The 144,179-nt window shown below is 34.8% G+C and overlaps 4 protein-coding genes and 2 pseudogenes across 5 annotated transcripts; all 6 read right to left on the bottom strand.

The window, feature by feature from the left end:
- Window positions 1-37,102: 37,102 nt before the first annotated feature.
- On the bottom strand, window positions 37,103-39,803 carry LOC120177534 (annotated as a pseudogene).
- Window positions 39,804-42,645: 2,842 nt separating this feature from the next.
- On the bottom strand, window positions 42,646-47,142 carry LOC120177554 (annotated as a pseudogene).
- Window positions 47,143-57,551: 10,409 nt separating this feature from the next.
- LOC120177535 (CHD3-type chromatin-remodeling factor PICKLE-like) lies at window positions 57,552-75,510 on the bottom strand. Its single transcript, XM_039183650.1, has 10 exons — window positions 75,472-75,510; window positions 67,689-67,884; window positions 67,323-67,473; window positions 67,121-67,227; window positions 66,907-66,981; window positions 66,435-66,496; window positions 66,246-66,322; window positions 65,881-66,011; window positions 58,122-58,495; window positions 57,552-57,640 (listed from the first exon to the last, which is right to left on the bottom strand). Exons 4-9 carry the CDS (start codon window positions 67,123-67,125, stop codon window positions 58,141-58,143), a joined length of 705 nt encoding a protein of 234 aa, XP_039039581.1. The 5' UTR covers window positions 67,126-67,227; window positions 67,323-67,473; window positions 67,689-67,884; window positions 75,472-75,510; the 3' UTR covers window positions 57,552-57,640; window positions 58,122-58,140.
- On the bottom strand, window positions 72,948-87,581 carry LOC120177536 (CHD3-type chromatin-remodeling factor PICKLE-like). Of its 2 annotated transcripts, XR_005521426.1 has the most exons (10): window positions 87,467-87,581; window positions 84,324-84,473; window positions 83,693-83,833; window positions 83,439-83,592; window positions 83,208-83,369; window positions 82,630-82,876; window positions 82,435-82,530; window positions 82,204-82,340; window positions 81,909-82,125; window positions 81,731-81,832 (listed from the first exon to the last, which is right to left on the bottom strand). XR_005521426.1 is itself a non-coding variant. In XM_039183651.1 (7 exons), exons 2-5 carry the CDS (start codon window positions 84,468-84,470, stop codon window positions 83,347-83,349), a joined length of 465 nt encoding a protein of 154 aa, XP_039039582.1. In that variant the 5' UTR covers window positions 84,471-84,473; window positions 87,467-87,575; the 3' UTR covers window positions 72,948-72,959; window positions 82,872-82,876; window positions 83,208-83,346. The 2 variants fall into 2 exon arrangements, 1 of the variants encoding a protein (XP_039039582.1); XM_039183651.1 differs by lacking the exons at window positions 81,731-81,832; window positions 81,909-82,125; window positions 82,204-82,340; window positions 82,435-82,530 and adding an exon at window positions 72,948-72,959 and having other exon boundaries at window positions 82,872-82,876; window positions 87,467-87,575.
- LOC120177553 (CHD3-type chromatin-remodeling factor PICKLE-like) lies at window positions 75,505-77,607 on the bottom strand. The gene is made up of 6 exons (XM_039183663.1): window positions 77,505-77,607; window positions 77,367-77,418; window positions 76,737-76,803; window positions 76,530-76,652; window positions 75,643-75,752; window positions 75,505-75,550 (listed from the first exon to the last, which is right to left on the bottom strand). Exons 3-6 carry the CDS (start codon window positions 76,770-76,772, stop codon window positions 75,505-75,507), a joined length of 315 nt encoding a protein of 104 aa, XP_039039594.1. The 5' UTR covers window positions 76,773-76,803; window positions 77,367-77,418; window positions 77,505-77,607.
- A 7,021-nt stretch (window positions 87,582-94,602) lies between the features above and the next one.
- LOC120177551 lies at window positions 94,603-108,851 on the bottom strand. Its single transcript, XM_039183662.1, has 6 exons — window positions 108,669-108,851; window positions 108,465-108,514; window positions 108,245-108,374; window positions 107,910-107,951; window positions 107,755-107,835; window positions 94,603-94,893 (listed from the first exon to the last, which is right to left on the bottom strand). Exons 1-6 carry the CDS (start codon window positions 108,813-108,815, stop codon window positions 94,603-94,605), a joined length of 741 nt encoding a protein of 246 aa, XP_039039593.1. The 5' UTR covers window positions 108,816-108,851.
- Window positions 108,852-144,179: the final 35,328 nt, after the last annotated feature.

The raw sequence follows: 144,179 nt of genomic DNA, 5'->3' as shown, positions 1-144,179 counted from the left end.
AACCTCTTTTTCATTTCCTTTCTTAACTTCTATGCCACCTGAAGATATTCATTTTTTTCATTTTTATGTTATTTATATAATAATTATTATTATTAATATATATTATTTAATATTACAAAACCCAAAATGGAGGCCCAATTACAAATGGTGGCCCAAATCCAGAAGCCCAATAGAAACCCTGAACCTGATTAGGGTTTCCCTCTTCTCCCAGCCGCCTCAGCTTGCCACCGTTGGATCTTGCCATATCCAACGGTCCATATGGCGCCAGACTAAACCCTAGGGTTATGATACCCTAGGGACTACACCAGCTGCCGCCGCTCCACGTTGCTCCAGCCGCTGCCACGCCCCAACCGAAGGCTCCAGAAGCTCCAACGCCAGCCATCCACGCTATGGCTATGGGGTGAGTCACCACTGGGAGTCCGGTGACTCACCGAAGGGTATTCTTTTACCCGGTCCGATGGCCACACCGGTGATGGCTATAAAGCCATCACCCCATCTGCGAAAAAAGACAGAGAACAACGAAGAGAGACCAGTAAAAACAGAGAACAAAAACAAAGAACAATAACCCATAATCCGCAGTAAACCAAAACAGAGACAAAAAGAAAGGAAAGAAGCTTACCGAGGAAGCCACCGGACCTCTTCAAACTTCACCAAAACCTTCGAAAACCGAAGGTATTTCTTTAGATTTGCTCCGATCGGGAGCTATTTAGGAGAAAAGAGCACCGGAACCGTCCTTAGGACGGTCCGATCTACCTAATGATGTAAAAATAAAATTTTTCGGCCACCGGATGCGGTGGCCAGCGGTGAGGGTCACGACGGCAGACGGTTGCCGTCCGGTGACCGGCTTCCCTCCGGTGAGGGAAGCTAGAGAGAAGGGAGAGCGTTTTCATTCTCTCTCAGTTAGAGAGAGAATGAAAAATGGAGAATGAGAGAGCTGGCCCGAAGGGCCAACCGTTTCTGGCTTTAAATAGCCCTTCCCAAACGACGTCGTTTCGGGGAGGGCTATTTGTGTAATTATTAATAGTTAAATCCTTTCCGCAATCATCCTAGTTTATAAACTTTCCATTTTAGTCACTAAATCGAGTTTATAATCCTTTTAATTCGGTTCTTTAATTTCAATTTTATTTATTTTAGTCCTTTATATTAAAATAATATATATAGGGTAAATAACAGATTTAGTCCTATAATTTTAATAATTAATATTTTATTCTGAATAGTATGTTTTAATTTATTTTATTCTAATATCCGAATTTTATATAGTTTTATTTTAGTCACTAAATTAATAGATAAGAAAATAACATGTTTAATCCCTATAATTTTGATTAATATTGAATTAGGTTTTTAATTTTAATTTAATATAATTTAGTCAATAATTTTAAGTATTTTTATTTATTTTATTGCTTTTAAATATATAGTTCTAATTGTATTTTTATTATTTTAATTTTACTTGTTTATATATTTAAATATTTTTTATTATTATGTAGTCATTAATATATATATATATATATATATAATAAATAAATATTTATTTATTTTTTTTAAATAAATTATTTTTAACATTTATTTTCAATATCGAAGAAAAGGGCAGTCTTAATACAACTGGATGTCCTATTCTGGTATTTTAAAATTAAATATTATAAAAAAATTATTTAATTTTATTCAAATTAATATTTATTAATATCAAAGAAAAGAGCTGTCTTAAGGCACCTAGAAGTCCTTTTCCGATATTTTTAAATATTTTTTATAATTTTGAAATAATAGGATTATAAATTAAATATATTTTGAATTTTTAATAATAGAGACAATTTATAATTAAAAAGTACCAATTTTGGGCGTTGTAGGGGTGCTAATCATTCCCTAAACGTAACCGACCACGAATCCCTTTTTATTATTAAAAAGAACAAATTTTTGGTTATAAACGCAGATCAGTTCATTTTTTAATTGATGTTTTCTTAAAACTCTTTTAAAAAATAATTTTTAGGTATTCGACCTACCTGACCCAAAAGGCCGATGGCGACTCCCAAATTATTTTCAAAAACCATTTATTCACATCAATTTTTCCGCCAAATAAATATTTCGTGCCCGGCGAAAACCGGTTAGTACAGCTTGGCGACTCCGCTGGGGATCGGTCAAACTTTTAAAATCAATTACAAATTGTCTCTATTAATTATAAATTAAAATTTATATATTTAATTTATGATTTTTCCTTTTCAAATTTGTTTATATATTTATTATTTTCATAGTATGTATATATTTTCTTATTAATATTTCATTTTTATTTGCAAGTATTTTATTTCATTATTTATTTTTCTGTCAGAGGTTTGAACATTTCTCCTCACACACAACACTTGCATTGCATAACATAAAGCTCTATAATTGAGTTGTCCTTTTTAAGTGGGAGTGAAAGCGACGTCTTCGTGAGAATTTATTCTCCGTGTCAGACCTAGCAAGTAACTTTCGGGGTTCATATGCTCTATGTCTTCATGAGAATTTATTCTCCGTGTCAGGCATAGAGAAATGTATCCCCTCGAATTGAACTCGATCCATTTTAGTCTGTGATGGACTAGGATTGAGGGTTAGCAACCCAATGGGGCACTAACAAGGACAATTCGGTTACCTTTATTCTTAGATCTGAAACCTTACATATAATAAACCCTAGAAACTCTTCCGATCTGAAGTCATGCCGACATTTTGTCCAAAATAGGTGTACACACAGGAGAAATGAATTCTAATTTTCCTGTTAATTTATTTTTTTACTGATTAAATTACATGTATATTTAAATTATTTAAATTATGAAAAAGCATGTTTAAATAATAATATTTAGGTAAATGTTATTATTAAATTTCTTTATTATGTAAACTAATTCATTTCTTTTTGTGTGTTCTTTATCTTTTCTGTTTGCATAGCATCATACAGGATAAAAAGGAATTGATCCTCGTGTTAATTGTCTCATTGGAAAGCCTTCATCCATGGATAAAAAGTGTTCAAATCAAATAATTCTAAACTCAGAAGTAAGACAGTGGGCTGAGGACTTACAAAGACAAGAAGGAGACAGTTTGCAGGATGATTATGTATCTGACTTGGCCAGTTATGCTCCAGTTTCGCTAAAAAGAAATGATATGCAAGATTTGCGAAGCATTTGGGAAAGTTGGGATTCAAACAAAAAATTGCAGTTTTATCAGACTTACGGAGACATCCCATATTTGCTCTATGTCGAAGTTGATGATGAATTACTCAGAGCCCTAATTCAATTCTGGAATCCAGGGTACCATTGCTTCACTCTCAATAAAGAGGACTTGGTCCCTACTATTGAAGAGTACACAACTTTGTTACATATCGAAGGGGCTTTGGAGAATCGAATCTATTCAAAGTCAATTAAAACTCAACCCTTTCGAGTTAAATTAGCAAAGATTGCCGGTGTACGAGAAGAATGGGTGGCATCCCGTACAAAACAAAAAGGCGAAAGCGAAGGCATTGCTTGGACCAACATTAAAGAACTTATTCAGAGCCATCCAGATATTAAAGTACGATTCGATTTATTTGCTCTGGGTATGTATGGTATGGTCATCTTCCCAAAAGTATTGGGATATGTTGAAGCTGCAGTGGTAGATTTGTTTGAACAGCTACCGAAAAAGATTAATCCTGCTTCTGCAATTCTAGCAGAGACCTTCAGATCGTTAAATGCTTGTAGAAAGCTAGGAGGTGGACGATTCTCAGGGTGTACCCAGTTGTTATATGTTTGGGTCCGTAGTCATTTCTGGAGGACAGAAAAGATTTCATACCGACGCTTTAATACGGATTACTCACCATTAAAAGAATTTCTGGAGCAGGAATGGTCGAAAGAAATTAAGAAAGATATGTGGATTAATGCCTTTCGAAATCTGCAAAGCAATGACTTTGTTTGGCGAGCCCCATGGCAAATCCAAAGGGAATTCTTTTACAAATGTGGAGATTACAATTGGATAATGCTACTCGGATTATGGGGAGGAATTGGATATGCACCACTTCTGGTCATAAGACAGTATGAAGGTCATCAATTTGTACCTGTCACCGCTGGATTACATTTATCTGAGTTCGCATTCCACAGCAAAAATTATAAAAGAAATATCATGGAAGCCGTTACAGCTTGGAAAACAACTTTTTGTATCCGAGCTAAAGCAGCAAAAGAAATGCTAACTCCTGATTATGAGGAATGGAGATATTTCAGGAAAAATGAAAATATTCCTCTACCAGAACAAAATGAGGATATCTCTATGGAAGATCGCATTAAGGTGGTTCCATCAGAGATTGAAATCCTGAGAGTTGAGTTTGAAGCAGAAAAAGAAGGATGGTCAAGAGAATTAGAGCAAATGAGACGAGATAAAGCTATGTTGGGTGTTGATATTGACTTTCATTCATCACAATGTGCAATGTTGAGAGAAAACAAAGAAAAAATTGATGGTGAATTTAGAACATTAAAGAAAAATTACCAAGAGTTATATAAATCCCGGAAAGCATCAGGACCAAGCCAATCAATGGTACAGATGACCAGAGAGTTGAACATCGAGAAAAGTCGAGTTGAAGATCTGAAAGGAAAAAATAGTCATCTACTCAAAAGCCTTGAGAAAGGAAAGCAAAAAATGGAAGATTTTGAGGTCGACAGAAGAGAGCGAATTATAAAACACATGGCTGAACACCGCGAGATCATGAATGAAATGCAAAGAGAAAGAGATCGAGCCAAAGATTTAGAAGAAATGAAGAATGACATCTTTGATAAATTTGAAGGTGAGAAAAATATCATGTTCAAGGGATTTGAATCTGAAATGAACCAGCTGATTGCTGAACTTGAAGTCAGGGGCCAAAAGATTGAAGAGTTCAATATTGAAAAAGAAAAATGGGAGTTGGAAAGAAAGAATTTCAACACCAAAATTGAGGTAGAGCAAGAAGTGGCTAGCAATTGGATGCAAAGATGCAGAAACAAGAATGTTCAAATCCAGAAGATTAATCAAAGAACGCAAGAAGCACGAACAAAACTTGAAGAAGATCTGGATCAGTCTAGAAACAAAAACTCAGAGTTTAACGCTTATATTTTGCAACTTGAAGAATCATTATTTCAAGAAAAGGTTTGTCTAGGACCTAATGATCTCAAATGATCTCAAAGAAGTAATGAGGAAAGTGCTTCACTGCGAAGACGCATTAGAGATCTTGAAAAAATTCTGCACAATTGTCAAGTCAGAATCACTGAGTTAGAGCAAACTCTTGAAGGAACGAATGAACAATGGCAAAAGTCAACTGATTTCTATGTTGAAAGAAGTGAAGAAAGAAGTAATATGGTGTTCGAGGCCATGGTACAAATGAGCAAAGTTGCTAGATATGTTGGGGAACTAGCTGTTGAAGCCAAAATAATTGAGCATCACGTTGATCCAGTTTCTAAGTGCGGAAAGAAGGTGTCATGGTTAATGAAAGAAATTATAGAGCTTAATAGGAAAGCTACGCCTTATCTGTAGTTAAGAACTATTATAAAGAAACTTTTGTATGCCGATGAAAGTTGTTCTATGACAGTTAACTTTTTGGGATCAATACCTTTTTGCATACATGCATTTTGCATACATTCATTATTCATTTCATGATTTTATTTATGTATAATTTTTATTATTAAGATAAAATTCATTAATTAAAATTTGGAAAAAATAATATCAAAAGATTTTTCAATCGCAATTATTCTGGCCAAAAGAGAAATACAACATCACTACGGTACTAGACAAGCTACTAAGAGAATTATGGAGGATAAATACAACGTATTGAGGAACAGCATAATAAAGAACAAGCAGAAATGAGAATGAAGCTGGAAAAAATTGAAGACAGTATTGCAAATTCACAAGACATCATGATGCAGAAAATAGAGGACATGTTTAAAAGACATGCTATCATTGGAAAAATGCATGAAAATCCTGTATCTTTCGACCAAGAACCTATGTATCCTCTAGGTTTTCCACCAGAACCAATTTATCATTCTGGTACTACACCTATACAAATCAATGCTCGTACATCAGCATTTCAAGAAGCCAAACCACATGAAAATAGACAAGTGGATCCTGCATCTTCAAGCAAAAATCCACTTATATCAGATGTGAAAATAGGGGATTTTAATACTGAGCATTTAATCCCAGATTTGAATGAGCTGAATGAGAAAGAAAAAGTAAATGAAGAACTGACCAGACAGATCAAGAGCTTACAAGAACGAATGAAATCCGTGGAAATAACTGAATCATTTTATGGGTTTGACGCTAGTGAGTTGAGTTTGGTTCCAGACCAAATCCTCCCCATCAAGTTCAAAGCTCCCGAATTTGATAAATATGATGGTACTACATGCCCTTCATCCCACATTACTATGTTTTGTCGCAGAATGGCAGGATATGTGAAAGACGAGAAATTGTTAATTCACTGCTTTCAGGATAGTTTGACAGGACCAGCTTTAAAATGGTATACTCAATTGACCAAAGCCAACATTAGATCCTGGAAAGATCTGGCTAAAGCATTCTTAGAGCAGTACCACCACGTAACAGACATGGTCCCTGATAGATGGACTCTCCAAAATTTGGAGAAAAAGAATAATGAAACATTCAGACAGTATGCCCAGAGATGGCGTGACACAGCAGCCCAAGTTCAACCACCTTTGTCAGAAAAAGAGGCCACAGTAATATTTGTCCATATATTGAAAGCTCCTTATTTAAATCATCTAATGGGGAATGCAACCAGAAATTTTGCAGATTTGGTCATTTCTGGAGAACTCATTGAAAATGTCTTGAAAAGTGGCAAAATTGAATCAAATGAGGGGTATAGTTCCAAAAGACCTATGTACCGAAAAAAAGAGAATGAAGTCAACAATGCAAATTCTTACATCAAGGATTCATCGAAAAGTGTTACAATAACCCAGCCAAAGGTTAAGAAAGAGGAAACAAACACTAATCGAGTAGAGACCAGAGGATCTCAAAAAGAAAATGAAAAGTTGTCTTTTACACCTTTACCAGTACCATATGCTGAGATCTATGATTCACTGTTAAAAGCAGATGTCATACGGCCCTATCCTTTGGTTCCCATGCAACCACCATTCCCTCCTTGGTATGATACAAAGGCACACTGTGTTTACCATGAAGGAATTACGGGTCATTCTATTGAAAACTGTTTGGCATTCAAAAGGGTGGTTCAAAATTTGATCAACACTGGAAAGTTGGAATTCAATACACCATCTGCATCAAATCATCCATTGCCAAATCATGGAGATAAAAACGTGAATGCAATTCAGGAAGAGAACAGAAAGAAAGTAAAAACTGAAATTTCTGAAATTAAATCTCCTTTTGTTTGGGTATTCCAACAACTCTCTTTAGCCGGTATAATTCCACAACAATTCAGGCCAAAGCAGAATGAAGGCAAGAATTATTGTGAATATCATCAAGAGAAGGGGCATAAAATTCAACTATGTCCTAAGTTTAGGGATTTGGTGCAAAAATTGATGAACAACAGAGAAATAGAAATCTTTGAAGAAGAACCAAGGAAAAAAGAAGATGATGTTTGCTCATCAGAGGATTCTAAACCTAGTCAAAGAATAAATGATCCTGTGATCATTAATGTGAAATCATATACGGTGATTCCTGCACCAATAAAGCCGAAAGTAGTTATCACCACTCCTCTACCATTTCCATACAAAGATACCCGCAGGGTACCTTGGAATTATACTACCAATGTTTCAATGGTAGGAGGATCTGTTTCTCTAGAAAAAATAGAAGAGAAAATATAGAGTTTGGGTACAACATCGACGTCTGAAGCAGTAAGCGAAGTCGGATTCTTTACAAGAAGTGGGAGATGTTACTCTCCCGAAACATCCAATGCTTCAGAACAAGTGAAAGCAAAAGGAAAAGCCATGGCAATACCTCAGAAGGTATTTGATGATGAATCCCCTCCAGCATTCAATGAGCCTGTGACAGAAAAACAAGCCCAAGAATTTTTGAAATTCCTGAAACATAGTGAGTATAGTGTGGTTGAACAACTACACAAACAACAAGCGAGAATTTCTATTCTTGATCTATTGATGAATTCAGAAGCACATAGAAATGCTTTGATGAAAATGCTCAATCAAACATTTATCCCTAAGGATATATCCCTCAATAAACTTGACAGAATTGTGGGACATATAGCCGCTGACAATTACATAACGTTCACGGATGATGAAATACCGGAAGGCGGAATGGGGTCAGTAAAAGCTTTGAACATCACGACACATTGTCATGGTCATGTGTTGCCAGGAGTATTGATTGACAATGGATCCGCTCTCAACTTGATGCCTCTAGTCACACTTCAAAGAATGCCTGTGGATCAATCACACATGAAGAGTTATCAGAATGTAGTGCGAGCATTTGATGGTACTCAAAAAGAGGTGCTTGGGAAAATGGAAATACCGTTGTTAATTGGACCAGTCGTGTACAATATTGACTTTGTGGTGATGGACATCCACCCTACATATAATTGTTTATTAGGGAGGCCATGGATTCATTCAGCAGGAGCCGTTCCTTCTTCATTACATCAGAAATTGAAATTTGTTGTTGATGGACAACTAATATGCGTAGGAGCTGAAGAAGAAATCATTGCGTCTATAACAAGTGATGTTCCAAATATTGAAACCAATGATGATGCACTTGAATGCTCTTTCTGAGCCCTTGAATTTGTCAATGCAACCTTTATTGCAGAAGGAAGCAAAATTCCATATCCCAGATTATCTGATTGCACCAAGATGACGGTACGACAAACTTTAGGCATCGGAGCTAAAGCTGGGAAAGGTTTAGGAAAGAGTCTTCAAGGGATTTCGGTTCTTATAAATATACAGATGAAGAAAGATCGTTTTGGGCTTGGATTTAAGCCCAATTTTCAGCAAAAGAACAAAGAGATGAAAAGAAGATGTGAAGACAGAAAGGCAAGGTTGAAAGGGAAAGAAATCCTTTGGGAACACATGTTTTTCCCACAGTTGAAGACCACATTCAGATCAGGGGGAACAATTAATGTAGAACAGTAGCTTGTTGAAGCCTTTAAAGAAGAAAAGTTGACGAAAGATCAAAACATAGTTGAAGAAGCTATGAATGGATAATTTATCAACATGATCATGAATGACAACAAGACTGGCAAATACTTGGATAGGATTCACCCATGTTTTCCTGGAGAAACACTCAACAATTGGACCACTGAATATCTTCCTATAGTTTTTAATATTAACGCAGAGTAATATTCAGAACTAATCTTTATGTTTAGCTCAAAAATATGAAAACTTTTTGTTATCTTGTAAAGGAAATTATGTTAAATATAAGAAATTTTCTTTAAAATTTTCAGATGGCAATCATTCTTTACATTTTCTTACATTTTTTTATTTTATTTCATAAATTTACTATATTCTTTCGGAAATATGTCCGACTTAAATTTGCAGGTGTCACCATGTTAATAGCATGTTTATTCCTAAATTTAATCAAGAGATTAATTTAGAGCAACCCATATGTCTGGAAGAAATCAATTGGTGTGAGGATGAACTGGAATGTGATGTGCCTACTGAACTATTAAGATTGGTAGAAAAAGAAAACAAAACAAATTCTACCCCATAAAGAAGATATTGAGAATGTGAATTTGGGAACAGATAAAGAAATGAAAGAGGTGAAAATTGGTACTACTCTGACAATCCAGATAAAACAAGAATTGATAAATCTCCTTCAAGAGTTCAAAGATATCTTTGCCTGGTCTTATCAAGATATGCCTGGTTTAAGCACAGATATAGTGATACACAAGCTTCCAATCAATCCAGAATATAAACCGGTCCAACAAAAGCTCAGACGAATGAGGCCAGAAATGTTGTTGCAGATCAAAGAGGAAGTGATGAAACAGATCAATGCAGGTTTCCTACAGGCAGCTAAATACCCAGAATGGGTAGCCAACATTGTTCCCGTACCGAAGAAAAATGGAAAAGTTCGAATGTGTGTGGATTACAGAGATCTCAACAAAGCTAGTCCGAAAGATAGCTTTCCATTACCCCACATAGACACATTGGTGGATAATACTGCAGGACACGCATGGTTTTCTTTTATGGATGGTTTTTCAGGATATAATAAGATAAAAATGAATCCTGAAGACATGGAAAAAACAACATTTGTAACCATGTGGGGCACATTCTGCTACAAAGTGATGCCATTTGGATTGAAAAATGCAGGGGCAACGTATCAAAGAGCCATGGTAACTTTGTTTCATGACATGATGCACAAAGAGATTGAAGTATACGTGGATGACATGATTGCCAAATCCCGAACTGAAGAAGAACATATTCAAAACCTGAGAAAGCTTTTCCAGAGATTGAGGAAGTATCAATTAAAGCTCAACCCCGCAAAATGCACTTTTGGGGTAACTTCCGGGAAACTTTTGGGATTTGTGGTCAGCAAAAAAGGAATTGAGATTGATCCAGATAAAGTAAAAGCAATTCAAAATCTCCCACCACCCAATACAAAAAAAGAAGTTCGAGGCTTTTTGGGAAGATTAAATTATATATCTCGGTTCATTTCTCAATTAACTGACAAATGTGATCCAGTGTTCAAATTACTTCGAAAGAACAATCCTGAAGTCTGGAATGAAGAATGTCAAGAAACTTTGGATATTATTAAGAAATACTTATCCAATGCCCCCATTTTAGTATCACCAATGCCTGATAGACCGTTAATTCTCTACTTGACGGTCTTCGAAAATTCGATGGGATGTGTACTAGGACAGCATGATGAATCTGGAAAGAAAGAAAAAGCTATTTATTATCTGAGTAAAAAATTTACTGATTATGAAATTCGATATCCACCAATACAAAAATTATGTTGTGCCTTGGTGTGGACTACTCGAAGACTCAGACAATATATGTTATACCATACTACTTGGTTGATATCCAAACTTGATCCTTTAAAATTCTTAATGGAATCACCAGCTTTGACAGGCAGAATGGCTAGATGGCAAATGTTATTATCTGAATTTGATATTGTATATATCAACCAAAAAGCGATAAAAGGAAGTGTCATAGCTGATTTTCGGGCCAGTCGTGTATCAAATGATTATCAGCCTTTGAGTTTCAATTTTCCCGATGAAGATTTGTTGTGCATATCCATGAATGAAGAAGTCAGAACAAATGATGCATCTGTATTTTGGAAGTTTTACTTTGATGGAGCATCCAATGCTTTGGGATGAGGAATCAGGGCAGTGTTAATTTCTCCAGAAAATGTTTATTATCCCTTTACAAGTAGACTGGAGTTCTTTTGCACCAATAACATGGCGGAATATGAAGCTTGTGTCATGGGATTGAAAGCAGCTATAGAAAGAAAAATCAAATGTCTCAAAATATATGGAGATTCATCGTTAGTGGTGTATCAATTGCGAGGAGAATGGGAAACAAAAGATCCCAAATTGTTGGAATATCGAAATTTTACCCTTGAATTAGTGAAAGAATTTGAGAGAGTTACCTTCAATTATCTCCCTCGAGAAGAAAATCAAATGGCAGATGATTTGGCTACATTAGCTGCTATGTTTCAGGCAACTAAGAAAGTTGATATGATGCCAATCAAAATGCAAGTATATGAAATTCCTGCACATTGTTATAGTGTGGAAGAAGAGGTAGATGGTAAACCATGGTATCATGATATTCTGCAATATATCAAAAATCAAAGTTATCCACCAAATGCATCGAAAATTGATAAAAGAACCTTGAGAAGAATGGCTGCTGGATATTTTCTTGATGGAGAGATTATGTATAGAAGAAGCAATGATCAAATGCTATTGAGATGTTTAAATACCAGCGAAGCTAGAAGCATCATTGAAGAAGTACACAGTGGAATATGTGGAACACATGCAAATGGTCTTTCCATGGCCAGAAAAATAATGAGATATGGATACTATTGGGCTACCATGCACACAGATTGCATTGATTATGCAAGGAAATGTCATAAATGCCAGATATATACAGACAAGATTCATGTACCCCCACCTTTACATGTAATGACAGCACCCTGGCCATTTTCTATGTGGGGAATAGACGCCATTGGTGCAATCACACCAAAAGCATCGAATGGACATTGTTTCATCCTTGTGGCAATTGATTATTTTACCAAATGGGTTGAAGCTGCTTCATATGCCAATATTAAGAGGTCCACAGTCTGCAAATTCATAAAGAAAGAGATAGTTTGCCGGTATGGCCTACCAGAAAGGATCATTACAGATAATGCTCTGAACCTGAACAACAAAATGATGACCGAACTTTGTGCACAGTTTAAGATCAAATATGCAAACTCAGTGGCATATCGTCCAAAGATGAATGGGGCAGTTGAAGCAGCAAATAAGAACATCAAGAGAATCATTACAAAGACCACTGAAACTTACAAGATTGGCACGAGAAGTTACCTTTTGCTTTATATGCATACCGAACTACTGTTCGAACATCTACTGGGGCAACACCGTTTCTTTAGTCTACGGGATGGAAGCAGTCTTACCAATTGAAGTTGAGATTCCATCGCTTTGAATATTGAGAGAAATAAAATTGGATGAATCTGAATGGATCCAAGCTAGATTTGATCAATTGAACCTTATTGAGGAGAAAAGATTGAAAGCTATTTGCCATGGACAGATGTATCAGAGACGGATGATGAAGTCTCATGACAAAAAGTACATCCAAGAGAATTCCAAGAGGGTGATCTAGTACTAAAAAAGATTTTGCCTATACATAAAGATTTCCGTGGGAAATTGCCTAATTGGGAAGGACCATACGTTGTGAAAAAGGCCTTTTCCGGATGAGCGTGATCTTGGCAGAAATGGATGGAAAAATTCTGAGAAATCCAATAAACTCAGATTCTATCAAGAAATTATGCTTGAAGAAAAAAAAAAAGAAAAAAAAGAGAAAAGAAAAAAAAAGAAAAAGAAGAAAAAGGGGGGTCAAGGTGAAAACCCGCAAAGGGCATCTTGTAACCAAAGGAAGGATTTGAGTTGAAAACCTGAAAAGGCGGCTCAAATGCAGGTTGATATTAGGCATCTGGCAATTGAACCCTCTTAAGATTTTGACAGTTTGGGAGAAACTTCACATCTACAAGCATTTTGACAACGTTTGAGATCTTCCAGACAAAGCTTACATCATTTCTCTAAATTGTGTCAACTTGATTAATTTAGAATACTTATGCTAATAATTTGTTGAGACATTTGAATTTTTATCATTCTTATGCTTGCCATAACTTTGAATACAATTCTATCTATTCAAGTTCAATTTATTTGAGATTTATTTATTTCGAAAATTCAATTTATTCTTCTATGAATTAACATAATTTTGAAATAAGTTAAGATTTCTGAATATCACTTTATGTTAATACTTTTAAATACATGGAATACAAGTAAGCAAATCATCACCATCTTAAAGCCATGAACAAAGGTTGTTATGCTAGATACACCGACAACAAGGTCGAATTCGACAAATCTACTCATCAATTGCTCCAATCGATCATCATTCAGTTCTTGCACATCTGCTTTGAAAAGTAGCCAAGACAGTAAAAGGCAACTTCTGCATCAATGGAACCAAGATAAGATTATTGTGTATGGTTTTTAGAGAAACCTAGAAGCATTTCCACCTCATCAGATCCAAGTGGAGCAACTTTATTCTTCCAACCCATAATATTCCATTTTCAGCACTCATCAAGAACATACTTCTGGACACGCGAATATGGCTCTTTGTCATAAGCTTCAAGAGCCTTACAGATCCTTTTTGTCAATTTGGCACTTCCTGTACATGTTTATAAACAGTTCAACTTTGTTCTTGGATTCCAAGAAGGCCATCATTCTTTGTCAATGGAAAAGCATCAGCACATGGGGAGGAAGAATAGAGAAAATCTGTTCTTAATTGGCAGAATTATGAATATAGCCCTTTTCAGTGTAGTAGCATGAAAATGCTTCGAATCTACAAATTATGGCTTTACAATAGTACTGTGATATCCCAGTCCAAACATTAACTGGAACAAATGCCATGTGCTCATAGCATCTTCTAGAAGTGTTCTTTGAGTTATCTGATCTGATTTGGTAAAATCATCATTGAATTTGGAAGAGGAATGTGCTCATATCTGATCTGGTTTGGTAAAACCAGTTATTGAATTTGGAAGAGGAATGTGCTAGTAGCATCTTCTGGAAGTGTTCTTTGAGTTATCTAATCTGGTTTGGTAAAACCAATCATTGAATTTGAAAGATAAATGTGCTCATAGCATCTTCTGGAAGTGTTCTTTGAGTTATCTGATCTGGTTTGGTAAAACCAGTTATTGAATTTGGAAGAGGAATGTGCTAGTAGTATCTTCTAGAAGTGTTCTTTGAGTTATCCGATCTGGTTTGATATGAAACCACAGAACCAATCATTAAATTTGAAAGATGAATTTGCTCATAGTAGAAATAAGGAGACCCAATAGCATCTTCTGGAAGTGTTCTTTGAATTCTCTGATTTGGTTTGATATAAAACCCAGAAACAATCATTGGAATTAAAAGATGAATTGCATGATCGTCTTCATTAAGAAGTTTCTTTTCAAGCTTCTTTTGCTTATTCCTTTCCCAAAAATCATAGCCCAGGTTTCGCCTTTTCTTGTAATTGGGATCATTGCATAATGGCTTCCCATCTTTTACCGGAAGAAATGTGTCAGTAACCTTAGCCATTTGAGCAGCACATATAAAATTTGTCAATTTTGCAATTGATGAATCTGGACCACATCTCTCCATGGCTATTGAAGCTTCATCCTCTGAGAATCCCATTTTTGTCAAGTATAACAGTTTATTCTCATCATCAGAATCAGAATTCAAGATTTCTCGGTATTAAAAGAACTATCGATATCTGTGAAATCATCTTGAAAGATCACTTCATAATCAGATGAGTTGTTATCGGAATTAACATGTTGCATGAATGCAAGCTTTTCAAGAGCCTATACTATTGAGTTTTATTCTCAAGAGGTTTTATGACATTATATCTACATCTACATTTGTCAAAGATGATAGATTCTCTGATTTGAAGAAGAAAGATTTATTGGGTTTCTACAACTGAAGAAATATTCAGTTCACCAATCTGAAGTCAAATAACTTAACAATCATGCATCATATTTAGGCATTTGCAAAAATAGGTGCATTTTCATTCATTCTCATCCATGTTGAATTTTGACAGGAATTTCAAAGATTTTAGCAAAGATTTAAATCCATCACTTGATGGATCAGCTTTTCCAGAGAAAGTTCATAATGAGAAGAACTCATCTGAAGAAGGAAGAATAAGTTCATAATGAGAAGAATTTGTTTAACCTTTTGTTTGAATTCATCATGTGATGGATTAAAATTTCCAGGTAGAGTTCATAATGAGAAGAACTCATTACTTGAAGGAGGAAGAAGAAATTCATAATGAGAAGAATTTGTTCAACCTTATGCTCAAATCCATCACTTGATGGATCAACTTTTCCAGAAGAAGTTCATAATAAGAAGAACTCATCTGAAGAAGGAAGAAGAAGTTCATAATGAGAAGAGCTTGTTCAACCTTTTGCTCAAATCCATCACTTGATGGATCAGCTTTTCCAGAAGAAGTTCATAATAAGAAGAACTCATCTGAAGAAGGAAGAAGAAGTTCATAATGAGAAGAGCTTGTTCAACCTTTTGCTCCCATCACTTGATGGATCAGCTTTTCCAGAAGAAGTTCATAATAAGAAGAACTCATCTGAAGAAGGAAAAAGAAGTTCATAATGAGAAGAGCTTGTTCAACCTTTTGCTCAAATCCATCACTTGATGGATCAGCTTTTCCAGAGAAGTTCATAATAAGAAGAACTCATCTAAAGAAGGAATAAGAAGTTCATAATGAGAAGAGCTTGTTCAACCTTTTGCTCAAATCCATCACTCGATGGATCAGCTTTTCCAGAGAAAGTTCATAATGAGAAGAACTCATCTGAAGAAGGAAGAAGAAGTTCATAATGAGAAGAACTCATCTGAAGAAGAGAAAGTTCATAATGAGAAGAACTCATCTGAAGAAGGAAGAAGAAGTTCATAATGAGAAGAACTCATCTGAAGAAGAGAAAGTTCATAATGAGAAGAACTCATCTGAAGAAGGAAGAAGAAGTTCATAATGAGAAGAACTCATCTGAAGAAGAGCTTATTCAACCTTTTGAATGACTCTATCATAGAAGGAAAGAGGTCAACATCATCCCCAGTGGAAAGATCATAATAAGAAGAACTCATCTGAAGAAAGAGAAGAATTTATTCAACATCTCCATATTAATCAAGTGAAGTCAAATGAAAAAAAAACTTATTATCTTTTCGTCTTTGCTCTATTCTTATTAAGAATAAGCAAAGAGGGGCAGCTGAAGATATTCATTTTTTTCATTTTTATGTTATTTATATAATAATTATTATTATTATAATTATAATAATAATTATTATTAATATATATTATTTAATATTACAAAACCCAAAATGGAGGCCCAATTACAAATGGTGGCCCAAATCCAGAAGCCCAATGGAAACCCTAAACCAGATTAGGGTTTCCCTCTTCTCCCACAGATGGCGCCAGACTAAACCCTAGGTTATGATACCCTTAGGGACTACACCAGCTGCTGCCGCTCCACGTTGCTCTCCAGCCGCTGCCACGCCCCAACCGAAGGCTCCAGAAGCTCCAACGCCAGTCTCCACGCTATGGCTATGGGGTGAGTCACCACTGGGAGTCCGGTGACTCACCGAAGGGTATTCTTTTACCCGGTCCGATGGCCATACCAGTGATGGCTCTGCGAACAAAGACAGATAACAACGAAGAGAGACCAGCAAAAACAAAGAACAATAACCCACAATCCGCAGTAAACCAAAACAGAGACAAAAAGAAGGAAAGAAGCTTACCGAGGAAGCCACCGGACCTCTTCAAACTTCACCAAACCTTCGAAAACCGAAGGTATTTCTTAGATTTGCTCCGATCGGGAGCTATTTAGGAGAAAAGAGCACCGGAACCGTCCTTAGGACGGTCCGATCTACCTAATGATGTAAAAATAAAATTTTCCGGCCACCGGATGCGGTGGCCAGCGGTGAGGGTCACGGCGGCAGACGGTTGCCGTCCGGTGACTGGCTTCCCTCCGGTGATGGAAGCTAGAGAGAAGGGAGAGCGTTTTCATTCTCTCTCAGTTAGAGAGAGAATGAAAAATGGAGAATGAGAGAGCTGGCCCGAAGGGCCAGCCGTTTCTGGCTTTAAATAGCCATTCCCGAACGACGTCGTTTCGGGGAGGGCTATTTGTGCAATTATTAATAGTTAAATCCTTTCCGCAGTCATCCTAGTTTATAAACTTTCCATTTTAGTCACTAAATAGAGTTTATAATCCTTTTAATTCGGTTCTTTAATTTCAATTTTATTTATTTTAGTCCTTTATATTAAAATAATATATATAGGGTAAATAACTGATTTAGTCATATAATTTTAATAATTAATATTTTAATCTGAATAGTATGTTTTAATTTATTTTATTCTAATATCCGAATTTTATATAGTTTTATTTTAGTCACTAAATTAATAGATAAGAAAATAGCATCTTTAATCCCTATAATTTTGATTATATTGAATTAGGTTTTTAATTTTAATTTAATATAATTTAGTCAATAATTTTAAGTATTTTTATTTATTTTATTGCTTTTAAATATATAGTTCTAATTGTATTTTTATTATTTTAATTTTACTTGTTTATATATTTAAATCTTTTTTATTATTATGTAGTCATTAATATATATAATAAATAAATATTTATTTATTTTTAAATAAATTATTTTTAACATTTATTTTTCAATATCGAAGAAAAGGGCAGTCTTAATACACTGGATGTCCTATTCTGGTATTTTAAAATTAAATATTATAAAAATTATTATTTAATTTTATTCAAATTAATATTTATTAATATCAAAGAAAAGAGCTGTCTTAAGCACCTAGAAGTCCTTTTCCGATTTTTTTAAATATTTTTTTAATAATTTGAAATAATAGGATTATAAATTAAATATATTTTGAATTTTTAATAATAGACAATTTATAATTAAAAAGTACCAATTTTGGGCGTTGTAGGGGTGCTAATCCTTCCCTAAACGTAACCGACCACGAATCCCTTTTTTATAAAAAGAACGAATTTTTGGTTATAAACGCAGATCAGTTCATTTTTTTTAATTGATGATTTCTTAAAACTCTTTTTAAAAAAATAATAATTTTTAGGTATTCGACCTACCTGACCCAAAAGGCCGATGGCGACTCCCAAATTATTTTCAAAAACCATTTATTCACATCAATTTTTCCGCCAAATAAATATTTCGTGCCCGGGAGAAAACCGGTTACGACACCACCTTTTAAATTATATTTTCTTTCTATCCTACCCTAACCAATTCTTCATCCAACACTACATTACACCAAGTGTAATACACCAAAAATTTGGCTAGTGACCAATAAAAAAATTAAAATTTTAGTAGCTAAAGTGTAAACTTGGGAAAAGTTTAAGGACTAAAGTGGTAAATTTCTCAAAAAAAATATTTATCTCATAAATGAATAGTTTACCCTCAAGAATTTTTTTGTGTTACTTGGATTTTTTGTACGGAGTTAATTTCTCAAAAAAAATATTTCTCATAAATGAATAGTTTACCCTCAAGAATGAATTTTTTGTGTTACTTGGATTTTTTGTACGGAGTTTGTATTAAAAGTATAAAGCGATAAAGTTTGAGAAAATTCGAATAATTGGAGATTTTTAAGATATTTTGAAGGATGATAAGGCAATGTTATCAATGTCATTTCCATGCCTTAAATTGGGGATTTAATATGGAAAATGGATTTAAATTGATTTTCCATGTTTTTATGAACTGTCGGATGAAAAATGATGAAATCGTAATTTGGGAAATTTCAAGGCAAAATTGGAAGATATTAATTTGTTGGTTCATCTTTCACTTTGGATGAACAAGTGATTATAAGGGAAAAATGATCATTTTGGAATTAAAATGAATTTTTTAATTTATTTTTATTAAATATAGGACAAATGAATTATATATTTTTTGTAGAATTTTCAAGACATCTTCAACAAATTATCTCTATTGTCATGAGCTATACAAAAGTAAGAGAAAATTATTCTTTTCAATTTTCAAGCCAATTTAGTAGGACTTCAGATGAAATCGTGAGATAAAAAGCTATTATACATGAATTATTTATCATTTGATACCATTTGTTCATGCTTTTCATGATTGAAAACCTTTTGAAATTTTCATTGCTCTATCGATCAACTGAAAATGTGCCAAGAGGGGGAGAATTAGCCAGTTGAAAATTTTGGGTATGGAGAGAAAGGATAGGAAAAATTAAAAGTTGGGTAAACAAGAAAACCTCTACAAGATAAGTGTTTACAATTTAAGCTAACGAAAACACTATATTTACAATAGAAAAGGAAAAAAGATTGAAATAGCTTTTCACTTGATGTTGATTGCTTGGATAGATGTTGTAACCTTCTTCAAGTTTCCTCAACTTTTTTTATAAGTTAGGGATATGTTGGAGCCGTTGGAGACTTAATTCCTACAAAAATAAAACTGCCCAGACCAAGGAGTATCAGTACTTGAGCTTGGAGTATCAATATTTCCCTAATAACGTTTAAATAAAACTAGATGTTTCATATCATTGGGCCTCAAAAGTATCGGTACTAAGGTCATGTTATCGATACTCCTTTGAGTATCAGTACCAAAAAAGCATACTAAAATCTGAACACCTTTAAAATAAGGACAATATTTGTACTACCTTATGAGTATCGATACTTCTCTTGCTCTTGGTAACGATACTACTAGAACAATATCAGTATTGTCATGTGGTATCGATACAAGCATCGTATCGATAGCTTTGATAAAAAAAATTGTTCTTGTTTCAAATTCTTGTTTATTGGAATTTGAATTATTTTTGAAAGCTTTGAATAAATTCAAAAGTCCAAAATATTTTTCCCTTAATTTGTTATATCAAAATAGGTTCACCATTTGAAAAATGGCATTGACAATTTCCCCTTAATAAAAAGAAAGTATCTTGGAAAATATTTAAGCTCCCATTTTTCATTCTGAAATGAATTTTTCAAACATATCTCTCCCCCTTTGTTATATAAAAAATAATTCAAACTTTTTAAGATCAAATCAACAATAGAGAGTAAGTACATTTTATCATAAAATCATTTGAAAAATCAAAAAACTATCCCTCAAAAAATATTCTTAAAAAAATAACTTTAAAATCTTAACACTTAAAAACTATTGAATTTCAAATAAACAAAACATGTTAGTAACATATGAAATTCAATAAATCCAAGTTAAGTCTACTTTATGCAATATTAACATGAGACGTTAAAGTTCAAATGCATAAAGTTTTCTAAAAATGTTAAGCATTCAAAAAATTTGATATCAATTTAGAGAGATATCATTTTCAATAAAAATTACATGCATAAACATTTAAATTTAAGGTCAAAAGTAAAATTTTTGTAAAAACAAACATTAAAAGAAAATTGACCAAAAATCATTATGACGAATTAAAAATTTAATAAAAATCATTAAACTTTAAAATGTTCACTGATAACTCTTTAAGAAAGTTATTTTAGTATCTTTTTACCTAGGTTGAGCTTGAACTTAAGCATTTTAGGAGCATTTTTATATATTTTTTTATCATTTGCATCAAGAGACAAAGTTGGTAATTTTTGGCTTAATTTTTATGTTTTATGTTGGAATTGGGTATGCTGATGCTAGGGGCATTGCTTGAAGCTGTAGGTGATGTTGTGTTGCGATTTTGTGTTGGATTGCTGAGTGGTTTTTTTAGCATTCGATGACTCATAGGTGAAGAATGGAGAACCTTCTAGAAGGTACAAATGGAAGAGGGTAGTTGTAAAGGCTCCAGTATCACTGAATTATGGCAAAAAACCATTGGTTGAAGGTTCATTCCTTTAACCTATAAATAAGAGGGTTCCTTTCACCACTGAATCATAAATTTTTTAGATCTACTTCATTTTTTCCATATCTTTTAGCCACGTTGGTAGCCTAATCCATTCGTCGAGTAGTGCAGTAGCAATAACGGAGTAGTCGTAGGCAGTGGTGGCCGATTGGGTTCAACTTAGCTTTTATATTTTAAACTTGAGAAAGGGAAAATTGTCATTGTGAATGTTGAATGTTTAAATACTATTTTATTGGATATCAAACATAAAGTGTTCGATTAAATGCTTGAATGATAGTTTTTTTTTGTTGAACTATTTTTATGATTGTGGTTTTAATATGATGTTGATTAGAGATAATGACATTTTATGCATGTGATTTTAGATTATTTTAGAGATCAAATTAATTAAGATTGCATGCTAGCTTTGTTACAACATAGGTGATTACGAGAGTAACACATCTGTATAGAGATATAAGATACCATGTATGCTTTGTTAATGAGCTTATACAATTTTTAATGAGAGTTAGAAATTAATAGGTTGTGAATTAATCATTGCATGACAATTATAAGCATAGTGTTATAGAGCGATTATTATGATAGCAACATAATATGACAACATCTTAGATCCATCGATTTGACTGCTTTATTGTTTACTGCAGCATTCCCTCACTTTCATTATCTTAATTTATTTATTTATGCTATTTGTTCCTTAGTTTACCAAAGCAACTTTGGGATTTGATACTCCTAGTTCTTTTGAGCTACCACTTTATTACTTGTTTGACAGTGTAAGCTTGCACTCTACTATAGCATTTACACAACACCAAGTTTTTGGTGTCGTTGCTGGGGATCATCATTTTTACATAAGATTTATTATTATACTTATTATTTCTTTGTTAAGGTACTTTTCTCTACTAGTTTGGTCAGTTTATTCCCCGAAGTGACAACAAGTTATAGCCATTCAATTCAGAGATAAAACGAACATTTCAAATACATCGAAGAGAAGCTACCAAAAATCAAGCATTTATGGCTAGACAAGAGAAAAAGGCTCTGTCTCCGCTACAACATGAAGATGATAATGAATTGTCAGCTGGCAATGGAGCTGGGTCGCAGTAATTCAACAATATGTATGATCGCAACTGACCCATCCGAGAACTTGTAGTACCAACCCTTGACAATCTATATCCGGGGATAATGAGACCAATAATACATGTTGCATACTTTAAGCTGAAACCAATCATGTTCCAGATGATGGAATCAATAAGGCAATATGGTGTGTAAATTACTGAAGATCTATGAGCACACCTTAAAGCATTTATGGAAGTCTGTGATTCATTTGTGCAATAAGGTGTTCCTGAAGAGGCATTAACGCTAAAGTTTTTTCCTTAATCTTTGCAAAAAAAAACTAGAGCTTGGTTTGCGTCATTGCCTCCTGGTGCCATCGCATCTTAGAATGAGCTAGCGCAAAAGTTCTTGCTCCAATTTAATCCATCTAACATGAATACCAAACTCCAAAATGACCTTACCTCATTCAAGTAGTGGGAAGACAAAAGCTTGTATGAGGCATGAGAAAGACTTAAGGATTTGCTGCGAAAATATCCGATGCACGGATTTCCGCATTGGACTCAAATGGAAATATTTTACAATGGGTTGAACATACACACCTGTATGCTGGTGGATGCTTCAACAAACGGAGCTTTGTTGGACAAGACATATAATGGAGCTTACGATATTCTAGAGAGGATATCAAAAAATGATTGCCAATATCCAAATACGAGAATCATGTTTGACAGACGCAATGTTGTAGCAGTGGACACTGACAAATTTAACTTTATGGTTTCTCAAATTTCAGCATTGACGAATATGGTGAAGAAGTTGCAAAATGCAAGGAAAGTTTATGTGGCAAAAGTTACAACTAGCATCTCTTGTGTTTGTTGTGGCAATAATCACACTTTTGAAGAGTACCCTCAAACCTCGAATCCATATTCTATGTGAGAAATTACAATCGAAATGACAACTATGGCAATACCTACAATGCCAACTTTCGGTACCATCCTAACCTGTCTTGGAGGTGTCAACACACCTTTTCGTCCTACTAGAATTCAAACTCCTAAAGATAGGATAGAATTTTGCTAGGATTCAAAAAATAGGATAGAGTTCTACTATGATTTAAACTCCTAAAGATAGGATCCACAAGCACTATAAATAGCCATTGTAACTCACTATTGTAAGATACGATTTATACACAAAACATAGAGGAAAGCACGGGAAGATACAAAGGCAAAGCTATTGTAAAGGATTCGAAAAGGAAATAAAAGGTAGCATTTTCTTTTTTCTTTCTTTTGCATGTGCACGTTATTTTTTTGAGATTTGGTTCGAATAACCCAAAACGTGGGTTGCGCCGATGACCAAAATGGGTGGGGTTTCGAAGTTTCGAACCTAGATCTACCCCGAGGCTTATTTTTAAAAACCGGTTTGATTTTCGGTTCAATGAGGGAAAGAGCTTTTTAAAAATCTATATTAGTCCCTTTATTTATTATATGGATATTTTATTTTTATTTTTATTATTCATTATTATTATTATCTGTATATATATATTAAATTATTTTCATTTGATTTTTTACTATATTTTATTATATTATTATATATATATTTCTTTAAATTTACTTATAAGTCTAATATTACTATATATATATTAAATTATCTTTATCTAGTCGTATATATTTTTATACTTTTAATAGTTTATTTATATACATTATTAAATATATATTTCTTAATTATTTTATTTGATTATTTCTTATTTATGTAATATATCTTATAACTTTATATATTTATATTATTTTTATTATTTTCGTTTTTTTTATTCATTATTTATTATTATTTTTTTTTTTTAAAACCTTGTGTCTTTATCATTATCATTATTAAACATTATATTATATACTACTAACCTAGAGGGCCCATTTTTTGTCTTATTTCTTACTAGAGCCCCCCATTTTCGGTGAATTGGGAGGGTAGCTTTTCTATTTTTGGTGTACATAGCTTATTTATTTATTAATACTTTGATATATATTATTTTTCCTTTTTTCAAATATTACTATATATAATTATTACTTTACTATTTTTTCTTATCTTACTTACTTATTTTATTTATTTTATTTTTCCCTTGTATCTTATTTGTTTTCTTTACCTTGTTTATCTAACACATTTCTCGATTTTTTTTCAAATCAATCAAGGGTAAGTAATTAGGATCGAAACTTTACCTTTTAATTTAACTTGTTATTTTCTTAATTAAGACAACTGGAAATTACGTAGTACCGAAAGGGCGGTTCAGGGTGCTAATCCTTCCTTGACCGTAACCGACTCCCGAACCCGACATATTTCTGGTAAGACGCATATCAGGTAAGAAATAGGGTATCCGATCAACCCATTTATTTTTAAATAAATGATCGGTGGCGACTCCAATCCACATTTTTCAAGTCGAAGCCCAATTCCGGGGCCCAACCGAAAGACGGTTGCGACAGCTTGGCGACTCTGCTGGGGACCGTAAGTGAGTCAGGCTAAGGTAATTTCCAGTTGTTTTTTAATGAAAAGGGTAAGTTTAAATTTTAAGGTAACATTTCGATCCTTATTGCTTACTTTTGATTTATTTTCGAAGTAAATAGTTGTACTGACCGTTTTTAATGATTTCAGCCCTTAAATATTTTTCATCTAAATGCTCTATACCCGAGCTCTGAACCCTATTTAAGTGGGGGTGAAAGCGACGCCTTCGTGTGAATTTATTCTCCGTATGGGCTTAGCAAGTAACCTTCAGGATTCATATACCTTATGCCTTCGTGTGATTTATTCTCCGTATGGGCATAAGGGAATGTTTCCTCTCGAGTTTAACTTAGTCCACACAAGCCTGTGATGGGTTTAGGACTAAGGGTCTGGCAAGCCCAAGGGGCACCAGCAAGGAGAACTCGGGTACCATTTTTTAGCACCTAAACCGGGAGACATGGAGAATTAGAGCCCACCCCAAAACCTCATTCCAAACCCTAGGCTGCTTTGTTTCCTGCTTTAGTTTCTGTTCAAAGCATGCGAACTAGACAAATATGCGGTTAGGATTTGTTTGAAAGTAGCATGCGGGATAGAGATCATGTCCGGGTAGGAATAATAAGCATGTGGGGTAGATATCATGTGGGGTAGGACTTTCTTTTTATGATCGTTTTTTATTATTTTTTCACCTCACTAACTCTTTTCATCTTTCTTTTATTTATTTTATTTTATTTTCATCACTTGCATCATAAAAGAGGTCATTGATCCACTAAAACGTGTTTGTTAAAATTCGAATAATCTGAATCCATGGACAAAGGTGTTGTAATACAAGAGATTAAAAACCCCGAGGTATGACTATGGTCCGAGAAGACTCAGAAGAAAAAGGGAGACAGTCTTCAAGGAAGCTATGTGTCAGAGCTGGTAGCTACGCCTATATCAGCCTAAAACAGAATAATGTGCAAAGAACTTCGAGACATCTGAGATAGTTGGAAGAATGATCGGAAACAGAAGTTCAACTAACGGTACGGTGACATTACACTTTTACTTCACGTTAGGATTGATGAGCCCTTGATTAGAGCCATGGTCCAATTCTGGAACCCGGGATACAGTTGTTTCACTTTTAACCAGGAGGACATGGTACCTACCATCGAGGAGTATACTACAATATTGCACTGTGAAAGCATTAAACTGGAGCGAGCCTACATCAAACATATCAAGAGTGAGCCTTTCAAGAACGGGCTGGCTAAGATTGCAGGAGTTGATGAAAAATGGGTGACTGACCGACTCCGAAACAAAGGTAACGGGCAAGGAATTGAGTGGATCCACATAAGGGAACTAATGAAGGACCACCCTAATGAATGGAAGACTATAGACCTTTTTGCACTAGGTCTGGATGGCTTGATTATCTTTCCAAAGGTTTTGGGATGCATTGACGCAGCCGTGGTGGAATTGTTTGAGCAACTTCCGAAACGAGTCAACCCAGCACCGACCATCTCAGCCGAGACCTTTTGGTCTCTCAACCATCACCAAAGAGCTGGCGGAGGTAGATTCATTGGATGTGTTCAGTTCCTTCAAGTTTGGATTCACATCCACTTCTGGAAGACTAATGGGGTTGCCTACTGTAGATTTAGCACTACGTATTCACCTTTGAGAGAGTTCATCACCATGACATGACATGAAGGCGCTTTAAAGAGAAATGGATGAAAGTCTTCACTCATCTTAGGACCGGGATATTACCTGGAGAGCCCCCTGGTTGTTCCTCAGTGATGTTCTTTTCAAGTGTGGGAATTCTGACACTATGACCCTATTTGGACTTTGAGGTGCAGTTGGGTATGCTCCATTGTTGGCACTTAGACAGTATGGGGCACATCAGTTTGTCCCAACAACATATGGATTATCTATATCAGAGTTTATGTATCACAGTGACAGTTATAAGAAGATGATCAAAGAAGCAGTCGAGTCATGGAAGAAAGTATCTCGGATGGATGTCTAGAAGATTTAGTCCGAACATACCTTTTATTGTTTTTATATCTCTTACAAGATAAAACATTTTTGTCTGAATAAGGATTATTTATAATAATTGACACTTTTCTGGATCAATGCCTCGAACATTTCATGCATTCTTGCATTTTGCATTTTGCCTTTTTGCATTTTTATCTACAATTTAAGCATTTTCACAAACATGAAATTAAGTCATGAATGACTCGATGAAGCGAATTTAACCCACATGGAAGCAAGATTGTAACATTAAAGAGCCTAATTAGCTGATGATAGGACAAAGCCGGCCATGATGATCTAAGAAAAGAATCCTCGTATCCTAAGGACTACGATATTGAAGCTGTTAGCTGTTACCACATAAGAAGCCCCAAACATTCCTCTTAGAACTATAAGGCATTGAAGCGCAAGATCCAAAACCTGATGGATTCAGGGGCATAAAAAGCCGAAGAAGGGGACATGACATATACCATTTGCACTTAGAGGATTGTTTGTTTGAACACGTCTCTGATCTTTCATGTTGCTTAATCTATTAAACGATTGAATTTATGCTACTTTCTAAGGTGGAGCAAATGAACGAGTTTTAATCTTTAGTTCTCGAATATTAAATGAATTAAGGATTCTTTAATTCTTCAAGAATTATAGATTTTTGACATATGACAAGATTAGACATTTCTTATCCTGTCTCAAACCCAGAATAAATACCTTGATTCTTTGCCCAAAATAACTCATGGTCATTACCAAAAAGACCAAATTTTGACATTACCTCCCTTTGAAATCTTGAACATTGCCTTTATCTTTTTGATACACCCATACTTTTCTTTGAGTCAATAGATCACACCACTGCCTTTTTAGACTCAAAATTGACATTTTAACCCAAGCATTGAGTTGTTCATCTGAACATGAGCTTTATTCTAAAGACACAACTTGGGGCATCTTGCGGGGAGCTTGAACATTGAGACATCTGGGGAAAAAAGAAGAATTCATCCGAAATAATTCTATCACGCGTTAATTACACTATTTTCATGTGAATAGAATTAATCCTGAAAATCTATCCCCCTGGGGATACCTTTTCTGTGAGGACTTCCATGTATGAAATGATGAACGGCTTTCTTTCTTTATCCCTTCACAACAGGAGAAAATATATATCCCTTGTGTCCCCTTTTGAGCCTATAGTATTTTTCTTCTGATTCAACCCTAACCAAGGATCACCCTCCACACTGGGGGGCAATGTGGAAGAAATCTGCTCACATGAGTGAAGACATCAATCCAAAGGAGTTACCAAAGGTGAACCAGATGCCAAGTGCAAATATTTAATCAGAATAAAAAGGGCAAAAAGAAAAAAAAAAGCAAAAAAAAAGCAAAAAAAGAACAAAAAGAAAAAAGAAAAAGGGACAAAAAACACATTCAAAGATTCCCTAAAGACAAATAGCACATCAAGCTTCAAACTACGAGATTGATCAAGCACAATCATTCCCGAATCACTTCACTCGAAGATCATAGAGCATCAAGAGAAAGAGACATTTTGAGCAAGACAAGATTAAAGGCATCAAAATGAATTGATCCTTGGTTCAACACCCTGAAACACTTGTTTGGGCCTATTTATCCTTTTCTTTCATAACCATAAACCCTGGCCTACATTACGTGCCTTCAAAGTCCTTTCTAATCATACATGGATTTCTAAACAGGAGAGATTATCTTCAGATTTCATCCCGCCCATCAGGATTAATCTTTGTTTGCATAAAACAATGTAATTAATGTATGATAGAGAAAAATAACAAAGGGGTGTTCAAGACGTAAATCCTGAATAACGTCTTGAAACCAAAGGAGTGTTCGAGTTGAAAACCTGAAAAGGCGGCTCGAATATAAAAATTGTGCAACTGAGGCGATCACACAAATTCCTCGATAAGGCATCACACAATCCGAGTGTGACCATAAAAGCTGGGAGTCGGAGAACACTTCTAGTAGATGAGCATGCAAGCTACCCCATCAAACCTTTGAGCATCAAATGTCAAACTATTTAGCATCAAATGAACAAAAATGCCAAACCTTTGACCAAACACAATAACCTGAGACTTTTTATCCTTTCTTTGCTTGACCATTTCCCAAAAATAGCTTTGATCTTGGCACATGTCAAATAGCTATAATTTATTGAAGGATTAACATTGTAATTAATTCTTGATATCCGATGAACTCTAGTTTATGATTTGTCTCAATTGTAAAACCGTGAAAGTGAAAATATTTTCAAAACTTTGGATCAAACATCTTTCAAAACTCTTTTAATTGATATTTTCAGAACTTTGAAAATAAAAGAGAAAGAAAAACATTTTTTTCAAACAAGACAGTCTCTCTAGAGTGGATCTTGGTAAATGACATGTGACTCTTAGACATAAAGCTCGTGCTCAGAATCAATGATGAAGCAAGAAATGAGGAACATTTGGGGCATCTTTGAAGATTCAACATCAAATATTGGGGCATTTTTGATATTGGGGCATCTTTGGGGATTCAACATCCTAATACGAATTATCAGACCTTTTCAGGAGATAAAATATAACCAATTCATGTTACATGCATCTTATGCATACATTTTAGAGCATCATATCTATCATTTCTTTCCACGTACATAATTTTTACAGCTTTAGAGTCAAGTTCGACTTCAAGACGAAGGATACTCGATTCAAAAGCACCTTTACAGATTGATGTCGGTTGTTTAGCTCAGCAGTAAGAAGCTACACTTCAACCAACTCGACAGATAGAAAGATCGACATTCATTTTCAGATTCGACATTTCCAATATAAATTCTGTCTCGCTTGAGACAGTGTCATTTAATGCAGATGATTATCTCATTTGAGATTGCTTTTTTAAAACAGACTTTGTCTCACTTGGGACTGTTTTACTCGAAAGAAGATTTATTTCACTCATGATTGTTTTTCTTAAAACAAGATTTGTCTCTCTTGAGACAGTTTCTCTTGAAACATAAACATTGAAAACATTTCCCTTGAAATAAATTTCGTCTCTCTTGAGATAGTTTCCCTTGGAACTAAGTTTTATCTCTCTTAAGACAGTTTCTCTTGAAACAATTTTCGTCTATCTTGAGACAGTTTCCCTTGAAACAAAACCTTTGAATTTATTTCCCCTAAAACAAATTTTTTCTTCCTTGAGACAGTTACTCTTGAAACACAAAATCTTCAAATTTATTTCCCTTAAAACATAATTCTGTTTCCCTTGAGACCGTTTCTCATGAAATAACAGATATCTTTGAGATCGTTTCCCTTGAAATGAATTCTATCTCTTTCAAGACAACTTCTTTTGAAGCATCATCTAAACCGTTACACTCAGCTCAGGCACATACTTGAGATGGTCGAGAAGCATTTCTCAAATCAAAAATAGAATGTGCACATCAGATTTGAACATTTGAAGAATTCAAGATCAGGGATCAAAATTTGAAGATTCAAGAATCAAGATTCCAGACAGGCAACTGGAGATCGAGATTTCTCTCCAGAGCCCCAAGATAACATATGTTGCATATGCATTTTAGGCACACCTAAGAGCATTGCATCCATAGCATCACATATATGCATAACTTTTTCAGGTTTTAGCTAGAGTCAATTTCAACTTCGCGGCGAAGGATATTGAACTCAAAGCGACACGATTTGCTCGAGAGTGGATTTTAACTTCACGACGAAGGATATCTAGCTCGAAGCCAAACTTCACAATAAAGGGGTCTCCACAGTTTCAACTTCACGGTGAAGGGAATTGTGTCCACCCACAACATACAATACTTGGATTTCAACTTCACGACGAAGGATATTCAAGTCAAGGCTCAACTTCACAACGAAGGGGCCATCTGCGATTTCAACTCCACGAAGGAGGATATCGTGGCACTCGAGGCAACACAAGTTCAACTTCACAACGAAGGGACAACTGGTTGACAACAAACAACTTCTCAATTTCAGAGCCAATTTCAACTTCACAACGAAGGATATTGGACTCCAGACAACGCAAGTTCAACTTCACGACGAAGGGACCGCTGCCTGTCAACAATAACTTCTCAATTTCAGAGCCAATTTCAACTTCACAATGAAGGATATTGGACTTCAGACAATGCAAGTTCAACTTCACGACGAAGGGACCGCTGCCTGTCAACAACTTCTCAATTTTAGAACCAATTTCAACTTCACAATGAAGGATATTGGACTTCAGACAATGCAAGTTCAACTTCACGACGAAGGGACCGCTGCTTGTCAACAACAACTTCTCAATTTCAGAGCCAATTTCAACTTCACAACGAAGGATATTGGACTTCAGACAACGCAAGTTCAACTTCACGACGAAGGGACCGCTGCTTGTCAATAACAACTTCCCAATCGTAGAGCCAATTTCAACTTCACAACGAAGGATATTGGACTCCAGACAATGCAAGTTCAACTTCACGACGAAGGGACCGCTACTTGTCAACAACAACTTCCCAATCTCAGAGCCAATTTCAACTTCACAACGAAGGATATTGGACTCCAGACAACGCAAGTTCAACTTCACGACGAAGGGACCGCTGCTTGTCAACAAAATTTCATTCAGATTCAATTTCAACTTCACGGCGGAGGATATTGGACTCTGAACAATGCTACTTACTTGGATTTCAACTTCACGACGAAGGATATCCAATTTCAGGCTCAACTTCAAGACGAAGGGAATCGTGCACACAAGCATCATCCATCTTTAGATTGGATTTCAACTTCACGGCGAAGGATATCCAACTCAAAAAGGGAGTATATGTCAACAAGACCTTCGAGTTCGACTACGCTCAGCCAAGGCACATCATTTACAGCATAACTCAATGCTAGAAGGGTTATCTGCCATCAAAATTGTCGAGTTCGATTCCATTCAGCTCGATGACACATCAATCGCACTACTTTCCGGTTGCAGTCGATGTTTTCAATTCGAGAAGAGGACCTGGGTTAACCGTGCCTTAGTGACAAGCAACCATTTTCAAACAAAAGCTATATGTCAATGAAGATTTCTGAGTTCGATTCCGATCCAAGGTCTTTAAACCGAGAAGAAGATCGAAGGGCAACGAGAAGCCACGTTCTGATTCAAATTCCGAACTACGGCTTCAATTTCATATCATTCCAAGATGAACTCGGCTTCACGACGGAGGAGTCATCCGTAACTCAATTCGACAGGGAGTTATTGAAACATCAGAGTCAATTTTCAACTCCACCGAACGAAAAGTGTGTCTTTTAATCTTTGCCCTATCCCCGTTACACGACTATGGGCAAAGAGGGGCAGCTGTCAACACACCTTTTCGTCCTACTAGAATTCAAACTCCTAAAGATAAGATAGAATTTCGCTAGGATTCAAAAAATAGGATAGAGTTCTACTATGATTTAAACTCCTAAAGATAGGATCCCCCAGCACTATAAATAGCCATTGTAACTCACTATTGTAAGACACGATTTATACACAAAATATAGAGGAAAGCACGGGAAGATACAAAGGCAAAGCTATTGTAAAGGATTCGAAAAGGAAATAAAAGGTAGCATTTTCTTTTTTCTTTCTTTTGCATGTGCACGTTATTTTTTTGAGATTTGGTTCGAATAACCCAAAACGTGGGTTGCGCCGATGACCAAAATGGGTGGGGTTTCGAAGTTTCGAACCTAGATCTACCCCGAGGCTTATTTTTAAAAACCGGTTTGATTTTCGGTTAAAGGAGGGAAAGAGCTTTTTAAAAATCTATATTAGTCCCTTATTTATTATATGGATATTTATTCATTTATTTTTATTATTCATGTTATTATTATTATATGTATATATATATATTAAATTATTTTCATTTGATTTTTTACTATATTTTATTATTATTATTATATATATATTTCTTTAATATTTTACTTATAAGTCTAATATTACTATATATATATTAAATTATTTATCTAGTCGTATATATTTTTATACTTTTAATAGTTTATTTATATACATATTATTAAATATATATTCTTAATTATTTTTATTTGATTATTCTTTATTTATGTATATATCTTATAACTTTATATATTTATATTATTTTTTATTATTTTTGTTTTTTTTTATTCATTATTATTATATTTTTTTTTAAAAAAAACCTTGTGTCTTTATCATTATCATTATTAAACATATATATATACTACTAACCTAGAGGGCCCATTTTTTGTCTTATTTCTTACTAGAGCCCCCATTTTCGGTGAATTGGGAGGGTAGCTTTTCTATTTTTAAGTATTTGGTGTACATATATAGCTTATTTATTTATTAATACTTTGATATATATATATTTATATTTTTTCCTTTTTTCAAATATATATAATTATTACTTACTATTTTTTCTTATCTTACTTATTATTTTATTTTCCCTTGTATCTTATTGTTTTCTTTACCTTGTTTATCTAATACATTTCTCGATTTTTTTTTCAAATCAATCAAGGGTAAGTAATTAGGATCGAAACTTTACCTTTTAATTTAACTTGTTATTTTTCTTAATTAAGACAACTGGAAATTACGTAGTACCGAAAGGGCGGTTCAAGGGTGCTAATCCTTCCTTGACCGTAACCGACTCCCGAACCCGACATATTTCTGGTAAGACGCAGATCAGGTAAAAAATAGGGTATCCGATCAACCCATTTATTTTTAAATAAATGATCGGTGGCGACTCCAATCCACATTTTTCAAGTCGAAGCCCAATTCCGGGGCCCAACCGAAAGACGGTTGCGACAGGAGGAACCAAAATGTTTCCAATCCACAATAGAAACATTATCAATAACCACAGTAGTACAACCAACATGCAATGCCACAACCTCAAGTACAACATCATGCTAGACAACAACAACAAAGGAAAAACTATCAAGGACAATCTTCAACACCACCTTCCATTCTATCATCACTCAAATCCTTACTAAAAGAATACATGGCAAGCCAATCAGCTTCATTAAGGGCTTTAGAGACTCAAGTGGGCCAAATGGCGAATGCTTTGAGCAATCGAATGCAAAGGACCCTGCCTAACGATACTGAAAATCCCAAGCAGCATGGAAAAGAGCATTACTAGGATATTATCACTCGAAGTGGAATTCATATCGAAAAACCTATTGAAGAGACCAAGAAGAATGATAAAAGGGCCAAGTATGATAAGGGAGAAAGCAAAGAGTTTGATCATGAGATGCCTATTGAGAATGCCACAGCAAGACAAACAAGATAGTGCAGTAATCCTAAACCATTGTCGGTAGTAATCCTAAACCAATGTCGCAGCAATTGCAACCAAGGATACCTCAACGCTTCAAGAAGACAAAAGAGGATCAACAATATAGAGCCTTTATTGATGTTCTTCGAAAACTAACAATTAGCATTCCATTGATTGAGGTGTTAGAACAAAATCCCAACTACATCAAGTTCATAAAGGAAGTCCTTTCCAAGAAGAGAAGGCTTGGAGAGTTCGAGATTGTTGTTCTTATCGGGGGATGTAGTGATATGGCTACAAGTTGATTACCACCTAAACTTAAAGATCCAGGGAATTTCACTATTCCTAAGGTATTCCTCCGTGCGCCATTCGGAGATTATTCTCTGGATGGATATTATATATATTTTTTAATAAATTATAAAGGGTTTTTAATTTTAAAAAATCCCTCATATACACCTTTAATATATTATACGTTGGTCATTGCAGTTAAACACATTCATGGAAGGGAGTCCGGTGTGCAAGATCTCATCTCATGAAATCTCATCATCGTATACAACATTATCTTCATGGAATCATCGATAATCCTACCTTCATCAACTCTATCATTGCCTACTTTTTTGGTTCATCACATAAGATTGGATTGTAATTGTTGTACTTCCCCGTATCTTAATAATTTCATTTTTTTCCGCTGCCATTTTTACACACGGAAGATCCGATGCTTCTAAAGTTTCTTTAAAATTTATTTAGAGATAATTACATAATTCCTTTCACTTGATTACAGTCGTTTGACAAAATTATTATTAATCTTATTACCAGCTAAATTTATTATTTGGCATTAAAATCTATTTACTTACAAATCCATTAATAATCATCGACTTAATCGATAACAGAACCAAAAATATTTTTGACAGTAAAACATATAATAAAATAATAATAGAAAATTTTTATATAGAATTAACACAAATAAAATTTCGAAACGAGCATCATCTCTAAAATAAACAATTAAAATAAAAAAAAATAGATTTCAATATTGATACCAGCCCACCCTATCGTAAAGCTAACACTAACCATCCTATCGTCTTGTGTCAGGACCATATGTACCCACACAAACAAAATTGAAAAAAAAAATCTAAAATCACATATCCATTGTTTATTATCTTCGCTAATTCTTTTTTTTAACACCATCGACTACAACTCAACTAATTGAGAGAAAATGAACCTCATTTAGACAATTAACAATAATGCTTGTTTAATATTGTTGCTTTCTCAAAGAGTCTTAGAGAATCAACCATGTTTATATGTTTGTTGATTTGATTGGATTTGTCTAATTCTTAATGTTATTGATAAATAAAGTATTAAACATTCTTAATGGTGTTATTCTAATTAGAGTAAACTACGTATTTAATCATTTAATTATCACTTTAGTCTTTTTTTATCACCTAATAATTTTTTCAAAATCATCATTTACGTTCAAAATCAAACCTATTAACTAATTAATTCAAATTAAATATTATAGATAATCAGTAAGAAAATTATTCTTTGAACCTTTTTTTTCAATTATAACATCAAGAATCAAATCATTTATTTAAAGGACCAACCAATAAGCTTTATTAAAGACTTGATTAATGCAATGAACAACTGGATGATCTAGTAGGATAAAACACTAGATCCCTTAAATAAAATCAAAAGTTTTAATCCAAACGTTTACTAATGAAATAAAATAGATTGAGAGGCTCATTTTTAAACCTATATAAAATTCGATCTAGAATAATCAATTAATAAATAAGATATGAATTGTTAAACTAAAAAAAAGACTTGGTCAAATGGAAAAAGAGTTAAATTGTGACAGAAAATATAGTAGTTGACATCCAAGGGCAGGAGAGGTAGTGGGGCAGCTCACCGGTTATTAGCCCCCCCAAGGAACCACACACGTATAGGCACAGCTGATGTTGAGCTTGATTAAGACATGTATTATTTATTAGTAGATGATTCTACATCTCTATTGACTTGTAATTTGCCTTCTTATCCAACCAATCCAGAAGAGAGAAAAACACCTTTCCATTTCTTGATTAAGAAAAAGGGTCTTTATTTCCAATCATGTGGTCGACAATGTGAAAGAGAAACAAGGTGGGTCATTAACTCATTATCCTTTTTTAAAGATGTTATTTGTTAGTATATGTCATTTATCTTCTCCAAATATATATATAATAGAATATTTAACATTACTACTTTTAAATTCATGTGAGATTAATACTACTCATCTCTTTAGAGGTGACATTCTCTCCCACCCAACCTCGTGATGCCCCTGTTCAGGGTCGTGACTAGGTTTTCGAAGACTCTGTACAAATTCTTATAAAGAGGCCCTATTTGTTAAATATATTTGATTTTGGGGGTAATAATAGTGACATTTTTTGAAAAACACGTCGCAATAGGTCGATCTATAGTGATGTTTATTGAAAAAAGGCCACTATATATACACTTTTTTGGAATTTTTTTTGGGACTACGCAATAATAATGGCGTTTTTTTTAAAACGTCGTAATAAGTCCATCTATAGTGACGTTTATTAGAAAAACTCCACTATATATATATATATATATTTTTTTTTTGCCCCATTTTTTTAGGAGCCTGCGCGGTCACACAGTTTGCGCCGCCCAAGCGACGACCTTGCCCTTGTTACAGGCCATTATTATTATTCATCCTATTTACCCATTGATCATGGAATCATTAAACTCTTCTCAAAAGACATGTTTAATATATAATTATATATGCGCCAAACTCCAAGACCTCTCTTTTCCTTTCAGATGTGAAATTAATGTTCCTCACCTCTAAACGTGACATTCTCTCCCCCCAAAAACATCCTGATTCTTGCTTTCCGTTTCAATTCCCTACACAATGGACCACCACTTTTTCAGTTTTGGGTTTGATTCTTATCGATGTTTAAACCGGGAATCAGAAAGTTTTATGGGACTCCCAACACAGAAAATAATGTTCCATGTGACCATGTCAATGGGGCTGAGGTCATAGGCATCCAATACGATCAAGGCCCCTCAACTCCAGCCGGCAAATCTTAGTAACAGTGAGGTGCAAACATTTACATTGCAAGGAAACCAAAAACCCAACACTTTTGGTCACTTCAACTAATTTGAAACCAACAGGAGACCTAGCAGCGAGGTGCTAAAAAGTTTAAACGAAAACTAGAGCTGGACCAACGACCTTAAAATTTTCAAATTCTTATATAATCTAAGTATTTTCTATTTATAATACGTATTCATCTATGAAAATTTTATATGTTCGTCCCTCTAGTATAAAATCGTGTTTTTATCCATGAAGATAATCTACAAGTTGCGATGAAATAATAGAGTTCATAGTCACGCAGACACAGTTCAATGGAATTAAGCAGAGGATCACACAATGAACACAAGAAAATAAAATTCTAATATAACAAAGCACAAAGAGACATCACAGCCGGATCATAAGCACACAAAAAAATCCCCACAATAAGGAGTAAGTGTTTTGTGAACATATTGCAGAACAACAGAAGAAAGAAAAATAAAAAGGGAAAGAAAACTAGAAAACATTATACAAAACGCAAGCAAAGAGATGTTATCTATTTTATATGTGGAGAAATCAATAAGGAGTATAGTAATACCCGGCTGGTGGTCCCATTCCATTGACCGGTGGCATTCCGTAAGGCATCATTGGCATAGATCCAGTTCCGTAGTATCCGGGGTAACTGATTTTGGCCAAACTAGCTTGACCTTGCATCCCATCCTTTGAATATTGCTGCCATACTTGCTGCTCCTGGACAAGAAAATGTTGTTTCTTCTCCATGTCGGACATTTGTACATAAGGAGGAGGAGGAACGCTCAAAGATGCAGCAAACGGGTCTTGATTGACGTTCTGAACTGTTCCATCGGGTGCCGGAAGGGCTAAAACTTGTGTCGTGGTCTTCCCCGGGCCTGGCAATGCCACACTACTCGCACTTCCCCCACTCAACTGTGCAGTACTAACATGTTGCCTTACCATTCCCTGATCATACATGCCATTCAACAATAATGGATCGAGACCACCACCCAAAGCTGCCTTCTGCCTTGACAAATTACTAGCTGACTCAACCAAAGCCAACTCCCAATCTTCCTTCCCTGGCTCAGCAGCAGGGTTTTGCCAAGCCGATGTCACTTCGGGACCGTTTGATGGGAAAGCTTCCCAAGATCCATTACCACTATTAGCCGGGCCATTAAATAAAGCCAAAGCCAGTCTGTTCCCCTGATCATCAGCTGTGACATTATCATCCCTCAAGTTCACTAAATCCTCCTGTGGCTCCGGGGGTTTAACGGGTCAGGCTCTGGCAGCGGCGGCGGCGGAGTGTAGCTTTCTGGAGCTGGTAGGGCCTTTATTTCATTCATATCTGGTGCAGGCTCTTCCTCTTTAGGCGGAGGAGGAAGCTCTTTCCTCTCCGGATTCTTTGGCCTCTTAGCTCTATCCCTCACAAACTCCTCCAGTGTTTCCAACAACTTACCGGTAATCCTTTGCACCTCAGGATACTCTGATGATCTAGCCACACCTGTATCCTTACACCAATTATAAAATGCAATTAACTCGTCGATCTGCTTTGCTGCACTTGCATATGCATCAAATGCTTTCACACAATCTGGGTACTCCATGTCAAAAAAACTATCAAGCAGCACAGCCAAAACCTCGCAAATATCTGCATATAACTGAAAACTCTCCTTCACAACCGGATATAAAGCAATCAAGATCATCCTACTATTCTTTGCCAATCCTGTAGGCCGACACGATAAGAACCGATCTAACAACCTCTGCAAGTGACTCATCTTCCCGAAAATCCTCTCAGGAGTCATCTCCCTCAATGGAGTCACTGTTTTCTTCTCCTCTCTCCCATCTCTCCCTGCTGCCTCTCATATCGCCGTAAGACCTCGTTCTCCTTGGCATCCCATAATTTCCATATCCATTATCACCTCTGGAATCACCATAATCAAATTCGTATGGCCTCGGTGGTGGTGATCGGAAATCATCTCGTCCAGGTGATCGGAAATTATCTCGTCCACCGTATCTATCATCACCACTCCCGTGGCTACTTCCCCCAGCACCACTACCACCGCCGCTTTTCCTATCAAAAAGCATCAGTTCAAGTCTTTGATCCAAATACATGGCAAAAGTTCTTATAAAAGCGGAGTGATCCCACGAACTCGAGTGAGCCTCATCTCTAAAATCTGACATATTCAACAACCTGGTACCTCTCCTGGTAGCATACAAGATCTCTTCTTGAAACAGCGGATCTCCCTCATTCAACAGCCTATGAACAAGCACCAGTGCTTTGAGCGCCACGATCCAGTTGCGAGTCTTTCCTAGCCGTTTCGACACGGCCGAGATGCAGGCGTGGACGTACCCGCGCGTGTAAGAGGTCAAATTCAGGATCTCACGTATGTACTTCTCGCCGGCAGGGTCGTCTTCGTGGCTCGTCGCTTTCACAATCGCCACCTCGAGGTCCGGCGCCATGTTGCTAGCTACCTTCGCTAGTCCTATGCTGGTTTGGTCTTTAACGGCCCCTATCGCTTTTTGAATCGTGCTCGGCATCTTGACCGTTTGATTTCAAACCAAAAACTTCTCCGTTCTTCTTTTGAAAATTATCTAACGGTAATTTCACTTTAAAATGTTCAACTCTGAAGTAGAAATCTAACAAATTTTAATTAACTAACTCTAATTAAGGTCAATTAAACCATTAATGAAGTCCAACTATAAACGAGAACAAAGATATGGAAAAAATAATAAAGAAGATTTGTTCTTTTAGCTTATACCTTCTAGATCTACGGTGTACGGCGCCGAACAGGCGGCGAGTCACGGCGGCGCAGGTTTCTTTTAAAAAAAAGATTCTCTCTTTTGTGTAAGCAAAAGAGTGGAGGAAAGGAAGGAGGATGTGGAGGAGAAATAAAAGGCTAGATTTAAATAGTGGGTTGGAGGTACGGAGACCTGGAGGAATCAGAACAGTCGGGTCGTGGTGGATGTAAGAGATCTGGTGAGATGTAGCTGTTTTAGAGGAGGTGTCGGAACAGCGTGTGATTGCTGTCCGAAAGACACACTGAAATGCTCTCTCCTGTGCGCTGGATTAAAAAAACAAACGGATAGACAGAGATTGGGTTTTGCTTACATGTTTTGCGGCCTTTTTTAAAATTGTGCAATCATCGACGTGATTTTATATAAAATTTAGAAAACAAATTACACCGGATATCATTATATTTAAGATATTACATCATTTATATTATTAAACTTTTAATTATTTCAATTAAAATATTAAATTTTATTATTTTTATTTTAATTATGTCATTAAACTGTTAATTCCGTAATGACATGGTGACTTGGTCGAGGATCACCGACATGAATGTTATATCAAATTAATATCATTTTAATAATAATATTTTAATAAAAAAAATCAACAAATACATCTAAAAGAGTCCCATTCTCATTTTAAAATTTTCACATTTAATATTTTAGTTATATATATTTTTTATTATATTATAATATTCCTGATAACACAGACTTATAAATTGAGAAACCAAATTTGTAGAAAAGAGAAATTATAATTGCATATGGAAAGTGGAGTACAGACTACAAAGGTTTATTTTTGTAGAGTAATGCTTCTCGAAAAGCAAAAGGAAGAACACTATTTTTAAAGTGAAAGGGAGGGAGAATGTTCTATACCACCAAGTAAAGTGCTCATTCGCCCATCAATAGACAATAGTATAGAATAAAATATGTTACACTACACATGAGAATTCCACAATCCACATTTATTATTATTATACATTCAATTTAATTTCCTATTACTAGAATATCTGAATTAAATAGTTTGATGTATAAATTTACTATAAAGATCATTCTTTTAATTTAATTTACTCTATTTACGACGTCATAACATTAATATTAAATGTTGTTTAAGAAACATAATATTTCATCTTTCTAAATCAAAATTCATACAACTATAATTCACATATATCTAAAATCTTTGATCTTCAAATCCCATGCCTTATTGTCTTAAGTAGTCATCATCGATACCTCTTCCGTGAATGGTATTAGTCGAATAACGATCGACAATACAAAAGGAAATAGGAGAAGACGTCGATGTTGATTTAACGATATGTGAAAGAAGGAAGTCAACGACTAAAAGAAAGGGAGATGTAAGTGACTGAAATAGGAGTGCACCAACAATGTGATGCAATGAAGAATATAATTGGCGACAAGTTTCTAACGGAAGGGGAAGGAGCAGTTGAAGTTGAAGGAACTAGATATTTGAGTATAATATATTTAGGGGTTTGATGTTTAAGAAGATTTATGTATTTAAGTTTAATGATTTTAGGAATTAAAATGACAAAGGAATGATCGACAGTAGAAGTTCGACGACTAATGATTTAGGACTAAAGATTTTAAGAAATTTTGTGTGATTAATGACTTTCCTTTAACGGGTGTGATAAAATTAACCTTAAAATGATAATTTTCAAAATATTGGACATCAATGATAAAAATTACTATCTTCTACGTCATCCTGTCGTTTCAATTTTAATTGTTTAGTATTTACATTGAATTCAATCAAAATTTGATATTAAAAAAGTTCTAGTGACAAAAATGATATATAATTTAAAGTTTAATGATATACGAATAATTTATACATGTCTTATTTAGTTTATTATGTATTATATTTGAATATTTTGATTAACTAACAAACAAACACAACACATAATAAATTAAATGTTTTTTAATATATCAAATACAATCTAAAACTCTGAAATATAAACACATGAAGTTTAATGATATACGAATAATTTATACATGTCTTATTTAGTTTATTATGCATTATATTTGAATATTTTGATTAACTAACAAACAAACACAACACATAATAAATTAAATGTTTTTAATATATCAAATACAATCTAAAACTCTGAAATATAATCATAATATTATATTTTAAAGAAATTATTTTGAGGGTAAAATATTGATGAGAGTATAAAGAAGTCAAAGAATTGATGGGAAGAAAGAATTTACAAACAGTTGTAGTCAAAAAATCAAATTGAGTAAAATGCAAAGTTAAGGGACTAAATAAAAAGAGAGAGATCACATTTTTAGTAAAAAGTAAGAATTGAAGTTACATAGATATTCTATTGTGGTATACGAGCATGTGATTCAAATTTGGTAAAAACAAACTTAAAATAAATGATGAAGTGAAGAAATAAGAAAATTATAAAAAAATGAGGGACTAAACTAAAAAATAGAAAAAATGTTATTAAAAAGAGGAATTGAAAGTTCATATTATATTCTACGATGGTTTAGGAGTATGTGGTTTAAATTTGGGGAAAACAGACTTAAAATAAATGATGAATTGAAGAAATAAGCAAATTATAAACAATTGAGGGATTAAATTGAAAAATAAAAAATTATAATCAAAAAGAGAAATTGAAAGTATATATGTATTCTATAGTGGTTTAGGAGAATGTTGTTCAAATTTGGTAAAATAACGGACTTAAAATAAAGGATGAATTGAATGAATAATAAAATCAGGGGCTAAATCGTAAAAATGCCAAAATACTTTGTCAAATTTTCAGTTTTCAAGTAACTCGAAATTTTAAAATTTCAACTCGAATCGAACCCAACAACCGAGTTGATAATTCTTGTTAACTCAAATAACTCGACTCGAATAATTCAAAATTAAAAGAAAAATTCGACTTTTCGAGCCACCTCACCCTAACTCTTTATCCCAGCGAACCAAAAACACTATTTAACATCAAGAAAGAGACAAAAGCAATGAAAATTAGTAATGAGAAAACCACAAAAAAAAACCCATCTTTTATTCATAAATTACATGACAGTGGGCTAAGCTAGTTGAAAGAAAGAGCGATATTGCATAATTTAAACCTAATGGACATTGTCTTCAACCATCCATTTATGTAACATATGGACATGGTTTCTAGTTATTCCATTAGGTAAATGTACAACACAATGTGACTACTTTAATGGCTTCTTTGGTGAATCTCTTAAAACTCTCATATGACCCTGTGGATCCTTCTTCCACCATAAGTAGAATACCGAAGACAGTATCACAACCCCGGCGGTAACCCGACTATGATCCCGACGACTCGTTCGACGTGTTTGTTGTTCGAAGAGGCACCGGCAGCTTCGGACACTGCAAAAATGAGATGATTATGGATGACAACAGGTCGGAGATGATCAGATGAATGATGTTTAAGTGAAAAAAAGTAACCTTCGGATGCATGTATTGCTGATACCAAGGGGCCATATGTGCTCCGATATGGAATACAGCAAGTGCCTTTCCCAGCCCAGAAGAATTGAATCTCCATGATTGTGTTTGTCACATTTGCCTCAAATGTTCTTACCAATGCCTTTTTTGAACCACCAGCCTCTTTCTGGATATTGAAATCTTCAAGAACTTTCACGCCCTTTTATAACAGTAATGAAGAAATCGATGATCCGCAACTCGGAAATTCGAAAACTATAAAGTTTTTTGAGTTTTTGGTGAAATACCTGAACATAAACATCAAATAAACGTCTACCAAGACCTCTCCAAGACAATGAGTCATCCATTTCTATCTCTGCAAAATGAGGTTCAACACTATATTTTCCATTCTTTAGACGAAGGCCATAGTACCACAAAGAACTAGGTGAAACCCTTGAGGTATTATACAGCTCCTGAGTCTAAAGTTCCTGTGATCTGAGAATCCGTCATTGCCGTATACCGGTTTCCGTTCGGCTTCAAAATGAAAATTCCCAGTACTGCTTACCACCCATCGATTGTTGGTAATAGTATACAACGAGGCAGCTCCGAGTGTTTCGGAGTCATCGTCGAATTTGATACCTGATGCAGAAGTTTGAGCTGTGCCTCCACTCTTGATGGAAAATGAATCTGCAAACAATTTTTTTATTGATACATAACTATCATATTGTTCATTCTATGCTGATGAATGAAAAGCTGCACCCACTGGAAAAGCCCCTGTTTTGCACTTGGTTTGGCCTTGGAGGCAGTCCAACATCCCAGAAGCCTTACTGTATTAACACCATCGACACGGTTCGTCAAAACTCGATAAAATTTTGTATTAAATCGTTAGGGTATTATTTGCTTACTTGTCCTGTAATCCATTTGTATTGATAGAAGTTCCAACAACATTGCTGAACATGAGAAAAAGGAAGTCAGTTATGGTTCATGCAGATAAAACAATTGGACATATACAACTTACATCGATTTCGTTGTGGCGGTTTGTGCCGGTAAATTTCCAGAAAGGGGATTGAATGAAACATCCCTGCAATGAAAAGAAGCTTAAACCCGTATGAAGCAACTTGAAAACCATTGGTATAAAGCGTAAGAAGTTGTGACAAAGCCAAAATCGATCTCCATATGACACCTACAATGCAATGAGCTCCGGAGTTATGATATCTTCAGGCAACTCTCCACTCAAGTTGTCTCCAAGATACCTGCAATACGTATAATCAGATGAACTGATGCTCCTGCACCTGTATTTCCCCCACCAAGAAAGAATTCACCTAAGAATCGAGTTATTTGTGTTTATATGCATAAGATCCTTCAAATGTAAGGTTATGATGATTTCGGAAACTATGTCACATCTCTCGTCTTTCTTTGATGTCCAAGGAGGGTGAAGAGATATAGTTAGACGACTTATAAGAACTGTAACGAAGAGAATCCCTGGAAAGAGGTCGATATTCGACCTGTCAACTCGTGAAACTCAGGTCCCTGAGATCATGATTTTATCCAGATTATGTACTGAGTGAACAATCAGATCACTTTCATTGCATAGCTAAACAAAATAATGCTTACAAGTATTTCAACTTGGTGAATTTTCCAAGACCTTCCGGAATTTGTCCCAAAAAGTGACAATTTCTCAAAGATCTGCATTGAACATTGTATGACACATAAATGTGACAGCAACTATAGAAGCTGAGAAAGAGGAAAGAACTCTTACAGTGTTGACAAACTTGTTTGGTAGTCCAGAAAATCAAGGGATGAATCTTCCCCTCTTTGATCACCAATTCTCCTATACATTTCAGATACGAATCAAACATACATATATACACGCTCAGAAACTACTTAAAGCAATCAATTGAATTTTCGTATACAGAAAACATAAGGTCTCGCAGATCTTCCAATTTTGTTAAGAGCGGAAAAGCTGCTCGGTATCGGACCTTCGAGAGATGTTCCTTGGAGTCGCCTGTCAAAAAAAAAGAAGACTTTAAAAACTAGTGCTGTTTATGAAGATGGAATCATATAGTTGAAGTGAAAACCATATCCATTACATGTCTCTGAATTCTTTGAAGGTCCCAAAGTATTCTGGCAGTTTCCCAGTTAAGAGGTTATCAGAAGCCCAGCTGAGATGTTGCCAAAGTAAAAGAAAATAAGCTTTCCAACAAGTTCCTTTTATGTTTCAATAATCAATAGAGAAGTACAGAATCTGAAGGGCTTTCAAATTGGCAAATTCTTCAGGTATTGCTCCACTCACTCCACTGCTATCAATATACCTGAAAGGATGTCAAATTTGCAAGTCGAGACTCGTACTCTAGTTCGAATAACATAAAAAACACCTCAAAAAGAAGTGGAATCTGAATTTCTCGTTGGTTTACTTATAGCTGCAGTAAGGATGTCAAATTTCCAAGCTCTTTGGGCAATGGTCCAATGAAATTGTTTGAGCTAAAACTCCTATAACATATAAATACAGAGAAAAAAAAGGGAAATGATTAAATTAGCTTGGTTAATTATAAAACCAGAAAAGAATATGAAAAAAAAGGGAAATGATTAAATTAGCTTGGTTAATTATAAAACCAGAAAAGAATATGAAAAATGTTGAAGAAATTGCAGATAGATATGAAATTAACAGTGAAAGCTACTGTGTTAAATTGCCAAGCTCTGAAGGCACTGCACCTGTTAAATTGTTTATGCCTAAGCTACTGTTGAATTGTTCAAACAAAAAGATGTTAGTGAATTGTTCAAGTTCCTTTCCTACAAATGAGCTCAACAGTAGAAGGTTAAGAGAGTTACAGGTATCGCATCTTCTATAGTTGTCCGATTTCAGCCGGAATGGAACCGTTCACTGACCGAGGTTCCTGTATCACAGTTAACACATCAGATCAATCTAAAACAGGGGAATCAAAGTTTAAAATTTTCAGTCTCATACAAGTCCATTAACTCCTTACAACCCGTTTGGATCAAGGAATTTAGCCCAGCAGGCATATTTGTTTCCTGATGATGGGTACCCATGTTTGGTTGGGGTATGGTTCCCAAGTGAGGGTAATGTTATAATACCAACAGTAAATTTTGGTGTTTTATTCCTGGGAATGTTATTCCCACGTGAGTGTTAGGTTTTATTTTATTCTCGTGCTAAGGGTTAAAATACTCCTCTTTTCCAGCTTGCCGCTGCGCGATATCTTCTTCTCCCCCGTGCTGCGAAAAATTCATCGTTTCCCAGTGAGATTTTCCTGGTAAGATTTCTTCTCCACTCCCTTTCTTCTCCCCGCTAGCATATGTTTATCGGTCCGAGTCGCTTAAAGTTTCAAATCTGCAGAATCTTGCTAAACTTTTAATTTCAATGGATGAAACTCTGGGCCAAATTCCTACCAGGAATGGTGTTTCGGTTATGCCTGATCTGACATTTTTAATTTAATAATGTGCTTGTTTCTTTATGCTTCCTATGTTAAGTTTTGGTTGTTGTATTGGACTGTTTGGCTGCTTCAATGGTTCTACTGATTGCTTCTTAACCTTGATTATTCCAAAAATATTATGATTCCAGTCCTTCACTCTCCTTGTGAACGTTTCTAAGTTCGTCAATATTTCTTTACTATCGTCCCAGTTTCTTCTAAAAAATTAGGTAGACAAACCGCATCATGAAGTTAAAGAAAGTGGATGGTTCCTCAATAGTCGTAGATACTTTAAAATTAAATAAAAAAATGGATACTTGATATTTCTACAAGGAGACAGTAACTACTCATGGAGATTATGTAATAGCTTATTTTGTAGAGGGTTTTTTAAGGCTTTGTATTTCGTTAAGGTGAATTGGTGGAATGTCGTATATATTTAACCTGACAAATCTTGGTTTTATATATCGTGCATTAATCTGTATATTATGGACTTGATGTTGTGTCTTAAATTTCACCTTCTTATTTATCAAAAGAAAAAAAGACATTTTACCTTTTAAATTTAGGAGATTCTAGTGGTGATACCTTGGAGATTGGATTCTATGCCTTAATCGTATTCTTCCAATTATTTTATCTGCTCTACATCCACTAACGTGTGTCTCCATTAAAGCTACAACGCTAGGTTCTTGTTCTTTAATAATCTCTTTGAAATGTCTGCGAAATGAAGGGTGATCTACCCCTTGAATATTCCAGAACATTAGCTTACCCATATTTGATTAATTGACGGGTGTTTTATGAATCTCACCCTCTACTGCCACCTTCAGCAAATTATCTATGTTTTCATTTTTTCAATATTCGAGTATGATGTTTCCACATTCATAGTTTGGGAGGGATTTGCCTTTGTAGTTGTAGCAAGGATCAATCCGAAAGAAAGGGCACACTTGGAGCCTTAAATTCACCTGGTTTTCTGATTTTAGACTCTGGTTTGTCCCTTGTTGCAATAGTTTTTGTCTTGCGCCAAATTGGGAGTAAAACTCTCTTTTTGTTTTCCAGTATTGAGTAAGCTGTGTTGTTCCTTTTATCCATCTTCGGTTTGTGTTGTTGTATGGTTGCATGTGTATCGGCTATAATGATAGGTTGGCTACTCATGTTGTCGTTCGTTATTGCGCTTGGAGTATCTAGCCCACTTTCGGTGATCGAGACATCAACTAATCCTTCGATGCTAAGACCTTCTTCCATCAACTTCTTTTAGAGAGCACTTGTATTTATGTTAGAGTTCAGCTTGTTCGTGATCTTTGAAATAAAGAGCTATTTTCCTTCTCTTCGTTCCAACTAAGTCATGTGAGTGACAAATATTGGAAGTGAAATTAGTTTTTTGCTAACTCGACTACTAAACATGAGGGAAAAAATAACAGTCCTATTAAACGTAGCGTAAATGCAACACATTCCAATCTAGAGTCTTCTAATTGGATTGTACTTATGTTGAAAGGATGGATCATTTGTTCATTCATAATTATTATATGAACTGGAAACTAGATACAAGAACCTATAATAGGAATAGACATGATTCATCACTTATTCTTACACATGCTTCATAGAGTAGAGCGTTAACATACTTCATAGAGCTTATACATGCTTCATAAAGTGTTTCAACATTTGCTGTTGTTAAAGTGTTTCAACATTTGTTGTTGTTAAAGTGTTTCAGCAATTTCTGTATTTACTTACTTTAGAACTGTTAAATTAGTGTTCAATTATTTTTATTATGATGACAAACAATTATTCTTGTTAAATATTATTATTTTTTAATATTAAAATGTTTGTTCATAATAATAGTTATGGCTCGTTTACCAATGCGAAAGAAGACACATATCGCTACAATTCTTATTTTACAACTGCAAATGATGAAGATTGTGTGTCATATGCTTATGGTTATTTCAGTTATTCTTAGAAAAATATAAAAATCGACCTAAAATAACTTATGCACATGAAAGACTTCATAGACATAATATTAGATCACTTAATTTACATAAAATTGTATTTGAAAGTGATAGACAAAGTATTGATAATTGTCGAATGGATAAGAGAGCATTTCTCAAATTGTGTCACCTATTACAAAGTCAAGGTGGGTTAAAAGAGAGTCGATATATGTCTATAGAAGAAATGGTTATTACTTTCTTTCATATTATATCCCACCATATTAAGATTAGAGTTTTAAAACGTCAAAAAGTAAGATCTGGTGAAACAATTAGTAGAGTTCTCCATATAGTGTTAGCTTCAGTCTTGAAACTGCATCCGATCCTTTTTAGAAAACCATAACCGATACAAGATAATTCAATAGACGATAGATGGAAATGGTTTAAGGTATTGTATCATAATTCTGAACTTTCTTTTAAGTTAATTAGTAATTCCTAATACATAAATGGATATTAATAATGTAATTTAACTTTATTTGATGAATATAGGGATGTTTGGGTGCTCTAGATGAAACGTATATTAAGGTCAATGTAGCTTCAATCAATAAAACTAGATACAGAACAAGAAAAAATGAAATTGCGATAAATGTACTTGGTGTTTGCACACCAAACATGCAATTCATTTATGTTTTACCTGGGTAGGAAGGTTCTGTAGCTGATGGTAGAATACTTAGAGATGCCATTAGTAGAAGAAATGGTTTAAATGTTCCACAAGGTAAATTATTAGGTCATTAATATATATATATATATATATATATATATATAAGAATGTAAAATTCTTAAAAGTTTTGTATATTAATTTACTTTTAAATTAAAATAATACAAGGTGTTACTACTTATGTGATGTTGGATACACGAATAGAGAGGGGTTTCTTTCACCATATAGAGGTCAAAGATACCACTTGAATGATTGGAGAGAATGACACCAACCTACCACCCCTCAAGAATATTTCAACATGAAACATTCTCAAGCTAGGAATTGCATTGAGAGATGCTTTGGCATTTTGAAAGCGAGATGAGCAATTTTAAGGGAAAAATCATTTTATCCAGTGAAAACACAATGTAGACTCATTTCCGCTTGTTGTTTTCTCCATAATTTCATAAGATCTTAGATGCCAATGTTGAAGAGATTAATGAGGTAGAAATGATTAATATATATATATATATATATATATATATATATATATATATATATATATAAGAATGTAAAATTCTTAAAAGTTTTGTATATTAATTTACTTTTAAATTAAAATAATACAAGGTGTTACTACTTATGTGATGTTGGATACACGAATAGAGAGGGGTTTCTTTCACCATATAGAGGTCAAAGATACCACTTGAATGATTGGAGAGAATGACACCAACCTACCACCCCTCAAGAATATTTCAACATGAAACATTCTCAAGCTAGGAATTGCATTGAGAGATGCTTTGGCATTTTGAAAGCGAGATGAGCAATTTAAGGGAAAAATCATTTTATCCAGTGAAAACACAATGTAGACTCATTTCCGCTTGTTGTTTTCTCCATAATTTCATAAGATCTTAGATGCCAATCGATCCTATTGAATCTGACTATACTGAAGATAGTAGGCATGTTGAAGAGATTAATGAGGTAGAAATGATCAGACATTGTGAGCCAAGCAGTGCTTGGACTGAGTGGAGAGACAAATTAGCAGAATATATGTTTACTAGTTGGTTGGTGTCACGTACTTTAGGATAGATGTTATTTTATGTTATATATGGACTTTCACCTTATATTTTATCTAATGTTAGTGGTCATTACTTTCATGTATTTGACATCTTTATATTTTATGGCATAAACTTTATTAAATTTTATGTATTTCTCTTTTATAAAATTCGAATTTTATTTGTTATGGACGTTCATTACTTATGTCATTCACTACATTTGATTTCTATTATGTTACTATTTTAAATTTCATTTATGATTAGTATTGACAATGATGACATGTTTTATGTTATGTTATACATTTTTTATATACATTTTCTTAGATTGTTTCGAAGAGCAATATGTCAACATCAAATATGGAATCTCAAAGGGAAAAAACGAACATCTAAAAAGGTTAAGTCTTTAGTAACTAAAAGGACATGATTAAAGAGGAAGAGGATGCACTTGTTGAATTCTTACATATTTTGGCTGAAGAACCACATTGGAAAGTTGATAATGGAACATTTAGATCAGGTTATCTATCTAATCTTGAAAAGATGTTAGAAACCAAGCTTCCGACATCACAAATTAGGGCCCATCCACATATTTAATCTAGAGTGAAGCTACTCAAAAGACAATACAATGCTTTATCTGAAATGTTGAATATTGGAAGTGGATTTGGTTGGAATGAAGAAGAAAAATGTTTAACTGCACCAAAGGATGTGTTTGATGATTGGGTTAGAGTAAGTATTTTAATTGAATTTATCTTCTTTCTGTACTCTTTGTTATCTACTTAGGTTTGTAAGATTTATTAAATATGCAATTTTATTATATTGTAGAGTCATCCAACTGCTGCTGGATTGAGAAACAAGTCATTTCCATTCATTGATGACTTTGTTCATATATTTGGAAAAGAAAGATGTAACATCCTCAACCCGTACCCGACCCGGATACGATTCCGAGGTGTCACATTGACTTTTCAAACTGACTATTGACGAAAAATCAAGGAAATTTAAAACTTTCATTAAAATAACATTGTTACTTTACACAAGTTAACCAAAACAAGACAAAACTGATCAGAGCATTTGTAACAGACACTTTTCTTACATGCCAACCATATACACGACAAAAGACATACTTTAACCGTTACTTCTGATCTGATCTTCTAGCAGTGTTGCTGTTCTTGCAACCCTATTTCCACTCTTCCCGATTCTTGGTACCTACGTGTAAATCACTTACACGCTAAGTCATAGACTTAGTGAGACATATAAATATAACAATAATGCATTCAGTATGAATATGAACATGCAATCTATCCATTCAATCATGTCGTATACAATTCAATGTAAACAATAATAATATGATAACATATCACTATAACAATGTAATTACATTTGATAACCTTTTATAGGCCCATGTACATTTTTGAGAACTCAAGGTATTCGAGTACATTGAGGTTGTGCACTATGCTGTCACTATAGCTCGTATGGGTCCCATTAGGGGCTATGAAATTTGTCCCGAAGGACCTATGACTGTATTTGTCCCGAAAGACCACTCCTTAAGAACTATATACATATTCCCATGGATCAGATCTGTCTCAAAAGACACTGTAAACATTCCAAAGGATACATATACGTCCCGAAGGACCACGTAGAACCCTCGACTCTTGGCATGCCAACTATACCTATAGCTCTCATATCGTATACCATGGGTATTATTCGTATGTTTCATGTGTTCATGTCATTTCTCTTGTGATCACATAGCTCATATCACTTATCATATCACATGTGCATTTGGGTCTTTTCACATATATCATTTATCAAATCATATGAACATATATACTTTATGCATATATCATAATAATTATCATGTATGCATGTTCATAACTATTGTGCTATGAAAATCAACATATGAATTAGACTTATCACAAGTCTTATTCCATTGTACCATGCTTCTAATATGTACTCACCTTAGCCTTGCTTGACTCGATTATAATCCTTCAATTGTTCCAGAACGAGATCACGTTCTAAATCTATATATTAATACATTGATACATATCAGTATACTAATTGATATATTCTAAACTATCATTCCTTAGGCTAATAAGAAAGCTATTTTTATCTTTTAATGAAGGCATGCATCGATGCACTACACCATGCATCAATACATCCCTTGACAAGTGCATCGATGCACTATTCATGCATCGGTGCATAAATCCTATTCCATGTTTGTATTTTAAGCAGGTGCATCGATGCACTCCTTATGCATCGATGCACTGATTGCATTCGATGTTCATTTATTTGAGAGTGCATCGATGCACATTGAAGATGCATCGATGCACACAACCCAGAATTTACATTTTAAGCACGAATTTACTCTCTTTCTGCTTAATTCTTCATCTTTCACCTCCTTTAAATATTCCTAGCTTTCATATACATACTTAAACTCACTTCTACTCCATACTCACTTCTTTAAACTCAAAATTCTATCTTCCATATGAAATCCAAGAATCATACTAAATTTTCTACTTGTTCTAAATTCAATTCCATCACTTCATATCCCTTAATTAAGTGGATGACAAGTCAAATTTGTCTTCCAATATGAGTAATGAACTCTATACCAAGATTTCATTCAAGAACTCAAAATCTTTAATCTCTCATATATCTTTCATCTTGTTGTTTAAGAACAAATTAAACTTTCTTTAAGCTTAATTATCATCTAGTGATCATAACCCAACCTTTAAATCAACCAATAATCAAGAAATCACAAACTTACCTTTGAGCTTGGAGATACGGGAGGAAGAAGAAGAAGAAGAGAGTTTCCCAGATAACTCTTTCTTTCCCCCCCACGTGTTTCATTCTTATAAAAGGGGAAAAATATCTTTCTTATCAAATGACCAATTTGCCCTTTAATTCATTCAATAATTACCAAACAACCTTCAACTATATTTCCAATAAGTCATTAAACTATTAAACTATTTTACTTTTATCACCAAATTTCAAAAATTCTCATTTTAGTCACTGACTCAGATTTCGGGATGTTACAAAAGAGCTACAGAGCAACAGCTGAGACAACAGCTGATGCAGTGGAACATATTGATGTTGAAGACAATGCATTTATAGATGCATTACTTGAAGAAGGGGGAGTAAGAGATTCTGAATCAAGAGAGGATGTTGGTGCTTCAACTTACAAAAACATCTGATGCTATTGCCTCTACCCCTCCAATGAAAAAAGTAGCTAGCAAGAAAAGGTCTTGAAGTGATGATAGGTTAACCGAGCTTGTACAGGAGATAAGTAAGTTCAGTGCTGCATACCGAGAAACAGCCAAAGAAATTAATATTACTGCTTTATTGAAAAAAGGAGGCAGGAGGAAATGAACGAAGAATGTCAATTTTCACTTAAATCATGAAAATTGAAGGCCTGTCCACTGATTAAATGCTTACTTCACGAGAGTATATTAGAAAAGATGCGCACAAGGTAGATTTCTTCTTTTCTTTGCCAAAAGAATTCAAGCAAGATTATGTGACAATTAGTTGAATGTCGTCAATTTATACCATCATTTTGATTGTTGTCCTTCTACAATTATGTCGATCTCTTTTTGATTATGACTTTAGAATATGGTCCCAACTTTTTTGTGTAGCTTAGCCAAGTATATGTCAATCTTTTGACTTGAAGAATTTTTTGTGTATATAATATAGCCAACATACATGATTAAGTTTAGAATGTCATGGCTATTATCTTTTGTAAGTCTGAACATTGTACAAACTTTTGTAAGTTTTGAATGGGATGCATGGGTGTTGGCTTTAGTATCCTGACATTAATGTTTATATTTTGTTATATGGGAAATTGTTAAGTGTGATTGAAGTTTTTATATATGTGTTGACATTGTAATTTATGAAGGGAATCCCCATTGTTATATATTTTTTTATGCTTCTGAACACTGGCTGATGGCAGTGACACATAGACAGATTAGTTAAAATGGGTATTTCAGTGTAAGCATTGTTAATATAATGCCACCTATTTCTAGTCTAGATCGTCAATTGTTGTTATGAACTCTGTGATGGTTTCTAGTGATCTGATGAAAGGTTGTTGAATTCTTGAAGACGAAAATACATCGATATGAATATTACTATTGTGGTTATTGTATGTATATGCTATTGAAAATGATAATGCTATGAGCAGTATGTCTATTATTAAGTTACTAATGCAATGAATACATATATTATTCCAATGCCATCTAAGATAAAGGGAAATGTTATAGAGTAATGCATGTATCTTAGGGAGCAGATGCATAGTCGCTTCACCTCTTCTAAACTTTATGCATTAGGGGAAATCAATTGGAGAGGCCTCATATCAAATAAAGTCGCTTCACCTCTTCTAAACTTTATGCATTAGGGGATAGTTTCAGTTATGCATCCAGCATTAGGGGATAGTAACAATTATGCATCTGAACTGTTTGCCCTGTAAGTTATTCCTATAAAATATGTTGCCCAAACTCTTTTCCATGACACCAAGTATGCATCTTAGATGTATCTGGGAAAAGTTTGTTTTCTGATTATATTGCTTGTCTGTATCATTGACAAACCTTCTAATTGTGGGGCTGAACTTAGCGTCCATGATTAATAGGGTTTTGTATTAGAAGTATATAGAGATTTGATATGAAAATTGGAACAGGGATTTTGCATGAATTTAAATTTGATGAGATGTTTAACATCTGATGCATTAATGTTCCTTGAAATTGGTGGTTCATTCCTTGGTGTGATTAGTTGTGGATGTCGTGTTTGCTGATCTAATCTTAAATTAAACATATGTGCCTGATAAGAGATTGGAAATCTATACTGTGCATGTGCTAGCTTAAACATATAGGGAAAACAAGTTTGAGAGAACAAATTGTTCCTGCTTTCCAGGTTCCAATTGATTTCTTTGGTCAAAACTTGTCAACATAAATTAAAGATATGCTATAGTGGAATGCAACTGCAGGCATTTATTTGTTTTGCTGAAATTTACTCTATATGTCGAGCAAATAATTACTGATTTTCATGTCAGTTGTTTGTCTGGAATTAGATGGATTAAGCAGTAGTTTCTTCTGAATTTATTTTTCCTGTCTCTTGAATGGTTTCTGTTTCCTTGATTTCATACACCTTGTCATTTTTAAATATGGAGAATGTAAAAGCAGAAGAGATGCCTCATTCAGAATCTGCTTCATTGCCTGTAGATATGGACCATAATTCTGGTGAAGGTCAAACAATTTCAATTAGTAATGGGACAAAACAACCTGAAAGTCATTTGCCGGTGATGGAAAGTTTTAAACCATACTCTTTAAAAAATGCTTTTGATGACCAAATTAGAGGACAAGAACACTAAAACTGATATTTAGATCACTTTTTGGTGCTGATAAGTCTTAGATTCACTCGAAAGAATAATTATATTGTAACCACGACATGACAAAACATGGTAATGAACAAACAAGAAAGAAGAAAAAGCTACAATATGATTTTTAGTGTTATATTTTCTTACTTATTTGAATTATATTTTTGTAATATAAATTCATGAGATAAATAATAATGATAAAGTATGCAGAATTAAGTATAAACATAAAAGATAAATAAATAAATTATTGTATATAGAAGATATAATAAATATTATATCTTAGATAACAAAAATAATTTACATCTTTGTATCATTATGAATATCTATGATAAATTATTGTATATAGAATACTGTAAACCTTGTCGATTGAAAAATACAAGAAACCTCCGAGTGAATGCGTCACGTATGAACCGAAATTAGTTTCCACAATGTAAATATTTAGTTAAATATTGATGTAAAATTTTAATATATTTTTACATAAATTATGTAAAATTTAATATTAATTAAAATTAAAATAATGCATGATATATTTAAATAAACAAGTGATATATTATCAATAGATAGAATTTTTATATAAATAATTTTTATTTAAATATTTAGAATTTCACTTGTTAAAAAATATAGACCAAGAACAATTTGGTAAAATATACATTCCAGTAATCTTTTATTCTTTTCAAACTAACCAAACACAATAATGTAACATTCTCAATAATCCTATTCCCTGGTAATTTTTTATTCCCACTGGTAATCTTACATTCCGTGAACCTGTACCTTTAAGATTTGGGGTTTAATGCATGTGCATGTACTTGCCACTTGTGTTCATGTTCTCCATTTCCTCTTGACATGGTTAATCATGCGATTTGGCAACATACATGCACATGGTTTAGGTCATAACTACTTTTTCTGAACTTTGTTAGAAAGACAAGACAGAGATGAAAGGGTCCACCCGTCTTTCTTAATATATGATCTACCAATTCGAGTGGGTTTTTTTCTTTAAAGTTTTGTGGGTATAACTTGCAACCTTTACAGGTAGGGGGAAGACAGCAGTGCAAACACTGCATAAATAAAGTGAAGAATGTTGCATATTACTATGTAGATGACTTTTAATAAAGTTAAATGTAGGGGGAGTACATTAATGAATGCTTTTTGCCGGTTTAGTTGCCGCCCCATTATCAAATTCAAACCACGGCAAGTCACTTTCTTACTGCCAACTCCTGTGGGTTCCCTAAATTGTCTTAAAAACGGATTAGTAATGCCAGCCAGAGTCTAACAGGATCATTAAATAAAGTTCAATGATAGTTTAGGGCATCAATGCTTTTTAATCATCCAACATCACTGCTGCATCAGATTTCTAACCTTCATTCCTTGCTTCTTCCATTGTCCCATCTTCATTTGCAGTAGCTGGTTTCACTGCTTCAGATTCGTTCGGTGCATCCTCCATCTCAACTTCTGCCCCATCGGCAGGGTGGTGGTTAGGCGTTGAAGAGGACCTAACAGCAGCGCTCTCTGAAACTGCACCCCTGCCAACTACATGCTGCAAGGGAGAAAGAGTATGGCATATGTCGCCACAGATTTCTTCCAAGGAAAGGAGGTTCTTCTTCAAATCAAGGTTTGATTGATTCTCCTCAGGATTTTCCACCAATATCTTGCACATCTGCAAATGGATCAACGAAAGAAAATCAAAACATGATCCTCAGACCTCGCTTGCTACAAATTTCCATTTCTAAGATACTGAATAAATTGCAACATCCTATCCGCTTGATCTAGCGAATTCAAGCCCCTTCAAACACAATCAAGTACCTTGTTGTAATGTTGAGGCAATGCCAGTCGGTCTGCGTCATCATCGCAAGCAGCTGCAGAAATTTCTCCTGATGCTGCACCAGGATAATTCTTGTCATGACCAAAGCAAACTTGGGAACAGCAAATTGATAACACAAGGAACAAACTTTCTAACCAACACAAATAAAGCATATAAAGATGACAGGAGGGTGATAGACCGTCTAAACCACATGAATTTAGCGTCTTGTATATGACAATGGTACTTGCATATGAGAATGATGTCTGATATATTGTACGCAGGTAATAATTCTCACCTGCTTTAATGCTTGAAAGAAATTAAAGCTTACCAATTGCATCTATTGAAGATAACTGGTCAATCACTCTGGAAGGCATCTCTCTTGTGTTTGAATTTGGCATGTCAATAACCCTTTGTCCAATCTCTGGCTCTTCACTTGGCACCTCATTTGCGTTTAATTCCCTCTACAAGCAAAATTATGGACGAAAGCGAGTAGTAAGTCAGCAAGTATCTTAAAGTTCATAACAGATTTAACGTGGTACAAGAAACTATAACAAATGGATTGTCTACAAGATAGTAAACTATGGATTGTCTATTGGAGTAAAAGTTGGACTTAGTCCTTGGTTCATATTATTATAACAAAATATAAGTCAAGGCACCAAACAAAATCATTAAATGTCTCAGTACCTTTTCAAGCGAAAAAAAATGGTGTAATCAATAACAGGTCTCCCATGGATGTTTATGAATGCAATATGGTAACCTTTCTCCCATCTTATTAAAACTAAGTCCAAAACTATAATGCACTAAAAGCTTAAAGCTCATAGTAATTGCCCATGCCATAACTTCTAACCAGGTATTATATCTCAGCCAGACAATGCCCATTTATAATTCATAAAAAACACCTTAGCCAACATCACAACTCCAGTTATGAGTAATTGAACTTACCATCTGTTCTATAGCAAACTCAGCAGTGATCCCTTTTTCCAAAAGAAGCACCCTTTCTTGACATATTCAACCTGCCTTCTCTGCATATCTCTAAAATGATACAAATGGAAGAATCCGGGTACAATTGTGTTTGGTTCGCAGCATCAGCAGCCCCCTGGCCTATCTCACCTCCTATGCCATTCCCAGAGTCATTTCCCCGAGTCTGGTTTCCACTAGATTCAGCATTACTTGCATTAGCACCATACTGCAAATGAGAACGAGCTTGCCCCGGAACAGGAAGATTGATAAAGGGAAGATTCAACTCTTGACAAATGACCTCCTGAATCCTCAAGTCTTTATCATCAACAATAGCCTGCCATCTTCCATATCCGTGCCTAAAAATCAAATAAGGAAATAAGATACAAAATATTCAAATGGCCAATTCCAATCGACTCATAACTGCATACGAGTTGCATCACAGTAGATAAAGCAAGAGTATACTATATAACACATAAAATTGATTGTTGATCACAGCTATCATAAACGTACACAATTGCTACCCAATGATTTCAACAGACGACTTTAATTACCTTGGTACACCAAAAGTTCAATAAAAAAAGGCAGAAGCAACTAGCAATGAAATATAACAGACAAGTCTCATCAAGCTAACCGAAGAAATCAAGGTGCCATTATAGCTTATCATGCAAAAATAAACATATCTGAAGTTAATGTTGGTCAAATGCTTTACTTTTCTTCACACCTAAGAAAATCCTGAAATAAACAGCATGCAAAGTAGACACCATACAGAGAGGTCACTGTGGTTGGCGCATATCCCACCAAACTCCAAAATCAACTAGGTTGGAATAATATTGTAAAGTAACAGTTATCTTTGGCTATAATTTGAGTAGTGTCATAGGCATCAAAGCACCAACTTTCACTAGACTTCAAGAGTACAAAAAAACAGGCCACAATTTGTCAACAGACATTTATTTTTTTTTTGATAGGAATAGGAGGTCTCATTAAAAACCTCCCTCTTAGAGGATCTTACCCATAAGGTAAGACCCAACTAGCGGAAGGAGGAAAAGAGTACCTCAATTTATTAATGAAAGCCAAGTTACATAAGACTTAAAAACACTTTTACAAACAACATAAGACTTCACACACTCCTCTAGCTTCTAAGCTCAGAAACAGACACCAACTGAAACAGACAAAAAAATCACCCGATCCCCTCTTTTGCTAGCTTGTCAGCCTCGCAATTACAAGACCTTGGAATCCACCTTACAATAAAATTTCTAAAAGAAACAATAGATACAATTTCCTTAACAAAATTCGAAAGGGAAATAGGAACCAAAGCTTGATCTTTGATCCAATCCACGACCAGCTTGCAATCACATTCAATAATGAGTCTGCCCTTCAACAACCATTCTGAAGAAACAAAGATATCAATGCCTCTTCTTACAGCTTTCAATTCTGCTAAATAGGGATAAGAAGGACCAACATTTTCTGAAAAAGAGATGAGTGTAACCCGATTCCAATCCCTGAGAAGACCCCCTATTCCAGCCACTCTCCCAACTCTACTACAAGCCCCATCCACATTGAATTTAAAAAAATCAACTGGAGGAGGAAACCACCCGCACCCTGATCTGTGAAGTTCCTTAGGGGCAGAGATACTATCTGCCAAGGAAGGATCACCAATTAAAGAATCCACCTTAATATAGGAAAGAGGATATTTTGCTAGAAACCATCTTGCTAGCCTTAAGCGAACAGTGAAAAACAATGAAAGCTTGTCCAGTTTACCATTATCAAAGATAATATCATTTCTGATTCTCCAAATTGACCATAGCACCACACCCGGAATAAACTTCCAAATAACCGAAGAAGGCCTCAAATCAGACCAAGAACTAAGTAAGGAAGGAGGGTCAAGTGGAAAAGCTAAACTAATACCCCAATAACAAATTAATTTATTCCACAGCTCCCACGAAACCTGACAGAACAAAAAAAGATGCTGGACAGATTCTTCACATAGATTGCAAAAAGGGCAGAGAGTATCCTCCCCTAAAGTAACCCCCCTTTTCATCAATTCCATTCTAACAGCAACTTTTTGATGAGATAGCTGCCAAAGGAAAGTCTCCACTCTAGGAGGGACTAATCCCAGCCAAACACAGTTTCTCCACTGAAATGTATCCTCATAAACAGACTCTAGAGATTTCCTGCACTCTTTGACAGAAAACAGCCCGTCCCCCAAGCCATCCCACAGCAGGCAATCCTCCAAAGATTCAATCAGTTTAATGTCTTTAAGGCTGTTCAATAATTCAACCAACTGCAACACTTCCCAATCACAAAGATTCCTCCTTGTTTTAATATTCCATCCCATCCATTCAAATCAAAACTACCAAAAGCAGCCACATTGCCACCTTTGTTAGTAGAAAGTGCAAAAATCCTAGGAAAAAGTATTTTTAATGGACAATCCCCAAGCCAAGTATCCTTCCAAAAAGAGACAGATTCTCCATTCCCTATTTGAATTTTTGCATGAGATCTAAGGCACCCTCCAATGAAGTCATTCTTTGAGAAGTTATTGACAATTCCCCTCCAAATCCACGAGTCTTTATGAGATAGGGCCTTAGTGATATCCAAGGAATGACAACTCACATTATGTTTACAACAAAAGAATTTCTTCCATATCGAGTCTTTCTCATTTGCAAACTTCCATACCCACTTCCCCAACAACGCTCGATTGGTAAGATTCAAATCAACAACTCCTAAACCTCCACCACTCAACGGCTTACAAATCTTTTTCCAACTAACCCAATGCATTCTCTTTTTCTCACCCCCTCCACCCCAAAGAAAATTCGACGTCAAAGAATTTAACTGTTGAGAAATAGTAGATGGCATCTTGAAAATAGATAGGTAAAAAATGGGTAAAGATGAAAGTACCGACTTATAAGCACCAATCTGCCAGCCATGGATAAAGATGAAGCTTTCCACCCCACCAATTTTCTACTAAAGTTCTCTATGACCGGCTCCCACAACTTCTCTGAATTCTTTTTTGCCCCCAAAGGGAGGCCTAAATAAACTGTCGGGAAAGAGCCAATAGAACAGCCAATATCCCTCGCCCATTCTTCAAGTAAGTCATTCTCCATATTAATACCATAAAGTTTACTTTTGGCTAAATTGAGATGGAGCCCCGTCATTAGGCCAAAAATCCTCAAAACTCTTCTAACATTCTTGATCTGGGTAATAGAGGCTCGACAGAATATAATTAAATCGTCCGCAAACTGAAGGTGTGATAAATTAAAGGAGTTTTGATCATTGCCGAACGAAAACCCTTGAAACAGACCCAAAACCACTGCTTTGAAAGCATCTTGTGAAGCAATTCCCCAACAACATTGAACAGAATAGGAGAGAGGCTACATCCTTGCCTTAATCCTTTATCAATAAGAAATTCTTCTGTAGGGGACCCATTGACTAGGACCGATATAGAAGCTGTGGAAATACATTGTGTGATCCAAGAACACCACCTATCACCAAAACCCATCTCTTTCAATAATCTTATAACAATCTGCCATTCCACTGTGTCATACGCTCTGCTGAAGTCTACTTTAAAGACAACCCCTTTAAGCCCTTGTTTCCTCCAACTGTCAATTCCTTCATTGGCCACACAAACACATTCCAACAATTGTCTCCCCGGAATAAATGCAAATGATTAGGACTGATAATATCTTTGACACAAGAAATAAGTCTCTTTGAAAGCACTTTTGATAGAATTTTATATAGGCTGCCCACAAGACTAATGGGTCTATAGTCTTCTATACTCTCCGGATTACCTTTCTTTGGGATCAAGGTAATAAAAGCGTGGTTAACCCCGTGTACCCACTCCTTTCCTTCAAAGAAATCTGAAACAAACTCCATAATCTGCTCCTTCAAATGATTCCAGTATTCTTATAAAAACCCATGGTAAACCATCCGGACCGGGAGCTTTAGCACTATCAGAAGAAGAAATTGCATTCCACACTTCTTGCTCTGTAAATTCCTCCTCCAGATAAATCCTTTGAACTGCTGATATTTTCATAAAATCAAAATCTAGACCCTCAACCTCAAAAGCCGCTTTTGTGTTGTATGCAGTCCTGAAAAACTCATAAACACTGTTTTTTATCTTAACTGGATCCGAAATTACCACCCCTTCAATTTTCAGAGAATGAATAGTGTTAACACTATTCTTTTCATAGCAGTAAGGTGAAAAAAACCTCGTATTTTTGTCTCCGTTTTTGATCCATCTATTTCTTGAATTCTGCCACCAAATGCTTTCTTCGATCCTTAACAATCTCCACAGCTCATTTTTGAATCAATCAACTGATCCCATTCCCCCTTAGATAACATTCCACCTTGTGACTTTAAATCCAATTCATTTATTTTAACTTCAAGCAGCGAAATGGAGTCTGATAGCCCTAAATGACTGCTGCCAGGCCAATTTCTGATCTTCTTCTTCGCGTTTTGTAACAACCTGAAAATCCCCCCTCTATTCCTCTTCTTCTTCTCATCAACCACACAACCTTCAACCAAATCATCAAACCTTCTCCTCTAACAGAAAATTAAATAGCCTAAAGGGTTTGGGGCCCCAATTGTGACTAACATCCTCCAGCAAGACCGGATTATGATCTGAAATTGATTTTGGTAAAAGGCATTGTGAAATCCTAGGAAAGCTGTTCAAAAATCTGCCACAAATTAGAAATCGATCTAGTCTAACCCATGTTGACAACTCTCTATTACTGCACCAGGTGAAAGTTCCTCCTGACATAGGCAGATCCATAAGGTTAGCTTGTTGTATAAATGATCTAAGAGTTTCAATAGCATGCCAATTTTGTGATCTCCCTTGCTTTTCTTCCGGAACAAGATACACATTGAAATCACCCCCAATACAAACTGGCAAATTCGTCAAACTAACATAACTCAGCAGCTCCCCAAAGAATTCCTCCTTATCAGCTTCAATAACAGGTCCATAGACATTAATGAAGACAAACTCCTTTTGGCCATTCAAAAAATTCCCCACTAATGCTATAAACCTACTATGAACATGCTGGATAGTGACATTGAAAACGTTTTCATTCCACATACTAATCAAACCACCCTTAGACCCCTGTGCAGGAGAAACCACCACTCCCTTCAGCAAATTTCCTCCAATCCTCCTTAAGATCGACGCATGACACTGGTCAAGTTTAGATTCTTGAATAAAAATCATAACAGGTTTTAACTTCTTAACTTGCCTTGCCACTGCTAAAGATTTTTCCTTCCTCCCTAAACCTCTAATGTTCCAAGTAAGGATACTAAATTTCTGCATATACTGACTTCAAAACCAAACACCAAAAATATACCCTGCAAACCAGCATATCACCTTCCCTTTCCTACCTCCAAACCCTTTTCAAGACTCACAATTTTATCAATAAAAGCCTTCCTCCCTTCCTTAAAAGAAATACCTAACATCTGACACACTTCCCATGTGGCCATTGCTTCCTCTACCAGCTTCGAGAAAAGAGATGAAGAAGCAGTAGAAATATTCACCATTTCCAAAGCTTCACTGATTAGAGCTCTTCTCTTCCTTCTTTTATTAAATCGAGACCCTGAAGCAGTGTAAGGAGCTGCTGCCAGACTCTCTGAATGATTACTGCCAATTAATGGGACATTCGGAGTCTTCGGAACATCTAATGAACAATTGATATCCTCTTCCTGACCAATTCCCCTATATTCTGAAAAATTCTGCTGAAAATATCTGCTTTCATTTGCCTTCTGTCCTTGATTCAGATTAACCTGAACAAAATAATTCTGTTTCGTTATTTGCATCTAACCAATTCGTCTATTTCTTGACCTTCTATAGACTCTAGCATATCGACCTCTTTCTCCTACCACCGGGTGCACTTCTAATTGACAGACAAGCATAATTTGAATGTCCCATTTTCCAACTTTTAGAGCTCTTCATAAATCCTCCATTATTATCCTCCTGCATGAAACTTCCTTCTGCTATCTTACCACGAGCAGAAATTTCATCACCCTGGCCTTCCCCATTATCCTCTTCTGGAATATTGCAACTATCATCCTCCATTAAATCATAAAGAGACTGGAACTTATTTTGTTTATCCAGCCCATCCCACTTAATTTTAACAGCAGGCCCAACAGGAATTATTTTAGAGACTGGAGAAGATGATTCCCCATTAGAATCAGATTGGGCTGGATGTAACTGATCCACTTCCTTTCGCAGCCCTAGCCCCGCAAAATCTCTATAGGAATTAGACTCAAATTCAAATTCAAAATTTTCTGACAACCCATTAATGATAGGTTTCGTGTGGGACTTATGTTTCAGAGATTGTTCCCCGCCACCTTTTAACCTCCCACTTTCTTGACCCTGCTGTAACCACGTGTCCACCTTTGACCCTACTTCCTCTGCTGACTTCTCCCACTTGTCTTCTTCCTTCTCTGAGTTGACTCCTTCATCCTCCTTCGAAAAATCATCACTACTCCCATCATCAAAATACTTCTACAGCTCCTCTCCGATTCCAGCTTGGAAATTGTTGCACTTCTGTCCCGTATTTATTATGACTTTAAAAGATCTTCCATATGACCCTACATAAGTATATTCGGGTATATCAAAAGGACTTGCTACCCTTAACAGTAATCTCGCTGAAGAAAGATCATCTCTATTCCTTGTCTCCTCCATGATACTCACAAGCTCTCCCCACATTCCTGCAAGTTTCTCCAGAAAAGGTGCAGACCAACTAAGAAATGGTAGCCCCACCAACTCTACCAAGCAGTACGCCAGTGGAACTCCTTCTTCGTTTAACAATGGAGATAACCACTTAAACCAGAGGAACAACTTCTCTCTACTGGACGACCAAGCCTTTAAGAAATCTTCATTAGAACTGAATATAACGATACAAGCATTCTTAACATAACCCCAGCTTACTATTTGACCTCATAACCCTCCTTCGCCAGGGCCTTTTTCACCATATCAGATGACGGGGATATTTCAAAACCCCCGTTAAAGAATTCTTCACCCAACTTGAATCTTCAGAAGGAATGTGCATATCCCATACGTTCCTTAGCCCATTTGCTTTCAAATTTTGTCCTCCCTTAATTCCCGCTCTATCGTGCTCCGCTCTTACCTCTACATTCACCACCTCCTTATACGTTCTGCCATCCCTCGGGCTGCTCGGCTTTCCCATTACCACCTGCTGCCTACCTTCCTCCCCTCGCACATGCTTGTTGCCTTTCACCTGGAACTTTTTGTCATCAGTTGCTCTTCTCCTTTCCTTCTGATACTTTGCAACCCCCACTGAGACTCTCTTCCCATCTATCAGCGTTCCATTGACGTTCTGAATCGCTCTTCTACAACCTTCCTCCATCGCATATTGCACAAAGGCAAACGTTGATGACTTATAATTTGGTTTCACCATAAAACTTGGAATATAGACCCTTAAAACACGACCATAAATATCGAAGATCTCTCTTAACTCTCTTCTAGTAACTCTCTTACTAAGATTGTCTACGAAAACAGTCCATTCTTTATCGGAAGAAGAACGACCTGTCACCCGCTCTCTACTTCTCTCTCTACCTTTCTCACTCATGTCTCTCCTATTAGAGACACCTTTGAAAAAATATCGAGTCAAAAACATCAATTTTCCAATAACCCAGACCAATATTTCAATAACTACAATAAAAAAAGAAAAACAAAAAACATTGGAAAAATAAGTGCAGCCATTAGTGTATGTCCAACAAATTCAGCGATACTTACTTTAGAACAGCACCCAGTAACAACAAATCGTGTTCCTCTTTCCAAAATTTCCCACCCTTCAATGCTGGATGGCGCATGATAATGTCATTGGTAAAAAGAGGGGTTCCAGGCTGTTCTGAGGCAGTCTTAACCTGTTTTTTCAAACATAGACATAACAAGACGATATATAATATTCCAATGGACCAATCTCACAGGTAATTTAACTAAAATCACTTTCAATTCTCCCATATTGTTTTGGTTGCACAAAACACTAACTCTGAAGTATCCTTCAGAAACGCACAAGGATAGTTTAAAATTAAGATGATGTAAACCAATTTTCTGTCCAAGCAGAATCAAGCTCCAAGAATCCAAATTGGCAAGCTTACCTTCTTACTTAGTAAAAGCAGAACAGATATCCTCACTAGTACATCTGGAATTCTGAGACCTTCTTTGGGAACACCATCTACAGCCAAATATATATATTGCAGATGTCAAACAGGGAAGAGACAAAATTGAAGGTAAAGTACTAAAAAAAATTAAAAAAAATTTAATGCTCTGCAGCATTGATCAATCACCTGAAAATGTTGGAGAGTCGGTCAACTCTTCAGCAATATGAGTCAAGAAAAGAAACCCATATCTGAAAATAATATAGAGAAAAAGGACCATAAATGAATACTTTCTATTCTCATGCTCTCAACATGCAATAAAAGTACAGCTGGAAAGAAATCTGAACAAGCAAATTGCAATAATGGACTTAAAAAACTGATCAAATGTTCTTGAACCAAGCATTAGAAGAGAAAGAGGTCAAGAAAGCATAAACTGCATTCATGCTAGCACAAATTCAGAAAACCACCCATTGTAAAGCACACCAAAGTGCAGGAAATTAAGTATTCCCAAACCATATTTTAGACGAACTCCAATGACACACATATCATTCAAACCATTAAAAATAACACGTAAATGAGAATTAACCATTAAATGTTTAAAACAGCTATAATATACATATCTGACAAGAAAACAAAATAAGAATAAAGCCACTCTGCATACTCTCTTATTTCTTCATAAGACTTCTGTTTCAAACGAGGTGTAAACTCCTTCCAGTCATAGTCCCCAACCCCAAACCTGATGCAATAAAATAATCATGATCAAAATAACACGATGACGCTTGGAATATTAAAGGAAAGTAATACATTCACCCACATAAAGAAAGGGAGAGGAAATTATCTCCATTAATAACGCAAAATAATATGGAAAGACTAACCTCATCAAAATCTGAACACAATGCAGCCCTCTGACTCTGATTGAAACCAAGCACCCTAAATGACTTTCCTTCACCTTCCATTAGAGGAATTGGCTCCGTACTATCCACTGCAATGATTAGAAGTTGGAGAAATCATGACTGCTGTATGAATAAATAATGGCCATCAAAGCATCAACACCCTTTGAGGACAGACAAAACATACCACGATTTCTCTTCCTGTAAGGCCTTCTACCAGATTGAGTTCCAGATGAAGTTGTATCACCATCAGTCAGTTCAGCTTCAAAGTTATCATCCTCGCCATCAGAGCTTACACCTTCCAAACCAGCAAGGTCATCATCCTCGACAGAGACCATCTATAGAAATTAGGGTTGTAGTCTTAGCAAAAAGAGAATAGAAAACAAATCTTCCCAAGATAAAGCTAGGAAATCAATAAGTATCGCAACAACATTAGTAACCAAAAAATCAATAAGCAGAGTGGGGCTAAGTCATCAACTCCTGAGACACCTCAAATAAATCAATATCTGACTCAATCAAATTGTGAGCTTTGCCATTATGCCATAATACATACCTGCTTACGGCTTCTCTTTCCTTTTCCTAGAGCATGAACTCCTCACCTTTTGAACTTCGTATTTGTCTCGTAACAACTCTTCCCAGTAACTTGCTCTTTCAGAATTGTTCATGGTATTGTTATTCTCCATGGTCACTTTTTGAATTTCTTCCTCTGCAACAGCTTCTTCCTCTTCCTTATATTCAAAATTAGCTACCTGCAGCAAACACCAGCGGTTCTTTTTCTTTAGTAAACCGAAAGACACTGAAATATGAAAGAGTCTGAAAAGGAGAGACTGCGTGATTCAACAAATTTGCAACATCAACCATTACATGGTAAGGTTCTGTAGTTGGCAGTCCAAGAAAGCCAATTGAATAATGATAGGTCAGACTTGCTCAGAACATTACCATTTCAGACTTATACCTACCACTGTTTTAAATGTCATTCATTGAAAATCACGAAAAGTGGATATGCTACATCCCAAATACATCCAAACCAGGTGTACATCCAATTCTTATCAATAAACAGTATACAAAGAACAAACAAAACGACCCAATGATAATGTCAGCTCCAATTTTTCCATTGGAACAGATTTCATTAAATCACCAATTCATGTAACTGACCTTCAAAATTCTATTTCCCTTTTAAAATGTTTGATTTCTAAAATACAGGCAAGAGCAGTATGTAATGCAAATATTGGTAGATGGTTGCTCTAGCATAACTGGACCCATGGAGAAAAAATGAGCCTTACATATATGGCACAGGCTAAGGCATAGCATGTTGCAGTTGCCTGTAATTGAGAAACCCAACCTTCGAAAAGGGCAATAAAATTTTGACAGATAGCTGCCCTAAAGTAACTTTTTTTTTTGATAGGAATGGAAGGCCTCGTTAAAAACCCCCTTCTTGATTAAAGGAACTTAGTGGTAAGCTCCTTAATCAGCGGAAGGAGGAAAAGAGTGCCTTAAAAACTTTATTGATAATATAATCTTACATAAGATTTAAACACTACACCACAATACATCCCATAAAACTTAACAACAATTTTCTAATAGACCTTCTCGCTGGACCAAAAAATCCAGTGACAGGTCCTTACAGTCAACCTATCCCTTTCTTAGCTAAGCTATCAGCCTCCCCATTGCTCGCTCTTGGAATCCACCTCACTGAATGAACCTTGCCATTTGAAAGAGTCAAAATCTGATTAACCAAAGACAAGTAGAAAACAGGAGCCAAAGCCGGTGATTTAATCCATTCCACTACCGACTTGCAATCACTCTCAACAATCATCTCCCAACAGAAACCCAAACTGAAGCCAGAAAAATTTCAATACCCCTTTTAATAGCCTTTAATTCAGCTAGCGGAGGAGTAACTTGGTCTACTTTCTCTGAAAAGTCAAAGCGTGCAACACTCTGAATCTCTCAATATACCTCCTATACCTCCACCCGAGCCTCCAAGCCTAACAGCTCCATCAACGTTCATCTTAAAAATCACAGGGGGGAATCCAACGCAGATTATGACCAACTTTGACTAAGTAGAGAAAACCCATCTGCTAGAGATGGATTACCAATCAGCAAATCCTCCTGAATATTAACCGTAGGAAACTTGGCTAAAACCATTTGATAGCCTGAATCTAACTGTAAAGAACAGAGACATGCTGTACAGTTAGAACCTTCGAACACTATAGCATTCCTGGCTTTCCAGATTGACCAAAGAACACCTGGAATAAACTTCCATATCGTCGAGTTTCCCCTCAACTCACCCCAGGAACTAAGCAAAGCAGGGTCTTGGGAAGAACAAACGAAATATCCCAAAGCTAGCTATTTTATTCCAAATTCCAACACAATACAGGAAATAAATAAGTGTTGAACTGTTTCCTCCTGAATCTTGCAGAAAGGACACTGTATCTTCCCCTAAAGAAACTCTCTCTTAACCAACTCAGCCTTAACTGCCAATTCTGATGTGCAAGTTGCCATAGAAAAGCTTCCACTCGGTGGAGCAAACCCTTCCAAACTCCTTGTAGCCACACATCATTACTCCCTACCTCCGAGCCAATGTTTTTCTGCATGATTTAACGAAAACAGTCCATCTCCACTAGCAGACCAAAAGAAGTCCTCCACCAGCTCTGACAATTTGACATCCTTTATTTTTGTCATCAAAGCTAACCACTGGTCCATTCCCAATCACTCAGATTCCTTCTAGTTTGGACATTCCACTCCCAACCACTCGGTCCATAGCTGCCAAACTCAACAATCTCCCCCCCTTTATTAATGGAAAGCACATAGATTCTAGGAAAATTATTTTAGAGGGACCTCATCAGCCCAAACATCATTCCAAAAAGAAATTGATTCCATTACCTACTGCAGCTTCGAATTCAATCTAAGAAAGTTCCCTACCGAATCATTCTTAGAAAATTATTAGCAATGCCTCTCAAGATCCATGAGATTTCGGAGAAGTAACCTTTCCAATAGACATAGTGTTCAACTGATCTTTTGCTTACTACAACACAGATTTCCAGAGAGAGTTTTTGTCATGGCAAATTTCACACCCACTTGCCTAGTAAGCCGGTTAGTAAGAAATCAAGGACCCTAGTCCACACAGTTCAAAGGCCTGCAAATCGTGTTCCAATTTACCCATGAATCCTCCGCTTATCCCCCTTCTCACCCCAAAGAAGTTAGCCATTAAGGATTAAGCTTCTTTCCGATATTGCACGCATTTTGAAAGAGATAGAAAGAAATCGGCAAAGAGGTTAGCACGACTTCAACAGAACTGTCCTCCCAGCCAAACAGACAGACCTTTCCACCCCGCAAGTTTGGAACTAAAATTCTTAAAGACCGGATCCCATAGAGCCTCTGTGTTTTTCCTAGCTCCCAAGGAAGTCCCAAGTATTCTGTAGGTAGAAACCAACTGAACAACCCACTTGTTCTGCCCAATCCGATAACACTCCCTCTTCCAAATTGATACCGAACAGCTTACTCTTTGCTAATTGAGGTGTAAACCTGTCATAATGCTAAAGATCCTCAGCACCCTTTTTACATTCTTGATCTGATAAGGCTTGACAAAAAATTATTAAATCATCAGCGAATTGTAGATGGGACCCTGGTAGAATTTCAGAATTCCCCATAATAATACCCTGGAATAACCCCTCTCGATTGCTTTAGAAAGCATCAAGTGTAGCATCTCGCCTATAATGTTGAACAAAAGTGGAGAAAGACTGCAGCCTTGTCTAAGACCTTTTTCCATTGCAACTCCTCAGAAGGTGACCCGTTAACAAGAATCGAAATAGAAGCTGTACAGACATTGAGTAATCCACGATGACCATCTGTTCCAAATCCATTTCTTTCATTGCTCTAACAAAATAGGCCATCCACAGTGTCGTATGCTCTTCGGAAGTCACTTTAAAAACTACCCCTTGTAGTCCTTGTTTCTCCAGAAATCAATACCTTCGTTCGCAATGAAGGCGCAATCCAATAACTGTCTCCCGGAATAAAAGCAAATTGGGATTGACTTATTATGTCGCCAACACAGCCACTCAACCTTTTAGATAATACTTTTGAGAGAATCTTGTATAAACTACCTACAAGGCTGATTGGTCTAAAATCCTCCACACTTTCCGGATTAGTCTTCTTCGGAATGAGTGTAATAAACGCGTGATTAACTCCGTGTTCCTTTTCTACCTATGTAAAAATCCTGGAAAAACTTCAATACATGTTCCTTTAAACCCGACCACATTTCTTGAAGAAGCCATGGTAAAGCATCTGGTCCTGGTGCTTTAGACTATCCGAAGAAGCTATCGCTTGCCATATTTCTTGTTCCGTGAACTGCTCCTCAGTTTTAAAGATTGGAACCCTGATAGCATAGCAAACTCCAGGATAATCCTCTACACCCAGCGTTGACATAGAACTATAGATTCCTTAAAAAGCCCGCATATGCAACTTAATAGATCGGATCTGCAACTTCAAACCATTGATCTTCAAACTATTTTCATTTCTCCTACTCTGTTTAGCATAATGATCTAGTGCTATCCCCATCTTTAATCCAGCTTGATTTTGGAACCAGATCTTCTTCGATCCTATACAACTCAAATCCATTGAACTTCTGCCCCCAGTCTGTTGGAGAGTCCAGCTGAGCTTTAAAACATCAGGATGATTAACTATATCCTCAACCCTTTTTCCTCTAGAAGATAGTTAAAAAATCTGAATGGTTTGGGGCCCCAATCAACAGTTTTTTCCTCCAAACAAACGGATTATGATCAGATAAGACCTCGGTAACAGGCTTTGCAGAACATTAGGAAAACTATCAGAAAATCCCCAGAAATTAGGAACCTATCCAAGACCCAGTAGAGGCTTCTCTATTATTACACGAAGTGAACCTTCCCCCAACCATAGGTAGATCGATTAAATAGTATGATTAAGGAAATTTCTTAGAATAGCTATAGAAAACCAATTCTGGGACATTCCTATCTTCTCTGTCGGATCAAATACACATTAAAATCACCCCAATGCAAACTGATCTGTTTGAGCAGTGACAAATTCAGCAATTCCCTGAAAAAATCCTCCTTTTCAGCATCAATACTTGGACCATATACATTAATAATCACATTTATCACATGAATCTTAAAACTTCCAAAGACAGCTATGAATCTGATGCTTAAATGTCTATTTGTAACTTCAAATCCTTATCATTCCACAACACCATTAATCTCCTGCAGACCCACAGCTGGAATGACAATCCAACTATTAGAATACTTCCACCTATCCTTCTCCTAATAGCCTGAGAACATTTTTCCAGCTTTGTTTCTTGAATGAGAAGAATGCCTGGTTTATAATTCCTGACCATAGTAGCTACGACTCTAGATTTTTCCTTTTTTCGGATACCCTTATGTTCCAAGAAATAATCTTCATCTTTACCATGTATATATCTATGGAAACAAAACCTCAAAGCAAAGCAGCCGAGAGATCCCTACTCCCCCGGAACCACCCCTTCCCCACGATCAGCCAAACCTTTCTCCATATTAATTATTTTATCCAAAAAGGCCTTCTTCCCCTCTTTGAATGAGATCCCAAGCAATTTACTGACTTCCCATGTAGCCAGCGCTTCTTCTAAAATAAGGAAAAATTTGGAGAATACACAGTAGGGATACTAGCCACGTCCAGTGCTTCCCTAATCAGTATCCTTTTCTTCTTCTAATACCAATCCTTGCTTTTGATCCAGGCTTATTCCCTTTAACACCCTCACCATCTCCTCGGGGAAGCTGTGACCGAACTACATCCGAATTCTGACTAGAACCATCATCATCTTGGGTCCCAATCGGGCTTCTCCCCGATATATTAGTAATAGGTAAAATACTCGAGGTAGGAATATTCTAGACCTATTGTGATCAGACACCTCCAGTGGAAACATTGACCCTTTTCTCTGCATGGATTAAACCACACCTTTCTTTCTCTGGATCTTCTACACTCTGGATACAGGCCCTCTCTTCCACCCTCCCAAATGCAGACCTAGACAGGTGATTGAAAGGACTCCAGCTACTAAGGCCAATAGTATGAGGCTCCTTATAACATCCACTCCCTTGATTCCTGCCCATGTGAATCGACTTTTCTTCCTAACCTCTCCTCTATACCTTCCTCACTACTAGCTTCTTTGTTCAGGAATGTTCCTCCATCAATCAAACCTCATTGGACTTGTTAGGATCTTCTCTATGTACTGGTTGTATCCTAACGACGACCCCACCAGGAATTGGATTTGGGAATAGATAAGAAGGATCATTAGCCGTTTTTTGCACATTTGATTTATCCGAACCCCAAATTGGTTAGATTAACCCCAGGCCCAATAAAAGAAAATGGGTTGTCCTCACTCGAGTCCACAGATTGGGCTGCCACACTTTCAACTATAAAATCATCTCTTAAACCAAGACCTCGATAATCCCCTTTTAAATTCAATCCCATCTGGTCTGACATCATAGCACCACTAGTTTGACCTTGTAGTTCCTGCGACAATAAATGCTCTTCCCCTTTGCCGCCTACCATAGATGTACAGTTTTCCCCTACCACCATCTGACATCTGTATCCCTAGAATCCTTAGCTATCAAATCCAGATTACCAACTCCGACTGAATGGTTATCATCTTCCTCCTCTGGTTGAGCGTCGTTACTGTACACACCATCTCCGGCCACCATAGATTTTTTTACTGCAAAGCTTTCCTGTTTGATACTAACCGATCCCAAATTAATTTTAACCTTGAAAGAACGCCCATACGAACCCATATTAACAAATTCCTGTATGTCGAACGGACTGGCCACCTTCAGTAGAGCTCTTGCCACCGCCATATCCTCCCTTTTGATTGTCGACTCATGAATACAGACCAGCTTCCCCCACTTTGAAAGTAACTTTCCAAGAAAGATTCGTTCCAACATAATAAAGGAATTCCAACCAATTCAACTGAGCAAAAAGCCAACAACACCTTCTTCGCTCATAAGCGGATCAAGCCAATCAAACCAAAACAACAGTTCCTCCCTCTGCTCGTCCTTGCCTTTTCTAATTCTTCCACTGAGTCGAAAGTTAGATACAAGAGTTCCATGTATAGCCCCATTTAGCTCCCCTGACTATGATTCCATCGCTAGCCAGCCCCTTCTCCACTAATTCCAAATCAAACTGGGATTTAATAATTCCAGTCAATGATTTTAACCCAATCATACTCATCTAATGGGATATGCATCTCCCATACATTCCTCAGTCCTTCTTTCTCTCCTGGACGACCCTCCTTAAACTCTTTGTTCCCCTGAACTTCCCTTTGCTCATCATAAGAGACCAGCGCATCCTTATATGTTCTCTCATCCCTCAATTTACTGATCGACACTGACCTTGGTCTTCTTCTCGAAGTCGTTCCTATTTTCAATTTACCTTCTACTCTTCTGACATCTCTATCCTCTTGCCTGGACCTCTGCTTTGGTACTTAGCTACACCAACTGAGACTTTCTTACCATCTATCCAAATACCATTCACATTTGCTATCGCTTTCATCAACCCATCTTCCTCAAACTAAACGAAAGCGAACGTGTAGTTTCTATATTTCTGCTTGGTGGAGCTACTCGGAATGTAGACCCTAATAACGCTACCATGTTGTTGAAAGATTTCCTTTAGTGTTCGCCAAGTTACCCTCTTACTCAGAAAGTTGACAAACGCCGTCCATTCCTCACCGGAGGACTGGCCGCCTATGGCACTCTCTCTCTCTCTCCCTTTCTCTCTGACACTCTCTTTCATTGCCATTTTTTTAAATTTATGTTGCTGCCCTAAAGTAACTGGACCCATGGAGAAATAAATAGCCTTACATATATGGCACAGAGTCAGACTATCATGAGGTGCCGATTAATTCCCAAAGTAAAATATCTTGGACAAATAATAGGCAAGTCTCATCACTCAAATCCACCACTGAAACCCTCAAGAGCCCAGTAAACTATCACTGCACTGAATAATTCTATTAGTCTAGATATTATGCTTAACAAAATGCCATAAAAGGCAGAGTCCATAATCACTAGATTTTGGCACTCCAAAAAAATCAGACCAATATGCCAAGGATGCACACAGGTAAGAACTATTTCTTCCAAAAAAAAAAATGCTTACTTTAAATGTGCTAAATTTGGATTTTAATGATGAGAATTCCGGGGAAGAAAATCAATTAACATGTATCAGGTCATATTTGTGTCAAGCCTAAATTTGGTAATTCAAGAAGTGAATAATTGCAAGCCATATTAGTTCATCAGCCAGTAAAAAATAATACAAAGAAATTAAGATTTAAAAATAAACCAAACCTTGAAAGCCTTCAAAATCCATCTTCCTCTTCATCATCCTGAAGCCTCTTCATCACCAACTTGATCACGATCAAGTAATCTAAAAAAGGGGAAAATAAAACCGAGAAATTAACTTTAAATCGGCAGAGGCCATCAATCAAGATGTAGCAACAATATTGAATAATGGATTACCTATCAATAGCAGCAGCATCATAATGAATTTGGCGGGACTTTCCTGATTCATCATTTTCATCAGCAAATAGTTCCTTCGAGCCATATCTGATGATGTCATCTAACTCTTCCTAAAGTAAATAATAACAAATTAAAAATCCAGCTACATGATGGTAACTCTTTCTTTCTGGAGAGGAAGCAAGATCTGACAATAAACTCAATGCTAACCCAACATCTCCCAATAGACACCAAAAAAAAATTACAATTCCATTCAATAGAATGTGCATGAGAAAGAGAGGGTTGGAATTTCAAGAATTCACAACACACTATATTGGTTTATTGACACTACATAGACAATTAGCAAGGACAAATGCATTTCCAAATTGGTTGGGATATCCCAAATGACAATGAACTTTCATATCAAACCCAACCATGTTGTCATTCTTCAGCAATCTATTTATTTAAGGGTTCAATTTTTTTTAAACCCATTTTATTCCAGCATAATAATATAGGGATAAATCCCAAAACTACACACGAACTTCAATCCAATGGGCAATATAACACAGGAATTTTGATTTGTGCAATTGTATACATGAAACATTAATTTTGATTTGATTTGACATGCTACTAACACCATACCTACATGGTACAATTTTAAGTGTACAAATCAAAGTTTCATGTTCACATTGCACCAAATCAAAGTTCTCATATTACATTGCACATTGGATCAAATCTTGTGAAGTCTTGAAATTTATTTCAATAATATATGAAAATACTATTTAAAGCTAGGTAAGTTAGATCCTTCTTGAACCATGTAATCATTATAACCTCATACCTAGCATCCTAGCCCACAAATTAGTTAATCTCTGAGTCCTTTTATAAACTGTTATGTGATAAATCAGAAGTACCTGATTAATATTTTGAGCCTTCAGTCTCCCAACAACAAGATGCTCCAAAACCATTTTCTTCTTAGTCATCTGCATCATTCTTTCTTCAATGGATCCTCGAGTTATGAGCCGATAAATCATCACCTATAACACAAATACTCTTCATAAGAAACAGTAAAAGAGAGAGAAAATGGCTTGCCTTATAGAAATCAAGGAATCAACTTGAACCTTATTCGTTTGGCCAAGTCGATGAGCTCTAGCCATTGCTTGTAAATCAGCATGCGGATTCCAATCACTGTAGAGGCAAGACCCACATTTTGACTTTTCAATTGAACAAAAACCAAAGGGAGCATGTAATATACCTAAACCTTAAAATATTATATGAACAAATAAGCAAACTGAAAGTCACCAAAAGAAACCTAATATTTCGTGATCATTCGCTCTACAATACGAAACCTAATATTCTGTCACATGGTATTGTAAGGGCAATATCAGGTTTCTGGTTCTTGATCATTCGAGCTATGCGTCTTGCATTCACAACACAATATGCAATTTACTGAGTTGCTAAGACTTTTACATTAAATTTGAGAATCAAGTCCTTCCATCTTCGCAGACTGTCTTTATCCATCATCTATGATAACACTTCCTTACTGTTTCTTTATGCTCTAATCCCAATTCCTAGACAAAAAGTTAATCTTACCTAGCAGTCAAGATTTATCCTACTTAAATAAAGTATAAAAATAAACCAATGAACAATTATGGAAGAATGCATTTCAATTATATAAACCCACAACAACAAAAAAATAAAAAAGCAGGAACAGAAAACAGAAAGGATATATAAGAGGGTAATTGCTTGACCTATCATAAATGATGACCGTATCTGCAGTCGCGAGATTTATACCCAAGCCACCAGCTCTAGTAGAAAGCAAAAAGCAAAACCGGGAAGAATTTTTGGCATTAAACCGATCTATGCGGATTCGCGAGATTTATAACCACCAGCTCTAGTAGAAAGCAAAAAGCAAAACCGGGAAGAATTTTTGGCATTAAACCGATCTATGCGGATCTGCCTCTCAGCTCCACCAACCTTTCCATCTATACGTTCATATTGCCATTCTGAAAATATATAGGGGCACCAATAATCAGTAAACTTCCTCATTTGTCAGCGAGCCAACAATTTAACCATAAAATCTTCATGCTAATGCAAATAATACCTTGTAAGTACAGTAATCCTCCAATAGTCCAACATGTGCTGGAATTGTGAATATATAAGAACTCTATGTCCTGCTCTTAAGCTTTTATCATCATCTGTCCAACAGTTTGCAATTTCCCAGAAGATTCCAGGAACAGTCTGTAAAGCCATAAAGAAAAAGGTAAAAGCAGAAGATGGAGACATTTACTGGATCAGTACAAAATTCAGAAGAATAGTTTCAATAGTAGAAGATGAAGAAAAATGACAAAAATTATGATAATAAAAAGAAACTTTAGCAAAAAGCAAACATATGTGTTACTTGTGAGCTTCTTTTGCATCTTCGATAACTGGTTCAAACCACTTCTAAACATATAAGGATGACAGCATAGCTTCCGCAACTCCATAACCACATTGATTAGAGATATAATCCAGGACAAAAACTAATGTCAGCTAACTAGTTGGGCAACCCGCCCTGCAACAAATGTATGCAAGAAGAGAAGTTTATTACTTGTGCACCACCACGTCGGGTAAGTATTGATAATTACGAGTCAAAATCGCCTTGTAATATTCTTTCTGTTTGCTACTTAAATCAACGCGTAAAATGAGTTCTTTTTGGAGGAAGTTTCTTCATGACATCCTTCTTCACCCCTGCATTCATAAATAACAGTACCCACTATTTCAGCAAACGGTAAATACCCAAAATATTTTTTTGATAGGAAGTAGCCTCATTAAAACCTCCCTCTTAGTTGACTCTAAAAGGAGCAACTAGCGGAAGGAGGAAAGAGTGCCTCAATTTTATATAGAAAACTAGTACATTAAATTACACCAATACACTTAGGACAGCAGATTAAACAAAAACCATTAAAGCTCTCTAGAAAAATACCCCTTACAATCAACCGATCCCCTCCTTAGCTAATTTATTATATATAAAACTAGTACATTAAATTACACCAATACACTTAGGATAGCAGATTAAACAAAAACCATTAAAGCTCTCTAGAAAAATACCCTTACAATCAACCGATCCCCTCCTTAGCTAATTTATCAACCTCCCAATTACAGCCCCAAGGTATCAATCTAATAATAACCGCCCTCTCTAATACTAAGGACACAATATCCATAGCAAGGGAACTGAAGAAGTCGGAGCAGAATTAGGCACAAAATCCATCTATTACAGATTTAGTCACTCTCTAAAATCAGTCTTCCCTTCAAAGCCAATCTGATGATAGAAAAATGTCAATGCCTTTTTTAATAGCTTTCAACTCCTGTTTGCAAGAGAGGGGTCCCCTACCAACAAATCAACTTGTTTTGAACATGGGGGAACTTAGCTAGAAACCATTTAGCCAACCTAATCTGATTATGAAGAAGAGAGAGGTTATATCAAGACTCATATATAAAAACAATTGATTCCTTGCTTTCCCAAATAGACCAAAGAACTACTCCCGGGATGAATTTCCATATGTACGAATTAGCCCTTAATTCAAACCATTAACTTAGCAAATATGTGGATCAGAGGCAAAGTTGATATGTCCCACAACCTGAAAATATGTTCCAAAGATCCCCTGCAACTGAACAGGAGATGAAAAGATGTTGGATTGTTCCTCGTTCTTTTGACAAAGTGGCCACAGAATGTCTTCCAAAGGAACCCCCCTTTTCCTCAGCTCCATTTGACTGTCAATTTTTGGTGTGAGACTTGCCAAAGAAAGGTTTCCACTCTTGGAGGAGCCAAACCTGACCAAACCCATTTTTCCAGTAAAAAACAAACTCCAAGATTATTTGTAGTGCCAACCTGCAGGATTTCACCGAGAACAGACCATCCCCCTTCCCAGACCAAGAAAAGAAGTCCTCCATTGAATCAGTTAAATCAAACAATTTAGTGTTGACATTAATTCGACCCATTGGTTCAATTCCCAATCAAATAAGTTCCTTCTAGTTTGAACATTCCACCCAACCATTTAAATCGAAGCTATCAAAATCAGCCACCTTACCCCTTTTATTATTTGATAATGCAAAGATCTTGGGAAATTGAATTTTCAAGGGTGTCATTGACCCAAACATCATTCCAGAACGAAATATACTTGCCATTTCCCAATTGAGTCCTAGTATGAGACCTCAAACATCCTCCAATATCATCATTTTTCAAATAATTGTTCACAATTCCTTTCCAAATCCATGAATCTTGAGATGAAACTACATTGCTAATTGACAGGGATAAGTTGCTAACGTTGTGTTGCTGCACATCATCTTTTTCCATAGGGATTCTTTTTCATTTGCAAATTTCCACACCCATTTATCCAACAAAGCTCTAATAGTGATGTTCAAATCCAAAATTCTCAAGTCTTCCAAAGGTTTACAAACTGACTGCCAATAACCCAGTGAATACGACTTTATTGATCCTTCCCCCCAAAGAAAGTTAGCCATCAATGAATTAACCTTCTGCCTAACTTTGAACGACATTTTAAAAATAGACAGGAAAAAATCGGTAGCGACGATACCACCGATTTTAGAAGCACCAATCTGCCCGCCATTGATAATGAAGAGGCTTTCCAACCAGCTAATTTCTTATTAAAATTCTGTAAAAACTGGATCCCAAGAATTCAGAATTTTCTTTGCACCTAAAGGTAGGCCAAGATACTCCGTAGGAAAGGAGCCCACTGAGCAGCCAAATAGCATAAATACACAAAATATGGATTCGAGAAATATAGCTTTAGCAAGTCTACACGAATAAAAATACTCTCCCTATAAACCAAAGCCACTGAAGGGGCAAAAAAAAAAGAAGAAGATTGAAGAAGAAAGCCAAAGAAAAATAGCCTGCGTTGCTTTATGGGAACAGTTGAACAAACAAAAATTGTTGTCCACAGGATATGAGGGTATTGAAGTCAAAGCCTTTAGAAGTACTACATTCTTTGCATAAGTTAGAAAAAGAAGCAAATAAACAAGACAATAGTGCAAATGATCCTGTGTAAAAGCTTAAGATACATACTTCTAAGGAGATGTGGGACAACATGTATGAAGCCTTGAAATCTGCTCCTCCTGACTAATATCCTTAAATTCCTCTTGGAACTCTTCTAACTTCCGAACTACATATACGTGAACCAGAAAAATTCTTTAGAAAATGCTAAAAAAACTTTAAAATCTTTCAGGAACTTTAATAAAAATCCATATTCCATATAACTAAATGATACTGACCTTTCCAGCATCTAGAAAGTGCATTAGCATGAAAAGTTCATCCAGATGTTCTAGAATCAAACAAATGTCCACGAGTAAGTCATAAATCAAAATATCATATATAAAATGTGTGCATGTAAATTCTGAGATAATCACAAAAAATAGAGAAAGAAGAAAAACACAAAACAAAAAGACTGAAATAATGATAAAGGTTAAGAATCAGCAACGAAAAGCCAGAACTAGAACAAACTTAGTAAGCTTCCTGCATCCTTATGAGAGAATTATGGGCCAGAATATAAACAGAAACAAAGTCATTCAAGGAACCGCTTAATATGAACCTTTATTGTAAACAATCTTTCACTTCATTTGGAAAGTACAAGGTTCTTCAGACATATTTTAAGTTCAATGGTTAGCAACTCCTACTTACAATTTACAAAAGAGAAGACTGACTTTATTTCTTAACCTTGGTTTTTAAGGGCGCAAGGCGCATCGAGACGCAAAAGGTCCCTAGAGCCTAGGCACAAGGCGCACGCCTTTCGTATGCAAGGCACACTGTGTGTACTATTATCTTAACATCAAACTTTTAAATTCATAAATTTTCTCATAAGAGTTTACTGGTTTTTAGGTTAGATGATAATCAGAAAATAGAAGAGATAAATAAAAGGCTAGGAGAGCAGCATTCATATTGAGACATTAAAAGATATTATATAGCAAAACATGGTATGAAAGGAATAACGTGCAAATAATTGTGCCACTAAGGTAAACATGTTTTTGATTCATTGAAAAATTTTAACAAATTTTAATGTTATTTGTGATAACTTTCAAGATCTCTAATGTAATACCAAAACAAAGAACAAACCTGAAGAGGGGTTCCAGTCAAAAGAGTGCGGTGGTAACTGGTATACTGTTTCAATGAAAGAAACAATTTTGAATCCTTATTCTTGAGCCGATGTCCTTCATCAACGATCTACACAGTGAATCATGTATGAGCAAAAACTCACTAAAAAAACCACTGAACAGACTCAGTGAGCTCCAAGATATACCATGCACTCCCATTTTATTGGCTTCAATGATGCTGTGTCCAAGTTAATCATCTCATATGACGTTAAAAGAACATCAAATTTTATCTTATCTCGTTTGCTTTCACTAACAATTTGGCCAGATTTTCTTTTTCTTGATCTTCTTATGACCCTTTTTAGGATGATAAAATTCATACTCCCTTATTACTGCACGAGCTTGGGAAGAACCTACATACATAACCTGCATCATACTATTCTTGATTAAAATAGCACATATAAGGAATCGTAATTGGTAATTTTATATTTTTCATGTACATACAACATTCATTTGGGGAGCCCATGTTGCAAACTCCCGTTCCCAATTCCGTAATGTTGAAAGAGGTGCTACTACCAAATGAGGAGCAATCTTCTCTTCAAAAAGAGATGCTAAGAAAGCAATACTCTGGATCGTTTTACCTACAAGCAAACAAGACAAAGCATTTGAAACCCATTATATAAGATATAAGCTAAAAGTCCTTCAAAAAGCAATCTGCTTGCAAACAGGACTTACCAAGGCCCATTTCATCGGCAAGAATTACATGTGTTTGTTTGGACCAAGAAAAACGCAAGAAGTTCAATCCTTCAAGCTGGTAAGGGTGCAATGTGCCTAGATTGTAATTAAAATGATTTTAGTAATTAATAATAACCGACTGTGTGACATACTCAGACAAGTGCAAGATTACAGAGAAAAAGAAATGGAATGTACCTCCAGAAAGAAACTCGGGACTATGTTCACACTGCTGAAATTCCTTTGATTTTTTCTTGCACTCAACAGCATCTTGAAGGCTGCTTTTTTGCTGACTAGCAGATTTACGAGATCTGGACCTAATTTTATTAAATCTCTCAATTTCAGGTTGAAATGCAGATATGTCTGATTCAACCTCCCAATAACATTCATCATAAGGAAGTTCTTTATATATTTAACAAGGTATTCCTTCTCATCCTCACCTCCCCTGAAGAAGTCAGTATCCATAACAGACATTCCAATGATACATTAGCTACTGAACCAGAAACAAAGCTTAAAGCATGGCACAAAAACACCAAGCCAGATTCACAAACAGTAAAGTAAATAAATATCCAGAACAGATGAACATGTGCATGAAGATGATTATTGAAATCAGATGACCAAAATCAAGGACAAAGAACTACGATATACATGTATAACATGCATATGCCTCACATAAGTGAAATCAGATGACCAAAATCAAGGACAAAGAACTACGATATACATGTATAACATGCATATGCCTGTACACATAAGAAAATGTTATTAGATAGGTGAACCTGCAAGCAAGAATTCGATCAACTGTAGTCCACTCAGGTCTAATGGCAACAAAGTCATCTTCGGAGATATTCTTTGATGCCATTTGTCTATGGAAGTTGTTCACCTTTGTCCTTAAACGAGGATTGGACTTGAAAGCTTTTAGGAACTCCTTCTCAGGTACCCTAACATCACCATGATATAGTTAATGTTCGCTACAAACAATATATAAACGTAATTAATCTGAAAATTACCAAGTGCAATGCAAATAGATAACCCCTTCCACTTTACAAGATACTGTTTCACAAATATTTGCTTTGAACCCGTATTGGAAGCATCATTATCATCAGCCACAGTAGGACGCATTTCGCAATCCAATATCTTGTCAATGTCATTCAGAGGGCTAACCTGCAAGCAAAATAAGGTAACTCTAAGCTGCTGTGAACGGTTCACAGAAGTCCAATATATAGAGGTAGTAACAATATCAGAAAGCACTATTTAATCATACGCATTCAGGGCATCTCCAGTTGTCATGAAGAGAAGGAGCTTTCAATGGAGGAAGTAAGCACTTCGGATGATATGCATAAGTACATGTGGCACAACTCAAGAGATTCTCAGTCTCCCCACAGGCTTGACAGGAGTTTTCTTTCTGTGATTTTAATCATTAAAATGGTAAATGGGTAGTAAAACAAATTACAAAGAACCGTTTCAATGTTCCATATCTATAAAAAAAATTATAAGAATTGGAGGTCTAATTAAAAAAACCCCTTCATAATTGCTAAAACACCCGGAAGTATTTTAGCAAAAAGCGGAAGGAGGAAAAGAGTACCTCAAAGTTTATTATTTATCAATACAGGGGTCTTAATACATCAACGTTCCTTACTAACATACATTCTGACTCAAACTCTGTTATAAATTTGAACGAACAAAAACATAAATTAAAGAGAGTAACGGAATGCCAACATTGTTTTATGCAAGGAATCAGCACTTTTCACAACAGAAAGACTGAATTTCCACAACATAGACTAGATGAAGATTAAATCTGATTAAATACGGACAGGAAGAAAAGCTATCCAAATTAGAGGTAATTCTTTTACTGGAAACATAAAAACAAATATCACAAATAAAAAGTGGCTGACCGCATCATCTCTGACAATCTTTTCTAACTTCTCCTCATTTTTACGAGATCTTCCAGACACAAAATCTGCATCATCATCTGATTCATCCAAATTGTAAATTGGCTTTCGTTCTGATCTAACCCGGAGCCTCTCAGCCAAGCTACTCATCTTCTGCAAGAAACAAAAATCCATGTAATTTGAAGACTAAGTACCAAAACTACAATTCACTTGCATAACCTGTGCACAGCTGTTGAATGAATTAAACAATAAAAACAGGAATTACCAAAATTCATAAGAAAACATCAACACGGTGCAAAACCAAAACCTAGGGCTTGTTCAAAATCTGCAGAAGAGATTGAAGAATTGTAGTCTTTTCTCCCCTTTGTATTGTTGAGCCATTATAATATCAATTAATTAAAGCATATCTAAAACAACTATATTTACTTTGCAGCACCAAAGCTTATACAAGGTAACCAAAGCAAATCTAGGTCTATTAACAATAAAAAAATAGAACTTATTAAAGTTTATAAGAAATAGGAATAGATATAGCATTAAAGTCTAGCGTCAAACAGAAAATATTTGTTATTCCACCAGAGAAACCACTTTTAACCACAAACAATATGCCAGATAAGGCAAAACTGTGGTCAAAGATTCTGATTGCAATGAATTTGTACTCATTGCATAACCAGGTTCACCTTCTTTACATAAAATTTGCACCAAATTGAAACTTCCGATCATAATGCAAGGCCAACCTAAGCCTTGGTGTCACTTGAAGATCCTTTCTCTCATCATCTTACAAATACTTTTTAATCTCAGATGATCTTAATGACCAGAATCACTTTTCTTAATAATTATCAGATTGTAGTACCTAACAAGTAGCAGTCACCTTAGTAATTGCAAAAACCAAGAAGAAATGAAGAATAAGTTCCAAACTATCAAAGAAATAGCATGGTCTTCAAGAACTTTTTCAATCAGGTCACCATTAACAATTTAATTAATTTGGAATGAACTTTAAAGAGAGGCTACTTAAAAGAAATACCAGAAACGAAGTTAACATAAATGAAATAATAAAATTGTGAATTTTTATATTGAAGATATGTCAAAATTAAAAAGCAGAAAAAATAGATTACTGACATGTAATTAGAGTTTGATACTCAAATCTTTTACAAAATGGTTTCCAGCAAAAAATCTACTCTTCTGTTTGTGCCAAAGATTACTGATAATATGAAATCATGTCGACACAAAGAAGCGGGTTTTTAGATATATTTATGAAATGCCTTGGGGTCATGGGATCGAGTCCCACGGAAGGCATTTCATAATTCGGAGGTCTCCTACGGAAGCTGCTCTCAACCTGGCGTTGGGGGCAGCCTACTATCCTACCTCCCCCTTACCCCATTACATATGGGAATAAGGTCAGCTAATTATGAAATGCCAAGAAAAGACTAAACAAGTCCTCACATTATAATATGTGGGCACTGTGGAGGTGGTAATATCCACATGGCATTAAGCAACTAATACATCCAACTTGATTATATTCTTCAATGCATGAGATAACTATCTTAATCAGACTCGGCTCTTACTGTCCAAAATTGGTATACTCATGACAAGTGAGTTCAATTTTTTTTTCTATGGCTTTCCACGTATTTGGAGAATCATATCCCCATATTCATGTCCTGAAATGTGCCAGACATGGGTATTTCAAGAAAAATTAAGAGTCAGAGCAACATAGGGAGAGACATTCACTCGTAGCTACTGTCAAACCTACAGTTGCACTAGCAGCAACATGAAAAAAAAGTGCACATGCTAACATACTTGACACGAGAAACTTATTTCAATATAGATAAAGTTCCATAGGCTAAAAAGTGAAAAAAAAATTATCAAAGTGAGGGGAGAGATTACGAAGAAACACAGTTATCAATAAATTCAACCGACATTGATTTGAGCAGCATATTGGTTCTGTAAATCTACTTCTATATAGAAATTTTCTTCCCCAGCCTAAGTACCTACCATATATGGGGAAACTTCCAGCTAGAGAAAAACAAAAACATAAAAAAGACTGTGCACGAATTCATTTAAAATGTAAAACACGTGCGCACAATGAAATTGATAAAAAAGGAAAAATTGCTCCCCACCAACCCACATATAAAAGAAGGCAAACTACAAATTAAAATAAACAACCGATCATTTTGCTTGTCTCGGTGTTCATTTAATTAAAAGAGTTTCATGCATAAAATAGGCATGCATGTGAAATGAAAATGCAGCGAGCATACTTCATAAGTGTATGTCTCTTAATGGATCATGATTGCATAAGTTTGCGCAATTAGCACAGTCACCTATACGTGGCACAGGAAACACTGAATGATAAAATAACATACTACAGAGAGACGGAGGAAACGGTCAAGAAGAAAAATCACTCTGATCATGACAAGAAAACATTTGAGTCAATAAACCGGCATGGAGTTTAATTCAAAAGTGACAAGTACCCCCAAAAGACCCGTTTGGATAATGGCACAGTAAATAAACTCAGAACAGCAATCAAATGGACAGGAGAAAGTAGGAAAATATGCATCACGAAAACATCCAACAACACAGATTAACTCAGAACATTGAATCGACATTCGTAAATCTTGAAACTTTTATCAAAATATCCAGTCACCATACTGTACAGAATCTACAAAAGCGGGAAGAGAATGACAGGATTAAAGCTAAAAATTACCCTAGACGCTGAAACTTAATGCATAAGACATATTAACTAACATATCTACCATCAAGCAACTACAAACTAAAGGTTTTCATACATGTTCCTCAAACTGATGAATAACTTTGAATCAAATTTCGCTCCAAGCGCACGAAACAAAGGCATACAGTTACATATATAGATATTTTAATGAACAAAACAAATAAGAAAATACCTAATTATCAACCCTAAAAAAAGAACTACCAAGCTGACAAGCAAACAATGTACCAAAAATTAAACCAAAGCATATCTAAGTAAAAAATTCATAATAGAAACACAAAATTTCACACAAAAATAAACAATCCACACTTACAAACGCATGAAGTTAAAATCAAAACCTCATTTCCAGCATTCTTCGGCACTAGAATCAAATAACTGTGATATCAAAAAGTTTAAAAAATGTACGACATAGGTAGAAGCAAATTACCGATAATTAGGGATCTGAGCTCCCTTCAAGTACGTTGAAGTTGCTTCAGACCCAGAGCAGGAGAGACGATGGTGGACCGGGGCGGGGAGGAAAGTAGCGGAAAAAAATAAATAACCGATGCGGTGCAAATAAAAAATAATTAACATGAACCGCCGAGTTTTATTTTGTTTTTGAAGTGATGTAATTACTATGGGGTACATGATAATATGGATTATTAGATGGGCATTATTGTACTTTAATTACAATTTTACAGGCTGTAAATGACATTTAGGAGGATGCATTTGGATAAAATGACACGTTAGATTTAATTTTATGGTAATTAAGGGCAACAAATTTATTTGGGTATTATGGACTTTTCGTTTGAGGATTAATATATTAAATATTAAATAAAATGGGAATCTATATGTTTTATTTTTTAATAGAATTCCATATCAAATATTTTTCTAAAATGTTTAATTTTGTCACATAAATAACATTGACGACCGAACATATTTTATGTAAAATATATATCTTTTAAAATAATTTTAAAAAATTATATATTTATAAAATTAATTTAAGAAATGAATATAAGTATAAGGATAAATGATTTACATATAAATTCTCAAGTAATGATATCTATTAATTGAATTATTTTTTAATTTAATTAATGTCAAATTAGTTGTGTATTGATTATTAAATACATTTATAACGAAATAATTAATTAAACTGTTAAATTAATGAATTATGTATATCTTAACAACTTTAATATAATATGAGATTCTTATACGATGAGATTCTAATTCTTTTAATTTTAAATTATTTACATATAATAAATATATATTGTTGAAATTATAGATAAGATTCACTTCGATTAATATAGATGAAAATACATTGAATTGGTGATCGAAAAATTGTGAAATTATAAAATTAATCGAATACGTTAAAAGAACAACACCACATTACCAAGGAAAACAAGTTCCCTTTTATACATTCATCAGCCACTACTAAGTGAATTAGAGAAGTATGTACTAACGAGTCTTGTTGTGAATGATAATGTCAGTCATTTAATATTATAGGCATATAATGTAGGAGTTATGTGGTGTTGGAGGTATGTTATGTCACAGTTATGTAATGTCAAAATCAAATATTTGGATTACCTAACGATGATGAAGGTATCGTCCGAAATTGTTATTACACTACTGTGACACTAACAATAGTTTTCTAAATCTACTTGAAAATAAAATCATACAAATTTGTGTCCAATACAATATGATATAAATTTAGCCGTCAATGAAGAATGTAACTAAAATTTGTGATATGCCTACATGGAATGTAACTGAAACCATAAACACCTGCCTTCCATGCACATTGAAGAATCCACGATTTATTTGGTATGCAAAACAAACCATAAAAATACCTAAAGAGAAGATAACTCTCTTGGTTTTTGTACCCATACATAATTAATGTAGTAATTCAAGAAGAAGGGGTGTAAGAAAAATGCGCAAAAAGAGGATTATATTGTGTTTATTCTCATTCAGGCTTGAGTTATAATATGCAAGTAAACCTACTCATAATCTGTAAGAAAAATGGACAAAAAGATGCTTATATCGTCTCCACAGGGATTGGTGGGAATTTTTTATGATTGCTATAGCTAGTACAATGTATCACCAATTAGTCCTAAGATTCTTGTCTAATGGTATTCACAAAGGAAAAACAAGTATTAGCAAACAGATGGAAAAAGGTATGGCCGAGGCAAGAAAAATTGTAAAGTGAAGTAAGAAGAAAATTTTTGTCGTGGAGAGAAAAATATATGAAGGTAAACAAATAAAAGTTGTCGATGCAAAGAAAAATGTTTAATTCAACATATTCTGAAAAATCTCACACAATCAAACCTCTAATGGAACACTTGGGTTGGATTCACTACGGTAAGAAATTATTCTATGTCTAGGATGATTTAGTATGCTATGTCTATGTTGCCCGACAGGATTTACTAGAGTGTTCCTAGAACTTTTCTCTACGGCAATACTACCTAGCGTGAATTGCAGCCTTTGGTTTGTCAAATTGTTGTTGCGATAATACTATTCAGCGTAAAGTGTAGCTCTAGCCTATCTACTCAAGCATTTACCCTTCTTAGTCGAATTAAACCATCTCCTTATCTTTAAGGCAGATTAGAACCTCACTATCTCGGATTAGTTCCCTTGTTCACGTATATCTAACCTAACTCTTTCGAATATTAGGTATCAACTCCTAGAAAAATGACAATCTTTCAAAAGCTCTTACAAAGACTAGGAATGTTTTGTCGTGGCACCAGGCAATCTTTCAAAAGCTCTTACAGTGCCAAGGTGAAAGATTAAAACAGTGAACAATACAACATTCAACAAAAACATACTTAATCATTCATTAGCAATCGAATAAAGTATCATTCAAGTATTTCCAACAACAAATAAAACAATTTATGGTGTGGCAAACATCATCCCAAAAATAATCTTTAAACATAAGCCCTTAAATGATATGGAAATGAAGAACAAGAGGAAAAAAACTCCCAGAACAGAGCTATGCCGTGACATCATACCACCACCATGATTGCTCTAGCGGTCAGCCTCTCTCGAGGACCTGGCCGCTGCTCCGGTGAAGACTGGCTATGGAGGGCACCAAGGACGGTCGAGTGGGGGACGGTGGAAAAGGATGTGTTACAACCACCTTTCTTCAAGCCTTAATTTTAGGGTATTTTCTCCCCTCTCTTTTAGGGTGGTATAATGAGATATTTATAGTGGGGAATTTCTAGGGCTTACTACCTTTGGAAATTCCCTAAATACCCTTGGTTTCATGCCCATTGTATGAATAATATAGCGGCTGGTAGTGGTCCAAATTCCTTAGCAGGGGCATGGTTTCACGTGAGGTGTATTGGACAGCTGGCCAAGTGATGTCAGTAGTTTTGTCTTGTGTTGTGTCAGACTTGTGAGGTAAAAACTCACCTTGGCAAGAAAATTTGTTCCTCACTTTCGTCGTCTTTTGTTCCACTGGCCCTAGCAAATTAATTTGTCATGACAAATAAATTCTTCCTCGATCATTTCCTGCATCATCACAACCAACAAACAACCCTTCTCCTCATCAACATCAGTTTAGTCAAATAAACTTTGTCTTGGCAAAACTTATCCATAACATGCAAATATGTTCTAAATGCAACTATATGTAGTTAAAATGATATGCCAATGGATTTTAGACAATCAATAACTTAAGTAAAAAAACCTAAAATATGGTCTTTTTACGGAGTTTATCACACTCCCAAACTTAAGCTATTGCTTGTCCTTAAACAATGGATAATGAGTAGTAAAAACATAAAGTGTTAAGGCAAAGTATAAATTAGGACAATCAAGTGGTTTAAAATTTCAGCTCTTGGCAACAAGTTTGGCCTCAACATGCTAGATTGAATGAGAAATCAAGCACCTTTCCTTAGGTCAGGACTTTTTTTCAGTGTGTGTGTGTGATTGTATCTAGTTTATGCTTAACGAATTTAGAAAACTACTAAGTAAGTTCTTTTGTTTTGCCAAGGCATCAAATTATCCAATAAGCACATTTTCATTCTTGTTTATTCAATGTATAACTTCAATTTTTTACACTGCTTCAAAGGGAGTTAGCTCATTACACATATCGTCCCACACTCTGTGAAAAAGAGCATACCTTCCACCCCCGAGCTAGTCAGGAAGAGTCATCCCGTGACTGCTTTCATTCACTCATGTTCCAAGGATACCATTTATTTAAGGGGGTTTCCAATTAATGTCATTGCATAGAGGAGTGTCCCTCTACAGTTATGACGAGGCATTTATTTGTAATTTAACAAAATTCAAAATGCTAAGGAGTTCAACTTAATCTTTTCAATCATTTTATGCCACGGCGCGCAAAAGTTTTATCCTAAAAATTTTCATTGGAAATTAATTTGCTGTCAAAGTTGGTGCCCTCATCATTGATAATTGCTCTTGAAACTCCACAACGTATGAATATGTTTTTATGCAAGAATTTTAGCATGATCTTGGAGTTATTTCTAGGTGTTGCCACAGCCTCGACCCATTTGGATACATAGTCCAACTCTAAAATTAAGTACAGATCGCTGAATAATGATGGAAAGGGTCCCATAAAATCGATTCCCCATACATCAAAAAGTTTAACTTCCAAAATATTTTGCCATGGCATCTCATTTCTCTTCGATATATTCATGGCGCATTGGCAACAATCACATGACTTATAGAAGTCTTGTGAATCCTTGAATAAGGTGGGACAATAGAAGCCAGATTGGAGGACCTTTACAACAGTCCTCATCCCACCAAAGTGCCCTCCACACGGGGATGTATGGTAATGAAATATGATCTCTTTGTGTTCTTTATTTGGGGATGTACCTCTAGATTATTTGATATCCACATTGCTTGAATAAGAATGGTTCATCCCAATAATAACGGCATACATTATGTCTGAACATTTTTCGGCCATGGTAAGATAAATATGGAGGCATAATACCACTAACAAGAAAGTTAACTATGTCAGCATACCACGACATTGCTGCGGCAAATAAAATTTTCTCGTTAGAGAATTCCTCCTAAATTTCTTTCATGTTATGACATATGTTTTTTGTTCTCTAGTCTAGACAAGTGATCTACTACTTGGTTCTCGGTACCCTTCCTATCTTTCACCTCTAAATCAAATTCTTGTAGCAAGAGTATTCATCTAATAAGACTAGGCTTCGCATCCTTTTTATTCACTAGGTATTTAATGGTTGAGTGGTCAGTGTGTACAATGACCTTAGTGCCTATAAGGTAAACTTATCAAAAGTGAATACTAGGATAAGCAATTCTTTTTCAATGGTATAGTTGAGTTTTGCATCATTTAGGGTACGACTAACATAATAAATGACATGAAAGATTTTACATTTTCATTGCCCGAGCACTGCCCCTACTATGTAGTCACTTGCGTCGTATATTAGCTCGAAAAGAGGTCTTAGTCAGGTGCAACAACAATTGGTGTCGAGGCAAGTTTTTTTTTCCAGATCTGTGAACGTGCTGAGACATTCATCATTGAACACGAATGGCTAATTTGTTGCAACAAAAGACATAAAGGCTTTGAAAAATCTTTGATGAAATGCCTATAGAATCATGCATACCCTAGGAAACTTATTATGCCCTTCACAGTGATGGGTGGAGGTAGATTCTCAATCAATTCCACCTTCGCTTTGTCAATCTCGATGTCGCGATGAGAAATTTTATGTCCCAACACAATTTATTTTGTCACTATAAAGTGATATTTCTCCCACTTTAGCACAAGCTTGGACTCCTCACAATGCTTCAACACTTTAGATAAATTGTCGGGGCATTGATTAAATTCATCGCCCAAGATGAAAAAAATCATCCATGAATATTTCCAAGAAGCCCTCCACCATGTCTAAGAAAATGGCTATCATACACCTCTGAAAAAGCTATCGGGGCATTGCATAATCCGAGAGGCATCCTCCTAAAGCCATAGGTACCATATGGGAAGGTGAAGGTGGTCTTATCATGATCTTCAGGTGCTATGGCAATCTGATTATACCAGAATATCTGTTGAGAAAACAATAAAATGCCTTGCCCGCCAAACGATCAAGCATTTGATCGATGAAAAGAAGAAATGGTCATTCTTCGTCACCTTGTTTAGTTTTTTATAGTCCATACAAATCTTCCACCCTGTGATGGTTCTCATTGTCAAAAGCTCATCATTTTCATTCTTTACCATGGTCACGCCACCCTTCTTCAACACGCATTAAATTGGGTTGACCCAAGAGTTATCGGATATGAGATATATCACTCTAACATCTAGTCATTTGATGATTTTTTTCATCACCACTTTCTTTATTATCGGGTTAAGTCTACTTTGGGGATCGATAGAATTTCCATGGCAGTTATCTAACTGGATCTTGTGCATGCATATTGTAGGGTTGATTCCATTCAAGTCTGTCATAGTCCACCTGAGAGCTTTTTTATGCTATGACAAAACATTCAATAAATTACCCTCTTGCTCGGGGGTTAGACTACCAGAAATTCAAACTGGTAAAGTATCATCACTACCTAGGTAAGCATATTTCAAATATGATGAAAAATGTTTAAGTTCCAAGGTAGGTGCATGTTGGAGTGAAGGTTTTGGAGGAATGGATTCATTGAAATCAAGGGGTTCAAATATCATACATGATCTAGCTTGAAGTAAGCTAGACTGTTCCAGATCCAATGAAAAATCCTCAAACTCTGCATTTGCTCTATCTTTAGTATGTCTGCCATTTGCCTCAATCAAAAATATTTTGCCTAGGTAAATATTTTTGTATGTCTCATTCTGAGAATATTAGCATGTGCCAAAATTATTGTATCCCTCTGGCTGTAAAATATCATCGTGGCAATTTTTTTTACATTCCTTCATCTGAAAAATATTATATTGGTAAAAGTGTCATACTCGTTTGATGTAAAAATTTGCCTTAGCCAAATTTTTGTTCCAGCTTCCTTCATTGACTCCATGTCTCCAATGCAATGGTATTCTTCTAAATCATCAATATATTTGAGAGTGTTGAAGACATTGAGTGTAACGCTTTGATCAGCCACTCTAATCGTGAACTCTCCCTTCTTACAATCTATTAAGATACGCCCAGTGGCTAAAAAGGGATGCCCAAGAATAATAGGTGCATTTTCATCGGCCTCACAGTCCAGAATGAGGAAGTCTACTGGAAAAACAAATTTGTCCACTTTCACGATGACATCTTAAATTTTTCCCTCAGGACGAACATGTGATTAGTCAACTAGTTGCAAAATCACGGTGGTTGGTCGAGAAGTACCATTCCAAGCTTAAAAAATATGGACTTGGGCATCAGATTTACGCTGGATCCCAAGTCACATAGGGATCTTCCAACATAATTCTCAACGATGGAACATGGTGTAACAAAACTTCCAGGATCTCTTTGTTTCGGCGAAAGTTTACTTAGTGCAAAACAATATTCTTTCAACCATGGTAACATTTTCTAGTCTTTCCACCTTTCTCTTTTTAGTGACAATATCATTCAAGAATTTGGCATAGGAAGGTATATGCTCAACGACTTCGAGCAGTGGAACATTGGTATACAACTTATTAAGGACATCAATAAACTTTTTGAACTAGACCTCGTTATTATGCTTCTCCAACCATTGAGGGAAGAGTGGTGGGGGCCTGACTTCATCTGCTGCAAGTTGGGGTGAAATTTTTTCCTTGGTAATAAATTTTCCACCATCAGTAGGGTGACTTGTTGAACCTTCATCCTTTTCCTTCTCCTCAGACAAATCTTCTTGTTCAGCTTGACCTTCAGATTCTTCATGTGTAATACCCTGGCAATAAATTTCTTGCTTCCCCCTAAACTTATCATCAAGATTAATCTGGGTGCTACTCCTCGGTGTCACGAGGGAGGCTTCCTTAAGGGTGAGAATGTAATGTCATGGTAATTTGGCCCACTTGGTTCTCTAACGCTCTCGAAGATGAGTTATGGCTTTGCAATAAAGTTGTTTGGATTTGCAATAGATTGCCTTGGTTCTTGATTGTTGACGAGTGTTCATGAATCAAGGCCTTTGTTGAAGCCATGAAATCTTTTTTCGAGGCCATAAATTCTTGCAGTGAAGCTTCGAGTGAATTATAATTTGAGGAAGATGTTGAACCTTTGTTAATATTTTGCCAAGGCATCTATTGATGCTAAAAACTTGAAGGTTCATAAACATTTTGTTGTGGCCTATTAAAGTTGTATGCATTGTTGTTGTTGTTCCTTTGATTACCCCAAGAAAAATATGGATGTTTTCGCCATCCAGGATTGCAGGTATTAGAGTAGGGTTGTTGTTGCTATATTAAAATTGCTCACAAAATTGATGGACTCCTGATTTTTCTGGGCACTCACTCTCATGATGGTTTCCGCGGAAAAGAATGCATATTGAGCTAGTTGCATTGGCTTCCTTCACCTTATTGAAACGCTGCATATTTTTCAACATATTTGTTATGACAGAAAGTTGGGCAGAAACTTGATCCTTACTGTCAAGTTCATATGCCCCAGATACTTTGTTTCAAGTTCCAAGCCTTATAGATGGGAATTAATAATCATTGTTGGTTATCCTATCAAGGGCATCAATAGTTTCCTCAGGTGATTTGTCAAGAAGAGTACATTCATCGAGGCATCCAACATCATGAAAGTGGGTACATTGACTTATTATATAACATTACAACTTGAGTTCGGTGGAATCCATGGTTGGTGCACTTGCGAAGCAAACTTTTATATATGTCCCAATACTCATACATATATTCATCATCGCCTTGGCGAAAACTTACAATGTCATTGCGGAGCTAGGTGTTCATATTGGGCATTTTAAATCAAAGTATAAAATTTTTGCATAAGTCATCCCAAGATTCCATTAAGCTGAATGAGACTACCCAACCAAGCTCTTGCTCGATCTTGTAAAGAGTAGGGGAATAATTTTAACTTCAGCACATCCTCGTGCACACCTTGTTGCCTAAACGAATCACACACTTCAAGAAAAGTACGCACATGTTTCTAGCGTCTTTATTAGGCGAGCAACCAAATTGACCGATAGAATTGAGCGTATAAACATCACCGGTTGAGTTCAAACTGTGCTGAAATATTTTTCGAGGCCATAAATTCTTGCAGTGAAGCTTCGAGTGAATTATAATTTGAGGAAGATGTTGAACCTTTGTTAATATTTTGCCAAGGCATCTATTGATGCTAAAAACTTGAAGGTTCATAAACATTTTGTTGTGGCCTATTAAAGTTGTATGCATTGTTGTTGTTGTTCCTTTGATTACCCCAAGAAAAATATGGATGTTTTCGCCATCCAGGATTGCAGTTTAGAGTAGGGTTGTTGTTGCTATATTAAAATTGCTCACAAAATTGATGGACTCCTGATTTTCTGGGCACTCACTCTCATGATGGTTTCCGCGGAAAAGAATGCATATTGAGCTAGTTGCATTGGCTTCCTTCACCTTATTGAAACGCTGCATATTTTTCAACATATTTGTTATGACAGAAAGTTGGGCAGAAACTTGATCCTTACTGTCAAGTTCATATGCCCCAGATACTTTGTTTCAAGTACCAAGCCTTATAGATGGGAATTAATAATCATTGTTGGTTATCCTATCAAGGGCATCAATAGTTTCCTCAGGTGATTTGTCAAGAAGAGTACATTCATCGAGGCATCCAACATCATGCAAGTGGGTACATTGACTCTATTATATAACATTACAACTTGAGTTCAGTCGTGGAATCCATGGTTGGTGCACTTGCGAAGCAAACTTTTATATATGTCCCAATACTCATACATATATTCATCATCGCCTTGGCGAAAACTTACAATGTCATTGCGGAGCTAGGTGTTCATATTGGGCATTTTAAATCAAAGTATAAAATTTTTGCATAAGTCATCCCAAGATTCCATTAAGCTGAATGAGACTCTACCCAACCAAGCTCTTGCTCGATCTTGTAAAGAGTAGGGGAATAATTTTAACTTCAGCACATCCTCGTGCACACCTTGTTGCCTAAACGAATCACACACTTCAAGAAAAGTACGCACATGTTTCTAGCGTCTTTATTAGGCGAGCAACCAAATTGACCGATAGAATTGAGCGTATTAAACATCACCGGTTTGAGTTCAAACTGTGCTTCCAGAATTTTTGGTGCCACGATTCCAAGGTTGAGATCATCGAGAATGGGTTTAAATGATCTCTTATAGCTCTTGGTCTTGGTATATTATGGGAACATTATTTGTCAGGACATCGAGATCTGCGTGATCCTCCATAAGGTTATCAACCTGATATAACAGTTGATTTAGATTGCCTCTGGCATGTTGAGCATGTTTCCTTCATCTGAACAATTTCTCAATCTCAGGTTCGATGGGTATTAATGGTTCGTCAGCAGATCTCCTGGTCATGCAGTGAAAAAACCCACAAAAAAAAATAAGAAAAACAAACACTTAAACCTAACTAACTAAAAAACTTAACCAGAAAATAAAAATTCCTATGGAAAAAATTAATAAAATTCCTCCAGGTTCCAACCCCCGGCAACGAAACCAAAAACATGATCGCATGTACAAGTGTGTGTGTGGCATGTAATTCTGTGCAAGTAAACACAATCGAAACAAGTAATATAGTAGTAAGTGATTTATCGTCTCCATAGGGATTGGTGGGAATTTTTTATGTTTGCTATAGCTAGAATAGGTGTCACTAACTAGTCCTAAGATTTTGTCTAATGGTATTCAAAGGAAAAAACAAGTAGTGCAAACAGATGGAAAAAGGTATGGCCAAGGTAAGAAATATTGTAAAGTGAAGTGAACATAAAAGTTTTATCAAGGCGAGAAAAATATGCGAAGGTAAACAAATAAAAGTTGCTAAAGCAAAGAAAAATGTTTAGTTCATTATATTATGAAAAACCTCACACAATCAGATCTATAACAGAACACTTGGGTTGGATTCCCTACAATAAGAAATTATTCTATGTCTATGATGATTTAGTATACTATGCCTATGCTACCCGATAGGATTTACAAGAGTGTTCCTAGAACTTTTTCTACGATGATACTACCCAACGTGAACTACAACCCTTGGTTTGTTAAACTATTGCTGCGACAATTCCCCTCAGTGTTAACTATAGCTCTAGCCTATCTACTCAATAATTTACCATTCTTAGTTGAATAAAACTCTCTCATTATCTCTAAGGTAGATTAGACCAACACCATCTCGGATTAGTTCCCTTGTTCACGTAGATCTAACCTAACTCTTTCAAATATTAGGTATCAACTCCTAAAAAGATGACAATCTTTTAAAATCTCTTACAAATACTAGGAATGTTTTGCTTTGGCACCAGTCAATCTTTCAAAAGCTCTTACAGTGCCAAGGTAAGAGATCAAAACCGTGAACAAAAGTATCATTCAAGCATTTCCAACACCAAATAAAATAGTTTATGGTATGGCAAATATCATCCCAAAAATAATCTTTAAACACAAACCCTTAAATGATATGGAAATAAAGAACAAGAGGAAGAAAAACTCTTATAACAGAGCTCTGCCATGACATCAAACCACCACAATGACTGCTCTAGCAGCCAGCTTCTCTCGAGAGCCTGACCGCTGCTCCGGCCAAGCCTGGATATGAACGAAACTAAGGGCGGTCGAGTAGGGGACGGTAGAAAAGGATGTGATGCAACCACCTTTCTCCAAGCCTCACTTTTAGGGTATTTTTCCTCCTCTCCTTTAAGGTGGTATAATGAGATATTTATAGTGGAAATTTATAAGGTTTAGTGCCCTTGAAAATTCCCTAAATACCCTTGGTTTCATGTCCATTGTGTGAATAATATAACAGCTGGTAGTGGTCCCAAATTCCTTAGCAGGGGCATTGTTTCACGTGAGGTGTGTTGGATAGCTGGCCAAGTGATGTAAGTAGTTTTCTTGTGCTGCATCAGACTAGTGACATAAGAACTCACCTTGGCTAGATTCCTCACTGACGCCGTCTTTTGTTGCAGTAGCCCTAGAAAATTAATTTGTCTCAGCAAACAAATTCTTTCTCAGTCATTTTTTGCATTATCACAACCAACAAACAACCCTTCTCCTTGTAGCATTAGTTTAGTCAAATAAACTTTCCGTCGTCAAAACTTATCCACCACATGCAAATATGTCCTAAATGCAACTATATGCAGCTAAAATGCTACGTTAATGGCTTTTAAACAATCAATAACTTAAGTAAAAATTCCTAAAATTTATTATTTTTATAGAGTTATCACTGACAACATTGGGAGAAAGGTAACAATTTACCAAATTTAAGAAAAAAATTGGTGAAAGTGAATAATTTATTCCAAGTGGGAGTGTGAGTTCATCTCAACAACATGAAACAGATTCTGGTGTTCTAGCATACATACCTGAGTATGGAAAATCCTTAGCAAGTAGAGTTTATGAATCATCATGCACATGTCTACTTTCCCATTGAATCAACACATGATTTTGAGCATATGACATCTATGATGTCAAATATGACTATTTTTCATACTACGTTTCCAATAGTGATGGGAGAGCAGAGTGGTGGGCATACATTTTTAGGGAATGATGAGGATGACTACCACACTCCTGAGCAAGTGGAATGACCACAATGCACTCGATGTCCACGTAGATATTATTATTCCACAACACCCCGACATCGGCAAGAATTATAAACTCCATTGTTATTTGTACTTATTGTATAAAAGTTAATAAAAAATAAAAAATGGAAATTCATTACCCTGACTGAAACATAAGTAGGAAAAATAAAACATTCATTCATTCAAATAAATAGGAAATACATATATAATTACTAATTAGGCATATAACTTGGTAGATTTGGACATTTTTTTAAAAGACCTTCACCCCTACATAATCTACATATCTTTGGTTGAGTTTTCTCTCTACTATGGAAATTCATACTAGTATGAATATAAGTGGACTTAGGTCGACTCTTTGGACTTCTAAGAAGCATTGGATTCGACAACCATTCATCATGATCTTTTTTCGGCCAATACGATTCATTTGGGATGGGAGCAAACTCATGGTTGTAGACATTTAATATCCTCTGTAGGTGAAAACATTCATCAACATAACTGTATGTGCTTACACCAGCATGCATACATGCAGCTACTACATGAACACATGCATATCTCTATTCTTAAAAGCATCCACATTCACACCATATGTGTCTTAAATAAACTCTAAATGTTTAATATTCTCATTCTTCGTTGTGGCATATGCATTACACAATAATAGTATGACCAATTCGATCAAAGTCATGAATGACTATTCAGGTTCCCAATCGCTCATTTTCTTTCATTTCTTTCACCACTGTAGGAGCCCAAGTTTTACCACTATTTATGAGAGAAATTATCTCACTCCCTTTATCGGACCAAACCTTTACCAACCTAAAGTATGTGTATTTCACTACACTCGCTATTGAGAGATGATGTGTACCTTTTAGTACAAAATTAATGGCCTCAAAAAGGTTTGTTATCATGTGCCCATATCATTGACCAACATTGTATGCTAGCGACCATTTTTTACGCGGGATTTTCAACCCCCACTTCCAAACCCACTGATCAAAACATGTTCAAATTTTCTAACCTCTTATTAAAATTTGATTGGCATAGTTTGTATCTTGTTTCATAATATATATATATATATATATATTACGTTAAACATCAATTAAAAAACACATAAATTGATACACACATTGAAAATAAAACTTATTCATGCTTACTAACTCGCTATAAATGCGGGCGCTATGTAGCTGATCGATACTATTTTTACCAATATGGCAGATATGGAATGTGGGATATGCATACAAAGGTATCCAACGACTTCATAGTTGCTCAATTGCTGCCAAAATGCATGTTCTTTGATCGGATATCAAGAAAACTCCATATTCTCGAATGAAATATTGACATAGATTGGCCAAAAAGAAATCTCAAACCTTAGTTGTCTATCCTTCAACAATGGCGAATGCAACTAGGAAGATATTTCATTCACCATCTTGTGTGATTACTAATAACAATACATGTTTATATTGACCATATAACCATGTACCATCTACTTAGACCATACATTTGCAGAATGGAAATCCTTCTATGCACGACTTGAATGCCCAAAAGAGTCTATAAAGTATTTTTTTCCCTGGAACAAGTTGACCTTCTTTGTCATATACAAGCATGGTTTGTGACTTCACTATGGTTCCTGGAATGAGATGCAACTAACACTGAACAAGGGATCCTTGGATTTTTTTCAACCATCACCTTCACGTATTAGTATATTACATCGAAGTTCATTAGTTGGTGGTCTTATTCGATGGATTTTCGCAAACATGTGTGAGGATCATTGTACCTTATGATGACTCAAGTATCATGCTTATGAATTTTCAAGACTTTGATATTCCTATTGCACTCTGGATCATATTTAACATACTTCGCATATATGTTTTTCTGGTTTGCCTCTACAACATGGAAATCAATATGGCATTTGATGGAATATGCTTTACTTGCCAATGTAACTTTATTTTTTCCTCTAAATTGCATCCCAACAAAAAAATCACCTAAAATTTCAAATGATTCAGCCATGTGGTATGAAGTTAAATGTGGCATGTCTAGGCATTCAAGTGCCAACATCGCATCATAATTTATCTCATTCATGTAAGGGATAGGTTTATACGGTGCTGAAACTTCATCTATGGCCAAATCAGGTACACTACCATCACAAAAATTGTCATTGTCATCCAAAATTGGTTCATTGGTTTCTTCATCTTCGCTGGAATCATCATGAATTTCTCCCCATCGGTTTCATAATCAATATCAACATCAACATTCAATTCCGAATGATGCATACTTCTCGCCTCATACTATGTTGTTGCGGATGTCCCACCGACTTCATTTTCACTTTCCAATAGCGCCATAAAATTGTTTATCGCTCTGTATGTTGGGTCCTTAACCTCACTTCCGAAAGCCATTTGAGATGAATTTCCGGTCACATTTCTTGATAACTTAGGAACATCGGATATGTTATGCATCTCAACAAATAACTCAATAACAACAATATTTATTGTCTGTGTATTCCAATCATTGTTCCAAAATCATCATCTTCTTCAACTGGTACTGCAACATATCTAACTAGATTGGGACATACCATAAATATGCACCTCAAACCATCAATGATAGCTCAAATTTTTCTTTCTATCGTATGCTTCATTTCTACAAATGTGATGTTCCTATTGAACATAATATGTATAAGTCTTTCAGAATGAAAAACAACTTCGATGTCATTTTTTATAATATATCCATTATAATGGACAATCGTGAAATTTTTTTTCTTATGTTCTCTACAATTTAAAAAAAAATTAGAATAAAATAAACACATACATATACTATGATAAAAATTACTGATCGTAAAATACTTCAATAAAAATTCTTCACACTTACTTGATATATCTTCTTAACACCTTGATTTGGATGAAAAATATTTCGTCACTCTTCCTCTGTCAATTGCTTTCCCTTTCAAGCTCCTTCAATTGCTCCTCTATAACCAATCTCATACAAATATACAGTTGAGAATTATTTTTTATATTAAAAATATATTATATCAATTCTGCAGGAATCAAATCTTATAAAATCAAATATATTATACGGTGTTGAAACTTCATCTATGGCCAAATCAGGTACACTACCACCACAAAAATTGTCATTGTCATCCAAAATTGGTTCATTGGTTTCTTCATCTTCGCTGGAATCATCATGTACTTCTCGCCTCATACTATGCTGGTGCGGATGTCTCACCGACTTCATTTTCACTTTCCAATAGCGCCAAAAAATTGTTTATCGCTCTGTATGTTGGGTCCTTAACCTCACTTCCGAAAGCCATTTGAGATGAATTTCCGGTCACATTTCTTGATGACTTAGGAACATCGGATATGTTATGCATCTCAACAAATAACTCAATAACAACAATATTTATTGACTTTGTATTCCAATCATTGTTCCAAAATCATCATATTCTTCAACTGGTACTGCAATATATCTAACTAGATTGGGACATACCATAAATATGCACCTCAAACCATCAATGATAGCTCAAATTTTTCTTTCTATCATATGCTTCATTTCTACAAATGTGATGTTCCTATTGAACATAATATTTACATGTCTTTCAGAATGAAAAACAACTTCGATGTCATTTTTTATAATATATCCATTATAATGGACAATCGTGAAATTTTTTTGCTTATGTTCTCTACAATTTAAAAAAAAAAATAGAATAAAATAAACACATACATATACTATGATAAAAATTACTGATCGTAAAATACTTCAAATAAAAATTCTTCACACTTACTTGATCGTATCTTCTAACACCTTGATTTGGATGAAAAATATTTCGGTCACTCTTCCTCTGTCAATTGCTTTCCCTTTCAAGCTCCTTCAATTGCTTCCTCTATAACCAATTCTCATACAAATATACAGTTGAGAATTATTTTTTATATTAAAAATATATTATATCAATTCTGCAGGAATCAAATCTTATAAAATCAAATATATTATACGGTGTTGAAACTTCATCTATGGCCAAATCAGGTACACTACCACCACAAAAATTGTCATTGTCATCCAAAATTGGTTCATTGGTTTCTTCATCTTCGCTGGAATCATCATGTACTTCTCGCCTCATACTATGCTGGTGCGGATGTCCCACCGACTTCATTTTCACTTTCCAATAGCGCCATAAAATTGTTTATCGCTCTGTATGTTGGGTCCTTAACCTCACTTCCGAAAGCCATTTGAGATGAATTTCCGGTCACATTTCTTGATGACTTAAGAACATCGGATATGTTATGCATCTCAACAAATAACTCAATAACAACAATATTTATTGACTTTGTATTCCAATCATTGTTCCAAAATCATCATCTTCTTCAACTGGTACTGCAACATATCTAACTAGATTGGGACATACCATAAATATGCACCTCAAACCATCAATGATAGCTCAAATTTTTCTTTCTATCATATGCTTCATTTCTACAAATGTGATGTTCCTATTGAACATAATATTTACAAGTCTTTCAGAATGAAAAACAACTTTGATGTCATTTTTTATAATATATCCATTATAATGGACAATCGTGAATTTTTTTTTATTTATGTTCTCTACAATTTAAAAAAAAAATAGAATAAAATAAACACATACATATACTATGATAAAAATTACTGATCGTAAAATACTTCAAATAAAAATTCTTCACACTTACTTGATCGTATCTTCTAACACCTTGATTTGGATGAAAAATATTTCGGTCACTCTTCCTCTGTCAATTGCTTTCCCTTTCAAGCTCCTTCAATTGCTTCCTCTATAACCAATTCTCATACAAATATACAGTTGAGAATTATTTTTTATATTAAAAATATATTATATCAATTCTGCAGGAATCAAATCTTATAAAATCAAATATATTATACGGTGTTGAAACTTCATCTATGGCCAAATCAGGTACACTACCACCACAAAAATTGTCATTGTCATCCAAAATTGGTTCATTGGTTTCTTCATCTTCGCTGGAATCATCATGTACTTCTCGCCTCATACTATGCTGGTGCGGATGTCCCACCGACTTCATTTTCACTTTCCAATAGCGCCATAAAATTGTTTATCGCTCTATATGTTGGGTCCTTAACCTCACTTCCGAAAGCCATTTGAGATGAATTTCCGGTCACATTTCTTGATGACTTAAGAACATCGGATATGTTATGCATCACATTTCTTGATGACTTAATAACATCGGATAGGTTATGCATCTCAACAAATAACTCAATAACAACAATATTTATTGACTTTGTATTCCAATCATTGTTCCAAAATCATCATCTTCTTCAATTGGTACTGCAACATATCTAACTAGATTGGGACATACCATAAATATGCACCTCAAACCATCAATGATAGCTCAAATTTTTCTTTCTATCATATGCTTCATTTCTACAAATGTGATGTTCTTATTGAACATAATATTTACAAGTCTTTCAGAATGAAAAACAACTTCGATGTCATTTTTTATAATATATCCATTATAATGGACAATCGTGAAATTTTTTTTGCTTATGTTCTCTACAATTTAAAAAGAATTAGAATAAAATAAACACATACATATACTATGATAAAAATTACTGATCGTAAAATACTTCAAATAAAAATTCTTCACACTTACTTGATCGTATCTTCTAACACCTTGATTTGGATGAAAAATATTTCGGCCACTCTTCCTCTGTCAATTGCTTTCCCTTTCAAGCTACTTCAATTGCTTCCTCTATAACCAATTCTCATACAAATATACAGTTGAGAATTATTTTTTATATTAAAATATATTATATCAATTCTGCAGGAATCAAATCTTATAAAATCAAATATATTATACGGTGCTGAAACTTCATCTATGGCCAAATCAGGTACACTACCACCACAAAAATTGTCATTGTCATCCAAAATTGGTTCATTGGTTTCTTTATCTTCGCTGGAATCATCATGTACTTCTCGCGACTTCATTTTCACTTTCCAATAGCACCATAAAATTGTTTATCGCTCTGTATGTTGGGTCCTTAACCTCACTTCCGAAAGCCATTTGAGATGAATTTCCGGTCACATTTCTTGATGACTTAGGAACATCGGATATGTTATGCATCTCAACAAATAACTCAATAACAACAATATTTATTGACTTTGTATTCCAATCATTGTTCCAAAATCATCATCTTCTTCAACTGGTACTGCAACATATCTAACTAGATTGGGACATACCATAAATATGCACCTCAAACCATCAATGATAGCTCAAATTTTTCTTTCTATCATATGCTTCATTTCTACAAATGTGATGTTCCTATTGAACATAATATTTACAAGTCTTTCAGAATGAAAAACAACTTCGATGTCATTTTTTATAATATATCCATTATAATGGACAATCGTGAATTTTTTTTATTTATGTTCTCTACAATTAAAAAAAAAATAGAATAAAATAAACACATACATATACTATGATAAAAATTACTGATCGTAAAATACTTCAAATAAAAGTTCTTCACACTTACTTGATCGTATCTTCTAACACCTTGATTTGGATGAAAAATATTTCGGTCACTCTTCCTCTGTCAATTGCTTTCCCTTTCAAGCTCCTTCAATTGCTTCCTCTATAACCAATTCTCATACAAATATACAGTTGAGAATTATTTTTTATATTAAAAATATATTATATCAATTCTGCAGGAATCAAATCTTATAAAATCAATCTAATCCCATACCCTGCTCGTCTACTGCCTAATATACTCCCATGACGTGCACTGCCATGCCTAATCTTATCAAGTTTATTTTCAGTCCCAGGGTTAGCAAGGTTAGAAGAAATGGGCCAGGGTTGGAAGGGGGAGACGCATTGTCGTCCACTCGTCTCCCCGTTTATGGCTCGGATGCAGGGAGTGCATGGCGTCTCCGCCTCGAACACATAGAGTGCATGGCGTCTTCAACATTCACCGTAGCATTCGCATTATTTCGCGAAATATTTTGGAAAGTGGGTTATTTTACAAAATAAAAAAAGTAAACTGCATTATCTTAAAAAAAATTCCCTTTTAACTGTATTAAAAATTAAATGAATTATCATTTAAAAAAATTAAGATGTGCACTATTAATAAAACAAATAAATAATATAAGAAAATTCAATTTCAAAATGGGTACATGGACAACACCTACGTCTGTCTCTGTCAAAGACAACATTTCATCAAATTAAATAGAGTTATATGAATCTAATAAATGCTGCAAAAGGTAATCTCTTCTCATTTTTGTCCAGTGATGCCTTCGATTTCTTTTTGCTAGTTTAAGTGACCTAATAGAGTAATAGATATGTATTTCTAGCTTTTTACCGGCTATCTACTCATTGGATCTCGAGAAGGGTGGTAATTTAATACGAAATGGATGAATTTTGACTTGATTTAATTTGATAAAGTTAAAATTTAAAAGAAAAATTCAATTTGAGTCAGATCATGTCAAATTTTATATAGGGGTCAAGTAATAATGAATTTTTATATCCTTATATACAGGGGTCATGTAATAATGAATTTTTATATCCTTATTAAGTGAAGAATGAAAAATGTCGGACTCAACTTGATCAAGAGGTAATAATGTAATTTTTATATAATTTTATGAATAAATGCTATAATACTTCCTCTCTATTATGTTTTAATTATGTCCTTATTTTACATTTTAATTATGTCCTTATTTTACATCCATATTGATCGGATCAGGTCATATTTATAGTCTAAAATTCGAGTTAGATCGAGTTGGTGTAGAGAAAATATACTCTTCATATCAAGTTAAGTGAAGCATATATATTTTTTTAGTCGAGTTAGATTGGGTGAAAGATATATATTTTTCGAGTCGGATCAGGTTAACACTAAAAACCCGATCAATTGCCATCTCTGGATCTCGGTGGTTGGGGAGACCCCCATGATTTCCGTATTCTGATAATCCATACATCCTTTGCCGATGTATGGAAACAGCTATCCCTCAAGCTCGGGTTTAGATTTGGCCCAAGTCAAAATCATGGTGTTAAAGAAAAAAAGAGAGTAAACTTTCTTTAATTCGTTGGTTTCTTAACATAATTTGAGAACGACATTTTGTCTTGTGATTCATAAAGAAAAATAGGTTGATTTACCATGCTCCATGGATTAATCTGCTTACACATACTGCTGATGCAGTGTCAAACTCATTTTGAACATTGTATATCTCCTCAACAAGGTCACATTTGTTGACCAGAGTTGAGCAATGCTGCAGTTCAAGAAATATTCACATTTTTTCTTACAATATTTATCCTCTTTTGTAAAAAGATAAAATTTAATTGCCAACCATACATTACCCGCACGCTTTTCTCGAACACCACAAACCTACACCGAAATGTTGAAATGGTTTTAACATACAAACAAGTAGCAAATGCCAATAAAATTCAGAGAAGTATACATTTTGGCCAACTGCCTTTACCATTAACAGTTCATAAAAAGTATAATAGAAAATGTGTAGCTTTCACACTGAATGAGGAGCTTAGCAAGTACATGTATATTCCCTGATTGAAATTTAGTAGAGAGAAAAGAAGCATTACTTAAATACTTATGATAGACTATATTAAAGAGGCTGGCATATGTATTTTGTGTTTAATATTAAAGTATATTTCCATTCTTACCTCTTGCAGTCCACTAGCAATTCTGGAGTATTTCTTGTCATGACTACGCTGGTAACCACTGGTGTCGATATGTTGAAGCCGGATCCTTTGATCTTGATTCCATGTCTTCCCATTTCCCTCAATAACAAGCCTGAAGAGGATTGTACAATAATAAAACACCAGCACAACAGAAAACCAAGAAAGATCAACATAAATTTGACAAAAGGAAAGTTCGTCTCACCTCCAGTAATCGCCAGTATCGGATTCGGGCTCTCCTCCATAGCAGCTAACCTACCCCAAACACCACAGGATAAAGTCACTATCAGTAACCAATTCTAGAAAAGCGCCACGGTTTACCAACATCAATGAACATTACCTTAAAATTTGACAAAGTTTGAGAAGTTCAAGTCAAGATCCGCCATGGAAACCGTCATAAAATGCTAACCTCTAGGTTTCCTGATATCGGAGATGCATACAGATGCCTATGCAGCCACTTTCTAGTCCTCATGTGTTGCAACCTAATAATTGCCCCATCAGGAATGATATCTCCTTGTTTAGCAGATGTATCAGGTTCAGGCCTAACAATCTGCATAGCATAGTCTCATATTTAATGGGATGCTGATGAACATAATCTGAGACGAATCAAGATTTTGACTGCAAAGTGTAAACGTCCAAACCTGAATTTAAACTTTCTCAAATTATATCAAGAAAAGAAATGTCACAAAACAATAGCACTGTCAGCTTAAACATGGAAATTGCAGAAACAAAGAATTTCATGTTCTTGAACCATATCACATGAGTTTTAAATGAAAAACACAATAATATAAGCACATGGTCAATCGTGATTGAAACAAAAAATAAAATGTTTACTATTAGCTTCGGATTTTTCATTGGTCCGGTAGATTAACCATCAAACAAGATTTTGACAAAACATTTGCAACATAAATGAAACTTTCGGAAACTACTTTAGAAGATCAGATCAAAGAAGAAAAAAACAGGTGGTAATAGAGAGACAAGAGAGTACCCAGTAGCTGCTGGAGTCATCTAAACTAGGAATTCTAAAGGAAGAGTTGGAATCGGGCTTTTTTGAGAGGGAGGGAAGTTTTCTTCGCCAATAATAAATCGACGTATGGATAAATGGTGACGTGGTTGGAACTAATGTTGACTTGACTCGATTGAAATCGAATTGAGTTGACCCGCTTTAGAGAACCTTTGGGCCAAATTTGGGTTTGAATCAATCAGATTTTGCGCTAAAGATATCCAATTAAATTATTTAATATATATTTTAAACAAATATATAAAATTTTTTATTTGTTTATATAACAAATAAGTACCTAAAGTATATCATCTTTTTCATTTCAGTACTTAAAATATTTTTTGTCAAAATAGGTACCTAAAATATTTTTGGTCAAAATAAATACTTAAAGTATTTTAATTTTTTCATCTAAGTACCTAAAGTATTATTTAATTAACGTCACATGTCAACTTTTTTAGAACTTAAATGAAAATTTTGAATGCCTTAGGTACCTATTTTGACGTAAAATACTTTAAGTACCTATTTTGACATATAATACTTTAGGTAACTATTTTGACTAAAAAGATAATTTTAGAAATTTATTTTGATAAAAAAATACTTAAATACTTAAATGAAAAATATTATACACTTTATACACTTATTTATGATATAAGCTTTTTTTTAATTTTATAACAATCATATAAAATATTTTTGTATATTTATATATTTTTAATTGACTAGTTTCTTCATGTGTCTGACTTGTGTATTTACGCATTTAGTTACTTTTATTTAATTATGGGTGAAATACGGAATTAATCACTTTTGTTTAAGTTTTGTATTTTTTTCATCACTGGATTTAAAAAGTATAATATTTATCTATTTTCGTTTTTATTTAATTAAGACATGATCATCGAGAGTTAATTGTTGTTGAACTTTTAACATATTACTAATGGCAGGCTTGTCCTAAAAGATGTAGAGGTCATGTGCTATTTTTTTAAAATGAAGCCCCTAAAATATTTTATAATAAAATAAAATTATAAAATATCAAAATTGATAATATAAACAGTGTTTCTTATAAAATAAAAAAATTAAACATATGAAACTATGATAATATCACATAACAACTTTTTAAACGTAATATTTTTTATTTAAAAAGTGTCATCTTCTGAATGCTCTTAGAAGCAAAATCAACATAATTATCATCATTGTCATTCAAATTAACAGAATCGTCATTCACAATAATTTTATCATCAACATTATTAATTTCAATAGAAGTATGTGGTTCCTTCCCAAAGAACTTATCAAGAATTCATATTTGAGATTGAGTTAACTCTTCTTGTTTCATTTTTTTCTTACGTTTTTCACATCCGGAATCATATTTTCTAATCACATGACTCATGATCAAATTCTTACAGAAAGAGATCAAATGATAAACTAAAAACCAAAAGGATAGAAAGAACATGAAAATTTAGAAGAATAAAACTTTGAAACAATCAAATTGCAAGTCTTCAACAGGACTATCAAATTGAAACAACCTTCAAATTCTCAAAATCTTCAAATTCCTCAATTAAAAATTCAACCTTCAAAACACTAATTAAAAGTAGTAGTAGGCATTTTCTTTCTTGAATTATAGATCATGAAGAAGATTGAAATTGGAATAAATATAAATAAGACTTTTTTCCGTTAGACGTCATGATTTTAGTGAGTTTTTTAGGAAGAAATGATTACAATTCATGAGATGATAAAAGAGAAAACTAAAAGTTTTTTTTTATCTTATCATGAGAATTAATAAAAGAATGATTAGGGATGGCACTAGTCAAGTTGAGTCGAATTTTTAACCAACCTGACTCCGACCAAAAAATTGATAGTCATCACCCGACTCTGACCCATCCCAATTTTTTAAGGTTTTCACCCACTCCAAATCCAACCTATAATTTAAGATGAAAATCCAATCCAACTCGAAATAAAATGCAAAAATTATATGAAAAATATTGCAACAAGACAACAACGAAAATTTTAAAGAAGATGCCAAAAACAAAATACTTGCAACAATGAATCCTTCGAATCTCAAACTTACTTGTAACCAAAATCTTAAATACAATCACAAATAATCTGAAATTTTCTGGGAATACCTTCTTATTTCACAAAATTTTACACTTTTTCTTTAAAAAAATGTAAAAATAAACAAATAATCAAAGAAAGTTTAATCTAATCCTAAAAAAATTTAAAATTCTATTTTTTAAGAGCAATTTTTTTTATCTCAAGAATGATTGAAAAAAAGAAAAAAGAAAAAGTAACAACAAAAGAAAAAGCAAAGAGTGAAAAAAAAATTCCGAACAAACGAATAAACTTGATTAAAAGAATGAACAAATAATAACAAAAAGAAAAAGAACAAATCGGGGAGAAGAGAATGTGAGAAGGAAACGGCAAAAGAGAATGAGGATGAAAAGTTAAACCTAAATTATATATATATAATGGCATTTTTATAAATATATTCATAGTATATATTAATTATTTCGGGTCAGATCGGGTTGAAGACTTTTTACTTTAAACCTGACTCTGACCTTAACCCGACTATATCTCTCTTAAAACCTGACCGACCCCCGAACCTGATTTTTGAAGAAAAAAATCTAGCCCTATCAAATCGAATCATGTCGAAACCCATCGGGTTTAGGTTATTTGCCCATCCCTAGGGATGATAGCATATTTTTTGAGAAAATAATTTTTTATTAGCTGATTTTTTAAGTATAGGACCCTATCGTATCACATTCTACACATGTAAAAGGACGGGCCTGACTAATGTGATATATTAAATACATAAAATTAAAAAGAATAAATTGTTAGAAGTATAACAATCCAAGACGATAAAATAAAAATAAAAAGAAATCCTATTAAATAATCAAAACAATAATGTAGAAATAAATACACCTTTTGATGGAGCAACTAATTGAAAACGAGTTGAGGCCTATAGCTACGCAGTTTCCTTAAGATAGATTTTCGGTCACTCCTATGGTGCTTGAGATCATTAGTCATCTGTCTCCGAGGATACAACAACCAGATGAACAACTACAATCACATTTCTGCAGAGATCACAAACTATTCTCTTGTCTTCATTTATTACCAAAAAACTATAAAAAGAATTCTTTTGAGTTGTTTTTGAGTTGTTTTTAATTGTGTTTAACCTAATAGGTTTACACAATATTTATAGGGATTTCATATTGCGAACAATTGGGAATTTTTGGCCTAATGAGAATCAACCATCAATGAGAATCAACCATTAGTGAGAATCAAGCAACCAAGCAATTTCCAAAATTATTGTTTCGATTAAAGGAACCTTTTAATATTTATCATTTTAATTCCAAAAAAAATTCTGAAAAGATATGCTCTATTTGAGGACAATATTTCACATTTGGGTTAAAATATGTGTCGTAATTGTCCTTCAGGTAGGCCCTAAATCAGGTTTTGATTTAAATTTAACGTGTTAGAGTCGCCACCAATCATTTAAAACTAGGTTGACCGAACACCTTACCTTACCATTTACCAAATTTGCGTTTTACCAGACATTAAATGGATTTAGGAGTCGATTACAGTCAAGGAAGGATTAGCATCCGTGTACTGCCCTTTCGGTACCAATTTAATTTTCTTATTGTCTTAATTGTGAAAATTAAAAGTTAAATTAAAATTTAAAAGCTCGATCCAAATTACTTACCTTTGAAGAATTTCGAAATTGACCTAAAAATAAATCAAATTAATTGAAATAATAAAATAAAAATAAATAAATAAAAATTAAATAAAAGAATTAAAAGAAAAAAATAAATTAAAAGCACCAAATTGAAAAGAATTAAAAAATCAAGGATCAAATTGAAATTAATTAAAAGTAGCAAGAAGAAAATAATAAGTTAGGGGGTCAATTTGCTAAATATAAAAAATATAAATAGGGATTAAATTGAATTAATTCAAAATTCAAGGGTGAATTTACAATAGGTGACCAAAATGAATTACACATAAAAATATCAAGGACTACATAAATAATTTAAGAATTTTCTATTTACACAATGGTCCTCCTTAAATAAAACCCTTCAAACACCCAAAAACCTCATTTCTCACCTTATTCCAATTTTAAACTCCACCACTTCTCCGAAAATTCTCTCAAACCTCTCCATACACCGGCCAATGGCTGACCCACTCACCATCGTAGCCCGTCTCCCGTCCATAGCTCCGGCCACCACCCCTGGTGGCAAAAAAAAAAAAAACTAGCCTAAAACGCTCTCCCCAACCCAATGACCACAAAATCAGAAGCTATTCGTCCTAAAAAGGACCCTACAAGCGTAAATCTAGATTCAAAATTCGATTTTTACCTTTAAATTGATGACTCTTCGAATACCGACATCTTTCCTTTTCCGATGAGACTCCTATACATTTCCGACGAAGGCTTTCAATATTTTTATGATTTTTTCCTTGGTTATTTGCTTGTTTTGCTGTTTGATGTGGCTATGTATGGTTTGTTTACACTGCTCATATTTCTCTCGTTTTTTTCTTGTTCACTATATCTTGCTCGGCTTTTTCGGAGGTTTTTTTATAGCCTCAGATCCTACTATTGTAGTCTCGAAAGAGATGAGATTTTTGCTGGAAATCTGGCTGACTTTATTCCGATTTGGGTTCGTGCAAGTTGTTGTTGCTCCGAGTTTTATGATTTACCAGTTTCGGGTGCCGTGGATTTTGGTCGGTTCTCGACCCTGCTAGCTCGTGGCCTCCACCTGCGCTATCTTGATCCCCTCGTGCGGTGCCATTGGTTGATATGAAACCCTAATTTACTTGAGTTGGGTCAGGCTCTTCCTCCTAACTGGGCCTGCTTTGTTGGGTTAGGTTGGCATAGTTCAGTTGGGCTCCCTTGCTGGACTCATTAGACATGATTTGGACCTAAACCTGAAAAAAAGAAATCTGAAAATAAAATTAATAAAAATATAATATAATATATAAAATAAATAATAATAATATAACATAATAATATTATAATATAATACTAGTATATAATATATAAAATGTAACTATATAATATATAATACTAAATATAATAATATATAATATATATAACTATATAATATATAATAATAAATATACTATATAATATAAATATACACTATATATATATATATATATATATAACATAACTATAATAATTGTAATAAAATATATATAATATAACTATAATATACACTATAATATATAATATATAATATACATAATATAATATAATATTATAACATATATATAATATAATACTATAATATATAATAATATATAATATATATATATATATATAATAGATATATACTATAATATAATATATAATATAGAATACTATATTATATTATATATTATAATATATATAATACTATATAATATATATCACATATTATATAAATACTATAATATACAATATAAAATAATATATAGAATATAGTGTATATTATATAAAAAAAGAATCCGGACGAAAATAAGTGCCTATAGCTGCCACTTTTGCCCATTTATCCTATAACGAAAAAATAGGACAAAGATAAAAGGAAACAAATTTTCATTCGATAAGAAGATATTCCAAAAGTGAATTTGCTCCTGTGAGTCTGATATCTTTCTTTGTGATTGAAATCCGACTCAATGTCTGTTGACTCTCTCATCGAATATCTTCCGTCCCGGAGTTGAAATTCAACTTGAAAATTCTAATAGAACATAGCTCATTGCTGTTGAGCTGAATTACGGGTGACTCATTCGTCGTGAAGTTGAGAGTCGATTTTAAAATGTCTTTGAGCACGATATCCTTCATCATAAAGTTGAAATCATGATTAACTCCTTCGTTGTGAAGTCGAGTCAATCTTGGATGTTTTAAGCATGATATTATTCACTGTGAAGTTGAAATATGAACTGGAAATTGGCTTCTTGTTGCAAATCATAGTCAACATTGGTTTTCTTCTTGGCTTAAAGACCTTGGTTTAAAATTAAACCGAAAAGTAGTTCCTCTCTGCTACCATGCGATTGATACGCCCTCGAGTTGAATGGAATTAAACTCGAAAGTTTTCGTTGACAGACAACTTTTCTCGACTTAAGCTATGTTGTAAAATAGGTTGGGAGATAGGTTTTTGTTGCTAAATCGCAGCCAACCTAGGTCTTCTTCTTGGCTTAAAGACCTCAGTTTAAAATTCAACCTGAAAGTAGTTCCTCGCTGCTACCATGTGATTGATATGCCCTTGAATTCAATGGAACAGAACTCGAAAGTTTTCGTTGACATATAACCCTTCTCGCCTTGAGCTATACTGTAAAAGGTTTCTCTAAGTGAAAGATGGCTCCCCTTCGCAAGTCTAAGCCAATCATAATTTCTTTAGATAACTCCCCTTCATGGGAAAGTCAGGTGAGATGACTCCCCTTCACCATTTAAGTCAATCTTGATTCTTCAGATGACTCCACTTTGCGGGAAAGCCAAGTGGTATATTCTTCAGGAGGTTCCCTTTCGCGGGTCTGAACCAAGTGAGATGATATTTGGATGACTCCCTTTCACAGGAAATCCATGTGAGATGTTCTTCGAGTGACTCCTCTTTGCAAGAAAGCCAAGTGAGGTAGTCTGTCAGTCGGATATCATATGCCATATAGTTGAAATCTGGCTTAAAAACTTTAACCGGAAACTAGCCACTCGCTGTTGAGTTAAGCTAAACTGAATCCGTTCTGAATTGGCTCTCAAACCCGAGTTGAAGTTGATTCTAAGGTCAAGTTGGTTGAGGTGTAGCTCCTTGCCTCTGAGTTAAGAACCCACCATCGATTTTTTTGAAGACGTTTTTGAATCAAGTATCCTTCATCATAAAGTTGAAACTTGACTCTAAAGCTACAAAAAATATGTATGCGGAAAATGATAAATGTGATGCTCTTAAGTTTGTCTAAGATGTATGCAAAAATGAATTAGTCTTGTTTTATTTCTTGGACAGAGTCTCATTCTTTGTCTGCTGGTCTTGTCCTTGGAATCGATCATGCCCTAGGACTGACGATTTCACGAAAAATATCTGACATTTGCTCGTTTGTTGGCTCAATCCAGTGATCTTGCACTCTTGATTGTATAGATCAATTTTAATCCAGAGATTCTTAAGCGTTCTTTTAGCCTTTGTTTACTCGAGGGAGTAAGACTCTTTTACATTTCAGTTGATGATCAACTACTGGAATTGGTTGAATCATCATCGTAGTTGACACAAAAATATTTAGTGAAAGGCTTCCTTACATAGCTTGGAAGCTCAAATGACGACTTCTACTGCCAAGGCTACCTCAACCAGTGTCTGTAAAATCATTCTGATTGTCATGGAAAAAAACTGACGAAGAAGAAGCATGCTGCCTTGTAATTATATCAAGCCCCTTCAGTGCTTCTTGTGAGTTCTCAACTTCTTGTACTCGCAGAGTACTTTGAATTTCTTGCATGAGAATCTTGGCAACAAAGCTTATCTTTACTCTAAACGTCGTTGAGTTATAAGCGTCTCGCTCTCTTTTTTTCACGCTCATTTGGGTTTTCATTATCATCATGGCTTGTATTTTCATTTTTTCTCTTTGATATGGCATCTTCAAGTACAAAAGTAAAATAATACTTCATGAGGGACCATATAGTGAACAAATTTATCGTTATCACAAGCTAAACTCTTTCCAGCCAACTCATTGTTGTAGGTCTGTTGTACCTTACTGACGACCATCTTCATAGTAAGAGAGACACTGTGCTGGATGAAGCAGCCATATGTATTTCTTATACTCACTTTGAAATGATTGGTTAGAATGGTTTTTTGTCCCTTTCATCTAGTATCACATCTGCCCATGGATTGTAACACTATCTTCTTTGCAACATCAATATCGTTTTTTTAGGAACTAAGTCAGGAGGCATGGGTGGTGGAAGGAGATGCCACACATCATTTCAGGTCCTTCAACCGATATTTTGAGAAACTATTTCTTCTCTGAGATATATCTCCATTTTTAAAAGGTTTGGTATAAAATGATTTATAGTAATTGAAACGAAATATCAGTTCACTGAATATCAAATAAACGAATCACACAAGATATTTTCAAAAATTATAGCCCTTTGACAAGTGTCAAGATCCATGGGTGATATGGGAAGACAATGTGATTTGGTTTTGATTTTCATGATTTTCAAATAGGACATGGACAAAATAGCGCAGCTGATGCACCATTGCAAGGCCCTTTAGAGAGCATTTTTACTTCAGTTCTTAGTAATCTTCCATTTGTTCAAGTTTCATAGACTTCTTAAGCAGAGATAGCGCATGAATATCAATCTAAAAACCTATGAGTGCTTTTGTGTAGTCAACTATAACAAATGTTTACTGACTCCCTTAGTCCACCTTTCATTGAAATTTAATTTCAAATCCATGTTTATTTCATGCCTTATTGCTTTCTTTAAATTATACTTTATTAAACTTGATGTCCTCGCTTTAGATTTTGCTGGGAAATTCATCTTGACACATAGATACTAGTGTCATGATCTGAATGTACTCGTATTTATAAAGTTAGGGAACTTAACATTGCCCGTTACTTTAGCAGAATACCCTTAATTAAATGATTCAAGTGTCAGAAAGTCTTCGACTTGACAAAATTAAACGAAACTCAGTTCATAAAGCTCAGACATTACCACTATAGCTGCTTTAGACATTACCTCCGAAGATTAACAACCTACTACTTTCAGCGGAGTGCCCCCAGAATTGTTAAAATTATCATTAATTCTTCAATTTCGAGATTTTCTAAGTTTGTCCAGCAGAATCTGTTATAGTCTAAGTGTTAGTGAAAATTAGAAAATTTCATCTTTATAGCTTAATTCCTAAGCAATTCATTTAAGCCAAAATTTTCTATTCCTCCATTCCATTTGTGAAAATTGTATATAGTCACGGAACGTCCTTAACAGTCACTCAAACTAACTGGACATGCATTGGGGATGCCTCATCTTGCCTACTTCCATACTTGTATGGGTGAGAAAACATTTTTTCGGGTAAAAGGTATGGATATTGTTTTTTAAAAAGAAATTTGATATCGACATATGTCAAAAGGCTATAACCTCATTTCTCAAAATGTGCATTTCTTTATACTTGATATTCAATGAATTTCAAACAATTCTCTATTACTCAAAGAAATTTCATTTTTTTAAAAAAAGGTTCAAGAATATAAAAGACAAGTTTAAACAAGACATTATTTCATAGGCAACACAACTCTATGGCAATGATGATGATCTCCTCTTGTCTTGTCCCAAGATGCCCTATTCCTTGATTGTGGCATTCACTTTTATGATGCATCTCCAATTGCACAAACATTCGCTTCTAGAGTATCCTTGCTTTATGTCTGTCTTCATTGTGATAACAACAATGATTGTCACCTTTGCAATCTGATGTGCTAGGATGTAGTGCTAGAATCCCCACATTTATCATTTGCCTCCATACCCAAGCCAGAGGTTACTTTATTTTGAAAACTCTGGTTTTAACCTTCTTACCATTTTCCTTGGTGATTGCATTTACCCCATTTTCTTATTGATTAGGCAGAGGGTTCTGTGCAATGTTTAGTGATTCTGAATTATTGAAATGAATCCAGTTCCTATTGCGCATTCTTTAGAAAATTCTCTTAAAGGCGAGGTAGTTTTTAATAGCATGCCCCGGGACACTGCATGATATTCACAGTGTTCAGTTTCATCATACCAGTTGGGGTATGGGGGATGTAGAGGTTCCTTTGGATATGGTGACATCACATGTGTGCCAAAAAGTCGTTGATAAAACTCTTTATATGTCATGGGAATAGATCGAAACGTTCCATTTCTCTTCTCTCATTGGTTCCCTTGAATCTTGTCTAGAAGTACCTGACTGTCCAACTATAGTTGATTTTAATTTAGAGATCATAATATTTTTGCTGGTGTTGAAAGCTTTGATGTTGTTGATCTCTCCCTCTCTCTTCTTAATGGGAGGCCTTTTACTCAACTCACATCTTTTTATCTTTCCTTGCTTTATGGTCGTTTCCACCATCTCTGCGGTCATGACCAAATCAGAAAAAGTCTTGGGATATAATTGCAACCAGATACCCGAAGAAAGGAGTCTTCAAAGTGTGTATGAAGAGCTTTCTTGTTTTCTTTCTTATCTAGAGATAGATGAACTTGTGTGGCTAAATCCCTCCAACACTGTGCATACTGCCTGAAACTCTCGTTATACTTCTTCTCCATACTTCGTAGCGTGACACGATCTGGTCTCATTCATTTACATGATTTTATTGCTCCAAGAACGACTTGGCGAGATCTTTCCATGTCCTAATGTGTGAACGGTTCAGTTGATTGTACCACCAGATGGCTGAACCTGCCAGGCTCTCCTGGAAGTAATAAATCAGGCGCTGATCATTCCCATATCCTGTCATTTTTCGACATAACATGATAATGTGAGCTGAGGGGAAACTATTCCCATCGAACTTCTCAAAATCTAGAACTTTAAACTTATAAGGAAGAATCAAATCTGGGACCAAACTTAGTTCCAAAGCATCAACTCCATAATAACTATCCTCTCATCTATCTATCTTCATTTGATCTTCCAACTGCTTGATCTTTTCCTCTATCTTATTTGCTTTGTCATTCTCATCAATGTATGGAATACGATAAACATTCGGATTATTTTGAGGGTTGGTTACAGAAGCTTGTGCTTTTGCAGTAGACGAGTCCCCTTGAAGTCCTTGTAAGATTCCAGGTGAAATAACTAACTGCGAAGTAGGTGGTATAACCACCCCTTCGGATGACCCTGCCCCATGAGAATTTAATTGATTCAGGCTAGACAATCTGACAACAATCTGGTCAACCCATGAATCTTGGTTCCTAGTGATAGAATCCAATATTTTGTTGATTCTACCTTATTTTCTCCTCAAGCTCCTTTTGCAGTCTTAGCATGTTTTCCTCAAGTTGGGCAATCTTTTCTTCCATCTTCTTTTTCTTTGCATGGGTATTGTCAGGATGAGGTGTGTCCAGTGCTTGATAAGTGTGTCTAGTGTTTTTTCCTTTTTCATAAGACATCTTCTGTCAGTTAATTTGGATGAAAATGAAAAGAAAAATATGCAAAAATGCATGATGCATGAAATTTTTGAGGCATTGAAGCTTGTGCTTTTGCAGTAGACGAGTCCCCTTGAAGTCCTTGTAAGATTCCAGGTGAAATAACTAACTGCGAAGTAGGTGGTATAACCACCCCTTCGGATGACCCTGCCCCATGAGAATTTAATTGATTCAGGCTAGACAATCTGACAACAATCTGGTCAACCCATGAATCTTGGTTCCTAGTGATAGAATCCAATATTTTGTTGATTCTACCTTATTTTCTCCTCAAGCTCCTTTTGCAGTCTTAGCATGTTTTCCTCAAGTTGGGCAATCTTTTCTTCCATCTTCTTTTTCTTTGCATGGGTATTGTCAGGATGAGGTGTGTCCAGTGCTTGATAAGTGTGTCTAGTGTTTTTTCCTTTTTCATAAGACATCTTCTGTCAGTTAATTTGGATGAAAATGAAAAGAAAAATATGCAAAAATGCATGATGCATGAAATTTTTGAGGCATTGATCCAAACCGTGTATGTCATTATAAATAGTCTTTATTGGGACAAAATCGTTACTTCTAAGATACCAAAAACAATTCAAAGGTACATTCTAGTTAAATCTTCTAGACCCCGAACGGCTTTTAATAAGTTGACAAGTTTTGTTGCTTTTTATGTCACTAGCTGAATACCTTGTCGAACCATCCTGGCTTCTTGCCAAACCATGCAAGTGGCGTGTTGCTTTCTGTACCTACTCTAGAAAGTCTTGAATGACTGCATCTCTAGCTTTTACCCTTTGCTGAGCCTATTCCCAATGAAAATGCCACTGGTGCCCTCTGGGAACTATTTGGAGTTCGTTTGCCTACTTATTGAATTTGTCCATGATGATCTCCAGTTCAGATATAGTTTTGCCATCCTATTCATGTTTCCTTTTTGTTGAATTCGATAAATTAACCATTTTTCATCGACCACTGCAACCTTAATTTGCCAACCCATTCTTGAAAGGCTGACTTTTGATATATTTAATGAAGACTCGGTCCACTCTGATTCCTTCGCAATATAACATAATGGTATACTCCTCAATTGTGGGACCATGTCTTTTGGTTGAAGGTGAAGTAGTTATACCCCAGATTCAAAAATTGCACCAGAGCCCGAATTAAAGGTTCGTCTATCTTGACATACAATAAGTGTGCAACATCACCGTATCGCTGGCAAAACTTTTGTTTTCTGTCAGTTTTCTAACTTTCCCAAATGTTCCATAACTCCTGCGTATCATTCTATTTTAGGCTGATGGAGCCATAGCCAGCCAGATCTGACACATGGTTCTCTTGCAGACTGTCTCATTTTTCATGAGTCTTTTCTGACCATATTCGTACTTCTGCATTCTTGACCTCTTGATTTATAACCCCTTTGTTCATTAATGCCAACTATTCGGGTTTAAATGAACACTTTTGTAGATCAATACCACTTTAAATGATGTAAATGATAAAAGATGGAAATTAAACAAAAAATAAAAGGAAATAAGTTAGTAAAATAGAAATAAAAATCAAAATAATAATGAAAATAAAATAAAAAATCCTACCCCACATGATATTTACCCCACATGCTTTTATTCCTACCCGGACATGATCTCTATCATGCATGTTATTTTCTTGAACAAATCCTAACATCATATATTTCTAATTCACATGCTTTGAACTAAAAATAAAGCAACAAATAAATCAAGAAATCTTAGGCTTTGAAATGGAGTAGAGCCACCATCGATCATTTAAAACTAGGTTGATTAGACACCTTACCTTACCTTACCATTTACCTGATCTATGTTTTACCAGACATTAAACGGATTCGAGAGTCGATTATAGTCAATGAATGATTAGCACCATTGTACTACCCTTTTGGTACCAATTTAATTTTCTGGTTGTCTTAAATGTGAAAATCAAAAGTAAAATTAAAATTTAAAAGCTTGATCTGAATTACTTGCCTATGAAGAATTTCGAAATTGACCTAAAAATAAATCAAATTAATGTGAAATAATAAAATAAAAATTAAATAAATAAAAATAAATTAAAATAATTAAAAGAAAATTTAAATTAAAGGACCAAATTGAAAAGAATTAAAAACAATGATCAAATTAAAATTAATAAAAAGCAGCAAGAAGAAAATAAGAAGTTAGGGTAGATTTACAACAGGTGACCAAAATGAATTACACAACAAAATATCAGGGACTGTAGAAATAATTTAAGAATTTGGTATTACACAATGGTTTTCCCTATATGAAGCTCTTCAAACACCCAAAGACTTCATTTCTCACAGTCTTCCAATTTTGAACTCCCCTTCTTCTCCGAAAATTCTCTCAAACCTCTCATCACAACGGCTAATGGCCGACCCGCTCACCACCATAGCCGTCGCCCATCCATCGCTCCAGCCACCAAGGAGGTGGTCGAAAAAAAACTAGCCTAAAACGCTCTCCCCGACCCTATGAACATAAAATCGGAAGCTATTCATCCTAAAAAGGACCCTACAAGTATAGATCTAGATTTGAAATTTAGATTTTTACCTTTAAATTGGTGACTATTCGAATATCGGCGTCTTTCCTTTTCCGATGAGACTCCTATGCATTTCCGATGAAGGCTTTCAATATTTTTGTGATTTTTTGCTTGGTTATTAGCTTGTTTTTCTGTTTGATGTGGCTATGTATGGTTTGTTTACGCTGCCCGTATTTCTCTCATTTTTTGTTGTCGTTGTGTATCTTGCTCGGCCTCGCTGGAGGCTTTTTATTGCTTCAGATCCGACCATTGTAGTCCCAAAAGGGACAAGATTTTCGTTGGAAATCCAGCTGATTTCTTTTCGATTTGGGTTCGTGAGAGTTGTTGTTGCTTCAAGTTTTATTGTTTTACCAGTTTCGGGTGCCGTGGATTTTGGCTGGTTCTCAGACCCTACTAGCGCATGGCCTCCACGAGCGTTGTCTTGATCCTCCCGTGCGACGCCCTTGGTTGATACGAAATCCTAATTTACTTGGGTTGGGTCATGACCCTTGATTCTAACCGGGCCTGCTTTGCTGGGTCAGGCTGGCATAGTTCGGTTGCTGGATTCATTGGACATGATTTGGACCTGGACTTGAAAAAAAGAAAACTGAAAATAAAAATTAATAAAATAATAATAATAATAATAATAATAATAATAATATAACATAATAATATTATAATATAATACTAGTATATAATAAATATAAAATGTAATTATATAATATATAATACTAAATATAATAATACATAATATATATAATATATAACTATATAATATATAATAATAAATATGCTATATAATATAAATATACACTATAATATATAATACTATATAATATATATAATAATAGATATATACTATAATATATAATATATAATATATATTATAATATAATATAGAATACTATACTATATAATATATAAGACTATATTATATATATCATATACTATATAAATACTATAATATATATAATACTATAATATATAAGACTATATCATATTTATCATATACTATATAAATACTATAATATACAATATAAAATAATATATAGAATATATTGTATATTATATAAAAAAGAACCTGGACTAAAATAAGTGTTTACAATATGCAAGCCCACAAAGAGCCCGATTGATTCAAATATTCATGTTACTCACATCAAGCACGTATGTATATGTATGAACCAACAATTTGTTCCACATTTCCTCAACAACATTTGGATCAATTTCTTATTCAAATCTTCAAAATTATCGAAATTTTCCAACAATGCCCCACATGAATGAAATTGATCATTTTATCAAAACCATTTTAACTCAATGTGGTGATAGACTCTACGAAATTGATAATTGCATAGGATAGGTAGTGTCCTCATTTGAACCTTCCCTTGTGACAATATATTTACTTTACTAGCTAACTAGTAGACATGATGTCCTTGAATTGTTCTGTCTTATGTGTAAACGATGATATACTTCACACAGCTACTCCTCTGACAAGAATATTAGTTCTCATGGGTATGTTCATATATTCGTGAACTTCGCCTGATTTTGCAAGTGTTTGAAAGAACTATGTCCAATAGTCTCCTTGAAGATTTTCCATTTCACTATCACATAGGTGACTTATGTTGTTCGACTCATCAAAGCACACAATTTTCATTAAATGTTTTGCTTAGTTTATATAAATTTGATCACTTTTTACATTTTAGGAATAAACTTGGCATAAGAAATCCCCCACAGTGACCACACTCAATTTATGCAATTAGGTTGTCCCTTTGAACCTATATCTTGTGATCTCCAATCAATTAGGTAGGATTTTTCTTCACATAACACCTTTAAATTTCATGGGCTTTAGTCTCATTCCTTTAGATGCTTTCTCAACTTGATGTCACTTTAACCCTTTGGTTAGTGGATCCGTAATGTTATCCTTTGATTTTACAAAATCAATAGAGATAACTCCCTTTGATATCAATTCTTTAATGGCATCGTGTTGATGATGCGTATATCTCGACTTACCATTATACATAAAGTTTTGTGCTCTATCAATTTCGTTTGTTTCACTATATGAATATTGTGGGCACACACTTTGTCATTCAAGAATATCCTTCAAGAAATTCTAAAACTATTCAGCTTATTCTCTAGACTGTCCTAGAGCTACAAACTTAGATTCCATTGTGGATCTAGTTATAACCATTTTGTTGAGGATTTTCACGACACGACTCATCTTTATAATGTGCAACATATTCACTTGTGCCTTTGATATCTTGAATATAAGATATTCAATTGACATAGGAATATCCTTATGGAATAATGCAATTCATGATCTTGAGCATATCTGAAATATCTCAGTTCTTTCACAATCACTTTTAATAAGTTTAACCCTGAATAACTGTGAATATTCTTAAACTGCTCACAGTGAAAGCAGTATCTAGTTTAATCCAATCCATTTAGATAATTTATCACCATTACATATTCCATTTGGTTAACGTTTTAACCTTTGTTTTTGGAAAAATGTTGACTCATACTCAGTTGAAGTTCTAGCTATGCCAAAAATATCATTATCAAACCTCTCTTATCCACGTAGTGTGAATTCATCAATATAAGACCCTTAACAAATATGTTACATTTTGGATGCCCAAGTCATATTAATAAACCTCATATTATTTTCATGTTAAATCTTGAATTTAACATATCTTTGGCACGTTTAACTATTTCATTATTACTTATAACAATAAGTATGTCAACAACATAGGACGTTTATAATTTTGACATACACACAATTTTCACACTCCTTTTTCGTCATGATAATATCTCTGGTTCAACCTCTTTTTGAACATCTAGACTTATCTTTATTGGTAGCCTTTGATCAAATATCTTCAAATAGTGAAGCTTTCTTTGATTCTAGTATTGTGTTCTCATAAATCTCAGGTTTCTTTAGTTTATCCACAACATATCAATATGTCTTGCTATAATCTATATAGCCAATGAAAATATAATCCATCATTTTAGGGTTTATTTTCGTTTCCAATGATAATGAGATCATTATCTTTACAAAACATCCCCACATTTTTAAGTAATTGTAGAAAGATTTTCTATATTTTCATAGCTTGTAAGGTGTCTTATCATTTGTTTCCAGAGAACCTTATTTGAAAGGTAATTAGCTAAAAACAACTTCCCCACATATTCTATGATAACCAAGAACTTCTTAGTATTGCGTTCATAATTTCCTTTTAAGATTTGATTATTATGCTTTGCAACTCTAGTTAATTTAGAAGAGTATGACAGTGTAACATCATGAATAATTTATTCACCAACATAATCACTTCTTATCATCTTAATATTTGTATTAAGTTGATTTTCAATTTTCATTTTATAGAGAATAAATTTCTCTATAGCTTCACTTTTTCTCTTTAGCAAATATATAGCAATACATTCTGTTATCACCAATGAAGGTAATTAAATATTTATCCCTTCTTGTTTGTAAAAGTATATCAAATAAACTCATTAAAAAGACATGAATTAAATTTCCAAAGTAAATTTACTTTCAAGATCTCAATTTACAAACATATCAGAATTTTCGAGAAATAAATTTAGCGATTTCTTTCTTTCTTTCAAAATAGATTTATACTTGATTCCCAAGAAAATAAATTCAATCCAACAATTTATTTTCTTTTATAAAATAGGGAAATAAAATAAACCCAACGATTTATTTCCCTTTACAAACAAGATTTGTATAAGATTCCAAAAAAATTAATTCAATGATTTATTTCTTTTTATGAAATAGGAAAATAAATCCAACAATTTATTTCCTAAAACGGGAAAATAAGTCCAACGGGTTATTTCTTTTTACAAAATAGGAAAATTAATCAAACGATTTATTTCCCTTTACATATTAGAATCATATAAGACTCATTGGAAAATAAATTGAACGATTTATTTCCTTTTACAAAACAAGAAAATAAATTCAACGATTTATTTACTTTTATAAACCAAGAAAATAAATTCAATAATTTATTTCCTTTTCCAAAATACTAAATAAAATCCAACAATTTATTTCCTTTTACAAATCAAAAAATAAATTCGACGATTTATTTCCTTTTAAAAGACATAATCATTAAAGATTCATAAGAAAATAAAATCATCAATTTATTTCTTTATTCAAGATTCTTGAGAAAATAAATTTAACAATTTATTTTCTTTAACAAAATAGAATCATTTAAGATTCTCAAGAAAATAAATTTAACAATTGATTTCTTTTAAAAGATAGAATAATCCATGATTCTCAAGAAAATAAATTAGACAATTTATTTTTCTTATGAAGTTAGAATCATTCAAGATTCTCAAGAAAATAAATTGGACAATTTATTTTTCTTATGAAGTTAGAATCATTCAAGATTCTCAAGAAAACAAATTCAACAATTTATTTTCGTGACAAAGTTAAAATCATTTAAGATTTTCAAGAAAATAAATTCAACTATTTATTTTCGTTACAAAGTTAGAATCGTTCAAGATTTTGAAGGAAATAAATTCAATTATTTATTCCATACAAAGTTAGAATCATTTAAGATTCTCAAGGAAATAAATCAAACTATTTATTTTACTTACAATATTCTTAAGAAAATAAATTCAACAATTTATGTTTCTAACGAAATTAGAATCAATGCAAGATTCTAACGATGAAATAAATCTAATGATTTATTCCTCTCTCATTTTTTAAGTTTATATATTCTATTAAATGACGGGATTAGTAGCACTAAAATCCAAAATAGATATATTACTACAACCTGATTTTGTTTAACTAACAAAAATCGAAAGAAATTAATACTTTAATTTTTGCAACCCAATAATCACAAGGAATTAATCCTTTGATTTATTTTTCACAACTCAATAATGGAAAGGAACTAATCCTTTGATTTTAATTTTATCAATCCAATAATTGAAAGGAACTAATCCTTTGATTTTAATTTCCGCAACACAATAATCAAATCCTTGGATTAAACTTCGAATCCACTTGTATCTACAAATTTTCTCAAAAGAAATTATTAGCACAATAATAAATTTATAGTGTCTCCAAAACACAATCAATCAATATAAAAAATATTCGTTATTCATGCCATATTTAATATTCCATATTAAATTAAAAGGTCAAATGTTATACAGTAATAATACCATAACAATAATATCATGAATAAATATCATGATTAATGCTTACATGCTCTATTATGGTCGAAATCTTACCATAATGATATTCATCAATAATATTATAACATAATAAGAATCACATTAATTCTTTATTTGCAAAAGGTAAATCACCATGCGCTAATCATCATGAATTCGTGTATTTAAAAAAGTTGGTTCCTACGTGAGCTTGCAAAACAATTTGCAAAAAACTCATGTACTATTATGCATATTCAAATCAATCTCGCTTATTTTCGATTTTATTATTAAACAAAATAAACGTTTCAAATTAATAACCAACGTCACTTTAACGATAATTTCTATTCAATAGATTTGTCTACTTTGAATTTAGCAAACCCATTAAAACGGTAGGATAAATCCTGAAAATGAATTTATTTGTTTTTTACGATTTTTCTAATATTTTCAAATCGTCTTAGATTTTTCAAAAAGGTAGAAGATATGATTTGTCTTAATATTATTAGAAGTATAACAATATGAGACGCTAAAACAAAAAGAAAAAGAAATTTTATTAAATAATAAACACAATAGTATAGAAATAAATACATGTTTTTGATGGAGCAACTGATTGAAAACGAGTTGTGTAACATCCCAAAAATTGGGCTAGTGACCAAAGCGTAAGATTTAAAAAACTTGGTGGTTAATTGTGATAAATTGAAAAGTTCAAGGACTTAATTAGAATATTTTTTGTGTAGGTTGATTAGCAAATATTGAAAGATGGAATGGTAAAAAGGTCTTTTAGCAAGTAATGAATTTAAAATTTATTAGTAGTGTATTATATATACGTGGAGGATGAGAGAAAAGAAAAGAAAAATCTGGAAACTTGGTTCAACTATCTTCTTCTTCTCTTCCCGTTACTCCATTGGTAAGGTGAGTTGGTCTCAAATTAATGTTTCCTTTCAATTTTAAGTTGGTTTTGATTCTTGGAGTGTTAGGAAAGTTTAAGTAAGCTTAAAGTGAAGTAGAAACTAAAAGATTTACCAGTTATGGAAGATTAAATATAAAGGGTTTTAAGTGAATTGATAAGAAAGAGTTAATAAATGGATTTTGAAGTGAAATTTGACTTGTCATAAGTTGTAATAAGAAATCTAAATTGTTAGATATGGATTTGAGACATGATGATTAATTGGTATGATTTTGGGTTCCAAGTGTTCTAGTGAGATATTGGATGTTAAGATGTGTTAAAGTGATATAAGTTGATTTGGATAAGTGTAGTTGAGTTTAAAGGCTTAAAAAGAGAGTAAAGTGAGGAGTTTAGCAAAATTTTGGAAAATTTTCAGGTTAAAGGAGTAAGTTCTGGCAAGGGGTATCGGCACTGGATGAAAAATATCGATACATCAATGGTAAAATAAATGATATATGGGTTTGTGTATCGATACTGAAAGAACAATATCGATACCATATGGTGAAATTGTACGAATCAGTAGTATAATATCGATACCAAATGAGTAACATCGATACCAATGGTATCGATACTAATGGACAAGTATCGATACCAAATTGTGAATTAAGTGCTTCATTTATCTTATGTTATTAAGGATTGATTATAGTGATACGAATTCTGATATTTATACCAATCCTATTATTGTGTAGATATCGAACGAAAACAAGTCCAGGACGATTCTAAGACATAATATCAATCAAGAGTGCTAAGTGTTTTGCTTGACTAAGTGAGGCTAAGGTGAGTGCATACCACTATAATATATGGTTTTATGGGAAATAAGACTTGCGATGAGTCTATTCCCAATGTTTTGATTTCATGATTTCGTGAATACTAGTTTATTGTTGATATGGTTTCTATGTGTACATGAGTACAAGCATATGTCAACGTGTTAAATGCATTGTTCTACATAATCTATGTGTTACATGTCACTCTATGTATTACATGACCTATGTGATTATAGGTCTATGTGAAATTGAACTACGTATTTATATGAATATGTAAATTGTATAAATGGTAAAGCCCAAAGTATGTGATGTGAGAGCTAAAGGTATAATTGGCATGCCAATAGTCCAGGGTTCTACGTGGTCATTTGGGACAATTCTACGTGGTCCTTCGAGACATTTATATATGATGTTTCGGGATAATACTATATGGTCCTTCGAGCCATTTCTATGTGGCACTTTTATGCAATTTCTACGCGACACTTTGGTGCGGTGCAATTTATACGAGCTGTGGTGACAGCATTAGTGCACAACCTGAATGCACTCACATACCTTCAGTTCTCAGTAATGTATTTTTGGGCTATTAAAGTATAACATAAATGACAATGCATGATGTTATATGTTGCTTTGTGAAATGTATTATGATTTTTGTTTTATATGATTTCTTACAAAGGTTAAGTATAAGATTATATGTTTTGAATGTTTTAATTTGTTTATTTCACACTTTATATGTCTCACTAAGTCCATGACTTAGCGTGTGAGTATTTCACACGTAGGCGTAACGAAGCAGGAAGAGCAAACCTAGGATCTGTCAAGACATCATATCTCTACCAAGGATCAGATCAGAAATGATTTAAATAGTAGGTTCTTTTGTTATGTTGAATTATGTTGGCATGTAATTAAATGTTTAAATCGTGTATGCTCTGAACAGATTTTGTAAACATACTTGTTGGATTTATTTAAATTATTAGTTTTTATTTTCAAATTGAGTTTGAATTTTTACATTTACTTTGGATTCAGGGTTCTATCATTTTTATACAAATGAATGTTTAAATTTTCAACTATATTTTGAACGTAGAAGTTTTGAAAAGTCAATGTGACACCTCAGATTCGTATTCAGGTCATATACGGGTTGGGGTGTTACATTTAATGGTATCAGAGCTATGGTTTAGCCGATTCTATGCTTTAACCGAAGTCCAATATGTTTTAAAAAGTATACATGCCAACAAATTAATGAAAATTTTTGATATGATAGAGTAATGAGTATGTTGTCTTATTAATAGAGTTACATGGTTATGTTTTATTAGATGTCTAACCACGAGACCTCCTAAAGTGAAGCGGGAGATGATAGACATAAAGTTAGTAGCAATTCACATGCCCTGGCCAGGCAAGATGAAGAACATATACATCAGGAAGTGCCTGTACAAGATCAGGGAGCATTTTTCAGGACGTTGGACGATATTCTGATGTGTTTCTTACCTCATACTCCCTTAACTCCTAGAATGAATATAGTGAGAGAGTTAAAAGGATTATGACCTCCTGAATTCAAGGGTGAAGCTGAGGAAGGTCCTGTTATTGCGGACCTTTGGTTAAATGATGTCAAGATATTGTTAGATGGTCTCCACTACTATGAAGTGGAGAAGTTAGATGGAGTGGTTTCATTGCTTCGAGGGAAAGCTAGAGTATGGTGGACAAATGTCACCATGAGAATGACAAGTGACCAAGTGACATGGTCTTTGTTCTTAGAAGAGTTCAAACACAAGTACATTGGAGACCAATTTATAAGGCAAATGAAGCAAGAATTTATGTGCCTGAAGCAGGGGAATCACACCGTGTATGAATATGAGTGCGAGTTCAATTAGTTGAGTAGATTTGCTGCCGAGATGGTTCCAACTTAAAAAGATGCTTGCGACTGGTTTGTTAAGGGCTTACGCCCTATATTGAAAAAATTATTAATAGTTTTAAATATGTCCTCGTTCAAAGAGGTGGTCAACCATGCTAAAGCTCTAGAGATAGCTCAGAGTGAGAGGTTTACAGAATAAAAAGCTCAGATGTTCAAGAGAGTTGGTTCTTCGTCGAGCTCAACACCATCAAAGAGGGGCAAAGATTCTGGTTTTCGATCTCAGGAAAGGTCTGAGTTAGCAGTATCCTCTACCTAATGATTAAATCCGATGAGAGCTAGATAGACGCAATTAGTAGGTCTACTGCTGGGAGATCGAGCCGAGGTCAATCGATACAGTTTCAGCATTGTGGGAAGAATCATACTGGAATATGTCTGGTAGTCTCCGGAGCTTGCTTTTGATGTAGGGACACCAGACATTTTATCCGAGATTGTCCAATGATGATGGGATAGCCTGAACAATCTGAGCGATCTATTTCAGTATCTTAAAGAGGTAGAGGAAAAGGTCGAGGAAGAAATCAGTCTGAGTCATCCACTCAACCTGAGATGCGTTCAACTGTCCGGGTCTACAACATAAAGAATAATGAAGATCGTGATGATCCGAAGATCATTGCAGGTACTTTTCAATTATGTACTAAATTTGTTTTGGTATTGATTGATCCAGGTTCAACTTATCATATTAGTAGCAAGTTGGTGAGAGAGTTGAGAATTCAACTAGAAGCAACAAGTAAGGATGTGATAGTGACTATCCCATTAGGGGATAGTGCTCGGGTAAATTGAGTATGTCAAGGGTTTCCCATAAGAATTTAGGGAATTGAATTCCCTGCTAATTTGATGGAATTACCCTTTGATGAATTTGAAGTAATTATGGGTATGGATTGGTTATATCATTATCATGCTAATGTTGATTATAGACTGAAGAGAGTAATTTTGATAAGTCTAGAGGGATTAGAAGTGATAGTGATAAGTGAATGATTTAATCCATTAGCAAATATTATATCAGTGATGTCGGAAAAGAAGTTATTGTTACAAGGATGTCAAGATTTCATTGCTAATGTGATTGATACTCGGGTTAAGGAAAGAAGACTAGATGATATTCTGACGGTCAGAGAATTTCCCGATATTTTTCCAGCTGAGTTGCCAGGATTACCTCCAGATAGAAAGGTTGATTTTCAAATCGAGGTAATGCCTGGAACAACACCGATTTCAATGGCTCCTTACCAAATGGTTCTGAAATAATTGAGCGAGTTAAAAACTCAGTTGCAAGATTTGTTAGATAAGGGATTTATCAGAACTAGTGTATCACCTTGGGGAGCTCCAGTATTATTTATAAAAAAGAAAGATGGGTCTATGCGTCTCTGCATTGATTACCGACAGCTCAACAAGGTGACAATCAAGAATAAATATCCTTTCCCCAGAATTGATGATTTGTTTGATCAATTAAAAGGAGCATCAATATTTTCTAAGATTGATTTGCATTATGGATATCATCAATTGAAGATCCAGGAAAGAGATATTCCAAAGATGATTTTTAGAACGAAATATGGTCATTATGAATTCATTGTTATGTCGTTTGGGTTGACTAATGCACCTGCTGCATTTATAGATCTAATGAATAGTGTTTTTCAACCCTATCTTGATAAGTTAATGGTTATCTTCATTGACGATATTATGGTGTATTCAAAGTCTAGCGAAGAGCATGACACACATCTTAGAGTTATGCTACAAACTCTGCGAGATAAGAAACTGTATGCTAAACTATCTAAGTGTGAGTTTTGGTTAATTGAAGTGGAATTTCTTGGTCATGTGGTATCTGCAGAGGGAATTCGGGTAGATCCTCAAAAGATAAAGCTATATTAGACTGTTAAATTCCAAAGAATGTGTCAGAAGTTCAGAGTTTCCTAGGTCTTGCAGGTTATTATCAAAGGTTTGTTAAGAACTTTTTGATGAGAGCTTTGCCTTTAACCAAGTTGCTAAGGAAAAATGTATCTTTTGCTTGGACCCCTGAATATCAAGAAAGTTTTAAAATGTTAAAGATAATTTTAACAGAAGCTCCAGTATTGGTCCAACCTGAATCTGGAAAGAACTATATGGTTTATAATGACGACGCGTCCCATAATGGCTTCAGATGTGTATTGATGCTAGAAGATAAAGTAGTAGCATATGCATCGAGGCAATTGAAGCCGCATGAGAAGAATTATTCGATACATGATTTGGAGTTAGTTGCATTAGTGTTCGCTCTAAATATATGGTGAATGTTTCTACCTATATACGGACCATAAGAGTTTGAAGTATCTGATGACTCAGAAAGAGTTAAATTTGAGGTAGCGAAGATGGGTTGAGTTCCTCAAAGATTATGATGTGGTAATTGACTTTCATCCCCGGAAAGCAAATATGGTAGCTGATGCTTTGAGTCGGAAAACGTTCTCAGCTTTACGAGATTTAGATGTGAAGTTATCATTAAATGGAGATAGTACATTATGTGCAGAATTAAAGCTTAAGCCGACACTGTTGGATCACATTAAAGACTTACAAAGTAAAGATGAAAAGTGTTTGAAAAGAATGTAGCAAGTGGAAAAAGAAGAAAGTAATGATATTGGGGTTAAGCTCGATGGGACTTTGTATTATCGTGGAAGGCTTGTTATTCTGGATAATGAGGAATTGATGAATGACTTATTGACAGAAGCTCATTGTAGTTTGTTAACTATGCACCCAGGTGGAAATAAGATGTATTTGGATCTTAAAAGTCACTTTTGGTGGCCAGGAATGAAAGAAAGATAATAGAATTTGTGTCCAAATGTTTAACGTGTCAGTAAATCAAAGCTCAGCATCAAGTTCCTTTAGGATTGTTGCAACCAATCTCTATTTCTTAGTGGAAATGGGAGGATGTGATAATGGATTTTGTAACGGGGTTACATTTTACTCCAAATAAAAGAGATTCAATATGGGTGATAGTTGACCGATTGGCCAAGTCAACACATTTCATTCCCGTTCGAGCTGATTTCTCAATGGATAAGTATGCTGAGTTGTACTTTAAAGAGATTGTTTGATTGCATGATGTGTCTGTTTCGATAGTTTCTGACCGAGATCCACGATTTACATTAAGATTTTGGAAGACTTTACATGGAGAATTAGGAACTCGATTGAACTTTAGTACAACCTTTCACCCTCAGATAGATAAATAGTCTGAAAAAACTATTCAAATTTTAGAAGATATGTTAAGAGCTTGTGTAATCGAGTTAAAAGGGTCTTGGGAGAAGTATTTGCCACTTGTCAAATTTACTTACAACAATAGCTACCAGTTAAGAATTAAGATGACTCCATATGAGTCTTTATATGGGAGGAAGTATCGTAAACTATTAAACTGCTACGAACTCAAGGATAGGGATGTTCATGGTCCTGAATTGATCAAGGAGGTAGAAGAAAAAGTTCAATTGATTCAACACAATCTTAAAGTGGCATCCGATAGACATAAGTTATATGTCAATCTAAAGAGAAAAGAGATTGAGTTTGAAGTTGGAGATAGAGTATTCCTGAAAGTATATCTGTGGAAGAAAGTATTATGTTTTGGCCGGAAAGGAAAACTTAACCTCAGATTTATTGGGCCAAATCAGATTGTTAAGAGAGTGAGACCAGTGGCATATCAGTTAGCTTTGTCACCAGAAATGGAAAAGATTCATAATGTTTTCCATGTTTCTATGCTTAGAAGATATCGATCTGATTTTGGCATATGAAGTTAAACAACTAAGGAATAAAATGATTCTGTTAGTCAAAGTTTTATGGAGGAATCACAAAGTAAAGGAAGTAACATGGGAACGTGAAAAAGATATGCGTAGACAATTTCCCCATCTCCTTGTGCAGTGAAAATTTGAGGACGAATTTTCTTAAGGGAGAGATTTGTAACATCCCAAAAATCGGGCTCGTGACCAAAGTGTAAGATTTTACAAACTTGGTAGTTAATTATGATAAATTAAAAATTTAATGGACTTAATTGGAATATTTTTTATGTAGGTTGATTAGCAAAGATTGAAAGATGAAAGGGTAAAAAGGTCTTTTAGCAAGCAATGAATTTAAAATTCATTAAGAATGTATTATATACACGTGGAGGATGAAAGAAAATGAAAGAAAAATCTGTAGACTTGGTTCAGTTATCTTCTTCTTCTCTTCCCGTAACTCCATTGGTAAGGTGAGTTGGTCTCAAATTAATGTTTCCTTTCTTTTTTTAAGTTGTTTTGATTCTTGAAGTGTTAGGAAAGCTTAAGTAAGCTTAAAGACACGTAGAAACTAAAAGATTTACAAGTTATGGGAGATTGAATATAAAGGGTTTTTAAGTGAATTGATGAGAAAGAGTTAATAAATGGAATTTGAAATGAAATTTGACTTGTCAAAAGTTGTAATAAAAAATCTACAGTGTTAAATATGGATTTGAGACATGATGATTAATTGGTATGATTTTGGGTTCCAAGTGTTCTAGTGAGATATTAGATGTTAAGGTGTATTAAAGTGATATAAGTTGATTTGGATAAGTGTAGTTGATTTTAAAGGCTTAAAAATAGAGTAAAGTGAGTATTTAGCAAAGTTTTGGAAAATTTTCGAGTTAAAGGAGTAAGTTATGGGAAAGGGGTATCGGTACCGGATGAACAGTACCGATACTTCAAGGCAAAAATAGGTGATATATGGGTTTGTGTATCGATACTGGAAGAATAATATCGATACCATATGTCGAACTTGTACGAATCAGTAGTATAGTATCGATACCAAATGAGTAACACCAAGGGTATCGATACTAATGGATAAGTATCGGTACCATTTTTAGAGATGTAATTCCAGAATCAAGAAAGGGTATCGATACCGAAGTAAAGTATCGATACCACAGTAAGGAAGTATCGATAGTGTACCTTGGGTACCGATACTATTCAGATTGAAATTGTGAATTAAGTGCTTCGTTTAGCTTATGTTATTAAGGATTGATTATAGGGATATGAATTCTTATATTTATACCAATCGTATTATTGTGTAGATATCGAACGAATGCAAGTTCAGGACGATTCTAAGACATAAGATCAATCAAGAGTGCTAAGTGTTTTGCTTGACTAAGTGAGGCTAAGGTGAGTGCATACCACTATAATATATGGTTTTATGGGAAATAAGACTTGCGACGAGTCTATTCCCAATGTTTTGATTTCATGATTTCGTGAATACTAGTCTATTATTGATATGGTTTCTATGTGTACATGAATACAAGAATATGTCTACGTTTAAATGCACTATTTTACATTATCTATGTGTTACATGTCACCCTATGTATTACATGATCTATGTGATTATATGTCTATGTGAAATTGAACTATGTGATTATATGAATATGTAAATTGTATAAATGGTAAATCCCAAAGTATGTGATGTGAGAGCTAAAGGTATAATTGGCATGTCAAGAGTCGAGGGTTCTACGTGGTCCTTCGGGATAATTCTACGCAGAACTTCGGTGCAATTTATACGAGCTATGGTGACAACATTAGAGCACAACCTAAATGTACTCACATACCTTCAGTTCTCAGTAATGTATTTTTGGGCTATTAAAGAATAACATAAATGGCAGTGCATGTTGTTATATGTTGGATTTGTGAAATGAATTATGATTTTTGTATTATATGATTTCTTACAAAGGTTAAGTATAAGATTATATGTTTTGAATGTTTTAATTATTTTATTTCGTACTTTATATGCCTCACTAAGTCCATGACTTAGCGTGTGAGTGTTTCACACGTAGGTGTAACGAAGCAGGAAGAGCAAACCTAGGATCTGTCAAGACAACATATCTCTACCAAGGATCAGATCAGAAATGATTTAAACAGTAGGTTCTTTTGTTATGTTGAATTATGGTTGCATGTAATTAAATGTTTAAATCATATATATTCTGAACATATTTTGTAAACATACTTGTTGGATTTATTTAAATTATTAGTTTTATTTTCAAATTGAGTTTGAATTTTTATATTTTTTTTTGGATTCAGGGTTCCACCATTTTTATACAAATGAATGTTTAAATTTTCAACTATCTTTTAAACATAAATGTTTGAAAAGTTAATGTGACACCTCGGATTCGTATCCGGGTCGGATACGGGTTGGGGTGTTACAAGTTGAGGCATGGAGCTACACATTTTCCTTAAGACAGATTTCCGGTCACTTCTATGGTGCTTGAAATCATTAGTTTTTTGTACTTGAGGATACAACAACTAGATGATCAGCTACAGTCGCACTTCTACATAGATCACAAACTATTATCTTGCTTTCATTTATGACAAAAAACTAGAGAAACTAATTCTTTTGAATTATTTTTAGTTGTTTTTAATTATGTTTAATGTTAACTCCGTAAAAAGTCCATATTTAGGGTCTTTTCACTTAAGTTATTGACTGTCTAAGAGCCCATATAGGATCATATAGATTCATTTAAGAGCATACAGTTGCATGTGTTGGAAATGTATTTTGTCGTGGCATTTTATTTTGAAACCGGTGTTGTGTTATGAGGAAGGTGTTTTGTTTGATGATGTGCAGGATTTGAGAACACTGATTGGAAATGCTTAGCATAATACGAATGCCGCGATAACTCGGTCGATATTTTTTGGTGATATTTTTATTAAGAGCCAGTTATCATTGTCTACACATGATTTCTACTGCAACAACATAGGAGGGGCCCACTATCAGCTCTACACCATATCTCACGTGAAATGAATGAACTTTAGGGTACTATAATAATTTTAACACAAAACCATAGGTTTATTCCTCATTATAAATAAGAGATAAAGCCACCAAATTATGGGATTTGAATTTTGTGAAAAGAGTGAAGATGCAGCTGAAAGAAAAAGGTTCCTCATTTTTTCGTCGATCTCTTTTGCCGTGGCATTCCTCCATTAGCAAACTCGAGGGAGTGATGAGCTAGGCGTCTGAGATGAGCTAGTGAACTAGGGCAGTTCGTGGTGGCCGAGGGAGCTCCGACAGCGCGTGTTGAAGGCTTTTCCTTCATCCCTTTGTTATTTACTTTCATATATCTTATTTGGGTTATATGAAATGGATTAATTTTATGTCTTGTTGCTTGGAATATTATAACCCCACCATGAACTAGTCTTATTTGGTGGGAGTTCCTTATAGATATTTAAGTTTTACTTTAATTGATGGTTTTTTTTTGTATGTAGTTGTTTGTTTGGTTTATGATGTTTAATGCCTTAAGGTTGTAGGAGCTATGAGAGTAGCCATTCCTTAGGAGATTGCTTAGTGTTCGAGAGAATGACTAAGTAGCATGTCCTTAGTGTTCGAGAGAAACTAGGGAGGATCCACATAAGCAAGGGGTTCTAGGTAGTAACTAGGCCTAATCCAACCTTAGACATAAGGATAGGATTTCAATTGACTAAAAAGAGTAGTGCTCGGTTGAGAGGTTAGATGTTAGTGCTACCGCTAAAAGGTATTGTCGTGACATATCTTACTATCTGAACCTATAGGATCCCAGTGCTTGCTAACACCAATAGGTTTGCTATTGCATCTTGAACCTGTCGAGTCCCTTGACTAGAGATAGCATAGGGCACTATTAGTAAACTTTATCGAGCAGATAAGGTATAGAAGTAACACCATTCTAAGAAGTAGACTTAAGTTTCCTATGTGACTCCTATCATTCATTCCCATAGTAGTTTTTTGTGCGAGGATTGTCAAGTCATTTTATTAAATTCTAGTGTTTACATTTTGTTTTGCTTTACATTTTCATTTGATTGCACTAAACACAATTTAATTTGTCATGACATCTCCATCCCCTTTTCCAAAACATCTCCATTTGCTACCATATTTCCATCATTCCATTTCCACAACATCCACTTCATCTTGCCATATCATTCTCATTTGTAAATAACAACACGAACTATACTTAGGTGAAATAGTAATTTGCTGTGATTAAGCTTATAAATTTCCTCCAATCCCTGTGGGTACAATACTCACTCATCACTGTATTACTTGTTCGATTGTGTATACTTGCACATATTTTCACGACCATATATAGTAATCACAATTTGCAGACAAGTTTTTGGTTCCGTTTCCGGGGATTAGCAACTGGAAGTTAATTAGTTTTGTCTTAGAATTTTTATTTTACTTGTTCTTTTTTAATATAGTTTTACTTGTTATTTTCCTTGTATTTTTCAGGCTTTTATTTTACGTACTCAACGCGCTCAAGCAAAGATGTATCAAATTGGAAATCAAGGAATTGGTCAAGAGGAAGATCAGAATGACGAGGTAATTTTGAATGATAGGAATGCAACTAAGCCTCGTACTATTCGAGATCACTTAAACCTTATCATAGATGACCTAAATCCTAGAATTGTGGCACCTAAGATTCAGGCAGCCCACTTCGAGCTAAAACAGGTTTTTTTTTACATGTTGGACTTGATTGGGCAATTTGGTGGTGCTCCTAATGAGGATGCAAGGCAACATGTTCGGGCATTTTTGGAGGTCTGTGACTCAACAAGGTGTGCATGAAGATGTGCTGAAATTGAAGTTATTTCCATATTCTTTGAAAGATCACGCAGAGCATGGCTTAATAGAGTACCTTCTGGCTCGATAAGGTCCTGGGTAGACTTGTGCAAAATTGTTTTTGCTAAGGCATAATCCACCGAATATGAACAACCATCTTAGGAATGTCATAGCATCTTTTCGCCAAGGCGATGAAGATTCTATGTATGAGTGTTGGAATCGATACAAAAGTTTGCTTCGCAAGTGCCCCAATCATGGATTCCACGACTGGACTCAAGTTGAGATGTTCTACAATGGAGTTAATGCACCCACGAGGATAATGCTAGAATCCTCGACAAATGGGACATTGCTCGATAAATCACCAGCAAAGGTATTTGATATTCTGGATAGGATTTCCAATAATGATTATCAGTTTCATCTTCAATGCTTAGATCCGGGCGAAAAATGCCTGGGACATTTGAGTTGGATACTACGGATTCCATGTCCGCCTAACTTTCTACCATCACCAATATGTTGAAGAATTTTCATCAATCAAGTGAGGTCAAAGAAGTGAAGGCAACCAACTTAGTATGTTTATTATGCCATGGCAATCACCATGAGAGCGAGTGTTCGACCAATCAGGAGTCCATAAACTATGTAGAGAACTACAATCGAGGAAACAACAACCCCTATTTTATTACCTACAATCCTAGATGGTGTCAGCGTCCATACGTCTCTTGGGGAAATCAAGGAACCAGCAATGCTAGTTAGCCTGTTAGGCAGCAGAACTTCAGTGACTCCAAGGGTTTTCAAACGGCTATGCCATGGCATAATTATAACAAGGGAGTACCATCTTCATCCAACACAAGCTCTTTGGAGTCCACAATTCAAGATTTTTATAGCAACCACGAAGACCATGCTGCAAGACCATGCTACCTCCATAAAAAATCAAGGAGCTTTGCTTCAAAGCCATAACTCATCTTTGAGGGCCTTAGAGGGTCAGGTTAGCCAAATTGCCAAGACATTACATTTTTGCCCACAAGGCAGCCACCTAGTGATACTGAAGTCACTATGGCTCAAGATATGGAGCATTGTGGTACATTTACCTTAAGGAGTGGCACCAAAATCTATAAAGATGCTAAGTTTGGGGGAGACACTCGGATAGCCCAATCATGAGATTGTGCAGGAAGATTTGAAGGTGCAAGAAGATTCACATTCATTGGAAAATAAGAATGAAAGTTCAAAGAGTGCAACCAATGAAGACAAGAAAAAAATTTCACGACAAATGAAAAGTCTCATCAGCAGGAGTTGATGACCAAAGGAAAGATGTAGAATTTTGCCACAATAAATTTTTATGCACTGATAATCACTTGAAGTTTGATGAAGAAGACGAAGAGGAGCTCGAGGATATTCCAAAGGAGATGAGTCAATCTAGCTTACTCATAGCTAAATCAGGTACGAAAATTGAACCTTTGGATTTTATTGAATTTACTCATCTTAAACCCTAAGTGATTACTCATCTATATAGGTTAGAAATTATAAAAGAATTAAGGAATGAAATGGAGATCAAGGAAAAATTCCCTAATGAGAAACTATTATTTGCCGCGGAAATTTTCTGGTATGCTTACATTGTCAATTTTCTCGTTAGTGTTGTTTTGTTTCCTTACTTGAATAGCCTAGAAAATAACAAGGACATACACGATGGTGGCTACTGTCATTGGGATGACCCCTACCTCTTCAACGAATTTGTTGCCCAAATGACTACAAGATTCCATAGCAAAAAAGAGCGAAAAGTGATTTCATTCCACTACTATTCAGCTTCATACAGAGAGCACTTTGAAGCAGAGAGGACTACTGCAAGGGTCCTACAATTCAGATGTGAAAGTCATAAAATGCCAGGGCAAAATATTTTAAAGGTGGAACTGTTATATGTGTGGGGTATTTTGGTCTGCACTGGTGCTCCGATCGAACGCGATAAAAAGTGTCATAATAATTTAATATGTTTAAGAAAGAACAGACTCCCAAACATGTAGACATGGGTAAACCCCCTACAGTAGCTGCACCCACTTAGAAAGAAGACTCAATTGATGTTGGCACAAATAATGACATTGCTATGATGTCCACCCATCTGCACAAATGCCACGGAAAATTGAAACACTTCTGGCCAAGTGGATCCAAGACTAAGTGGCGAATCTGACCTGCAACCTGACAACATTCTTTGCCTATATCAAGCGACGGGATGAGGATATGGCAACAACCTTCATGGAGCTCCTTCCGCATGTAGCACTTGATCTTCAAGTCTTCCATGATGCACTTTTACGAACATCTGTGAATGCAATGACATCAGCAAATGCTAAACATCCAGATAATGAGGATGAACCAGAAGATGTTAACTCAATCCATATAGTGCCCACAACCGATTGACAAGCGACTGAGCCCTAACTACTAACACTGACAGCACCACCACAGCCTACGAAGCCACACGATGCATTACAATCGTAAATGTCGCAACAATTCCCTTTACACAGGAGTCGATGCCATTTGAAGAAGGTGTCAAAAAATGAGAAGACTCAATTCACCCCAATCTCTGAAGACCTTAAGACCCCTACTGCACCACCAACAGATTCTGAACACTCAAACCCCACATCATTGCACAAGAGTCCGCGTCACACAGCCGCATGGTAGCATAACACCACCACCATAAGTAGTCAAGGTATCTTGCATTACATTGCATTGCATAGCATGTAGTCTAGTTTTACCTTAGTTTTTATTTAGTATTGAGGACAATGCTTCTCTCAAGTTTGGGGGTGAGGTAGGGTTCCCAAGTCATTGCATGATAATATTAGTAGAATGAATATGCCATGACATTAGTAAGTGTTCGAGTTAGATTTTGGAATAAATTAATGATGTCCGATGATAATGAACTCTTTATGGCTATAATTGAATGTGCATAACTGTTGAGGATGATAGAACCAACTCTAGGACTTGCTTCTTTAAAACGTTTTCATATACGATTATATGTTTTCCATGCTTAAGAAACTTAGAAATTTTTTATAAAATAACTCTTGCATGTCTTGGCATAAAACTTTGATAATGAATGATGAAAGCCCCAAATAAAAAATGAATGAAATTGCGAATAAATGCTTCGGCATATCTGTAAAGGGACACTCCGCTATGCCATGGCATTGCCTAGAAACTGCATTTAAATAAATGACAGCCACAACATATAAGTGAATGAAAGGGATGACTCTACCTAACTTGCTCGGGGGTGGAAGGTATGCTCCCTTTCACCTAGAGTGTGGGATGGTAGGTATGATGGGCTGACTCCCCTCGTAGCAATTTAAAAAAAGAAAAAAAAACGTGGGAGTAAACTTGTAAATGTCGTGGCAAAACAAGAGAGCTTGCTTAGAAATTTTCTAGATTTGTTAAGCATGGACTTGATACAATCACACGCACACACTCACACAAAGGATCTTACCATAGGGGACAATACTTGATTTCTCAAACTAGTCTAGCATGTGAAGCCAAGTGTTCTGAGGGTTGAAATTCTATCCCATATAACTATCCTGAATCTGAACTTGCCATGGTATTTTTATTTTGCTTAATACTATCCATTGCTTGAGGACAAGCAATAACTTAAGTTTGGGGGTGTGATAACTCCGTAAAAAGGTCAAATTTAGGGTATTTTCACTTAAGTTATTGATTGTCTAAGAGCCCGTATTGGATCATATAGATGCATTTAGGAGGATATAGTTGCATGTGGTGGAAATATATTTTTTCGTGGCATTTTATTTTGAAATCGGTGATGCGTTATAGGTAAGGTTCTTTGTTTCATGATGTGCAGAATTTAGGAACACTGATTGGAAATGCTGAGCATAATGTGAATGTCGCGACAACTCGGACGAGATTTCTGGGCAAAAAAGATAAAAGAAGATATTTTTATTAAGAGACATTTGCCATTGTCTACACGTGATTTCTGCTGCCAGCCATATAGGAGGGGCCCACTACCACCTCTGCACCATCTCTCACGTGAAAGGAATGAACTTTAGGGTACTATGGTAATTTTAACACAAAACCCTAGGTTTATTCTCCACTCTAAATATGAGATAAA

This window comes from Hibiscus syriacus, unplaced genomic scaffold (assembly GCF_006381635.1).
Source record: "Hibiscus syriacus cultivar Baekdansim isolate YM2019G1 unplaced genomic scaffold, ASM638163v2 tig00112293_pilon, whole genome shotgun sequence".
Lineage (NCBI taxonomy): Eukaryota > Viridiplantae > Streptophyta > Magnoliopsida > Malvales > Malvaceae > Hibiscus > Hibiscus syriacus.
Note: the sequence above shows the minus strand (reverse complement) of the source record. Positions and strands in the feature narration are given on the sequence as shown.

Bases quoted from the DNA above. Each gene is read 5' to 3' on its own strand.
- LOC120177551 (XM_039183662.1), bottom strand. From the start codon at position 108,815: ATGCAGATTGTTAGGCCTGAACCTGATACATCTGCTAAACAAGGAGAT. The intron at 107,952-108,244 runs GTAAGAATGGAA...ATTTCGGTGTAG, and splicing joins TTGCTAGTGGACTGCAAGAG to GTTTGTGGTGTTCGAGAAAA. The intron at 107,836-107,909 runs GCAATTAAATTT...CTTGAACTGCAG, and splicing joins GTGCGGGTAATGTATGGTTG to CATTGCTCAACTCTGGTCAA.
- LOC120177535 (XM_039183650.1), bottom strand. The intron at 66,497-66,906 runs GTATGCAGAGTG...TATTATTTTCAG, and splicing joins TCTTATGAAGAAATAAGAGA to ATATGGGTTTCTTTTCTTGA. The intron at 58,496-65,880 runs GTAAGTATCGCT...TTTGATTTTTAG, and splicing joins TTACTGGGTGCTGTTCTAAA to GCACGGATATGGAAGATGGC.
- LOC120177536 (XM_039183651.1), bottom strand. From the start codon at position 84,470: ATGAGTAGCTTGGCTGAGAGGCTCCGGGTTAGATCAGAACGAAAGCCA. The intron at 83,593-83,692 runs GTATGATTAAAT...TTTTGCTTGCAG, and splicing joins ACTGGAGATGCCCTGAATGC to GTTAGCCCTCTGAATGACAT. The intron at 83,370-83,438 runs GTAATTTTCAGA...TGGTGATGTTAG, and splicing joins ATCTATTTGCATTGCACTTG to GGTACCTGAGAAGGAGTTCC.
- LOC120177553 (XM_039183663.1), bottom strand. From the start codon at position 76,772: ATGGCTAGAGCTCATCGACTTGGCCAAACGAATAAG. The intron at 76,653-76,736 runs GTTCAAGTTGAT...TTTGTGTTATAG, and splicing joins GACTTGGCCAAACGAATAAG to GTGATGATTTATCGGCTCAT. The intron at 75,753-76,529 runs GTACTTCTGATT...TATTTACTTTAG, and splicing joins AGGCTCAAAATATTAATCAG to GAAGAGTTAGATGACATCAT.